General features: G+C 39.9%; 4 protein-coding genes across 18 annotated transcripts; 3 read left to right on the top strand and 1 right to left on the bottom strand.

The window, feature by feature from the left end:
- The first annotated feature begins 7890 nt into the window (after positions 1-7890).
- PGAP4 (post-GPI attachment to proteins GalNAc transferase 4) lies at positions 7891-45129 on the top strand. 7 transcript variants are annotated; one of them, XR_004249903.2, is made up of 6 exons: positions 7891-7978; positions 17794-19166; positions 22613-22750; positions 38882-38926; positions 40920-41063; positions 44343-45129. XR_004249903.2 is itself a non-coding variant. In XM_032164698.2 (2 exons), the coding sequence occupies exon 2, from the start codon at positions 17871-17873 to the stop codon at positions 19080-19082; it is 1212 nt and encodes a 403-aa protein (XP_032020589.1). In that variant the 5' UTR covers positions 7891-7978; positions 17794-17870; the 3' UTR covers positions 19083-21806. The 7 variants fall into 7 exon arrangements, 2 of the variants coding, with proteins under 2 accessions (XP_032020589.1, XP_032020590.1); XR_009215081.1 differs by having other exon boundaries at positions 17794-19473; XR_009215082.1 differs by lacking the exon at positions 7891-7978 and adding an exon at positions 8797-8948 and having other exon boundaries at positions 17794-19473.
- Positions 22682-75385, top strand: ALDOB (aldolase, fructose-bisphosphate B). 6 transcript variants are annotated; one of them, XM_032164703.2, is made up of 10 exons: positions 22682-22750; positions 45456-45586; positions 63817-63938; positions 64749-64960; positions 66195-66249; positions 67076-67236; positions 68087-68170; positions 69096-69270; positions 69681-69880; positions 72801-75385. In XM_032164703.2, the coding sequence occupies exons 2-10, from the start codon at positions 45513-45515 to the stop codon at positions 72894-72896; spliced, it is 1179 nt and encodes a 392-aa protein (XP_032020594.1). In that variant the 5' UTR covers positions 22682-22750; positions 45456-45512; the 3' UTR covers positions 72897-75385. The 6 variants fall into 6 exon arrangements, with proteins under 6 accessions (XP_032020594.1, XP_032020595.1, XP_032020593.1 ...); XM_032164704.2 differs by lacking the exon at positions 22682-22750 and adding an exon at positions 25474-25503; XM_032164702.2 differs by lacking the exon at positions 22682-22750 and adding an exon at positions 37836-38926.
- An 8658-nt stretch (positions 75386-84043) lies between these two features.
- Positions 84044-96564, bottom strand: ZNF189 (zinc finger protein 189). 4 transcript variants are annotated; one of them, XM_058444788.1, is made up of 4 exons: positions 96115-96564; positions 95774-95909; positions 95289-95415; positions 84044-86771 (listed from the first exon to the last, which is right to left on the bottom strand). In XM_058444788.1, the coding sequence occupies exons 3-4, from the start codon at positions 95320-95322 to the stop codon at positions 85051-85053; spliced, it is 1755 nt and encodes a 584-aa protein (XP_058300771.1). In that variant the 5' UTR covers positions 95323-95415; positions 95774-95909; positions 96115-96564; the 3' UTR covers positions 84044-85050. The 4 variants fall into 4 exon arrangements, with proteins under 4 accessions (XP_058300771.1, XP_032020587.1, XP_032020585.1 ...); XM_032164696.2 differs by having other exon boundaries at positions 95289-95373; XM_032164694.2 differs by lacking the exon at positions 95774-95909.
- A 117-nt stretch (positions 96565-96681) lies between these two features.
- On the top strand, positions 96682-105144 carry MRPL50 (mitochondrial ribosomal protein L50). The gene is made up of 2 exons (XM_032164693.2): positions 96682-96797; positions 104263-105144. The coding sequence occupies exons 1-2, from the start codon at positions 96706-96708 to the stop codon at positions 104645-104647; spliced, it is 477 nt and encodes a 158-aa protein (XP_032020584.1). The 5' UTR covers positions 96682-96705; the 3' UTR covers positions 104648-105144.
- Positions 105145-116144: the final 11000 nt, after the last annotated feature.

The raw sequence follows: 116144 nt of genomic DNA, 5'->3' as shown, positions 1-116144 counted from the left end.
AAAATATATAAAATTTATAAAAGTCTAATGGTCCTGGTGTAATGCTGTCAGTCCTGATTCTGGTTATCTTAAAATGCTACATACAGTAAAAATAACTAGTTTCCTTGTCAACTGAAAACTTTCATCAAATTTTGACCATGGCTATTCTGAGTCCTTGTTATCCACAGTTACTGCTTTAAATCCTTTAAAAGATTTTGCAATCAGCTATAGTCTAAAATTGCTTTTCATGGAAAAGCAATGAACTCTAATAAGTACTCACACAGATTTCTGATAAGTTTTAAATCAATGAACTAAATAAAAATTTCCATAACTCTAATAAAAAACTAATAGACTTATAAAACTACTAATCAGGATTAAACAAAACAAAAAATTAATTACATGAAATTGAATAATTGACACGAATAATGTTCTTATGACTTTTATTTAAAGCATTGTTGGCTCTTTACTTAAATGTTTTTATTTCCAGATTTAAGAAAATTTTCTCTCATAACCTATCTGTAGTTTACAAAAACTTGGGAAAGTATACTTTTGTAAACAAAGATGAAAACATTTCCTTTTTCTCCCTAGTTGATTCTCCAAAAATGTAAAAACCATTCATAAGTATTTTTATTTTTATTTACATAATTTGAATAAAAATCTGCTCTCTCTTTATAAACAAAATACACTTTAAAACTTTGGTTATATTAACAAGGCTTTAGCTAAAATGTCATATTTTTAAATGTACATAAAATGCCTATCTTCAAGAATTCTCAGCCTTAAAATGAGTAAATAAAAATTGTCACTTCCTGTCAGGCTCAAGAACTTAAGACTAAAAATAAAATCTAAAGTTGGCCTTCGTTTGGCTTCCAAGCCTCAAACAGTTTTTAAATCTAAAATTCTCATATGATCAATATTTTAAAAAATAAAATTATATTTCTTTGAAAAACCCCTATGATACACCTGTTACTAGATTGTATCCCTGTACATTGTTTTCAAGATCTTGTTATCTACCTATAGACTGAACTAGATCCTACATTCTCCTAATCTCCCCGAATATTTGGCTACAACTCTTCAACTCAAAACAAACACTGCCTTATTCCTAAAGCTCTATAAACTAAAACCAAATGGATTTTAAGAAACAAGCCTCATGCCTAAGATATGGACCACACAAAAGTTCACCAAACTGCCCAGTGTCATGACCAGAGACATTCAAAGTACAAATCAAAAAGAAAAGTTAATGTTTTCATGCTGTAAACAGCTTTGACCAAGATATTAAATAAGAATCCATATCAAAATCAAATTTATGTCCCCTTAATGCTACCTTTTTCACTTGGCAAGATCATAGTTTAATTAAAATTTCACAATCAATGGCTTCTGCTGGTAATTTCACAAAACCTAACCTAAGAAATCATTTAGTATCCGTTAGTTAAACTGAAAAAAAAAAATTTACATATTCATGGAGTACACATGATATTCTGTTGCATGCACAGAATGCGTAATGATCAATCTGAGTATAAACTCTGCCCAAATCCATGGCTGACTGCTAAACTACTCACCTGTGGGAGGTGAACAAAGGGAGGCCAACAAAAAAAAAAGCAGAAGAAAATAAGAAGAGAGTCTATCTTTGAAAGATAAGACTGCACTTAGTGAGATTTATAAGTTTACTATTTATTTTTATTTTTTATTTATTAATTTTTTTGAGACAGATTCTCGCCCTGTCACCAAGCTGGAATGCGGTGGCACAATCTTGGCTCACTACAACCTCCACCTCCTGGGTTCAAGTGATTCTCCTGCCTCAGCCTCCCAAGTAGCTGGGACTATAGGCGCCCACCACCACACCCGGCTAATTTTTTGTATTTTTAGTAGAGACGGGGTTTCACCATGTTGGCCAGGATGGTCTCGATCTCTTGACCTTGTGATCCACCGGCCTCGGCCTCCCAAAGTGCTGGGATTACAGGTGTGAGCCACCATGCCCAGCCTTAAGTTTACTATTTTTTAAAACTAAACGTGCACAGCTCAGGCGCAGAAGCAGAAGCCTTACTTGCTTGAGATATCAGAAGGTAGCTTAAAACCAGAAGAGCAGTTTAAGGGGGAGTTTAGGGAGAAAACTCCAGAAGCAAAAAGGCAGAGAGAACAAGCCCAGAATCTGAGCATAATTTCTGCCCAAATGCTTGACTAATGACTAATCTACTCAGTCCCAGGAAAGATACTTAGGAGGGCAGTCTAAAAATCAGAAGCTGAGGGAAGAAAGAAAAACCAACAGAGATAGTAGCAGCTACAGGAGACATATGGTTTGAAAATTGAAATTTGAGACCAGGCAAGTCAAACTGCCTACTAGAACAAAAAGCCAACAACCTTCAGGAAAATGTAACAGAATTCAGAGTTGCTACAATTCATTACAACGTCCAGCTTAACCAAATTTATCAGATGTGCAAAGAAAAAGAAGCACGGGAATGCTAGAGATGCTATTTTAATATCAGAGACTTTAAGACAAAAATTACTGCCAGATGGGCAGGTGGATCATGAGGTCAGGATATCGAGACCATCCTGGCTAACACAGTGAAACCCGGTCTCTACCAAAAGTACAAAAAATTAGCTGGGCATGGTGGTATGCGCCTCTAGTCCCAGCTACTCAGGAGGCTGAGGCAGGAGAATCGCTTGAATCCGGGAGGCAGAGGTTGCAGTGAGCCGAGATTGCGCCACTGCACTCCAGCCTGGGCAACAGAGCAAGACTCCATCTCAAAAAAAAAAAAAAATTACAGCCAGAAACAGTTATTTCATAATGATAAAAGATATCACGATCATAAACGTATATGTGCCAAAGCAAAAAATATATGAAACAAAAACTTATACAACTAAAAAGAGAAATAGACAAATTCACAATTATGTGTTTAACAGACTTTTCCTATAATTGATAGAACTGAAAAAAATCAGTACAGAGGAAGATATAAATGACACTATTTCCTACACAGATCTTAGCTCATGATTAAAGAACACTACACCGAGCTATTGCAAAATGCATCATCTTCTTAAGTGCATATGAAACATTCCCCAAGACAGGCTATATTCTGAGCCACTAAAAAAATGTCCCAACAGATTTTAAAAGAATATATATATATATATATATATATATATATCCTTTAAGATTTCATTCTTTAAAAATATTTTTATATCCTTTAATATTTAATATATATTCTTAGAGTTTATACATATAGTTAATGTATTTTATATATATTAAAAGAATAAAATTAGAAATCAATAAAAATACCTAGAGAAGCCCCAAATATTTGAAAATTTAAAAATACATGTCTGAATAACATGCATAAAGAATAAATGACAAGGAAACATTGAAAATATTTTGATCTGAATCAGGTAGTCAATATGACCTATCTGGTAGATGTGAATCAGCTTCTTTAGTCAAGTAGTGCTTATTTAATGGGCCTATGTACAAAATGGCCATGTCAGTAGGGACAGATTCTGAATTATTTCAATAATTGTACTGATCAATTTCAATAATATGCTGATTTTGCTACCGTTCATGTTAAGTGCTCAAACTGTCAACAGCAATGATCAAATGCTGGTTCTGTGATATGGCATTATTTCCTAGAAGAACCAACCAGCTACCTGGTGCCAGGTTGGTTATACTGCACATCTATTATCATAGGGGGAATAACCATTTGTCCTCTGTAGAGATTTCTAGGTATCAATTTTCTTTCCTAGGCCACAGCACTTCTGCTAATACCACTATTCATGAACTTACAGAATAAGCGTACCATTGCCTTGCTCTACCACATATTACTTTTGCCCAGGGGACCCATTTTACAGCGAAAGAAGTATGACAATTAACTAATATCTTTGGAATTCAGTGGTCTTACCACGGATCCCATCAAACAGAAGAAGCTGGTATTATTAAATGGTGTAATGGTCTTCTGAAGGCTCAGTTATGACACCAGCTGTGAGACAACACCATGAGAAGTTGAGGTGCTATCCTCAAGAATGCAGCTTATTCCTTAAACCAATAGCCAACATGTGGCATAATTTGCCTATAGCCAGAATTCAGACGTCCAGGAAGCAAAGATATATTCTTCTCACTATTACAGCAAAAAAACTTACTACAGAGATATTTTTTTTCTTCCAAGCCCCACAAACTTAGTAGATTTGGAAACTCTATTATCCAAAGAAGAAGTACTTCCACCAGGGAATTCACAGCCTATTGAGCTGGAAACTGGGACAAGAAAATAAAGGCACCACTATATAGCCTTAGGTAATTGATTACAATACCAATGGGAAATTAGTTGCTGCTATACAATCAAGTCAAGGAGGCCTATATCTAGAACCTAGAAGTTCATTAACAAGTCCATGTGAGTACACACATATCCAACGGTCCTGACCAGTGGAAAACTGAAGGAACTCAGTAAGAAGAGATGCACCAAGAACCTAAATCTTGTAGGATCAAAAGTTTGGGGCGAGCGCTGTGGCTCACGCCTGTAATCCCAGCACTTTGGGAGGCTGAGGCGGGCAGATCACTTGAGGTCAGGAGTTTGAGACCAGCCTGGCTAAACACCATCTCTGCTAAAAATACAAAAATTGGCTGGGTGTGGTGGTACGTGCCTGTAATCCCAGCTACTCGGGAGGCTGAGGCATAAGAATTGCTGGAACTTGGGAGGTGAAGGTTGCAGTGAGCTGAGATTGCATCACTGCACTCCAGCCTCGGTGATAGACTGAGACTGTGTCTCAAAAATAAATTAAAAAAATAAAAATAAAAAAGTTTGGGTCACTCTGTAAAGAGGCTCATACAGTGAAGTGCTGGCAGAAAGGGGAATATGCAATGGGTAGTGGAAGAAGAAAGCTATGATTCTCAACTTAAATTTCACGACCAACCATAGAAGTAGGGATTCTAACAGTTATGTTTCATATTGTTTATCCTCCATCCCCACTCTTCCCATTAGGAAGGGTAATAGTAATGATTAATATTTTATGTCTCAGGTATATGCTCAAATTCAATTACTCTATTATGACGCCATAGTTACTGGAACTTTTTTTGTGTGTCCCAAAAGGTGTGTTCAATTTTTATATGAGCAAAGTACAAGAGAAGATGTTCAGAGCAAGAAGGAGTAGACTTTACTGGGTATCTTCTGTTTATGCCTCCTGATCATCCAATCAGCTCTGTGTCCTGGGAATTTGAGCTACATGGATTGCATCAAGGGCTCTCTTGCCCTCTGATTTCTGGTTGGGTTCAGCCAATGGCAGACACCACCAGGAGATAAGATGGCAGGAAGAAAGTAGAGTTATGCTATTTATTCTCTTGGCTCTTTCCCTGATGGGTCACCATAGGTTCACTGCCTCATTCTATTAGTGACAGGTCCCATAGGATGTCTCCCTTTTTACAATTATTGTTTTGTTGTTTTAATAACTGTTTCCTTACTTTGCTCATCAGGCCTAGGATTAGTAATAGTTCCTTGGTATCAAGCCCTAGGGTATGCACTGCACTGTGCCTTATTGGTTTTCTTTCATTTCACCCACACCTTTGAGAATAGATTTTTGTCATTATCCTGTTGTAGTGTGTTATTTTTGGTCAAAGTCTAACCGATAAACCACCCTACTTGCATGGAGGTTAAGATGTTTACTATGCTAATTGTAATAGTACCCACTACTAGTCTCTAACCACTTATTTTATTATTCTTCATTTTTTTTTTTCTATTTTTGCTTTGCTTTGAGAAGAAATAGAGCATGTAGATTAAGAGAATGGACTCTGAAGCCAGATTTCATGGGTTTGGATTTTGGCTTTTCCTCTTTCTAGCAGTTTGACTTTGGGTGAGTTACTGAGCTTACCTGTTTCATGGGGTTGTTGGAGTGATTAAGAGTTAATAAAAAGCACTCAGGACAGTATCAGCCATAGAAAGTACTAGGAAAGTGTTTGATTTTACCATTAAAAATATTTATCAATACCTGATATAGTATGTATTTATTTGTTTATTATCTATTGTCCACCCAAATGTAAGCTCCCTAAAGGCAGAGATTTGGTTTTATTCATAGCTGAATCCCTACTCTCTAGAAAAGCACCATCTCATAGAACTTTCTGTGATGATGAGATGTTCTATAGCTGTACTATCTAATACAGTAGCACTAACCACATGTAGTTACTGAGCATTTCAAATGTGGCTAGTGCTACTGAGGGACTGATTATTACATTTTATTTAATTTTAATTAATTAAAATTTAAGTAGTTACATGTGACTAGTGACCATGAGATTGGACAGCACAGACATTGCCTGGAACATCATAATAGGTACTCAACGAATTTTTGTTAAACAAGTGAATAACTACCAACCATTTATAGAAAGCTAGATATTTTGACAGGTAGAATGCTAAGCACTTTATAAACATTATCTCATGTAAACCTCTCAACAAAACCTATGAGGGAAATATCACTGTTCCCAATATATAGATGAGAACACTGAGGCACAAAGGAGTTAATTTGTCATAGCCAGTAAATAGATTAGACCCCAGGACTGAGCCAATGACAGTGAACTGAATTCGACTCAGGTTGGTTACAATCCTCCAATTTCGGAGTATCAGACTCCCAGTTTTTCTCCCAGCAAATGAAACCACCTTCCCAAGCTCCCTTTCTGTGCTATATCCAGCTCTCATACTACCCAACCTCAGATATAGATTTTCCAACATTCCTAATGACAAATTCCTTGAGTGCAGGATCCACACCTCATTCTTACTTCATTGTCATCTATAGTGTTGGCACTATGCCAGAACCATTCTTCAGTAAATGCTGGCTGAAAGAGTAGATGATGAATGGATGCTCAGGTGGATGTGTGTAAGGTTCTAAAGGAAGTTAATATCTAGTATCAATTTTACTTACACAAGAAGAAATCATATGAGCATTTACTGGCTTTAATGCTTTATTTTGTGACCACTGAACAGACCTTTTAGAGCAGGTGTTGGCAAATCAGGCAGTAAATATTTCAGGCTTTGTGGGTCATAAGGTCTCTGTCACAACTATTCAACTCTGCTGTTCTTGCATGGTAGCAGCCATAGACAATATGTAAATAAATGATCATGTTGCAATAAATGACCATGTTGCAATAAAACTTTGTTTATGATCACCAAATTTTGAATTCATATAATTTTCGTAGCCCTGAAATATTCTTCCATTTTTAACCATGAAATATTGCAAAAAACATTCTTAGCTTGTGGGCTGTACAAGAACAGGCAGCAAGCTGTAGTTGCTAACCTGTGGCCTAGACAGGCAAACCTAGGATTAGAAGCACCGAGTAAGGCTGTACAATTGTGTGGCGAAAACCCATTCACAAGGGAAAGTCCAGGGTGGAATGTAGGAGGCTGTTACTTTTCTTTTGACCTCCACATTTTTCCTCCCCCGGATCATTCCGTATCTTTTTCCTATTTGCTGTGCCGGGATTGTTCTCAATCAATGTGCATACTTTCTCATACCTCAGGCGTTATGTCTCTCGTGGCCATTTGTGTTTAAATTGAGGGTTTGGGGAAGACTGAAAAACATTCAGGACCCAAAGTAATAGCTTTCTCATGAAGCGTTTACACGCATTGAGAGATATCGTTCCATTGGTGTGAATAAGTCTCTATGTACCCACCTGATGAAATATAATGCTGGCTTCTAGTCCCCTCACAAAAGAAACAGGCTTCCTGTTTGCGTGACTTGGGGGCGACTCCTGCTTTTCCCTGGCTGCCCATCAGTTGGCGCCTTTTGCCGTCCTTTTTCCCCAAGCCGCTTTGGGGGCCGCGGTCTCTCCGCAGCTCGCGGGTCACATGGCCCGCCTGAGCAAGGGGAGACCTGCGCCTGAGCTGCGAGGCGGGAGGAGGTGAGGCTACGGCGCACACCCAAACCGCGCTGCGCCCGCTCCTTCCGGGCCCGGGCGATGGCGCCTCCACCGGGATGAGCTAGCCAGCCTGGGCAATAGCAGAGGCGGCCCTCGGCGCGCGCAGGGCACCCAGCTGATCGCCCCAACCCGGTAGGTTTCTGTTGCACACGATCTGCCCAGCCCTTCTGGCGCGGTGGTCGGAGCCCTGGACACTAGAGCGAAGGGACAAGGATTAGGAGTGGCCACAGCTGGCACAAGCAGGGCAGCTGGGGGTTGGGGAGAGGCGTCGCAGAGGGCCTGTCCCCCCGGCAGTGCGCCTCGGGCAGGCGGGTTGCCTAGCGGCCCTGCCCGCAGCTCCGACTGCTTCCTGCTGGAGGATTGCGAGGACCCCGCAGGGGTCCCCAGCGCGGCAGGGGCCCGCATCAGTGCAGGGATGGTTGAGTGTCGCGGGGGCGCCTCCCTGGCCCTTGCCTGCGCCAGCTGCGCTGACAGGTCAGCAGAAGGACGCGAGCGCGGCGCGTGCCGGTCTGGGTAAGACCCTCGCCGAGCCTAGCAGGGCCGAAGCGCCAAGGGGCCTGGCGCCTAATGGCCGCCCGCAAGCAGGGGACCCTCGCGGCGCATCCACACCTTAGGTTCGCCCGGCGCGCCGAGAGCGCGGCCGCAGTGTTGGGTTTCTGCGGGCGACCTCGCAGCCAAGGGCTGGGGGAGGGCGACTGGGCAGAGGAAGGCATCTCTCCCAGCACCAGGAAAAACCAGCAGAAGGGAAGGAGCGCGGCAATGGAGACGGTCAGCTCGGCCTACGGGTGGGCAACTGAGGCTCAAGCGTGGCAGGGACTGCCCAAGGTCAGCGACAGACACTAGATCCAGGGCCCTGGACATCGACCCCCATTCTTTTTCCAAGAGGGATGGTTAATTAGGTCCACCTGGGCGTGTCTCGCCCTCTTTCTGGCCCTTGGCTCGGACGTCGCCAGTGTCGCACTGCGCTCGCGGTGTCTTGGGGCGTGAACTCCTGCAGGGTCGTTGTGACCCGCATCCCCTGCTCGGCCCACGCTCTCTCCCGGGGACCGCAGGGCGGCTCCAATGATGATCTCACCATGCGGACCATTAGCAACACATGCAGGTGTGTGTGCGCGTGCCTGTGTGTGTTTCTCCAAGAAAACTAATCCTTCTATAGGGGAAATAGCTTTTTTTTTAGGGGTGAATTTCTAGAATGCACTGCATTAGGTACTTTATGAGGTGAGAACAGAAAATTAACATTATTAGAATTATTAGAATGTTGTAAGGATACGCATATTAGAAAACATCCAGGAAACAAAAATCCAAAGGAGAAACAAAATAAAAATAATTTAAAACTTCAACTTCTAGATGGTTTAGATTTTCTGCATATCTTAAAATTTTCTCCATGTATACACATTTGAAGTTTTAAATCAAAAGCATGGACCAAAAAATGGTATCTTGTCTTAATTTGCATGTCTTTGATTACCCGTCGGAATTAACACTTTTTCCTCTGTGTAGTAGCCTTTTGCATTTCTGTAGGTGAGTTGATTGTTAATTCTTCTGCCAATTTTTCAGTTGGAGTATCTTTCTTTTCCTGACTTTTAAGCACTTTATATGTATTACACATTAAAGTAGTAATTCTTTGTCACATGTTGCACTATAGCGAGTATTTTCTGTTAATTTTTACTAGTTCTAATTCCAAATGATCTTGTGGATACTTTGGTCAATTTTTTATTTTTGGATACTTTGGTCAATTTTTTATTTCGATGGTTATATGGGCACATAAATTTGACAAAACTCATCGAAATATATGTATTTAAGTGGTGCATTGTACTGTATGTAAACTGTACCTCAATAAAATTAATTTTTAAAGGCCTAGAAAATTATCATGCTGGGTAATGAGAGAGAATCTGCCTAGTCAGATATTAAAACCTGTTATAAAGCTTTCATAATGAAAATAACATGGCACTGGCACCACAATGCAGAGAGAGATAGATGCCAAAATCCACAAACAGATATATATGTAATTTAATTTATTATAGCTATAGCAATTTAAATCACAAATAAAAAAATGGATTTAACAGGCGCCCTGACTGCCATGTTCACCTTCCCAGTGTCTAACACAAGACTCAGTGTTGAATCGAATGCTTAATTATGATTATAAAAGTAATGGTCTTTGCAGAAGTATAGATATCAGAACAGGAAATTGCCATCCCCATACGCTTCATTCCTCCTTCACTAAATTACACTCCACATTAAAAATAAAATGGTCATATCTCTGTACATTTTTCTGTAATTTGCACTGATGTAGTTTGCAGTTCTCCCTTCTGGTCTTAGTCTACTTGACCTGCTGTAACACATTCTCAAAGACTAGGTGGCTTAAACAACAGACACATTTATTTCTCCAAATTCTGGAAGCTGGAAGTTCCAGATCAGGGTGCCAGCATGGTCAAGTTTTGGTGAGGGCCCTCTTCCTGGTTTACATGTGAGACAGCAGAGAAAAAAAGTGATCTCTCCTGTCTTTTCCTATAAGGGCACTAATAAAGAGCATGCATTACTGAGGTCTGCACCCTTATGACCTGATGACCTTCCAAAGACCCCATCTCCAAATACCATCACATTGGAGATTAGGATTTATAACACGAATTTTGGCTGGGCAGGAGGAGGACAAACATTCAGTCCAAAGCACAAACCCAGCTAAGATTTCTTTTACGTCAGCATATTTAAACCTTTCTCTTTCTTCTTAACGTGTCCACAGCATACCCTTTTATGATTCTCTAAAAATCTGTTCCCTTTGCTAGTCATTTCATTTACCTGCAGTTCTTCCTTTCTTCCTTCCTCCCTCCCACCCTCTTCCTCACTCTCTCTTTCTTTCTTCTTTCCTTTCTTTTCTTCCTTCCTTCCTTTCTGCCCTTTCTCCTTTCAGTCCTCTCCCTCTCTTTCTCTCTTTTTCTTCCTGCTACATACAAAACAGCAGTCAACATTTCTTATCCATCTTTGGTAGCATGTGTTGGCATTTCTGCAGAGTAGATTCCTAGAAGCAGGATCATTATGTCAAAGGGGATGCACTTATAAAACGTTTATAGATACTGCCCCAACACCCCAACATTTCCTCCAAAGATTGCACCAATTTATATTAAAGTGCCTAGTTGTTGAACTGTGCCACTCCCTCTTGAAGTAAATTAAATTCAGATGTTAAATATAGAGATTAATTATGGAGAAAGGGAGCTCTATTACCAAGTCTTTCCACCTGAGCATTATTTTTGTTTATTAATGACTTTTTAAATACCCTTTGATAGAATTTTGTAGTATGTATGTATATTCTGCATATTTCTGAAATTTATTTCTAGGTATTTGAGTTGCTTATTTTTTTCCCTTTTGACTGGGATCTTTTATTCCCTTAGTTCACTGGTGATCGTTTATATGAAAGCAATCATTATAATATAGACACAGATATGGATATGTAATGCATATGTATAGTACATGTGTATATATACTTGCTATATATATTATATATTATTTTTACATATTAATTCTGATACCAACCATGTCTTGAAAGTCTATTGCCATTTCTAATGGTTTTTCAGTTGATTTTCCTGGGCTCCAAATTTACGCAGGCAGTAGCGCATATTGGTTGAGAAGGTGGGTTCTGGACACAGTCTTCCCGGGTTCAAGTTTTGCCACCCTGCTTAAAAGCTTAGTTTTTTAAAGTATAAAATGGGCTTAATAGTCGTACTTCTTGGAGGCTTTTTATGAGGATCGATAGATGAGATGCTTAGAGCAGTGCCTGGCACGTAAGTGCTCCGCAAACATTTACAAATAAGTTGATCTCTACACAGTATATGACCAGCCCTTTGATACTACCAATTTTATAGCTGGGGACATGAGACCCATCGAGGTCAAAAGAGGCCATTTACTTGCTCAACAAGCATTGAACGTCTTCCATGCATAGTTCTGTGCTGGGTCTGTGAGGGATACCAAAGATAAATCAGGCTGAATCTACTGAAAAGGGATTCAAATGTCCAGTCAGATAATAAGTCAAGGGCCATAAACAAGGCCATGGAAGACAATAGGCATCATGGAAAAACATGAGCTTTGAAATTTTTCCTTGTGCTTGAATTTCCTACTTGCAACTTGGTAGCATCAGTTTTGTCAACTAAATGTGATGAATTCCATTGCTATTTGAGAGTTGCTATTTTGTTCAGAAGAAATAGGTGCAAAGGTCTAGCACAACACTGGGATATGTAGTATGGCCTTAATAAGCAGTAGCTACAAATAGATGAGTCTGAAGTACAAAGTGAAAAATGAATGCCCTGGAGGAAAAGTTCATAGAAAGGGCCCCAGGACTTGAGGGGAAAAAAAGAGATTCTTTCTGGTTGGAGAGGTCAGGGTTGGCTTTTGAAAGAGGTACCTTTTGAGCTGATTCTTGATGGTTGAGTTAGACAGTGTGAGGAGTAAAAATGCAGCTGGGAAGACAGTTGGAACTGGATTGTGAAGAATCTTGGCAAATAATTTGGACTTTATTCTACAGTCATGGGGGAATCATTGAATAATTTTACAGAAAAGAGTGCCATGTTCTGACTTATGCTTCAGAGTATCAGATGGATGCTGATCAGGTAAAACATCACCATCATTTGCACAGTGTCCTATGCCTGACAAAGGGCTATCATAGCTATTGTCTCTCCATCATCACGGTCTCACTGTGTTGCCAGGCTGGAGTGCAGTGGCGCAATCTTGGCTCACTGCAACCTCCAACTCCCTTGTTCAAGCGATTCTCCTGCCTCAGCCTCTTGAGTAGCTGGGATTACAGGCACGTGCCACCATGCCCAGCTAATTATTGTATTTTTAGTAGAGACGGGATTTCACCATGTTGGGCAGGATGATCTTGATCTCCTGACCTCGTGATCCGCCCGCCTCGGCCTCCCAAAGTGCTGGGATTACTGGCGTGAGCCACCACGCCCGGCTGAAGTATCTTTTATTTTCCTATTTCACAGAGAAATAAAATAGGCTCAGAGAGATAAATGATTTTTTATACAAATTGATTTTATACAAATTGAGTGTTGGGATGAGAACTGGACCTAGATCTTTTGGCTTGTGTTGCTCATTCTGCAGGTCAGAAGCTCTGTTAGGAGCCTGTTGCAAATCAGCTGGCTTGGAGGTGCTGAGGAGGAACTAGAGTGTGGCAGGGAGGAAGGCTTGACAAGGGGAAGGGGAGGGGAAAAGAGAGACATAATAAAAGAGGCCATAGAGGTGGGATTAGGAAGTGACTGCGTGGAGGTAAGAAGTTAGAACTAACTAGTGTTGTAGACTGAGTTGCCTGGGAAAGTGGTCGTGCCATTCATATAGTGGATTTGGGAAACATAGAACATTCTTGAGCATCCCCTGATTCACACCCTGGTATTGTATCTTCCACACCCGTGGATCCTTTAGTTTAATTTTCAAAAGTTGCACTAAAATATAACTGTTGTTGTCACTCCATTTATTCATCTAAGCCCTAGTTCATGTTCATTTCTCAGAGTCTGTATCCTTTACTGTCTTCCCTGAGCCCTACACTCTAGACATGGTAACAGGTAGAGAATTCTGTTTAGGGAAGGGTTGTGTTTCAAAGAGCACATGCAAAGCATAGATAAGAACTGGGTATGTATTGTTCTGTAGAATCGGAGCTGTAATGGTGTGACTGTTATTAGGTCAGCTCATAGATGCCAGTCTGTCCACAGTATCTCCGGAGTGTGGGCCTCAGCCTGTGACATCATGGGCAACTGGAATTCTGGGAAAAGACAATCAGAGTGGTAACAGACATAGCCCTCTTGTCTCACCCTTATGATTGGGCTGGGAGTAAAGAAACTCCTTCCCCAAACTAGCAGTGAAAAATCCTATGTTTTTGTATCTGTTCCCCTAAGGCCATTTATCATTTATCTTTTGTTTGTTTGTTTGTTTGTTTTTGTTTGAGACAGGGTTTTTCTCTGTCACCCAGGCTGGAGTGCAGTGGTGCGATCACGGCTCACTGCAGCCTCGACCTGCTGGGGCTCAGGCAATCCTCCTGCCTTAGCCTCCTGAATAGCTAGGACTACAGGAACATGCTACCATGCCTGGCTAATTTTTGTATCTTTTGTTGAGACTGAGTTTTGCCATGTTGCCCACGCTGGTCTCAATCTCCTAGGCTCAAGCCATCCACCTGCCTCAGCCTCCTAAAGTGCTGGGATTACAGGCATGAGCCACTGCATCCAGCTGGCCATTCTTCTTAAAACCTGATCAGTAAGGTAAAATAAATTATAGGTGGCATTGGACACCACAGCCTACTGTGCAACAATTGGTTAAATCTTTTAATAAAATATTTTAAAAAGTAAACAAGAACATACTCCTGAATGACTATATAACTCCATGTGGTTGGATTTTCAGCAAAGCAGTCATTTAATCTTGAATGACGGATCTGATCCCAGCTCCTGTGTCCTAGATGGGTGTGGTAGATTGCATTATTGTTCAAAATGCCCCTCTCTGGAGTACATTTTCTGCCCCTCCCTGGAGTACATATATTCCTCCAGTCATTGGTGTCAGGTGTGGCCATGTATCTTTTGGCACTCCCTTCTTGCAGGAAAATGACATAACTCTGCTCTGTTGAACTTGAGTTATTATGTGACTTATTCCAGTCAGTGAAATGTGGGTGGAAGTGATCTGTGCCATTTTTGAGCAGTGGCTTTGAAAGCCAGCTTGTGGTGCACTATTCCCCTTTTTTCTCTCTACCACAAAACCAGCAATGTTAAAAAAAAAAAAAAAAAAAAAAAAAAAAAAATTCTATCTGCCTGGGTCCTAGAGTACAAACAACAGGCAACAGAGGCACAATTGACCTATAAAGGACAAGTAATATGAGCAAGAATTAAACCTTAGTTCTTATAAGCCACTGAGATTTTTGGGATCATTACTGAAGCCTGTCCTTATTCGTGCAGTGTATAATGATTGGGGTTGGGGGCTGGGTCTTAAGCCCTGTGAGCATTCTAAAAAAATTTCCATACTCTCTGAGCCGATTGCTAGACGCTTTCTTTTCTCTTGAGGATTTAGAAATTGGCCTGTTGCTTTTTTTTTTCTTTCTATTGAATCTTCATTTTTCCCTCCTTCTGCTCTGTGGGAGGAGTAAGTCTTCCTGTCCCATTGTTTTGGCCAATGGATAATGAGTGGACTTGATTTGTGGCACACTGAAACAAGGATGTAAATGTACCTGCATGTTTTAACTTGGCCTCTTGTGCAGCTTCCAGGCAACATAAGAACACGCCCCAGGTGGCTGTTTCTTCCGCAGCTTGATCTACAAGGAGGGGCATGTGGCATGAACTAATTCTGACCTACATTCTGGAGCTAACCCCAACTGAGCCACAGCTATCCACAAACCCGTATGCAAGAAATACATGTTATTACTTTAAGTTATAAAGATTTGAGGCTATTAATCACCCCAGCAAAGCTGATTAATATAGGTAGGGACCATGTGTCCTCTGAACAGAATCCCTCTCTTTTCCTGATTGTCAGTAGAACAGCAGTCCCACAGACGTAGTTTTAAAGTAAAGGACTATGTGAGATGTTAATGATTTTATTGTCCCCAGTAGGATAAATTCCCTGGGACCAAATGTTCTCTTGATGTCAGTACTAGGTGTTTCCATTTCTTTCCCCCCTGACATATCACAGTAAGTGATAGCCCTTACTATGTGCCTGGCATTTTCCAAACTGCCTGCCCTATCTCATTGTCTCTAGTTCCCTCTCTAGATTGATGTAGCTCCCTTGTGGTAATAACAAAGGCAGGGATAATAGTGTGAGCAGAAAGCCACTCGAATGCCCCCTTTTCCAAGGCCAGTACTGCAGGAGTGTGAGCTCAGCCCAATTCTAGTATTGGCTTCCATTAGCAGTGATGTGGAACTGGTGAGGCCACGTTCAATCACATCCAACCACGTGGTTTGTTAACTCCATTGCGCTGAGCAGAGCAGAGGAAGAAGCAACCAGTCTGCAATATGCTGGATGTTCACAAACCAGCAAGACTGGGGTTGCATAATTCAAACCTCTCCTTGCTTTGTTCCCTCTTTGGGTACTATCCGTATCTCTTAGTACTAGGATAGTCTGTCTCACCTTTGGAGTCCCATAGTACAATCTGCTTCTGTGGCTGAAATGAAACTTGTTTCTCTACTTGAGAAATTAACCATGTTACTGTACTATAGACATTTGGTATTCTACACAACTGTAGAGGGCAGAGTAGGCTAACTGCTGTAATAAAGTCCAAAAATTATTGGTGTCTAGGCACAGTGGTTTATGTATTGCTCACAACACAGTCCACTCTAGTTTGGGAGGGTACTGGGAGGTGGGCAGTGGGAGCGACATCTGTTCCATGCCGTCCCAACACTGGGATATGTATGTAAAGGATTGAAGGACCCAGGCTTCTGCCATCTGGTGGCTGTACCCTCCTCTAGATCCATCAGGGCTCTCCATTCAGCTGGCAGATGGGGAAAGAGAAAGTCGAGATGGCACATCTGTTCTCAACTACCTTGTCCCAGGTGTCACACCTGTCACTTTGCTGACAAGCCCTAGTCACATGACTCCACCTGGAGAGGGCAAACTAGGAAATGAGGTCTTTCTGTGTGCCCAAGGGGAGACTATGGATATGAGAGCACTGGCTGAGCCTGCTCCACAGCAGCCTCATATGGTTCCTGGGCAATCCTCCCTTTGCAATAACTCACAAACTACACAGTTTTCCTCCAAATGTGTGTAAACCTTATTATGCTTCTGAGGCAAGAGATTTGCTTTCTGTACTGCGGACACTATTTAGTTTTGCCTTGACCTTACTAGCAATTATTATTTTGTACTGGCTTTGCCCTTTTAATTCTGTTTTTTGGCACTAGTCTCTTTTCCATCAGAACATTAGACCTGCTTACTTCTAAAATATTTTTGTGAATTTGAACACATGGATAGATTTTAATGGCATTTTTACTCTGCATTATTTTGCTTTCTAACACATTTAGTATTCACAGTAACCCTATGAGACAGGTATTATTATTTCCATTTTAGAGCTGAGAAATGTAAGATATGGAGAGATAAACTGACTTCCCACCAAGTGAGAGGCAGAGCTAGGATTCACACCAGTATGAGACTGGCCTCAGGCCCATGCTCTGAATCATCATATCACACAGCATTTTTTCCTGAACCAAACTGAGGGCAACTGTCTCTTCCGTATTCACCTCTGCCTTTCCCCCCACTCCCTCATTGAAAAGCTACTCATGGATCTTCCTCCAGATGTTTCCTCCCTCCCCAAGCCTGGGGCTCTAGAGTTTGCTTGTTTATGGGAAATACTTCCTCTCATTGGTTCCCATGATCTATAAAGATAAAATGGGAGAACAATCAGCATTAAGTTAATGTGCAATGTTAAGTATAGTTGTGTGAGATTAGAAGCATATGAATGGAAAATGACATTAAATAACAAAGATACTTCAGATAATCCTAAGTATTCCTTCTCTTGTTGGACAAGTTTTTTTTTGGAAATTGCTATATGCACAGTTAATCAACAAGTATTTTCTGGGCCCTTATGCTGGAACTTGCTCTAAATGTGTATATTTCCTTTGTGCCAAGCCTTGCTTTTTTGCCCCCGTTTTAAGAACCCATTGTCTGTGTAGCTGGTGAATAGAAATAATGATCCTAACAGCCTACCTGGAGATTTTCTGGCACATTGTAAACCTAAGTAAGTATCTTTAGGCATGGAGACTTGGTTGGATGCACCGAGATCGTATTACTCATGGAAATAATAAAAACATCCCAGAAGTTGTTAGCAGACACAACCAAAGAACGGTTTAGTGCAGAAAATACTTTAAAGTCTCTAGAAGCTACAGAACCTTGAATTATAATTTCTGGTTTGATATGTGCTGAGTTCAGTTCTTGTCCCTTTGTTTTTTGTTTGTTTTTTTTAAGTTACCCTTACCATTCCCTACTTCCTCTCTCTTTAGGTTTGACTTCTGATGACTCTGGCCTGAGTTCCAGGATGGTTTTTTCTTGGGACCAGACATGAACAAAAGTTGACCTCATGAGCACTTCAACCTCTCCAGCTGCCATGCTTCTCCGGAGGCTGCGGCGACTCTCCTGGGGCAGCACCGCTGTCCAGCTCTTCATCCTAACAGTGGTGACATTTGGCTTGCTGGCCCCCCTGGCCTGTCACCGACTTCTACACTCTTACTTCTATCTGCGCCATTGGCATCTGAACCAAATGAGCCAAGAGTTCCTGCAGCAAAGCTTGAAAGAGGGTGAGGCTGCCCTCCACTATTTTGAGGAGCTTCCCTCTGCCAATGGCTCAGTGCCCATTGTCTGGCAGGCCACCCCCCGGCCCTGGCTGGTGATCACCATCATCACCGTGGACAGGCAGCCTGGCTTCCACTACGTCCTGCAGGTGGTGTCCCAGTTCCACCGGCTTCTTCAGCAATGTGGCCCCCAGTGCGAGGGGCACCAACTCTTCCTGTGCAACGTGGAGCGTAGTGTGAGCCATTTTGATGCCAAGTTGCTCTCCAAGTACGTCCCTGTGGCCAATCGCTATGAGGGCACTGAGGATGATTATGGTGATGACCCTTCAACCAACTCGTTTGAGAAAGAGAAGCAGGACTATGTCTATTGCCTGGAGTCATCCCTGCAGACCTACAACCCAGACTACGTCCTGATGGTAGAAGACGATGCTGTTCCAGAAGAACAGATCTTCCCAGTCTTGGAGCACCTTCTGCGGGCTCGCTTCTCTGAGCCACATCTCAGAGATGCCCTTTATCTCAAGCTCTATCACCCCGAGAGGCTCCAGCACTACATCAACCCAGAGCCCATGCGGATCCTGGAGTGGGTTGGTGTAGGCATGTTGCTGGGGCCCTTACTAACCTGGATATACATGAGGTTTGCCAGCCGCCCAGGGTTTAGCTGGCCTGTAATGCTCTTCTTCTCCCTGTATAGCATGGGTCTGGTGGAGCTGGTGGGTCGGCACTATTTCCTGGAACTGCGGCGGCTGAGTCCTTCCCTGTACAGCGTGGTTCCTGCCTCTCAGTGTTGCACCCCAGCCATGCTCTTCCCGGCACCTGCAGCCCGCCGGACCCTCACCTACCTGTCCCAAGTGTACTGCCACAAGGGCTTTGGCAAGGACATGGCACTGTACTCGCTGTTGAGGGCCAAGGGTGAGAGGGCTTATGTAGTGGAGCCGAACCTCGTGAAACACATCGGGCTCTTCTCCAGTCTCCGGTACAACTTTCATCCCAGTCTCCTCTAGGGTGCCAAGAAATGCCTTTCTGAAGTTGGCCACTTCTTGAAGATTCAAATATCGATCTCCTTATTTAGACATGGTTGCCTGCAGGTATTTCACAGTTTACTGTTGTTAGAGACATAGGCACTGGGGCAGCTGAGGACCATCAATAAGTTAAGAGCCTTGGCTTTGGTAGCCTCCTGGCAGGAGCAGCAGTTTGCCACAGGTCCGGACCTCTCCCTCCACACAGCCACACTGCCTCATGCAGTCTGACCCACCCAGTGAGGGTGCATTTGAACACTGGTTATATTCTCCATTTGTTTTAAGCTCTGCTTTGTGATAGAGCTTGTGACTGCCAAAAATCTTGTGCACAGTGATATGACTGTTTTAGGATCTTAAGGGTAGAATTTTGTGAAAGGTGAGATCCTTTGGAATTGAGTTCTTTCTCATTGGGTATGAAAATGGATGTATGTTTAGAATATATGCCCAACGAGGCAGGACCATTTGGATAGATTCCATTTGTTTCCTTGACCTGATGTAATAAAAACTGATAAAAGCCATGCAGTGCCCGGCATCTTGGAGGCAGATGATCTGGCTTTTCTGTTACCTGACATTTTCTTTTCCTATATATCTGTAGTGCACTGATAATTGATATTGTTAGTGAGAACTTTAAGGCACGACAAGACCTGGAAGAGCTTCTGAACCATCAAAGTCAGATTGCTTATATTAAGTAGTGATTTAACATTGAACATTTCTGTACTACTCTGACTCTTTGAAAATTGGACATTTCAGAATGATACAGTATAGGGGAGCTCTTTACAAGTTGCATATCATTTTTCCTGACTTTCCTGGCTGACTGCTTACCCTCATTTCTTTTTCTTCTAGGTAGCATGATGTTATAGAAAAAAAAAAAAAAAAAAAAAAAAAAAAGCATGGACTGAAGTCAGAAGACCTGAACTTTTATTTCAGATCTCTGCCATCCCCTAATGATGTGACCACCTTGGGCAGGTCATATAATCACTCTGGGTCTCAATTTCTTCACCTGTAAAATGAGGACAGTAATACTTACCTGTTAAAGTTGCCTTGAGGATTAAATGGCAGAATATATGTAAAACACCTAGCAAGTGCTTAGTCCATAGAAGACACTTGGCAAACTTTTCTCTCCTATAATAAACATATACAACTGAAGCTTATTTCGGAAAAAGATATTGGTGATGTTGTTTAAAGTATGAGATAGGGCATGGGGCTGCCACCTATATACCAGCTATTCCAGACGACCAAGCCCTGATAGAATAAAGACTGACTTTTCATTGTGACTTCTGAAGGATGTGCAGCTCAGCTTTCACCTAGCCCCACCTTCAGCCAAGCCGAAAAGAAGAATTGTTCACTCAAACTGGAAATGATCTCCAGCTTGGAAATGAGACTCCTCATGAGCTTATTCTAAGATCAGAGTCTGAAAATTACTTTTCTCAAAAGTTACAAATAAATGTATTTTAACAGTACTATCAGACTAGTGACCAACAAGTTCCTTTATGAGGATGGATAATGATATTAGAGTTCAAGCAGTTGTCCAGTTTGTTTCAATGCCACAGTTTGCTTTTAAATTCCCACAGTGAGCTTCTATCTTGAGACCCACTCAACACAGAAGGATTACATAAAGGTTGATCACCCACTCTCTACAGATGAACAAATTGAGACCCAGAGACGCTAAACTGCTCTCCAGGTCACAAACCTGAACAGCAGCATAACCAGAATGGGAACAGAGCTCTTCTGACTTCAAGCCCCTGCACTTTTTTCTTAACCACATTAATTTTATGAATATCTATGTGGTCAAAGTCTCTTTTGTAAAATCTGAGTATAACCTGGACTAAATCATGTCTCTGTAAGCTAAGATGGCAGAAACACATTGTCATGTTAGTTTGGAGGAACAAACAGATATAAGTATGTGTTGTAATGTTATAGTGAGCCGTTATGTATCCTCCAGCAATGTCCAAAGTGATAAGAGCTACTAGATGACTTATTACAATGTTCAGATCCCACTCCTGCATTCCTTCTCTCTCAGTGACCTGTCTACCCCCAAGCTTTAGAACTGAACTATCTCCAACTTAGAACTCATTAGAGTTTGTTGCATTAGTGATTGGATCTCCTCATGAAAGTTTTTTGACCAATAACAGTGGAGCCACTATAAGCTAGCCAGGCCCAAGATAGGGAAGCACTGCTGGTTTATATATCTGCTCTTTCTAATTCAGTTGTCTATTGCATGCAGACATCCCCTCCCCTGACTTCTCCATTATGGAAGGCTAAGGCCATCCTTCCTTGTCCAGTTTCTCTACCTACACACTAACATGCCTTTTCCCCATGGAGCTGAACTCTGCCAGTTTTCTTTGGACATTTTCTGCATATGCAGGCTCAGTTCTGCTCTTTTGTTCCCACTCACTTCTAGATCTTCCTCCGTTTAATCCCTTATTCTTATAAGGAGTCTAATTTTTGTGTATTGTCCTTGATTAGGGCAGCTGACAGCTTTACACCAAAGCTGAAGTCTCTCATTTAATCCTAAGCTAGGGGCTAGGGAGAACTAAGATATCCTTCCCATATCAAGGGACATAGGTTACTAGAAGGGTGGAGGTCTCTTAACAGGCTCACTCACCTTTCAGAGTTTAAATTATGGTCAGGCTTAAGAAGCTCTCTCTTGTGACTGAGTGTATTTGCATAGACATGTCTGTGAAAATAAAAGCACTCATTTTGGTAAGACTTTCTGAGAAGACTTTTATCATTCTCTGTCTTTCTTTTTCATGAATGGATTTTTCTGATGTGGCAAATAGTATGGGCTCCCTGCCCCCACACACAGTTTTGTAGTCCCAAGGGAACCATTCAGAAGTATTGGCTGCCGCCTGCACAAGCAACTGTGGCCACAGATCCCCGGGTCACAGCAATGTCAGAGAATTTATCCATCTTTTTCTGGGTAAAAAAATTGGGGTTCACTGCTACCACCCAGATCATCTTACCTCTCACTGGTATACCCCTGGTACAATGTGGTGATCATTCCTTCACTCTTTCCTGCCTCTTGCCCTAAAAGTCTTAGAATAAGTTGCAGAGCTGCCATGGGTAGTATTCCTGTCTAGTGCTCCATTGGCAACCGCAAGAACATGCAGCAACACCTGTAGCCTGAAAGAGAAAACCCAGCCTTCCCCCGAGAGAAACACAAAGGGATCCCTCACACCCATCCTCCCCCCACTCCCAACACACACACTGAAAACAAAACCACTAACAACAAAGTAAAAACCAGCTGTGTGTGGGGATGGAAAGACTTCCTCTTAGCACTTGCCATTCCCTCTGCTTGGAATGCATGTAAAAAACTTTTTTATAGGGGCTAAAATTGTACACTGTAATCAATTCTCAGTCCCTAGACCCCATTCTTTGTTCCTCTTCTTCCTGATTTTCTTCCCTAGTCCATTTCTTTTTGTCCAGTATTCCTTTTGTTCGTAGGCAGTTCCACTGTGAGTCCTGTACTCTTTCTCATTCATTCATTGCTCACTATGTGTCATGTTCTATTCTAGGTGTTGGGGATATAGCAGTGAACGAAACAGAAGACCCCTGACACTGAGGAGCTCATGTTCCATGGGGAAGGTGAAGCGGAAAAAAACTCAAAAGAATAAATAAGGGAATTTCAAGAGGTTTGAAGGAAATCTAACTAGGTAATGTGATAGTGGGACCTAGGGATATGGAAGGGCATGGGCTGCTTTAGATAGGATGGGAAATCTCTTGGGGGAGATTAAAATTGAACTAAGACCTGAATTTCATGGAAAAATTTAGCCAAAGGAAAAGCATTCCAGAGAGAGAGCATGGCAGTGCAAAGGCCTTGCAGAAAGAATCAGTGTAAAAAGTCCAAGAATGAAAGAAAGCCAGTGTAGCTAGAGCTTGAAGAATGGGGATGGGAGTGGGAAGACATGAAGGTAAGTTTGCAGGGGCCAGATCATATCAGGCCTGGAAGATGATATAGCTGTTTAAAGTTTATTCTAAATGCAATGAGAAGCCAGCTCCTAGCAAGATAATAAATTGCTTTTCCAGAACGTTAACTGTCCATTATATAGTTCCTTTGCATTCTCCATAGGCTGGTCTTATAAAGGTTCTGTGACAGTAGGGAATCCATTAAAGATCTATTACATAAGGGAACGTGGGACATGGAAGAGCAGATGACAAATGTAGAAACCCTCTGCTTCACTTGGCATCTTTGTCCTTTTCTTCATCTTTCTGATATTTTAAAGCTACTGTGTTCCTACATACATATGCTATCTGTTCCTTCATTCTCTTTGATAAATTCATCATTTGCCTTTACATTTTCATCGTTTTTACCCCCAAATGGTTAACGTAGGTGCCTTTTTTTTGGAATCATTTTATTCTTTCATATTTCTGTGTCAGTCGCTAGGAGAAAGACCAGGAAAATCTGTTAAACTCTAAACCAAAAATTCCCATTCACTGCAGAGTGATGATTCGCAACACTGCTGCAATTCAGGTAGTGGGGTGTCCTGAAGCGACAACACATCACCACTGCAGTCCTAATAAATTAAGTCTTTTTGTTTTGTTTTGTTTTGTTTTTTGGTCTGCTAGCTCTATTAAATTTCCAACCATCTTTGAGATAGTCCCAAAGATTTTCCAAATAGTATCCAACCTAGAAAACAGTTTCAGTTAATAAGCATTTTTCAGCAAATTCTATTATAGTTGGGATAAAAATATCCAGTGGCTTAAAATTACCCAATTTTACATGATGTGGTGCTATAACTCAACAGTGCATCACTGTATATAAAAATCCCACAGTAATCAACTCCAATTAAAGTACCTCTCCACCTAAATTAAATTACCAATTAAATAAATTCTCCCAAATGAGGAGTATATCTAAGGTAAATTAGATTAGTTCTATCAAACTTGTATTCTGCAGTCACACTGTAATATTCTCACCATTTTTCTTCAAACAACAACAAGAATGCACAATGCAAATGTTTCCATTAAAGAAACAACAAAATCAGTTATCAATTTTTAAGCAAACAGCTGTAATCTAATTCCCCATTGTGGTTTTTTTTTTTTTCTTGCAAACTTTGGCTGCCATTTAATTTTGGAAAAGAAATACACAGAATTTTCAGTTTTCCTATTAGGCATGTTACTCACTGAGGTTGGGATTCAATGTTTCTAGCTTTACCCCAAGCAGGGCAAAATTTCTGATTAACCAGTTTTCAAGTCAACCAGTCTGTGTAGATTTATTTCCAGGAATGTGTTTGTGCAATGCCTCCTGTCCTTCTCAACCGTACCTTTCTCCAGACCCAGTGTATCCAGAATCCATGGCCAGTTGGAGTTCAGCAAAAGTTTGGCTTCCATTTAGCTCCCCCTCCAAATAAGTTTATAAAAGAAGAGGCAGGATTTCATCTCCTTTCTGGATTGTACACATAGAATACATCTAAATTTTAAAAGCTATATATGTAAAAAATGGTGTGTGTCTGTATCATATTCAAAATCTAGTTCATGTATTATTCTGCAAGGAAATACATCAAACAAATTAATCATGAGTAAACCTAAATTTAGCAGTTTATCCTTATCTTAATGAATACCTAAATCCTGTTTGCGATATTGACTCAAATGACTCAAGCTTTCTCCTTTTTAATCTCGTTGAACTTTTAGCTGAAATGCACCAATCTGCAAGAACACATTTCCATGTTTGAATCAGGAAAGGCTTGGAAGAGATTAGAATGACATTATATTTCATTTTGCCAGTTGACACCACAGGAAGAACTATTTCAGCCAAACTAATCCCTTCTTGTCACACTTAAACATTAACCTCAACCCCAAGGTAGACACATACTAAAATTCAGAATTGCATCCCAGGAGGCCTTTGGGACAAATTAATTTTTGTTCTGTAAAAGGCACCACGTGTCATGTTTCATATCAATTTACATTTATTGAGTGCCTACTGAGTAACAGGTGCTGTGCTCAGTGCTGGAGACTCAAAGGTGAGTGAATAAGACATGCTTTCTTCCTTTCAGAACCTTGGCCCCCAGTGGGGGAGTTAGCAACATGAGGTAAGTCCTGAGATGGCAGGATCACACAGTGCTGTCTGTAAATTGCCCCAAAGCACTGAGACTCTAAGTTATCCCAACTTCCTTAACTTCTCTGCAACCTCTTTTGCTGAGGACAACATGATCCAACAAAAATGTCTCCTACTAACAAAGAGCATGTTTGACACAAACACTTATTTTCAGAAACAATTGTCTCCCAAAGCACTTGGCTTGTCCAAAGATGACTTACCTTGTTGGCAGCCCCTTGCCACACCTGTCTCAAAAAACAAATCAAGCTGAACCCAAACAGTTTCATTGTCCACTCCTCCTTGCTGACAGAAGCTTGCTGATCTGCAAATGGAGAGAGGACCGGGAAGGTCACAACTTGTCCTTGCTCCCTCAAGGTAAGTGTCATCCCTTAAAGCTTGCCTCCTGCCTCATTGCCTTTCCCAAGTCTTGTGCCAAGTTGGTGCTTCTTCATATCTTAACTTCATATCATATCATAACTTCATATTGAAGTTATGCATATCATAACTTCATATTGAAGTTATGCATATCATAACTTCTCTATAGCTGATTGTGAGTTGGATCTGGTCTCCTGGAGTTCCCCTCACAGAATGACCAGAGCTCACCCATCACATGATGTGAGAGTGCCCTTCATTGAACCCTGCAGAGTTTTTAACTGAAGACCACATATTTCTTCCACCTGTTCTTGTCAGTGTTTCCATAGGGACCCACAGGCCTGAGAAGACACATTCCTTACTTTTAAAAATTAACTTGTTTAGACTACCCACACTGGTATTGGCCAGAGTCCTCAGACTGGCTCTGAGGATAGCTGACTAAGCTGCTGCTCCAAAATGCTGGAATATGTCATAATTCACAACCATTGTTCATAACTGTTTGACTACCCTACACCTTACCTTCAAGGATTCTCTTATCTGTATGAACTAAGCAGAATAAACTGAACAATAAGAGTAGGGCTTGAAATCCAATTCTTAATTAATTAGAAAGCATGTATGAGCTAAGAGTTTCTTATCCCTTGCCAGGAGGGAAATGGGAAAATTTGATTTATATGTGAAAATTCTGCTTTTCAGCTTTCACTTGCCAAAGATAGGACAACTCAAATGAAAAGAAAAAATGATGTTATCCATGTATTTTCCCAAAAGAGATGTTTGGAATGCTTTTTTACATTCTCTTCATACCTGGGCAGAGTTTGTGCTGTAAATTTTGCAAGCTGGTTTCAGTGCAAGAGATGGTTACAGCATTAGGACGCATTCAGTGGCAAGTAACAGAATCTAGTCTCCCAGGGGCTTAAGCAATAATGACATTTAATTTTCTCACCTGGCAAGGGGTCTGTCTGGAGAAGGCAGTTGCAGCAGTGCAATGAAGTGATCTAGGATCCAGATTCTGTCTGCTCTTCTGTTCTGCCATCTTTTGCCACCTCAGCTACTACAGCTTCAAATATCATGTCCTAACAGAGCTGCATTCCATGGGAGTAGGAAGGGGCTGGGATAAAAAGCTTCCTCTTGTAAAGTTCTCTGGTTGTTGTTTTGTTTGTTTTCCTCCTTCCAGGAAGAGCAGTTTCAGAAAGTCTCCCAGCAGACCTCTCCTTTTGCTTCATAGGGCCAGAAATAGGCCACATGCCCACTTCTAGACCAATCACAGGCAAAGGAAAACAGAACAAGCCCAGCTGCAATTAATTCTCTTGGGGCTTGGATAGGGGCCCATCTTCTATGATCTCAGTGGCTCCCTACCCACCACCTAAACAAGATGGGGCTTTTGTTGGCTAGGAAGAAGAGGCACATAGATAGCTCTTGGGTAAAATGTGAACAGCAACTGCCCTGTTGCTGGGGTAATTGATCAAGATTTTTAATACCCTTTCTGCTCATGCCATTTTATTTAGAAATTGAAGTAACATGGAGATTTATTTTAATATGGTCATATAGTTAAGTTAGGCACATTACTGAAAATATCTTCTAGCTGCTGCAAGATTAATTGTTTGAAGATATCAAAGGGCTTTGAGAGGCATAGCTTCTTAGATTCCTGGCGGCCCATAAGATTGCATTTTCTTTCTCATATGATAGAACATCTGAACAGCTGAACATGAAACATCATGGAAACAATAAGATCATTGTTGCTACTTTCAAGGAAGTACAGATAATCAAATTCAGATTGGACATGGGATTGACCAGATAGCAACGGAAGCTTGTGCTTATTTTCAACCTATTGTGGAATTGTCTTGAATTGTTGATTTGGGGCCCATGAAGAGCTTTTTATTTTTTTGAAAATAAATTCACAATTTTAGAAAGTAGTCATATGGATTTTGATGTATAGTATAAACCATGCTGTAAATTTCTGAAGCTCTTTTTGGCATGCAAATGTTAATACATCTGCATCAGAAAGTATTTTCCTGTCCGTATTTAGTTTCAAGAAAAAAAACTATGATAATGAAATTAAATTATGTTCTCCAAAAAATCACAGTATCCCAGAAAAGATATAGGGGGGGTCTGACATGAATCCCAGGAGATCCTGAAATTTCTTTTTTTTTTTTTTTTTTTTTTTGAGACGGAGTCTCGCTCTGTCGCCCAGGCTGGAGTGCAGTGGCGCAATCTCGGCTCACTGCAAGCTCCGCCTCCCGGGTTCACGCCATTCTCCTGCCTCAGCCTCTCCGAGTAGCTGGGACTACAGGCGCCCACCACGACGCCCGGCTAATTTTTTGTATTTTTAGTAGAGACGGGGTTTCACCGTGGTCTCGATCTCCTGACCTCGTGATTCGCCCGCCTCGGCCTCCCAAAGTGCTGGGATTACAAGCTTGAGCCACCGCGCCCGGCCGATCCTGAAATTTCTAGAGATTTGAGCAATATGTGACACTTTACTCTTCAAGAAAGGAGTAAGGATGAAGATAGGAACTAAAATCATTCCTGCCAACTGGAAACAGAATTGTGACCTCTCCCTAATGAAATCGATCCGACAGCTCAGTTAGCACCTAAAGATGCCATGTGTCGCCAGTCTTTGGATGTAAGCAGTCATGTTAAGATTAAATAATGCAGAGTTTCCTTTGTTGATAACACTCTTTCTCAAGCCCCAAAAGTCCTACTAAATATTTCTGGGAGTGTGCAAAAAGCTACCTTACATATATGTACGCACAAAGAAGTCTGCTAGCTACAGTCATTACAGAGCATCTATTTTATCTTTCCTGTTCTAGCTCCACACTGCCTTGCAAAGTAACTGGAAAGGCCTCTCTTTTACCCCCACTTATAGTAGTTATTTTGAAACCACCAGTGCCTATGCCAGAGGTACTATTTTTTAATGCTTCCCCAAATATCAGTTCTCCAGGCTAGGGTAGACTGGGGCAGCAAGACCCAGTGTCTTCTCAGTGGCTTACCATGATAAAAGTTTATTTCTCGCTGACACAAAACCTAACAGAGATCTGGGCAACCCTTTAGGACAGCTGTTTTCCATGAAGCCTCCCTGGTCAACTAAGCAGGTTTAAATTGATAACTTGATGGTGGTTACTCACTAGCTCTTTGCTTCAGGCTGCAAATGCTGGAACTAATCAATATGGCTCTACTTTAACTGCAAGAGGGCTAAAAAGTGCAGAGAGGTTCATGTATATGAAAAGGGAGAAGAACAGATTTTGGTGAATACTAGTGATATCTACTTTACAGGTCAGTACTTGGTCCTGGGGGAAAATGGAAACAATGACCCTCTTTCTAACTGTTGCTTTGTTTTGTCACTTGATCTTCCAATCAGTACGGCTTACGTCCAGAATCTCAAAAACTTTCTCATGAGTACACTCTATTGTAGGCTCCAACACAGGTCAAGGGTGGAAGGAAATGCTGTGCCATCTTTCCCATTCTATCTGACTCGTGTGTGTGTGGGTGTGTGTGTGTGTGTGTATGTATGTCATTATATATATGAGTCATTATATATATATATAATATATAATATATGTATGAGCCATGAGCCATTCTCTCTGACTCATATATATCTATTTCATGACAAATTTACATACACCCTCTTTCCCCATTTTTTTCCATCCTCCTTCAAACAATAACCAACTTGTTTATTACTGTATTATGAAGTCTTAGCCCAGTGCCTGGAATTCAGAAATGTGTTAACGACTGAATGGATTAAAGGATGGATTGGTTGATGAGTGGGTGAATGGATAAATGATAGTCCTCTCTATCCATAGATGATGCAACAAAGGGAACCTGGTTTCACTATCTACCCTATGAACTTGTCCTGTTATCTTGACCCTAGTTGTAGTCCTTCTGGCTTAGATACAATTTTTGCCTCTTTTTTCAGCTCCCTTTGGATGGAAATTTTGTTTAAGATTAATTATGTTAGTGGCAGGGATTCAGTTTAGGAACTGAAATCCTACCATTCAGGGATTTCTAAGTGAGGAATATGCACATGAGAATAATACCAAATAGAAAATAAAATATCTTTTTATTAACTAAGCACCCATTTCTCTCCCAGGGCAGAGACCTTTGTTAAACCAAATCAGATTATACCATGTAGGTTTGGAAACCTAAGAAAGGTTTCCCTCACTTCCACCCTGGGTGATGAAAAGGTCTGGAACAGACCAAATACAACTTATGCACATAATACATAAGCACAGGACAGAGAACGGCCACACCCTTTCCCAGTGTGCTGCAATAAGTGGCCTGTAATTGCCAATGAGGGAACATCAGCTTAGAGACCTTGCCCTCTAGTGAAATGTGGTTTGGTAATTGCCTTGTGCTTTGAGTACTTGAGTAATTCCTCCTCCCTCTGGAAGAAGCTAAAAAGTAAGGAAGACAGAGGGGATGGGGGTGGCAGAAACGCCTCTTCCTCTCCAGACCAAAGTGGAAATGGGAGGAGTTCTGGCTTCTGCTCTTCTTATTCATCTTGAATGGAATCTTCACTTCCCCTTTGCCCAAGCCCTTCAGTCCTTTCTCCAGGATCACATTCTTTCTACTCCATGAAAAAATGACAGTTTCGTCCCCAACCTAGATCTGTGTCCTCACTCTACTATGTGCTTCCTAGAGGACAAGTTCAAACTCTAGGTTTATAACCACACTTTTGTATAAAGTTCTTCTTATTTTTAATATGAAACTTGCTATGCACTAATACTGAAATCAATATAAACTTTATTTTGCCAACATATGGATTTCTGATCATGTGGTCCACTATTGAAAATTCTTGGCAAGCTTATCACAATGAATAGCCAACAGCTAGATTCTGCTGCTAAGCTAGTCTTCATCTCCTTAACATATTTGCTATAAAATAAAAAATCCATAATAATGAAAAAATTGGGGAGATGGGGAAAGACTATGAAGGGTTGGCATAATATAGGCAGTGTGGGAGGGGAGACTTTGGATGGGGCAAAAATCAATATTCCCCTTTCTGGCTTCTTTCACTATCTCTCATTGCCTCCCAATAATATGCCATCATTTCTCCCCATTCACCATCACTTCTGCCAGCCTGAATAAGTGTAAACAGCCTCTGTCTGTGCCATAAATAACCTATTGTGATAGTTCTCTGTTAGATTAACACAGTTCTCCTTCGTTTCCCATTAACTGTGCTATTTATTTAGTAGTTCTGTCAACAAAATTTTAGAATAGACAAATAGCATAGACAATGCTTCAAAAACTTGTCATTACTGCAGAATCTTAAAAATGAAAAAGAAAAATGAGGGCAATTAAAAAACATAAGTAGTGATTACAAACGCGCCACCAGAGAATATTGTGGAACAGTGTCTCAAACGATTAAAGAAAAAATTGACACAGAAATTCTTCAGTTTTCAGGATGGCAAATAAGAAAAAGAACAACTCACTGAAACACGAAAACTCTCTCTGCTTGTAGGATAACAACTGGCTGAAATCAGTTGGAACCATTATGGCCAACTGGAGTCTGTGTAGAACAAGCTTGCTGACATCACAGCCTGAATTTCCACTGCATGTTTCATACTAACTTCCCCCAAATTTGCACATGTATTCCATGAGGTAGCATGAAGAGATAACTGCATGCCAGAGGACTTTCCAGACCTCCCCTTTCCTTCTACCAATCGGGGTAAATCCCAGAATCAATCCCCTAAACCTTCATAAAAGTATTGCCTTATAGCCAGCATGAGCAGATAGATTTGAGTTGGACTCCTGTCTCCTTGTTGGTCGACCTGCAATCAAAAGTTATTCTTAGCTGGGCACGGTGGCTCACGCCTGTTATCCCAGTACTTTGGGAGGCTGAGGCGGGTGGATCACCTGAGGCTGGGAGTTTGAGACCAACCTGGCCAACATCGTGAAACCCCATCTCTACTAAAAATACAAAAAATTGGCTGGCCATGTTGGTGGGTGCCTGTAATCCCAGCCACCAGGGAGGCTGAGGCAGAAGAATCGCTTGAACCCGGGAGGCAGAGGTTGCAGTGAGCCGAGATCATGCCATTGCACTCCAGACTGGGCTACAAGAGCGAAACTGTCTCAAAAAAAAAAAAAAAAAAAAAGTTATTCTTTTCTCAAAAACCCAATATCATCATAGCATTGGCTTCTAGCACATTGGGAAACGAGCCTCTTTTGCTCAGTAACAATGGCAAATAAGTACATTAAAGGAGGCTTAACATTATTAGTCATAAGGGAAATGAAAATTAAAACCACAATGAGATACTACCACACATTCATTAGAATGGCTAAACCTTTAGGAAACTGAACATACTGAGTGTTGGTGAGGTTATGTAGCCACTGAAACTATTGTACAGTACAGCCACTTTGAAAGACAAATAGGCAATTGCTTGAAAAGTTAAACATATACCTACCATTTGATCAGATCCAGCCATTTGGCTTCTAGGTATTTACACAAAAACAATGAAAGAAAACATGTGTCCATATTAAGACTCATACAGCAATATTCATAGAGCTTCATTTGTAATAGCTCAAAACTGGAAACCATTCAAATGTCCATCTGCAGCAAATGGACAGATTGAGAATACCCATACCATGGAATACTACTCAGCAATGAAAAGAAAAAATTATTGATATGTGCAGCAGTATGGATAAATCTCAAAATAATTATGCTGATTGAAAGAAGCCAGATTAAAAAAAAGTGTGTATGATGTCATTCATGTAAAATTGTAGAAAATGCAAACTAATCACTACAGTGACATGAAGCAAATAAGGGTTGCCTGGAGATGGGGATGAGGTGAGGTGAGGTAGGGAGGAAGAATTTACAAAGGTGCATAAGAAAACTTTTTGGGATGATGAATATGTTCAGTGTCTTGATTGCAATGATGGCTTCATGAGTGTATACACGTGTTGAAACTTACCAAATGTTATACTTTACATATATGCACTTTATTATGTCAATTATATCTCATAAAGTTGTTGTTTAATAAGACTTTTAACAGTGGTTTTTGCACCAGCCAAAGATGAAGGAACCGGCTTGTATCTTTCCATTAAGTTTCAAATTACTCTCCAGGAAGCTCCCTTGAAAGTGTAGGTCAGTATAGCGGAGGGGTGAGCGTGCTGAGTCACCTATCACCCCACTGTGCTTTTATCCACTGGTTTGTCTATAGTTTCTCTAAAGATTTTTTTCCAAAAAGACCAGGCTTAAGGGGGAAAAAAATGGAAAAGACTTTAAAATTCACTGGATCTTTAATGCCTACTAGCTGTAACATTTTATCAATCTAAGATTCTATAAATGAGGAATTTTGTAAAATACTGTCTTTTCTAACTGAAGATGCCTTCAATTATAAAAGACACACCATATCCCTAGTTTTCCTTAACAGCTTTTTAGGGGAAAAAAGCAAAAGAAATAAGAGTATACTTATTATAAGATGCACTTCAATTTCAAAAATATTCAGAAGTACGGTTTTAGAATACACATTCCAGCAAATAGTCCTAGAGTTTTGGAAAGGGGTGGGTGGGATCGGCCTTCATAAACTTAAATTGCCTGAGTTGTGGTCTCAGCATCCGGGCTAGTCTCCTTCCTTTAAAGAAGAAGCAATACACTAAAACCCTAAACACTGGATTCAGCACTAGTTTTTTTTTTTCTTTTCCCAGGCTTTGTAGATGTTGAGGTTATAGCCAAAATCCCATTTAACTCTTAAGAATTTAAGCTAACTTTCATTCATTTATTTATTCACTCAACAAAAACTTATTGGGCACTTGGCACTATTCCAGAGTCTGGGGACAGAGTAAGAAACAAGACAGATAAGAGTCCCTGACCCCACAGAGCTTACATTATAGCAAGAAAACAAATGTTTAAAAAGTATACAGATAAAACACAATATGGGTCGGGTATGGTGGCTCACACCTATAATCCCAGCACTTTGGAAGGCCGAGGCAGGTGGATCACCTGAGGTCAGGAGTTCGAGACCAGCGTGTCCAACATGGTGAAACCCCGTCTCTACTAAAAATACAAAAATTAGCTGGGCATGGTGGTGCGCGCCTGTAATCCCAGCTACTTAGGAGGCTGAGGCAGGAGAATCACTTGAACTCAGGAGGTGGAGGTTGCAGTGAGCCGAGATCGTGCCATTGCTCTCCAGCCTAGGCGACAGAGTGAGACTCCATCTCAGACAAAACCAAAACAAAAAACACAATATGATTTCAGATTGTGATAAGTGCTATAAGGAAAAGCAAAGCTGCTTAAGGATGTAGAAGTTGTGTGGATTATTTCTGATAACGTGTTATAAACACCTCTCTGAAATGACATTTAGGCAGGGATATGAATGATATGAACAAGTAAACTATATAAAAATCTGGAGTGTAGCATTCCAGGCAGAAAGCACAGCAAGTACCATGAGTTCCTGAGGAGGATGTAGCTTGGCCTGTTTAAGGAGCAATAAGGTCAGCATGGCTGGGGTACAAAGAGAAAGAGGGAGTGGTCAGAGATGAAGTGGGAGAAGGAAGCTCTTTTAGGTCACAGTTAGGAGCTGGAATTTTTTTCTCAGTGTGATGGGAAGCTATTGGAGAGGTGACAAGTTTCTGAACCCCCCACTGAGATTCAGAAGAAACATCTTCTGAGCACAATATTGACATCAGCAGTCTTATCTAATCTCCTCTACTGCAAACGGTTAGATTCCCTCTATCAGCCACAAAAGATAAAAGCACGAAGAACACTACACTGTGCTAGAAATCAACGAAAAGGGTCGGTCACATACTACAGACAGGAATTTTTGCAAGATGCAATACAGATGGGATTAGTTTGAAAAAGTGGCCAGTCCTATCTATTGCAACTCAGTCACAAGAAGGAACAGCTAACCAAGAAGTCGACCCCAGCAGAACCCCCCTATTTACTCAGGGGCTAGGGTCAGAGATGAGGGTGAAGCAAGAGATGATCTGGGGGTATATCTGGATCCCCCCAACAATTCTGGAACAGTTTACTTGATACCGGAAGTCATACCAAGCAGGATCCTTCGGTGTCATTTACCGCCAATGTACCTTTGACAAGGATAAATATGCCTAGCAAATACCCAGGGTGCTACCTTGGCTGGTATCTAACAAGGCAAACCTTGCCATGCAAAGAATAAAGGCATAGACCCAGTTACTTTCTAATTACACAGCAAACAAAAAAATGAAGCTCTTTAGTATACAAGTGAATTTCCTAGCCACAACTACCTCAGGAACTGGGGGTTTCCACACCATCCCCAGTTTGATTCCAAAAGTACCAAAGGAAAACAACTTAAAAATCAAGATTGTTTATATAGCCTTCATTTAGACATCACAAAAACTCTGAGAGATTACATTTTAACTTTCCATGTGAGGCAATCAGAAACTCCTAAGCTTACTTCTTTAAGAGTGTGCAAATGGGGGCATTTAAAGGTAATACAAAGAGATAAAAAAAGAAGAGCATCAATCTATCAGAGAAATATCTTCCCATGAAATACAGTTGCTACAACAAACAAGAGAAATTTTAGAAAATTCCAAATCAAGTTTTTGCCAGATTCAAGAGGACTTTGAGCCAGGTGTGTGTGGCTCATGCTTGTAATCCCAATGCTTTGGGAGGCTGAAGTGGGAGGATCACTTGAGCCCGGGAGTAAGAGGCTGCAGTGAGCCATGATGATCACACCACTGCACTGGGTGACAGAGCAAGACCCTGTCTAAAAAAACAAAAAAACAAACTTCAAGAGGACCTTGAAACTTCAAATCGAGAGCACGTAGTCATGAAACAGTAATGAAAAAAAAATCTAGAACTGGCTGTTGGTTGTAGTGAGTTTGAGAAGCCTGTCTGGGTCAAATTTCTTAATCCTATCCTGCCACCTCCTTTCAGTACCTTGAAAAATGTCACCGTTTAGAGTATGTGCACAAGTGACAAGTTATGGTCCTGAATCATGATCTTATCTAACCTTGTGAGCTAGGCTGGACTGAATGTCTTGAGCCCAAATGAGTCCTCTTCCTGCCCATGGGGCTTCCTTCACTCTGGTTCTTCCTTAGTCTTCTAAGTGGAGGGAGCAACGTTTTTAACTGGGAGGGATAACCCAATGTCTTTCCATAGCACCAGCTTCACGGGAGTAAAGTAAGAAGCCATTCAATAGAAAATACGTAACAAGAGAGAACTCCAAGACCAAGTAGCATTGGAGCATTTATCCTAACCCAATTCAACATATCTATCTATACCCTTCTCACTGAAGCACTAATTCCATTCAGATATCAAAGGAGAAAGCCTTGAGCTCCCCCTAGAGGACAAAGCATTTAGCCAGTATTTCCTGATCTTAGCTCTCCGTAGGCTTCACAAGTCTTGCCTCCCCTTCTCTGGAAGAGGCACAGGGGCCTCTTACTGCCTTGGGCACACCTCTTTACAGCACTTACCGCATTGTGCTATTTGTTGCAGCTCATCATTCCCTTACACATGTGAGCCTCTTGACGGCAATCAGACTGTCATTAGGTTTTCTCTTCTATCCCTTAAAATGGTGTCTGGTGCAAAGCGGGCCCTCGGCAACTGTGTTTGCTAGGGAAATGAAAGCATTCATGAGAAATAAAAAATATTAACATTCCTGGAATGTTAATATTTTGTCTTTCAGTGCTCAATTATTTCTCCTGCTTTCTTTTCTATTTCTTTACTCCATCATATGTTATTACTAGCAACTTACGTAGCCCTTGTTCATGCAATATGACACTGAATCCTACAATTCTATGGGAATAGAATTTCCCTTTTGCTCTTACTGGAAAAGAAAACTGACATTCAAACAGGTGAAGTGAGCCGCTTAAGGTCACATAGCCAGGAAGTATTAGAACAAAGAAACAAAGCCAAGTTTTTCTGACCAGATTTCATGATCAACTAGGTGACTTCACTGTGTTCCTTTGTATTTTTACCAGCTTTAGCCTTAGTTTGTGTGCAACCGCCACACATGCAAACTGCATACACACTCTACACACATGCACACTGCACATAAATCAGCAAAATGAAGATAACTTCTTCTGGCTCTCCCTTCTTCCTGCTTTATAAAATGATCACTGATTGTAAAGCATTCAAACAATATACTCATTCTCAAGCTTGATTGCACATTGAATCATCTGGGTAATTTTAAAAATTACTAGAACCTGGGTTCACTTCCAGTAGTTCTGACTTAATTTGTCTAGAGTGGGCTAAGCATTCAGATTTTTCATAGGTTGTTAATGTACTAAATTGAGAACCACTGCAATACAGAAAACTGTAAATAATTTTTTTTAAATCTGTAATTCCTTGGCCAGGCGTGGTGGCTCACGCCTGTAATTCCAGCACTTTGGGAGGCCGAGGCGAGCAGATCACTTGAGGTCAGGAGTTCGAGACCAGCCCGGCCACCATCGTGAAACCCTGTCTCTACTAAAACACAAAAATTAGCCGGGAGTGGTAGTGAGCACCTGTAATCCCAGCTACTCAGGAGGCTGAGGCAGGAGAATTGCTTGAACCTGGGAGACGGAGGTTGCAGTGAGCCGAGATCATGCCACTGCATTCCAGCCTGGGTGATAGAGCAAGACTCAGTCTCAAAAAAAAAAAAAAAAAAAAAATCTGTAATTCCACCACTCTGAGATGACCACCATAGTTAATATTTTGGTGAATTTATCTTCTCTTTACATTGAAGCATACATCCAGTGGATAACCTACAAGTTGTTTTGTAACTTAGTTTCTTTACCTGCACCCTTTTCCTCACCTGTATGTGTGTGTATGTCTGTATATCTGTAGTGTGTACTCATATATACATTTTAAAGGCTTTATAGTAGTTCACTGTATAAAGGTAATACAATCACTTAAAATCTCCTCCAGATAGATAGATAGATAGATGATAGATAGATAGATGATAGATAGATAGATGATAGATAGATAGATAGATAGATAGATAGATAGATAGATAGATAGATAGACAGATTTTCTGTTAAAATCACTACTTCAGTAAACACCTTCATATATACTATTAAGCCACCAGGCTTGTTACAGCATCATTACCTAATCTGATTTACATGTTATTACAACATTTTCTCCTCACCTAAATTAAGAAAAATGAGAGAGGATGCAAGAAAGAAAGAAAAAAAAGATATGAAAGGCAAGTCCAGGAAACAGAAAACCCATCTCTCTTACAAATTTTCTGAGCCTATTTTGGACACACATTGGAATGATGCCCTTTGTTTGAAACCAGGGATGACCCATTTCCTAACTCTGATTTCCTTGGAGCCCTTTTTCTGTAGCCCAGGGAGGGGTGAACATGAGCAGCAAGCCGGGTATATTCCAGAGGCAGGGTCTCTTGTCCCCCTAGTGACAAGAGGTCACTAGGGGGATTAAAAAAAACCCTCTGCTTCCCTGAGCAAACTCTACCCGGTGAATACACTAGTTTTCAGAGTGTGTTGGCAATGGTAGAAATGATGGGAACAGAGTGATCTGACAGGATACTAGAATTCTGAAATTATTGTAGACATTGATTTGCTGCAAGATGTAAAGAAAAACATTTCTTTTCCGAATCCCACCACCATTGTTTTAGAAATTATCTTGCCATCATAGAAAAGGAGAGAGAAGTGGTTATGCTCATAGGCTTTGGAGCCTTAAATACTGAAATCATATCTCAGCTGAGTATTACCTTCAGTGAGTTACATAAGCTTCCATTTCCTGATCTGGAAAATGGCCACAATGAATGATGATACCTAATACATGAAATAAGCCTGCAAAATGCTTGGTACATGTTAAAAGCTAAATAAATATTAGTTGCGTTTGTGTCTGTGTTTGATATTGGAGGAGAGAAGAGTTTGGTTTGGGGCATTTTGAATTGGACATGCTGTTGAAATAGCAAAATAGAGACAATAGCAAGAGCAGAGGGAAACATTTGTGGTCATCCACTGCTCATGGGGGTGTTAACTAAACATAGGGACATAGTCTCTTTGTTATACAATTGGCAGTACGTTTTGAGAACTAAAAGTGTTTTCATTAGTCAGGATGCAAAGTGTATAAAAGGGACCTCAAAATACGACAGCTTAAACTAGGTCAAAATTTATTTCAATCTCATTTAACATCCAGTAGGCAGGCAGTCCAGGGCTCCGCCACTCAGAGCTGGCTTTATGAGGGTTTGTCTTGTGCAGTCACACAGAGCCCCACAATCAGAAGGGCCCAATGTGTAGCCTAATACTCTGCTGCTGCCATCTCAAAATTCTTCATAATTTCATCTTTGAATTTGTATTTTGTAAGTCAAATCCAACGGGACAATGAAGCATGCACATAAACAGAGGAATACACAGTAGGTGCATCTGTCCTTTCTTCGTGTGACACCTGTCATTCACAGTAGGTATATCATGTCATGCCACCATGTTTGAATGTAGTAACAGCAATGCTCTCTGACCACAGAATCCCAGTGGACCCACGATGCATGGGAGTTCGGAGAGAATCCAAGTGAGTACAAGTTAAGTGTGTTATGTCTATGACTAAGAAGGGTCTGGGAGAGAGTACTGACAGGTACCAAAAGGCCAAGCTTTCCATTCAAACTAGACTTGCTTCTGTTCCAGAAAGAAAGCAATGGCATTGTAAGAAACATGAACAACCAAGGAACCCCACCACATCCTTTATTACTTGTGCTACTTCCCTGTATCAGCCAGCAACTTACTTTGAAAATAACACAGAAAGGGAACAATAGGGTGACCTGTAGTTCCTTTTCCTGTCAGTCCTTCCTTACTCATCAGTAGGTGGAAGGCAAAGCATGTCGATAGAATATATTTTATCAAGCAGTGAAATAAAAATAGTTGAATTTTTTGTGTGTGCATTGTTCCTACTCTTCTGGTAAGAATGAACTACCTATCCATGTATGAACCACAAAATACAGATTGTAATTTTTGTGATTCGACACGAATTAAATGCTCTTATATTTACATTTAAAATGGGTGTGGCACAGTATAAAAATGAAAATTTATACCGATTTAAACTTTTAGTTTTCTTTACTTAAAACAACATTAAAAAGTAACAAAAATCCTATAAGAAATTAAAATAAAGGGCTTGGAAGAAAGATAAACTTTATCTTTTATTACCTTTAATGGCACCTCCCCCCTCTTTTTTGAACAAGAGGGCTTATATTTCCATTTTGCACTGAGCCCCACAAATTATGTAGCCAGCCCTGCTGTATTTTCCACTTGTGGGTTCTGTGTCTGCTTCAGCTTTTGCTATCTTCTCACCAGTAAAGAGCTGGGGAAAAAACAACAATGACAGGGAATTGAAGCATAATTCTTTTTGTTTGTTTGTTTGTTTTTGTTTTTTGAGACAGTGTCTCGCTCTATCACCCAGGCTGGAGTGTAGTGGCACGATCTCTGCTCACTGCAAACTCGCCTCCTGGGTTCAAGCAATTCTCCTGCCTGAGCCTCCTGAGTAGCTGGGATTACAGGTGCACACCATCACGCCGGGCTAATTTTTGTATTTTTAGTAGAGACGGGGTTTCACCTTATTGGTCAGGCTGGTCTTGAACTCCTGACCTCGTGATCCTCCCACCTCAGCCTCCCAAAGTGCTGGGATTACAGGCATGAGCCACCATGCCTGGCAAAGCATAATTCTTTAATGGGCCCACATCATTTCATTACACTAACATCCCACTAGCCAGACCTGTCACACAGGCACATCTAGCTGCCAGGCTGGCTATATAGAAATATCATTAACGAAGTAGCTATAGACCCAGCTAAAACTCTACTACTTTAGAAGGGGAAAATGGATATTGGGGAACAATTTGCAGCTGGCCACAGAATTAATTCAATTTGATCTAATATTTCTGGTGCTAGAAGTTTATGAATGAAAAAAGCAGAGGTGTATAAAAAGCTTTACCTATAAGGTTATTCATTGCATCTTTATGTATAATAACAGCAAACAATTAGAAATAGGCAGACTTCCAATAACAGTAGTTGGTTTGTTACAAGAAAAACTTGGGACTTTAATGTCCCCTCCAAACTGAGAAGGAATGAAGAGACCAAAGAATGACTTGAACGAGTCCAGCTTAATGAGTAGATGAGTTTATTAGGACTTATGCACAGGGCACTCCTGGATGGTGGTGGGACAGCTCTAAAGATCCGTACCACCTCCCATCTCTAAACTGCTTTTAAGCTATTTTCTGGCTCTTTGCCTGCTGTGTTTGAGCAATGAGACTATTTTTCTTGGTAGGTTCTCAGATACTCTCCGGGATATTTGGGTTTTCAGGGACACTTGTTTAGTTCTCTGCAGGGCATCATGACTGTGAGTCACTGCCCAGTCTTCAGGGTTCAGGCAGCAGACATATACCCTTAAGTATTCTGGTGGGGGACTTCTCACACTAACAGTCAAATAAATAAACGCATATATATTTGACTTAGAATATTATAGACCTATTAAAAATTACATTCTCAGATATGGTTTTTCTATGATTATGTCATAGGAAAATGTTCAAGATGTAATGGAACACAAAAAAGCAGAATGCAAAACCCTACATATAATGCAATTTAGTGGCACTTTTTCAACTATGGGGGTAGTGTCTGTGTTTATCCAGGGATCAAAAGGACAAGACTACAGGCCTCACAGGGTAAGTTTCTCATGGCATGTGGTTTGAACTACAGCCCTGCAGCATCATATCTGGATTTTATTTATAGGCTCAGAACAGATACATTTCTCAGGGTGAATCATCTTAACCAGGATCATAAGATAAAAACATAGATCCAGAAGACTAGTTATTCATTTACAATGAGGTATAATAGTGACATAAACTGTATGTGTGTGTGTATATATGTGTGTGTGTGAGTGTGTGTGTGTATTAGTCCATTTTCACACTGCTGATAAAGACATACCCCAAACTGGGCAATTTACAGAAGAAAGAGGTTTATTGGACTTATATTTCTGCATGGCTGGGGAGGCCTCACAATTATGGCAGAAGGTAAAAGGACGTCTCACATGGCAGCAGACAAGAGAAGAAAGAACTTGTGCAGAGAAATTCCCCTTTTTAAACTATCAGATCTTGTGGGACTTACTATCACAAGAACAGCATGGGAAAGACTTGCCCCCATGATTCAATTACCTCCTAACAGGTCCCTCCCACAACACATGGAAATTCAAGATGAGATTTGGGTGGGGATGCAGCCAAACCATATCATTCCACCCTGGCCCCTCCCAAGTCTCATGTCCTCACATTTCAAAACCAATCATGCCTTCCCAACAGTCCTCCAAAGTCTTAACTCACTTCAGCATTAACTCAAAAGTCCACAGTTCAAAGTCTCATCTGAAACAAGGCAAATCCCTTCTGCCTATGAGCCTGTAAAATCAAAAGCAAGTTAGTTACTTCCTAGATACAATGTGGGTACAGGCATTGGGTAAATACAGCCATTCCAAACTGGCCAAAACATTGGGGCTACAGGCCCCATGCAAGTCTGAAATCTTAAAGCTCCAAAATGATCTCCTTTGACTTAATGTCTCACATCTGGGTCAAACTAATGTAAGAGATGGGTTCCCATGGTCTTGGGCAGCTCTGCCCTTGTAGCTTTGCAGGGTACAGCCTCCCTCCTGGCTGCCTTCATTGGCTGATGTTGAATGTCTGCAGTTTTTCCAGGCACACTGTGCAAGCTGTCAGTGGATCTACCATTCTGGGGTCCGGAGGATGGTGGCCCTTTCTCACAGCTCCACTTGAGCTGTCCAGTAGGGACTCTGTGTGGGGACTCTGACCCCACATTTCCCTTCTGCACTGCCCTAGCAGAGGTTCTCTATGAGGGCCCCACCCCTGCCGCAAACTTCTGCCTGGGCATCCAGGCGTTTCTATACATCTTTTGAAATCTAGGCAGAGGTTCCCAAACCCCAATTCTTCACTTCTGTGCACCTGCAGGCTCAACACCACATGGAAACTGCCAAGGCTTGTGGCTTCCACAGTCTGAGGCAACAGCCCAAGCTGTACATTGGCCCCTTTTAGCCATGGATGGAGTGGCTAGAATGCAGGGTACCAAGTCCCTAGGCTGCACAGGTCAGGGGGGCCCTGGACCCAGCCAGTGAAACCATCTTTTCTTCCTAGGCCTCCCGACCTGTGATGGGACGGGCTGCCGTGAAGACCTCTGACATGCCCTCGAGATATTTTCCCTTTGTCTTGGTGATTAACATTTGGCTCCTTGTTGCTTATGCAAATTTCTGCAGCTGGCTTGAATTTCTCCTCAGAAAATAGGATTTTCTTTTCTATCACATTATCAGGCTGCAAATTTTCTGAACTTCTATGCCCTGTTTCCCTTTTAAAACTGAATGCCTTTAACATTACCCGAGTCACCTCTTGAATGCTTTGCTGCTTATAAATTTCTTCTGCCAGATATCCTAAATCATCTCTCTCAAGTACAAAGTTCCATGAATCTCTAGGGCAGGGGCAAAATGCTGCTAGTCACTTTGCTAAAACATAACAAGAGTCACCTTTGCTCCAGTTCTTAAAAAGTTATTCATCTCCATCTGAGACCACCTTAGCCTGGATTTCATTGTCCATATCATTACCAGCATTTTTGTCAAAGCCATTCGACAAGTCTCTAGGGAGTTTCACACTTTCCCACATTTTCCTGTCTTTTCTGAGCCCTCCAAAGTGTTCCAATCTCTGCCTGTTACCCAATTCCAAAGTCATTTCCACATTTTCAGGTATGTTTTCAGCAGCACCCCACTCTACTGGTATCAATTTACTGTATTAGTCCATTTTCATACTGCTGATAAAGACATACCCAAGACTGGGTAACTTATACAAGAAAGAGGTTTAATGGACTTACAATTCCACGTGGCTGGAGAGGCCTCACAATCATGGCAGAAGGCAAGGAGGAGCAAGTCACGTCTTACATGGATGGCAGAAGGCAAAGAGAGAGCTTGTGCAGGAAAACTGCCCCTTAGACAACCATCAGATATCATGAGACTTATTTGCTACTATGAAAACAGCATGGGAAAGACCTGCCCCCATGATTCAATTACCTCCCATCAGGTCCTTCCCACATGTGGGAATTCAAGAGGAGATTTGGGTAGGGACACAGCCAAAACATATCTCTGTGTGTGTGTGTGTGTGTGTGTGTGTGTGTGTGTGTGTGCATATCTATGTATATATAATTATATATATCATCTCATATATACGATATAAATATATAGAGATGATAATACAGCATGGCCAAGGAAATTTCAGTCCAGCAAAAAGATAGATGGTTTTATTCTTAAGGAATTTTCCAAGAGGATTTTTTGAGAAAAGCAGCCAGAGTGAGACAACAACTACATTTCTTAGAGGGCCTTAACTTCTCTCTGTAAAGAATTACAGACAAATGGAGGCATAGAACTTCTATGTCCTCCAGCTGTTTTCAGGAGCCCTGGTGCAGCTTGTGAGCAGAAATACTAGTGTTGGCTTCAACTTCCTGTGGAGAAGAGATGTGGTGTGGCACAGGGAAGGAATACCGAAAATAATCTGTTCTGAAGACTTATCTGGGTGACCTTTGGAAGAGATGAAAGGGAGGGCTTGAGATAGTGAGAGACTCTGGAGTATTTATGGAGTGAAAAATCAAAGAAAAGTGGGTATAAAGAAGTGTTACTGTGCTTATGAATCTGATCTTTGTTAATGTCCCTTGAGAAACACAAATATGCTTTTAAATTATTTTTTCATTACTTTTGATTATATGACTTTGCATGTGTTCATGGCAGGACTGAATTCCATGGGACTTTGGTTTATAATCAAGTAATATTCCAAGGATACAAATGATATAAAGTAATTAATGATATCAAAATCTTCATATTAGCAGTGAAAAACAAAAAAATTATTTGTAATGGCCCCAAAGACTTTGATAATACTCAACATCTGTTCTTTTTTTCTTTTTGACAGATGAAACATTTAAGATATATATATCCACTGAAAAAAATTATTAAGTACCCTTAAGACGGCAGTCTTCAAGCTGGGAGTGGTGGCCTGAGCCTGTAGTCCTAGCTACTCCAGAGCCTGATGCAAGAGGATCACTCAGGATCACTCCTGAGCCCAGGAGTTTGGGGCTGTAGTGCACAATGACTGTGTCTGTGAATAGCCACTGCACTCCAACCTGAGCAACATAGCAAGCCCCCAGCTCTAAAAAAAAAGAAAAAACAACAACAACAACAAAAAACAAAAACAAAAAAACCTGCATTCTTCTCAAAAATAATTTTGAGAGACTATATACACTTTTGCATTTTACATGAGTATCTATGTTTCATTATAAATGTAAATAATTCCAAAGGATGGCATATCCAGTGTGTTTTAACACTGGTGACCCTTTTAAGTACAAATCATGGAATCTTAAAAAAGATAATGATTAAATACCCATTAAAGAAAATTACATGTTAAAGTTCAGAACATTTACATTATTCGGTTCCATATCCCTCACAGAACTTTATGTAAATGTAATATATTTTTAGGCTTGGAAGTTTTATTGATAACCATATCATACTTCTCTGCAACAAACTAAAAACTTACTGGGTTTTCTATAACCTTAGAGGTCCAATACTGCGCTGCGCAACACTCCTGCCACTAGCAACGCGTGGCTAGTAAGCACTTGAAATGAGATTAGAGTGACTACGGTACTACATTTTTAATTATATTTAAATTTTAAAATTAAAATGATTTTCTAATTTTCTCCATAGAGATCTTACCTATTTGCTAGGTTTATTTATAAATGTTTTATGCTGTTTGATGATGTTGGAAATGATTTTTATAAAGATGCATTTTCCGTTTGTCGTTGGAGATATTTATATATGTCTGAGCACTCGTTCTTTGCCTGGTAATATGTTGCTTTAATACGCTAAGGTGACACATTTTATTGTACTCGTAAGGTTAGTTCAGCAGACTGTGCTGTTGCCCAGAATTATGGTTACTTACGAACTATACTTTTTAGTAAGCTGCCTGGAGACATATGGTTTTTATGTTGCTATTTCTCTTTTCTGGAACATCCGTCTGGGATTTGCACAGGACAATTGTGCTTGCTCTTGGAAGGTCACATGGATTTGACTGTGGCTCTGCTCACTGATGCGCAGCAAGTGTTGGCTCCCACCGCCGCCAGAATCCAACTCACTGGACACCGCTGCCTCTTCGGCCACCAGGTACCCCTGCGCCGCCTGGTGACGCGTTTAGTGCGGGCATCGGGGACTAGCAAAGGGTCAGTCCCCTCCCTGTGGAGCTCGCGGTTCTGTGCGCTTCGTTTCTCCTTCGCAGCCGCTTGTTCCTGACTGCAGGACACAGCGGCCGCCCTCTTCCCACGAGAGTGACCCGGTTGGGACAGGGTCCCCGCCCTAGCCCTGCACCCTCGTCCCGGCCTAAACAGATAGCCCACCTCGGCCCTGCATGCCCCACCCGGCTCTGACTGTATCCCCGCCTCCAACCTGGGCCGCCAGCACCTCCTGCAGGCGCCCGGCGCCGCTGCCTCGCACCGGCCGGAGCAGCTGCCTCCACAGCGGTTCAGCTGTTATTTTAATGTTTTAAAATTGTCAGTCGCCTGCCTGCCTGCCTGCCCGCCTGCCTTCTTTTCTTTTCTTTTTTCTTTTCTTTTCTTTTCTTTTTTCTTTTCTTTCTTTTCTTTTCTTTCTTTCTCTTTCTTGCTTTCCTCTCTTCTTTCTTCTCTTTCCTTCCTTCTTTTCTTTCTTTCTTTCTTTCTTTCCTTTCTTCCTTCCTTCCTTCCTTCCTTCCTTTCTTTCTTTGTTTCTTTCTTTCTTTCTTTCTTTCTTTCCTTTCTTCCTTCCTTCCTTCCCATCTTTCTTTCTTCCTTTCTTTCAACTTTCTTTCTTCTTTCTCTCTCTTTCTTCCTTTCTTTTTCTTTCTCTCTCTTTCTTTTCTTTCTTTCTCTCTTCTTTCTTGTTTGCTTGCCCTTTCCCTCGCTGTCTCCTTCCTTCCTTCCTTTGTATCTTTTTTCTTTCTTTTTTTATTCTTTCCTGTTTGTTTGTTTGTTTGTTTGTTTTGAGACAGAGTCTCACTCCGTTGCCTAGACTGGAGTGCAATGGCGTGAGCTCGGCTCACTGCAGCCACACCTCCCGGGCTCAAGCGATTCTCCTGCCTCAGCCTCCAAGTAGCTGGGGCTACAGGCATGTGCCACCACGCTTGGCTAATTTTTGTATTTTTAGTAGAGACAGGTTTTCATCATGTTGCCCAGGCTGGTCTCAAACTCCTAGGCTCAAGCTTTCCTATAATAAAAAAATAGATTTTCCAACAGCATTAATAGGTTAAAAATATAATAAGAAAATGTCCAATTTAACATAACAGAAATCTTCTTAAAACAGACTTCAGAAGTGCACAGGGCCAGTTGTCAAAAGAACTACAAACATTTAGTGAATTATAAAAATTAAGATGTGAATAGAGAAGCATATTATTTTTCTTGATGGCAAGTTTCACTAACATATCAATTATTTCCTAATTTCTTTATAAGTTTAGTATAATTTCAATCAAAATATCAAATTGGGAACTTCATGAAATCATTCTAAACTGTTTAAAAAATTAAGAGGTAATAAGAGCAAGAAATATTGGAAGGAGATTGTGAGGAATATATTCTTTCAGATGTCTAAATGCATCATAAAGCTACAATCAATAAAACAGTGTTAAGAATAGCACAACTATTCTTAATTTTCTAATCAGATGGGGATCTCTGAGCACTTCATAAAGAGCATAGCCTATGAAGAGATTACTGGACAATAGCCCGAGAGTAAGTTGAATAGATCTTTTTCTGATGATGACCTTCAGACAAATCAGATGGTGTCATACCAAAAGCACACAAGTGCTATTCCTCCAAGATGATTCCAGTAGGAAAGGTGTAGGCACAAGCATATAAGGTTCTCATTCTTGATACCTCTGAGATCATTCAAACTAGGTGGACTGCATCTTCTTCAAGCAATCCTCCCCTAATATTTCTTTGCAGTGATTGTTTGCTAAATCATTAGGGAACTTGAGGCCAAGTTTATTTTCTTTTGCTGTGGAATAAAGATATGTGTGTATATACATATATATATATATGTATGTGTGTGTGTGAGATTCATATATAAGATACATATGTATATAAACAATCAAGATAGGTGAAAGACAGGGCCTTTCAAAGGCCAAGGGATACACAGGCTACTTCCATACTTTTAAGTTTCCAGTAAATATAATAAAAGTGAAGAAATGGCAAAACCAGAGTTACCAAAACTTGTGGTATAAATTGGATTTATGTGTTTAGTAAAGTAATGCTTTGAATCCATGCATGAAGCAATAACTGTGTAAAACTCATTTGGTGATAACATCCAAAATGAATATTAGGCCTGATATGATTTGGATGTGTGACCCCTGCGAATTTCATTTTGAAATGTGATCTGCGATGCTGATGGTGGGGCCAGGTGGGAGGTATTAAATCATGGGGGTAGATCCCTCATGAATAGCTTAGCACCACTCCCTTGGTGATGAGTGAGTTCTCGTGCAGTTAGTTCACTCAAGATCTGGTTATTTAAGAGTCTGGGACCTCCCCCTGCTCTCTCTTGCTCCCTCTTGCCTTGTGGTATGCTGGCTCCCCCTTTGCCTTCTATTATGACTAAAAAGCTTCCTGAGGCCCTCACCAGAAGCTGAACTGATGTTGGTGCCATGCCTGTACAGCCTGCAGAACTGTCAGCTGAAATAAACCTCTTTTCTTTATGAATTACCCAGTCTCAGATATTCCTCTGTAGCAATTCTTTTTAGCTGTGTCCCCAGTCAAATCTCATCTTGAATTGTAGTTCCCATAATCCCCATGTGTCATGGGAAAGACCTGGTAGGAGGTAATTGAATCATGGGGGCAGCTACCTCCATGCTGCTGTTCTCATGATAGTGAGTGCATTCCCATGAGATCTGATGGTTTTATAAGGGGCTTTTCCCCCTTTTGCTTGGCACTTCTCCTTGCTGCCACCATGTGAAGAAGGACGTGTTTGCTCTTCCTTCTGCCATGATTGTAAGTTTCCTGAGGCCTCCTCAGCCATGCCGAACTCTAAGTCAATTAAACTTTTCTTTACAAATTACCCAGTCTTGGGTGTGTCTTTATTAGCACCATGAGAACAGACTAATACACAACCCAAACAGATTAACACAAAGCCTTTCTTCATTGTGAAGCTCAGACTCTCCCCTAGCATTGGTCTGATGAAAGTTAAGGGGCCAGACCATTCAGCCTCTACTCAGCAGACAACAACACACGTGTGGAAGCTGATACAAGCATTGTTTTACTCTATTTCAAAAATTGTCTTTACTTTATTTCAAATGAGTGCCTAAAACACCAGATTCTTATAGTCTGTATATTACTAACTAAGTAGCTCTAGTCTTGGCTAGATTTCCTACATGCCTACGATAAAAACATTGATACATACCTAATTTTAAGCACTGTTATTCTTGATTTTAGCAAGCAAATGTGTAAGTGTCTTTTCTTGTGTGGGTTTTGAGTTTTATAACCCAGTTTAAAGAGGGTGGATGTCTATTTAAAAAATATCTTCAGGTTCAAAATCTCCTGTATCTTCCCTTGCCTTTCTTCCTGGCAATGATTAGCTAACAAGGCCAGTGTCTGTTCTGGTCATGTCTAGCTCAAGAAAATGAAATTACATCATCTGAGTATAAAGGAATGCTTGTCCTTTGTTAATTCTTCTCTGGTGTTTTCTTGTCTATTTCACCCCCAAAGTCACAGGGCAAAGGGGCAGGAGAGAAAACAGATACACAGAAGGACTGCTTCTCATCACAGCTCAGCATCCAACTCCATCCTCCATTTCATACAAACAAACACACTGTGAGTTCTATCTCGGAGCAGAAACACTCTACACATTCCCAACCTGTTTGCAGTTTCCTTATTTTGATTCTTTCCTGCAGTATCAGAGGAAAAGAGACTGCCTTTTCTCTGAACTCATTTACAGCATTCCCCTTTGCCTCTCCTGTGGCCTCACAACACAACCTTGGAATATACTTAAAAGAGAAACTAAAATTGTGATGCAATACCAAAAGTGCTGTTTAAAGAATATGGAATGTGTTAAAGGAAGAAAATAGTTTTTGTGAGTCAACTTGTTGCTAGCAGAGCAGACAGCCCTGTCAATAGGCCAGTACATTGATCTGTTTGGAAATATAAAGTTTAAAGGTGAGTTGAAGACTGCTGCCCAGGGGAGAAAAAGTAACTCAGATCTCTGAGTGGAATCTGTGAGTAAATAGATGAGGAGGAGAGATGAGAAAGGAGAGAAGAGAAGCAGAGTTTGAAGCAGTGAATGAAACACACCATACATGGTATCTCATATATGGTGGGGTATTTCAAAGGACTTCTACAAATAAGGATGACTAATGCTCAATTTTGTTTATTTTCTTTCTTCTTTTTCTTTTCCTATGATCAGTTGATAGGATTAAGGCTCAGTTTTAAATTGATCTATTGCCACCATGTAATTCCCATTTCTCTTTGTAAACTTTTAGTTATGTCTACATAAAGGCTTTTTGAAAGTGAAATTTTTGTTTGTTTGTTTGTTTCTTTTGGGGTTTTATGGAAATCAAATAAAGGGAACCAAATTTCCCATCACGGTACTGGCAGGGCTGGTACATGGGTCTGCTGTGATGAGCCAGGTACTTGACTGAACTGAGTCAGTGAAATGAGAAGCTCTGAGCCAAAGTGACATTAATATCATAACTCCCTTGGGAAGTTCCCCCAAATTAGGGGAAGGCGTTGAACTTTCCGGAAGTTGTAGAATGAAGATTTGAGCCAGCCCTTTCTGGATCTAAAAAGGCAAGGAGAACCCAGCTGAGATCTGAGCTATACATACCTATGTGTGATCCTGCTTTCTCTTCCCTATTAGACCTGAGTCAAAAGGGACCCTCACTTTTGCAGAATCTCTATAGGCAACTTCCCTCATAGGTCCAGGATGGATAAGAGAGTACATGCATCTTGAGGAAGAAGATGTCAGAGACTGTGCCTTTGGGGTTGGAGGAGGGGAGAGGGCACTGGAGAAATGACTGGCAAATTTACCTTCACACACTGTAAGCAAAAGGTAGCTGCTTGTTTTCTCTGAGCACAACATCCCAGAATATAATTATTATATTTTTACTTATTCATTTACTTAACAGCTGTGTGAGACATAATTTACATATCGTAAAATTCATCTATTTAAAGCACAAAATCCAATGGTCTTCAGCAGATTTACAAAGTTGAGCAAGCATCTCCACTATCTAATTTTAGAAAAATGTTGTCATTCCAAAAGAAACCCAATGTACGTTAGCAGTTACTCCCCATTCCCTCTGCCCTAACTGATCTAGGCAATACTAATATATTTTCTGTCTCTGTGAATTTGTATATTTTAGATATTGTATATAAATGGAATCATACAATATGTGAGTTTTTGTGCCTGGCTTTTCTCACTTAGCATAACGTGTTCAAGGTTCATCCATGTTGTATCTTGTATCAGTACGTCATTCCTCTTTATGACTCAATAATGTTCCATGGTATGGATATATCACATTTTGTTTATCCATTTGCCAGTTGATGAACATTTGGGTTGTTTCCTCTTTTTGGCTGTTATGGATGATACTGCTGTGCATAGTAGGATGTGTGTTTACGTGGATGTATGTTTTTATTTCTCTTGGGTAGATACCCAGGAGTGGAATTCCTGGGTCATATGGTAAAAAACATAATTATTTTTTAATAAATGACTGCCTTTCTATTCTTCCCATTTTTTTTTAACTGACAGCTTTTCCATTCCTCCCTAGGATCAGAGGGTCTCTGTTCTCACTTGGCAAATGACCCAAAGAAGAGCCATTAAACGGAGTGGCAAAAAGGGCAGGCCTGCCCTGGGACTGGGTAGGAAATAAATTGCAAGAGCATGAATATCCTCCTTTTCTCCCCTTCAAGGAAGCCAGGACATCTGCTGCCTGCTCATGATCACTGAGCATGCAGCCTCCTGCTGGAGTGCCAGCAATTGGACGAATTTTCCTGGGCTCCCTGCCACAGAGATAACTTGTTCCAGCCTCTTATTTACACCTCCATCTGGCACCCCAGTGGGGGATCTAGCACGCCTAAAAGTCAGCTGTGCCACAGAGGACAGGCGTGCTCTGGTGCAGGCCAGCCACACACCTTGAATGATGTGGCGGAGGGGTGCTAACGAGGTCAGATGTCTGCCTGCCTGGAAGGTTGGGTCTTCCAGCTGCCCGATCTTCTTCTAACTTAGGAAACATGGGTGCAAGGCCTTATCTCCTTATTTATCTTCCCTCCTTCATTCCTTTTTACACTTTCGACAAATAATATTGCCATTTTCTTTATTTTCCTCAAACCTGCTTCTACTTCTCTCCATCTTTTCTGAATGTAAGTTATACTCACCTTCGGTTTATGTAACAGGGGATGAAGTCTTTCTTTGTTTATAGCTCCTCACTGCCTTCTACAGGGGTGCTCTTCTTGGATGCGGTTATACAACCTCTGAGATGAACTCAGGGTCCAGCTTCATTTTCCACATAATAAATGGAGAAATCTTTTGAGGATGGAAGTGGGATGGAAGATTCCAGATGAAGGACACGGGAGATAATGAGATAGAATACTGTGGGAGCAAAAGTTTTGAAAGGACTTCCCTTTGGTGACAGAGAGGGAGAGAAGAATGTGGAGAATGTGGAAAGGAGAAAGACATAGTGACAATGATCATCACAGGACATGTTATTTATGTGGTACTTACCTTTGCTAGGTATATGCTTAACGCTTTGATTCATTATTCAACCTAATCCTCCAACAATGTTGTAGGGTAATTTTTATTTTTTTTTTTTTGTTGAGGAGGAAACTGAGGTTCAAAAAGGTTAGAGAACTTTTCCAAAGTAACCCAGCCTAAAAGCTCTGGGCTGGAATTTGAAACAAATTTGATCTGACTTCAAAGTCCACATTCCTAATAACTAAATTATATTGACACTCCAAGAAGGTTTATAGCTGAACCTTCTGAAGGGCAGAGAGTTGAATTTGTAGGTGACTGGATTAATAACCTGGGAAGCGGAGTGGCTCCATTCTTCATTTTGTGTGACAGCAGGTGGCACTGAGGTGGCCACTGACTGGCCTGCCACCCGCACACGCTGCTGGCTGCTTGCCCCTTGCCAGTCTGGGACTTTTAGCCAGGCTTCCAGGAAAGTGTAGTTCTGGATTTGGTCAGGCTGGCATTCTTCATTCCTAAAGGGTGCTGAAGTGGGATGCAGGAAATCCAAATAGCTGGAGGAAAAGAGGCAGGATATTAGAACTACCCGTTTCTTCCATACATACCAGCATTCTGAAGATTTCTAGGTAAGAGTGAATAAATAATCCATACCAACAGCACTTCTCAACAGAAAACATTTCTTCTTCTTCTTCTTCTTCTTCTTCTTCTTCTTTTCTTCTTCTTCTTCTTCTTCTTCTTTCTTCTTCTTCTTTTCTTCTTTTTTTTGAGATGCAATCTCGCTCTGTCGCCCATCCTGGAGTGCAGTGGCCTATCTCCGCTCACTGCAACCTCTGCCTCCCGGGTTCAAGCGATTCTCCTGCCTCAGCCTGCCGAGTAGCTAGAACTACAGGCGCCCCCGCCAACACACCCAGCTAATTTTTGCATTTTTAGTAGAGATGGGTTTTCACTATATTGGCCAGGCTGATCCACCCGCCTTGGCCTCCCAAAGTGCTGGGATTACAGGCGTGAGCCACAGTACCTGGCCTGAAAACATTTTATCTTCTAGTCTATATTTATTATATTACTGTTTATAATTATTTTCTTTTTTCTAGAGTAACCATATATCTCAAAAACATGCAATTTGGGCAGCAAAGACCACAGAATATCATAGCTAGAAGAGACCCCCATTTTGCTGTATAGATGAGAGTTCAAAGCCCTGGGTGGCTTAAGAGTCATAGATCTGTGTTTCAGTCCTTACCCTGCTGCTTACTAATGGTGGGATCTTGGGGAAGATACCAGATCATCTCCCTCCTTTCCAAAACAATGCCTACACTGCTGAGGTAGTGGAGATTAAATGGCACATTCTAGAGCCCAGAAGAGTCTCCCTAACAGTACGTGCTCAACTAATGGGAATACGCTCCAGTGGGCAATGTCATCAAGGCAAAGCTAGGGCCAAAACCTTGTTTTCTGATTCTCAAACTTGCGTGTGCATGCGTATGTGTGTGTGTGTGTGCACACACAGGCATCAGCTGTGTAATGCTCGCTGTATAATGTTTTACACTTATGTAAGTCTTCGTAGTTTTCAGAGAACTCATTTAGATGATATCGTTTGATCACCAACAACATAGTAAAATTAGGCAGTAGTGATATTATCAGGCCACTTTACACATTAGAGAAGGGAGGCTGGGAGAAGCTGACTTTGTTCAGCCCCATGGCCAGTCAACAGCAGAACTGGACTCAGCACCCAGATACCTCATGCCTCCTTATCTAGAGATTTTTCCACCCTAGCACAAGCCCATCTCACTTTAATGCCAAAGAGTTTTATGAAAGTTTTATGAAAGAGTTTCTGAAAAGTTGTTATAAGGAAGAGTGAAATAAATACTGTGCTGGGGTCATAAATGACCTAGGTAATTAACAACCTGATTAGATAGGGGAAAACTGAACTTTGAGATGATTGAGCAAATAGCAAAGAGAAAACACTGACAAGGCAATTAACAACCCAATTCAAAGACATATGGGGAAATGGGGGGTTGGTGGACACTTCAGACCACTGTGTAACTCTTTCCTGCCAGCTAAATACTCGTCACTGAGTGTGAAATTATTTCCTGTTCACTCTGCCTCTGCAACATCCTAACTGCATGTCCATATTTCCTCAGACAAGGAAATCCTCCAGTTCTTCAACATACTTCAAGCATCAGCTTTACTCTTTAGTCTCAAAGGGGTATTTTTAAGCCCCACAATTTGGATACTATTGAATTTACTTACCCTGGATACTTGAATATAAAAGGCACTCTAGTGTTCCTAGAATACACAGAGTTCAGATTTCTTAGTGATGAAGAGCATCTAAAAAAATTACCACAAGGAAATGAAATGGGACCCATGACCCTTTCATTCTCATATCTGCTGCACCCCAGTGGCTGTTGCTCCTGGACTTCATGGTGGTGCTTTAAAACTATTTATACCATCAGATTTGGAGCATCTTAAAAACCTACCCATCTCTCTCACAAACTGACATCTAATACTCTGATTCTATGAACAGACTAAAAAACCACTGGAGTGTACATTTTAAGTGAGTGAATTGTAACTGTGTGAATTCTATCTCAATAAAACCATGAAAGAACTGAAAGCAGAGTCTAAATAAAGATATTTGTACACCCATGTTCATAGCAGCATTATTCACAATAGCTAAAAGGTAGAAGCAACCCAAGTGTCCATCAACAGACAAATGGATAAACAAAATGCAGCATGCAATGGAATATTATTCAGCTTTAAAAAGGAAGGAAATTCTGACACATACTACAACATGGATGAAACTTGAGGACATTGTACCAAGTGAAATAAGCCAGACACAAAAAGACAACAACCCTATGATTTCACTTACATGAGGTACATAGTGTAGTCAAATTGATAGAGACAGAAAGCAGAATGGTGGTTGCTAGGGGGTGGTGGGGAGGATGAATGGAGAGTTGTTGTTTAATGGTATAGAGTTTTAATTTTGCAAGATGGAAAGAGTTCTGAAGATTGGTTGCCCACCAATGTGAACACACTTAATGCTACTAATCTGAACACTTAAAAATGGCTAAGATGGTGAATTTTGTGTTATGTGTGTTGTACCAGAATTTGCTCAAAGTAGGGAGGCTGTGATTCTTGTGTACCACTGCAAGGCACTACAGCCTGCATTCCTGTGAAATTCCAAATGAGCAATGATAGAAGAGTTTTCAGAACCTAGTATAGTTTTAGAAAAAGGAATGTTCATACTCTACTTATTATTTATTTCAAAGTTCTCTGGGATGAGAATTACAAGCCAGTTACTCTAGACTTTTCTGAGATTGATACTAATATACACCCATATTGATACTCATATATCTATTGATTCATTTATTCCACAAAAGTTGATTGGGTGTCTAATGCATTCTAGGCATGGTGCTGGATAATGAGGAAACATTGGTAAGACATTACTACCCCCTACCCCCGTAGGTCTTACAGTCTGACAGATTGAATCAATTGACTTGGCCTTGTAAAAAAATCTCGAATATTTGGGCTTTTCATAGGACTTTTCTTTCATGTTACTTCACACAGTCATCCATGAATGCTGCAGTAACAACAGCAACAACAACAACAACAATCTCTTGGTGTTTTTATGTACATTCTTGTATTTGGTTTGTTTTATTTGATTCTCAACTTCAGTCTTCTCTTCCTTTTAGAATGCAGGTTTCTTGAGAATAGGCCAGTCTTACTCACCTCGTATCCCCAAAAAGTCTCCATAGCTAACAAAATGCCTTATGCACATAACAGCAAAACACTTTTGAGAATCATGCTGAGAAAACATAGCTCCATCTCTAGACCAAAGTAATAACTACTGATTTCGGGGTCCTGAAACTATTCCAACCACCAAAGCAGATTGCAATATGTTAAGGAAATATCTGTACCACAGTTTGGAAAATATATTTTAAAATGCCAATCGTGATTCTTCCAGTTGCATTGTGTAATGTGGTCTCTTTTTATGAAAGTTCTTTCTCTGTAATATTGCTAATTCTACAGTAAGTGTAGCTCTATAATATGTGAGATTTATTTGCATGTAGAAGTTTGCTTATGACTCAGACCTCATGTTATGCATTAATAACACATTTATCTCATGGCCTGTGGATTGATTTATATAGATACCACATTCAAACCAGAAGAAATATCTAGAGTTGGGCAGGGAGTAGAGAATAAGCAAGGCTGTTCTTGGAAGTATTGACTGTAATTATCATGAATAGTATTGTTGTTATATTGCCTATTTTAAGATCCTGCAATCAAAGGCCTCTAAACCAGAGTTATGCATTCAGATCTAGCTATTTAATGAAAACCTATTCTGTACAAAGCGCCACTCATCTATTATTTCATTCATGCTTCATAATACATTTCTGACAGAGGCATTCCTAGTTCATTTTACAGATGGGGAAACTGTGGACTAAGGTTGAAGAACTTCTCAGTGTTTCACAACCTCCAAGTCCAATGCTGTTTCCACATATAATACTCAATTTTGAACATTTTATTGTGTTAGGAGACTTAAAAAAAGAAAACTAAAAACAAAAACCCTGCAAGCAGTGTATGTTGGTCAAGAGTTGCTGTTTCTCTAAAGCCCAGTAAGCCCTTAGCTTTGTTTTCCTGAACTTTGAGTGTCGGTTGCACATCAAGCCCCAGTGGTGGGCAAACGCTGATGCTACAAGAACAGCAGCAAGTGGCAGCACTCAGGGCAGGAGTACTCATGCTGTTCTGACATTCCTAGCCAGGCTGTTGTTCACGTGGAGCCATGCCCAGCTCACCAAGGACACCTACGTCTGCCGACACAAGTCATTCCTCCCTGATTAATGAAGGTTTAATGTCCAAGGTTATAAACTGCTGAGAAGGCAATAGGGAAGGAGCTAATTTATGAGTCTGCAGTTACCAAAATGTAAGTAGCTCTGCTTTAGATCACTGTCTTGGAATGAGACAGACTCTCCAGCTACCTGTACTGTGACTCTAGACAAGTTACTTGCCCTCTCCAAACCAGAGTTTTGTTATGCATAAAATGGGGGTAATAAGCCTTTCTTCAGAGAGGCGCTGATATTGGAGATAATTTATGAAAAGAACCAGGTACATCATAGACTTTCAAAAAAAGGATAGCTATTATTGTTGTACAACAAGAATAATTAGTACTAGTAGCATCTCTCAGCAGGTAGAATGTTTTAGCTATGGTTCTGACTACCCCAGCCCCGACTCCCAACAACTTTCATTACACCTACTCTCTTCTTTCATCACCATCCACCTCTTGTTCCTCCATTCTCCTTTACCAAAAATCACAGAGGATGAAACCTCACATAGCCCCAAAGCTGGTCACATTGGTCTGACAAATCTGGTAGCAAGTGCTTCAATGAGCCCAGTTGAAGATGGGGAAGCCAGGAAATGTGCCATCAGTAAGTGGAGTCAAGGGAGCTGATAGGACCTTTCCCTGGTCTATCCCTTTACTATCCTCAGGACAGGGCTTGGTGGGAACTTCCCTAGCCAAATGAGCCCCAATATTGTGTTTCAAATGCTTCAATTTCCTTCAATATTCACATTCAATGATGAATACTTACCATTCTCAGAAGCGGACTAAACCAAAACTCTTTTTAGATCACCTAGTTCTGTTTGTTTTTTCCTTCATTTTGTTGACATTTCACCTTTTCATCCATAAATTCTGGTGTTACACTCTGCACAATCAAGCATCTTGGTTTTGTTTTCCATTTTATGAATTATTCCAGAGGAACATGTTCATGAGAATTTACCCTTTTTTGTAATTATGGTCATTGCATCACTTTTAGATTTCCCTCATTTATTTGCCTCATTCATCATTTGCCTCTGGAAGCATATAACATTTTTATTTACCTTTTCTGGAATTAAATTTGGGTTTCATACTTAGGAAAAAGCCCTGCAGAATGAATCCATACCCAGACAGTACCATATTTAGGGGTGCTGATGGCTTAGTTCAATCACTTTGAGTTTAATTCTAGTTTTTAACCAAATTTGAAGACAAAAGTACAAAGATTGAAAGAGAACGGGAATAAAAAACAATGATTTCTGGCATTAAATACATCAGAAAGTCCAGCTAGGTTTTGGAGGACTGGAAAAGATGGGAGAGACAATGATTTTTAAAAACAGAATGTTTTGAATTTTATTTCCGATTTGGACAAAATTCACACATGGGAAATTCAAGGATTCAGAATCAATTTCTTTTATTGAAAGATTATTTAAATTTAACTATAAATTATACAATAAATTGTTGGAATTGACTACTAATGATAAACTGAAGATAAATAATGAAAATATAGCATTGATTACCTAATTTGGAAATAATTCTTGAATGCCTACTGCGTACAGACACTATACAAACTCACTTAATGTTCCTGTGAAATCGAGATCCCACTTTACAGAGAAGAAAATAACGGCTCAGATACATAAAAAACAAAACCAAAAACCCGTCACCAAGTTCATGTGTTTTGTAAGTGTTACAGCTACGCTAACATTCTTCCTGGTATCATTTAAAGGACCCTAGAGCTTCGTCATTGACTAGCTGTATGACTTAGGGGAACCTCCTTATCTTCCTTGCCTTAGTTTCCTCATCTGTAAAATGGGGGGTCTGGATTAGGAACTCCACGGTCTAAAGACATTCCTTGCAGCTTTAACATTCTATGAGCATAAGGAGTATATGGGCATGATTTTAAGGACTGGTTGTTTATGAGCCAATCAGAGGTGTTGAATAAACACCTCCCTACTAGGTCAAGGTAGAAAGGGGAGGGCAAACATTGGAAAAAAAAAAAAAAAACATGATGAGAAGTCTATAAAAATTGTGTGCTACCAAAGATCTGTCTTATTTGGCAGCTGCTGCCTCACCCACAGCTTTTGATATCTAGGAGGACCCTTCTCTCCCAAACTGTAAGTAAAAAAGCTTCCTTTGTATACCTGGACAGCACCAGTGAATAAGGGGTTAGTAACAGTACTAAGCTTATAGAAGAGAAGATTGGTTTGCCTTTGTTTTCAGGAAAAACTTGATGGTGGCTGAAAACATGATGGCTCTGCTTGGAGGGAAATGCTTGTTTTCCTCTCTCTAAGTATAAATGCTCATTCACACCTTTCCTGGCTTTTTGAGAGGTGGCAAAATGCCCAAGATTGATTGCCAGTTACATATGTTACCTGAATGAGGCCCTTATGAGCCTCTGATCTAAGAAAAACAACTTGAACTCTCCTATCGTTAGGTTCTAATCAGTTTTTTGAGATTCCTGTTCATTTCAACTCTCAACTCTCTTTTCATAACAACTGCTTATTTTAGTGATTTATTTACATATCTACTGCCTTATGTCATTTTCTACATTCTCTTCCCACACCTACTGGTACTGACACTGAAGTTTCTTTGTCACAGAAACAAACCCTTGGCGTGTTTTGCCCTTTGCCTTCACCCACTGCTCAAATGAGGAAATGCGACAGGGTTGGAAACTTCACAGAGCATAGTCGTCATTTGATTATGAATTTCCAAACCCGTCATGTTTGACACTTTCTAGAACATTTCCTGCTGGCCCCAGACACTGTGAAGACCCTACAGCTTAAGATAGTAGGAATCAAAAGGTTGTGTATTTTGATACATTTGCTCTACTATCTGAAAAATAGGCATTGTGAGAATATGTTGCCTTTTTAAAAAATAACTTCTCTTTAAATAGTTACCGAGGTCTCCATTAGACAATTTGGATGCACCAGAGCTTGAACTCTGCTGCCCTGCTATTCATCACTTTAGCTAAGGCACATCTGGGTAGCACCCAGGCCCAGGTTAGAGCCAGAGATGCTGGGGCAGGGAATGGGGAAATGCTGAATATCTGAGAGGTCCTTGGGCTTCAGTCCAAGTTTAGAGGAAAGAGCACCATTCAGGACTCATTCTGGGCTGCTCCACATGTGTTAAAGGGCACTGGAAATCAGGCTGTCCTAGGGCTGCCCTAGATCATCCCACTGTACTTGTCACTGGGACATTGGGGTGGATAATAATGAAGCTATGGGCATCTTTAAGCATCATATACAAAAGTGCTGCATGCAGTGCCTAGAAATCATGGGCTTTCAATAAATAAGCCTCCTCATATTTGCCTTAAAAATCCATTTGTCTTGTACATAGAGAAGCAAATGAACTTTCGGGTGCCTTCTATTTCTCCAGGAATTAAATATCCATGTTACAAATAATTATGTTTTCACAGAACGTCTTCAAGGAATGCAGAAAGAACCATACCATAGGATTCTACCTGCTATTTTGCTGAAGGATTAGAAATAGAATTCTAAGTCATAAGCCAATAGGACATAACTTGCAATCCTAGAACATCACAACTTAGAAGGCACATCAGACATAGTCTCTCTAGCTTTAGTTTCCTCATCTCTAAAGTGACTGGGTTGATGCAAGTATCTTTGAGGTCATTTGTAGCTCTGTTTTTCTGTGGCTACCTTCTGTTGTTAATACAACTTTCCTCCAGATTTATATACATACTTGTTACACATATGTAATAAAGTGTGTGATAAAGAATGTATAAAATGAAATGCGGCCGGGTGCAGTGGTTCACGCCTGTAATCCCAGCACTTTGCGAGGCCAAGGTGGGAGGATCGCATGAACTCAGGAGTTCAAGACAAGCCTGGGCAACATAGCAAGACTTTGTTTATACCAAAAATAAAAAAAAAAATAGCTGGGCATGGTGGCAGGCGCCTGTAGTTTCAGCTGCTTGGTGTCTGAGGTGGGAAGATCACTTGAGCCCAGGAGGACGAGGCTTCAGTGAGTCATGATTGTGCCAATGCACTCCAGGCTAGGCAACAGAGCAAGACCCTGACTCAGAAAACAAAAAAGAAAGAAAGAAAAAGAAAAGAAATGTGAGAATCTGTCCACCCTACCCCATTCTTCAGAGGTAACTCCAGAGTTGTTACTCTGTTTATATAGACACAAAAACAGTATGGGTATATATCATTTTTTAATTAAAAAATAGGAGGATAGTATATATTGCATACTTCTCTGAAACTTGTTTTTCATTTAATAATATAATGTGAACAACTTTCCATCACACTGAAAAAAGTTGGCTTGAGATCTGAGAGAGCAGAGGCTTAGGAGTACAGAAATCCTTCTGTGTCATTACCCATCCCAGGCTGGCCTCCTGCCTCCCTGTGGTGAACATTGGCCTGTGACCCTGTTTTATGATTAACAGAGAGGTGACATTTGTGCTAACGTGGTACAGACCTTTAATCCCGCTGTAGAAGTTTAACTCCCTGTAAACAGTATTAGTTTGAATTGACCTTTTCACTGTTATTCTGGTTGAGTCAGCATACCCAGATTGAAGAAAATAGTTTGGAAATAGGCAGTAAACAGAGAAATGGAGGTCCCGTAGGTAATTTTTTTCATTAAAAAAAGAGAATTAGTAATACATTGCATTTTATAGTGCTTTGTAAAGCATCTTCATGTTTATCATGCAATTTAGCAAATATATTTAGAGCAACTACAATGAGCAGGGTGCTCACAGATGGCATTTGAGTCACCTGGCAAAGAGACAACCATAACAGTTATTATCACCATTTAATCCATAGTAAACTGAGACTCAGGAAGCTGCCTGACTTGTCTGAGGTTCCAGCTAGATTAGGCAGAGCTGGTTCTTAAACCTAGGTCTGTCTGATCTACTAGCAGCAAACCTCTACATAAATGTGTCAGATGTTTATGAATAAGTAATGTCCATGGTGTAATCACCCACAGCCTAAGGTACTCTGGGGTGTCATCAAGGACATTAGGAGTCATCCAAAGGCCATTTTTTTTCATCAAGCTCACTCTTTCCCTTGAATGGAAAGGAGTACTACCCCTTATCTCAACTTGATGCCTTATTAGCTACTTGTCCTTGGATAAATAATTTACACTCTCTTATATTCTTTCCCAATCTATTAAATGGGAGGGAAAAAGAGCCCAACCACTTTCTGGGATTATTTTGAAGAAAAATTATATACTGCATGTAAAGCCATTAGCAGACTGCTTGACAATACATGATCACTTGTTGTTATTATTATTATTGGGCTGATTTTCCCTTTTGTTTCATTAAGAAAACATCTTTCTTTTTTGGTAATTGTCAACTCCTTTGTGCAAATGCCTAAACTGAGAGAGAAAGTTTGCACCTTGCTCTGAAGATCACCCCCACGTTGGCTTTTTTCAGCATGATGATCTGGAGGCCAGGTCCAAAGCTAAAAATCTTTGACTCCAATATTACAGCTAATATATAAACAGGGCAAACATGCTCTGCTGGTGGCTGGGACGTAATGGGCCTTGGAAGGTCATCTTCTCTAGAAATTGTTGCCCACTAGCTTGTCCTATTACCCCAGTAACAGCATTGCAGTTTCATTCTTTTGGGGTAAGACAAGAACCTCTGTTGAAATGGAGAGGCAACAATGAGGTCATCAGTTATACCTTCTCATGAATTAGCTCAGTGGCCACTGACTTTTTATATCAAGGGACAGAGTACTGACAGCCTACCCTGAAGGGATGCAGAAAATGTGGAGAAATATATTTGTCATGAGGATAGGACTGGATAGGGACTCTGCTTCCTCCTAGCTGGGACCTTGAACAAGTCAGTTAGCTTCTCTACATCTTAGCTTGCTCATTAATTAATGAAGATAATACCTGCTATAATTACCTCATTGCCAGTGGATCAAATGAGACCTGAGGTGTCCCTGGACTTCCAGGAAGTAATATGTAGACATGGAGCATCCACCCTGTGCTGAGTGTATTGGAGGGAGAGAAGATTAGAGAAAGGAGGAGACCCCGGCATTGGATAGGAAGCTACCCAAGATAATGTTCATTACCATTTTTTCTTTGGTATCCCAACCTATGCAAAAAGCACTCTTTGTAACACCCAAAGTGAGGGCTCTTTGAGCTTGCATTTTCAAGATTAACCCAAAGTGGCAGCCGAACAGGGGCAACGATCTCCTTCGGAGCACCACCACTGTGGAGGCTGCTTGGTTAGGGGGTTTTCAAGCCAGAGTCTCCCCTTGCTAAAGCAGTGAAGCTGGAGCAGGGACTGCCATACAACTTTAGCATCCTCATAGATAGTGAGAAACCTGAGCCCAAAGGCACTTAGGAAACATCCTCTCTAGAGGGTTGAATATAAGGAAAAGGAAACTTGCACCCAACCCTCTGTAGCCCGAGGCCAAGTGGAAGTTAGCTTTAAGACTATGTATAGATTTCTCCTTTCAAGTTTGTTGCCTGGAGAATAATCTGTTGGAAATACAGACTAACAGAGCAAAGTGGACGATAACTGCAGAGGTCAAGAGTGTCATTGTCCTGGCCTCAAGCCATTAAGGAAACCCAGTGGCACCAGGAGTCCACAGAATACAGAGACAGTCCATTACTGCAGTCCCCTCTATTAGTCATATTTTAGTGGGTCACTAATTAGCTGGTTCAGTGTTTTGATTAGTGATTCCAAAGGTCTGCTGGAAAGTATTCTGTCTAGGATCACCACTAACATTCAGTAACCCACCTTCATTCATTGCAGCTAATTGCAACTAATAAATGATGGGGAAAAAACACACCTCATTTGTTTATCCACCTGGGGAAATGGGTCAGAGGTGTCACAGAGGTCTGCACAGCATGTCTGCACCCCCAACTGTCTTGATCATGCATCCATCTGAGCCACCCATGGTTCTGTGCACAACTCTCGCCCACTCTTTTCCAGACCTGTCACCATGGCCCACCGATTTCCAGCCCTCACCCAGGAGCAGAAGAAGGAGCTCTCAGAAATTGCCCAGAGCATTGTTGCCAATGGAAAGGGGATCCTGGCTGCAGATGAATCTGTAGGTGAGTGTAAAAAGCAGTCCCATCATATAACAACATATTATTTTTTCTACACTTAGCAAAAACAACTTGATAATCATATTCTTTATGGAAGTAAAGGTTTACGTACACAGGAGTGGGAGCAGAAGACTCAGTAAGCATAGAGCTTTTGAGTTCTGTAAGTAGTAGGCACATTCCTGAAAGCCAAGGAAAGAGGCTCAAGCCCTTCATTTTAAGCCAGGGGTCTTCTGAATCCAGCCTTGTAGTAAGGCCAGAAACTTAGTAACTAGCATAAGGTCAGATACACAGGCATCTGCTACTAGTGAGAAGTCAGTTTAAAGTCAGTTTAAATTCAGTTGAGTCAGGAAGGGCAGGAAAGTATCTGCATCTGGAATAGGGCAGGGCTTATGGATGGGAGAACCTCAGGATGGCACAAGGGAGAGCTGTGGCAGAGTTGCACAGCCTGCCATAAAATGACAGAACCCTGAGAATCAAGAGCATGCCCCATCCCTCCTGCATGTACATCCAGCGAGACTGAGGACTGGATCAGGGAGGCTACAGAGGCCTGAGGGCCTTCCATATCCACCTGGACCTGATGGTGGCTTCCACCCTGACCTCTACATGCCCAGCCCACACACTCTCTAACCAGTCACCTGATAGCAACCAGGGTCTTCTCCCTGGAACACAAAAAATTGAGGCAGGAGCTTTGACTATCTGAAAAAACAAAGGGAGTCTTGCTTTCCACCGTGGTGAGGGTCTCTGAGATGATGTGGAGAAGGGTGACAGGAAAGCCCTGGCTTGCTCCTTATGCTGCCCTTGGCCCTCCCACCATAGGTACCATGGGGAACCGCCTGCAGAGGATCAAGGTGGAAAACACCGAAGAGAATCGCCGGCAGTTCCGAGAAATCCTCTTCTCTGTGGACAGTTCCATCAACCAGAGCATCGGGGGTGTGATCCTTTTCCACGAGACCCTCTACCAGAAGGACAGCCAGGGAAAGCTGTTCAGAAACATCCTCAAGGAAAAGGGGATCGTGGTGGGAATCAAGGTGAACACCTCCATTCACACCTCACCTCTGCTTTGTCCTAGGCAAACTCCAAGCACACTGGCAAGGACGGGGCCAACACTCTAAACATTCTCCTCATCATATTTCTCTTCTCACCCTTTTCCATCGTCATCTTCCCACAGAGAACAAGACCCTCTTCTAGAGTTTTCCTCCAATGCCGTCTTCTTTCACTCAAATTTTCTACACGTTCTTAATCTCTTTGCATCTCAATCTCATTTCTTAAAATGGGAATCTACCTCATGATGTTCTTACAGGGATGAAATGACTAAAAGTTTCTAGGCTGGACGTGGTTGCTTACGGCTATAATCCTAGCACTTTGGAAGGCAAAGGCAAGAGGATCGCTTGAGCTCAGGAGTTTGAGACCAGACTGAGCAACACAGCGAGACCTTGTCTCTACTAAAAATAAAAAAAAAATTAGCCAGGTGTGTTGGTGCATGCCTGTAGTCCCAGTTACTCAGGAAGCTGAGGTGGAAAGATTGATCACCTGAGCCCTGGAGGTCGAAGCTGGAGTGAGCTATGGTCATACCACTGCACTCCAGCCTGGATGACACTGTCTCAAAAAAAAGAGTGAGACTCTGTCTCAAAAAAAAAAAAAAAAAAAAAAAAAAGAAAAGAAAAAGTTTATATTGCAAAATTATTCAGTTAATGGTAACTATTATAATTATTGAAGCATTTACTATTCTATCTTACAACTAGGTCTTCCAATAGTGCATAAACTTCTCAAAAGTGAAAACTAGTATCCATTGAATAGGAGTTTTTACCATTCCAAGAATTCATTTAATTCTCTTAACCTCTGGTAGTAGTCTCAATTATTACCCTTATTTAGAGATGAAGTGAGAAAACTGAACTACGAAGAGTAATACAACTTGCCCACACAGCAAGGCAAGGTCAGAGCCAGTTTAGGCTAATTCTTGAGCTCGTGACTTTTGCCTTTGCTATGTACAGAGTAGAGGATGTATCCTTAATTCTCTTTACCTCCTGTACTAACACAATACCTGGTGTATGCAGGTGCTCAATAAATGTTAGGGTAGACACTCTCACAGTGTACCTTCCAGGTAACTTCCCTTCTGCTATGGACTGAACTGGGTCCCTCGCACTGATACACTTTAGTAATTCAACTCCTTGATCTGTAAAAGATGCAAACTGTTAGTTAGTTCCAAGAGTTCTGCTTGTGTTTTCCTGACATCTGACACCTGTTAATTATTTGTATCCACAGTTAGACCAAGGAGGTGCTCCTCTTGCAGGAACAAACAAAGAAACCACCATTCAAGGTAAGGATATTGGCCACTGAGATGAATCATGCCAGTATAAGCTAGAAATGAAGGCAAGTAAAGACGGAAGCAAGGGAAAACAAAACACAACTATTACACTGGTCTTAGAGCCACACATACCTGGTTTTCAATACCAGCTCCTTCATTTAACAACTGTGACCTTGGGCCAGTCACTGAAATATTGTGAGCCTCAGTTCTCCTATCTCGAAATGGGGATTTCTCGAAATGTTGTGGGGATTAACTTAGACAATGTACATAAGGTTCTTACCACAGTACCTTGGACAAAGAAGATTAAACTGTGCACTTGGAAGTATTATTTTTAGAAAAAAATTAGCAGCAGTAGAGTGGAAAGTCCCCACACTTTGAGGTCAGACACACCTGGGTTTGAATCCTGGTTCTATCACATGCTACCTAGATAATTTTGCAAGGTACTTCTGCCCAAGTAGACAAGCATTAACTCACAACATTGGGTTAGCTAAGCAGAATTTGAATCCCAGCTCTGTCACTCTTGAGCAATTCAAACTTGGTAAAGTCACTTAACCATTAGGAGCCTCAGTTTCCACTTTTGTAAAATGAGTATCATATTAACTATTGGTTTCTTCTATTCTATATATGGAGTAGATTGTATGTATGTCAAAACACTATTTATTAAATCTAGGTCTTCTGGTTCAGTGTTGTGATTAATGCTGATATGCTTGGCTGTTTTCAATCCTCAAGCTCGGTGGATTGAAAGCTAAGCAAAGGGAGAACTCCTTCCCTTTATTAGAAGCCCCATGGATCAGGTACAAAGGTACAAAGAAGCCTTTCTCTCTTTTGTGACTTGCAGGGCTTGATGGCCTCTCAGAGCGCTGTGCTCAGTACAAGAAAGATGGTGTTGACTTTGGGAAGTGGCGTGCTGTGCTGAGGATTGCCGACCAGTGTCCATCCAGCCTCGCTATCCAGGAAAACGCCAATGCCCTGGCTCGCTACGCAAGCATCTGTCAGCAGGTGCTCTGTCTTCCCCTTGGGCTGAAAGAGAGTAGGCTAGAGCTTTCTTCAGAGCTTTTCTTTTCAATTATACTATAACTACAAATGGATCTCCTTTTCCCTCACCGGTATATCCTAGTGGCATTTTTCACAACTTTTGCTACAGCCAACTGTGGTAGGGAAAGATTTGGTCCCACAAGCCAGTAGGAGTCCAACTAAGCTATGCGTTCAAAGGATAATGCCATCAACTGCTGCCCTGTCAAAGCTCCATAAGCTGTCTTTTAAGTGATCAGGCTTTTGAGGCCAGGGAACTTGGTTGTCTATACTCCGTAACATCTAAGACATGATCCTCTTAGATTCCTAGCTGAAGAGTGACAGCTCTGACCGAGTTCCAATCCAAATAATTCCTTGGAGGATGGTGACCAGATGCTAAAGTTTCCAACACATACTAAAATGTCTCTGGGTCCGAGTTAAGTTTGATTTTCTTCTGTGAGTACTATGTTGGGGTTACTAGAGTTGTGGACAGCTGGAGATTCCCAATTAGAACTCTAAACACTGCTTGAATTTCTTCATTAACCCAACTTAGAGACATCTTTCTTAATGATTTATGCTTAGATGCCCTAAAAAGGCAGTAGCTAGGTTCTGAGGCAGCTAGAATAATCTCTAGAAAGAAATACAGTAATTAGGGGTTTGTATTTATTTTTTACCTCATTCTGAAAAATTCTACTGCCTTTAAGTCATCTATGTAGTATTTCTCCATAATGGCTTCAATTTATACCAATTGCAACTGTTGGATCTCCTTCTAAGGAAAGGATAACAGGGATAACAGTGAGCACAGCTTCACTTTTGCTTCCTTGATTTTCATTTTTAGAACGGACTGGTACCTATTGTTGAACCAGAGGTAATTCCTGATGGAGATCATGACCTGGAACACTGCCAGTATGTTACTGAGAAGGTAAGTTTTAAATATGAAGGCCCCAATTCTAGTTGAAAAATCTTAGCTTTAGGTAACAGCTGTTACTTAACATATAACAGCTGTTATATCTGAAGTAGCCTTTAGGATGGATAGCATTGAGAAGGTAGGGAGGTGCTCAACAGCCCTTCACCTTTTTGGCACATGGTATGCTCCATACAGAAAAAGCACAGGAGTTGCAGTACCAAGACTTGGGTTGGAGAATCCGCTTTTCCACTTGTGGGATCTTGGGCAAGTCATATTATCTCTTTTGACTTCAATTCAATTACATGTACACAAAGAAATTTTAAAATAAGACATGTGGCTCAAATGAGAAGATGTAATTAGAAAGTACTTTATTCCATCTGACTTTCTAAATTAGCCACAGTAGATCTGAAAGAGGGTGGTTCTATTCATACACTGTGAGAAAGTAGGAGTCATAATGTCACCTGACCTTAGTTTCTCTACTTGGAAAATTATGTGGACTGAAATGCAATATAAAAGCACTTCCACTTCTAAAATGTATGCTTCTATGACTACTCAGCTTCTGTAAACATGGACAGTGGAGGCCTGTTTAGATGACCCCAAATAGCTAAAGCAATGCAGTCTCAATAAGGAATGACATTGACCAAGGGAGTAACGGAAAGAAAGGAATGAAGGGCTTCTAGGAAGCAGAGCCATGCCTGTCATTCATGCAGTGAATGAGAAGCTAGATTAGGGGTGATGAAGACAGGCCAGTTTGGTTGTGCTCAGTGGCTCTGGATTGCAACACATTGGTCTAATGAGGCCTGGAGGTTGGTTCAGAAACTTTTGCCAAGCAACAAATGATAATTCCTTCATCCTGCCTCCCTGCAGTGTAAATGTGCCAAAGTCAGGTGACTCTATGACTAGCTTTGAGTTTCACCTGGTGGGACCTCTTGTCCTTCAGGTCCTGGCTGCTGTCTACAAGGCCCTGAATGACCATCATGTTTACCTGGAGGGCACCCTGCTAAAGCCCAACATGGTGACTGCTGGACATGCCTGCACCAAGAAGTATACTCCAGAACAAGTGGCTATGGCCACCGTAACAGCTCTCCACCGTACTGTTCCTGCAGCTGTTCCTGGTAAGGCCTTCTTTCTTCTCTAACTCAAGGTCTTAGCCCTTATTCTTTGGAGAGCCACAAGCTTTGTGTTTGTCCAGAAATCTGCTTCTATTCATGAAACAAACCTCTGTTATCTCATAGGCAGCCAGCCCTTCTCCTCCCACTTCAGAATACCAAGCATCCCAAGTCTGCCCAAATGCCCACAATCCATGTATTTCTTCAACATTTCACTGCCTTCCTTAAGTATTTAAAGCACTTATCTCTAGCCCAACTGGCTTCAGCAAAAGCAAACTGATTTCTCAGTTTGCTTTAAGGCAAATTAAGCAGAGAAAAGACTGAGACATTACTTTTCTGGTAGGTTCATTGCTTGCTTTCTCAAGCAGGGTACATAAGGTGGGACTAATAGAGTGAAATGGCTTCTCTCCTACCAGGCATCTGCTTTTTGTCTGGTGGCATGAGTGAAGAGGATGCCACTCTCAACCTCAATGCTATCAACCTTTGCCCTCTACCAAAGCCCTGGAAACTAAGTTTCTCTTATGGACGGGCCCTGCAGGCCAGTGCACTGGCTGCCTGGGGTGGCAAGGCTGCAAACAAGGAGGCAACCCAGGAGGCTTTTATGAAGCGGGCCGTGGTAAGATGCTGCCACCTCTTATTTACTTGATGATGTTCACATTCGGGGCTTGACTTTCCAACACGGAGAAGCATTGTTTTCTTTGGGCCAAGAAGGTATCTACAGATAGCGTCTTATTAGGCATTTGAAAATGTGGCAGTAGAGGTCAGTATGAGGATTGAGGCTAGAGAGAATTTTGAATTATCCACACTAGGAGTATAGTTGATGACAGGAGACTGAAGGACAATTTCAACAGAAACACTTCAGAGGGAAGGAGATAAGAGGACCAAGAACTGAATCTAGGATACTTTTTATTTTGGGAAGATGAAGAAGAGAAGAAGCAACCAAGAAAAGCAGTGATTATATTGTAGGGTGAACCAAGCATTCTGGGAATAAAGAGTGAAGAATTTCTTTCTTTCATGTTTGTTTGTTTTGAGATGGAGTGTTACTCTGTCACCCAGGCTGGAGTACAGTGGCACAATCTCGGCTCACTGCAACCTCCAACTCCTGGATTCAAGCAATTCTTCTGCCTCAGCCTCCCAAGTAGCTGGGACTAGAGGCATGCGCAACCATACCTGGCTAATTTCTGTATTTTTTAGTAAAGACAGGGTTTCACCATTTTGGCGAGGCTGGTCTCAAACTCCTGACCTCAGGTGATCTGCCCACCTCAACCTCCCAAAGTGCTGAGATTACAGACATGAGCCACCACACCCAGCCAAGTAAACAATTTCAAAGGGCCAATTATAACATGCTATAGAGAGATTCAAAACAAAGGCCAAGAAAAGACCCTCAGATTGGCATTTAGGAGCATATCAGTGACCCTCACTGAAACAGTTTCAATAAAGAGGAAAGGAAAGGTGCCCATTCAAGAAGTTTTTCAGAAAACGACCCAGAAAGGTTGCCAGGAGAAATGGGGACCAACAAAGTTTTTATTCAAATAATAAACAAAATTTTTTAAATACCCTTTATGAGCCAAGAACTGGGGTGAACAAATGAGACATAGCCATGTCCTCCAGGAAGCTTGGAGTTTAGCCAAATAGGAGAGAGCTTGGCATGTTTAAATGTAAAGAAAGAGGAGCCAGAGGAGACAGTAAAGATAAGGAGAGTGGGGATAATTGAGTGGAGAAGAACTTAGAGGAGCAGGACTGCATGAGACTCAATATTAAGCATAGGTGTCACAGCTGGTGTAAGACAAAAAGGAGGGAAGAGGCAGAAAAGAGAAAACGGTTGGAATCAGCTCTATATAAGTCAAGAGATGTAGCAGTTGATGACTGATTACAGTTGAGGGTATCTGCTGAGAATGATGAAGAAATGGAAATTTCAATACTGACAGTTGGAAAGGGTAGAAAAGCAGTTAAAGGAACTTGCTAGGAAATTGATCAGACATTATGGCCAGACATAGCCAAGCATCAGGTAAGGGGCAGCTGAAATAAGAGTGAGTGTGTGGTAGCTTCATTCCTGAGTTTTCCTAACAGCTGTCTAAAGCATGCAGGAAGATTCAGAATGCAAAATAGTGGGGTAGAATAGTGAAAGTTTAATAGGAAGATAGAAGAGTGACAAATTTTAGCGATAGCCCCTGTTAGCTTGCTGACCATAGAGGAAGCTAGGCAAGGAAGCAAGAGTAGTCAGAAGTGTGGTGATGAGGCCCTAAAGGGAAGGAAGGCCCCAGGGAAGCTAAATCATCATCTCACAGGCGTAAGAGAGGTATGAGATTTTCAAAGTAGTGCTTTACCTTGACTGTGGAAAGCAGGGTGCAGTGGTGCTGCTGCATGGCTGATGGACTGAGGAGACCTAGCTCACGTGATGGAAGGATTGTGAAAGCGCAGGTCATAAGAGACATCCACACAGAAGAAGGGAAGCTGAGTTTATCATCAAGGATGGTGCTTCCCAAGCTCTAGTGTGGATCTGAATCACCTGAAGGACTTGGTTTTGTTGTTGTGATCTTTTATATTTACACATAATTGTATAGATTTGCGGGGTATCTGTGATATTTTATAAATGCATATAATGTATAATGATCAAATCAGGATAATTAGGGTATTCGCTCCAAATATTTATTATTTCTTTGGGTTTGGAACATTCCAAATCTTCTCTTCCAGCTATTTTAAAATATGTAATAAATCATTGTTAACTATAATCACCTTACTGTTCTATCAAACACTAGAATTTATTCCTTCTGTCTAACTGTATTTTTGTACCCATTACCAACCTCTTTTCATTTCCCCTACCTCCACTTGAAGCACTTGTTAAAAATGCAGATTATGGGTCTCACCCACTGAGTTTCTAATTCAGTAGGTCTGGGGTAAGGCCAGGGAATTTCTATTTCTAACATGTTCCTAAGGGATCCTGGTAGACCATGAAACACAGTTGGAGAACCATTGATGTAAAATGTAGAAATAAGTCCTGGAGAGAACAGACAATAGCAACACTGACTGGAAGAAGTGGTACCACTGAGTGACATTCAAATATTGTCATAAGTTTCATAATTCTGAATTTATCTTTAACTGGAATGTATACAGGAAAGCAAATGATACTATAACAACTAAATAAAAATTACATATTCTTCTAGACCAATATAGGTAGAAAATGGAAATATTTTTAAATAAACATGTTTTTCTTTTGGTATAGTGTACTATACTAGTGAGAAATTTCTCAACTTTAGTTGCCAGTACTGTTGCCACAATATTGTTGGTACTGAACAGAGATTTCCCCAGTAACTGACAGAAACCTCAAGCTTACCAAAGAAATGCTCAGAAAACTGGGATAAAAAGGGGAGACACTTTATAGAAGGGGATGGTATCAGTGGCAATATTCAGCAACATTGCTGTAAAAAGAAGAAAATCTGAGTGAAGGTTTGGCTGGTTTCCCATGAGAAGTAGACAGGGTCAAGGTGGGGTCACATTTACTCTAACCGGTCTCCTCTCTCATATTTGTCTTCTAGGCTAACTGCCAGGCGGCCAAAGGACAGTACGTTCACACGGGTTCTTCTGGGGCTGCTTCCACCCAGTCGCTCTTCACAGCCTGCTATACCTACTAGGGTCCAATGCCTGCCAGCCTAGCTCCAGTGCTTCTAGTAGGAGGGCTGAAAGGGAGCAACTTTTCCTCCAATCCTAGAAATTCGACACAATTAGATTTGAACTGCTGGAAATACAACACATGTTAAATCTTAAGTACAAGGGAGAAAAAATAAATCAGTTATTGAAACATAAAAATGAATACCAAGGACCTGATCAAATTTCACACAGCAGTTTCCTTGCAACACTTTCAGCTCCCCGTGCTCCAGAATACCCACCCAAGAAAATAATAGGCTTTAAAACAATATCGGCTCCTCATCCAAAGAACAACTGCTGATTGAAACACCTCATTAGCTGAGTGTAGAGAAGTGCATCTTATGAAACAGTCTTAGCAGTGGTAGGTTGGGAAGGAGGTAGCTGCAACCAAAAAAGAAATACATATTCTATAAACCTTTGGCTGCTATCAGGTTTCACTTTTCTGCTCTTGTTGTCCAAAGACTCAGTGTATTTCATTACTTTTGACTCCACTAGACATGACTGGGTTTCAACAGTAAAGGTCTTCAACTCTGGCTATTCATTGGAATCAAGCCACAAAATTTTAAAAACTGAGAGGCTCAGGCCACACCCCAGCTCAATTAAATCAGAAACCCTAGACCTGGGATCCTCTAACTATTAGATTTCTTAAAGCTCCCTCAATGATTCCAATGTACAGTCAAGTTTGAGAACTACCAATCTAAATTTCAAGTTTGAGGGTGTTTGAAAATTAAAGCCATTCACAATATGAAGCCAGCTAAAAATGTAGAATGATTTTGAGCAACTTGTGGAGTATAATAAGAGAATTAATGTGACTTCAATGCTTGGAGCATTCTTCTTCAAGTGGCCCAGGTTTGGTGAAACAGGACTACCTTGTCATCTGCACGTCCAGGCACATTTCGTAGTTTTGCAGTAAATAATATTCACATAATGATACTGTATTGACTTTCAATTTTCAGAATTAACCTATAGTTACAGCACTTAAGACAACCAGAGTTACAAAAGAGAATTTAAATATTATAACTCTGGACAATATAAAAGTGATGATTTAACTGACAGAAGCTGGGAAATATAAGGGGGAGGAGAAGTGGAGGAAAGCAAAGAGAGTCAGGAATACTACTTAAAACTGATGGATTAAGAAATAGTGCTTTAATTCTATTTAAGTAATAAAAGAAATGGATGTAAATCATAAAACTATATATCTAAAATTAAAATATTGATGGTAGTATGCTAAATTTCTTACCTGGAATAATACAAAGACAAATGGTATTGTGTAGATTTACAAATGAAGAAACAGAGGCTTAACATATTATTTAGAGGAATAAGACAGAATTAGCCAAAGGGGCTTACTCTAAGACCTGGGAGAAAGACCTGGGAGTCGGGGCACAGGAAAGATGACATTTCCTTATTACCTGCCCTCTACAGTGTTTGAATGTTTATTTCCATGTACTTGTCATTACTTTTCTAAAAACAACTACATTCATACAAGCAACTCAAGCCTATATTAGAGATCTATTAAGCCCACGGTTTTCATTTTACAGATGATAAAACCAAGTCCAGAGAAGTAAAATTACTTACTGAGGGTCACACATTTATGGCAGAGCTGAGAGATTAAAATTCAGGTCTTCTGAACTCAGGTCTCTCACCCAAAAAATGGATACACAGCCAGAGATCTTACAGGGCAAGGTGACAGGCTGTGTTCAGTATCTCTGCCACCCGTGGTGTAGGTCTTGTACATTTCTCCTTGTACATTTCAGTCAATCATCAAGCACTTCATCTCCTACTATGTGCCAAGCTGTCCTAAAAGCAGGTAGGTAACACCTTGTGAGACAAAGCTTTTCTGCCAGATAGTTTTTATCCAGATCTTACTCAGCATCGCTGAATTCTTTAGATATTTTAAGAGGTATCTAAAGAAACCTCTTAGATTCTTATCAGTTAACCATGAATTTATAATCAAGGATGAGTTACTTATATATTTTGGTCAAGGCTGAATTACATTTTACTGGGAATGAGGATTTATATAATGCATTTTCCTGGCTGTCATCTGATATATTTTCCCTATTAAAGGACTACTGTTGTCTTTGAAATCTTAATTCCAGTAATTTCCTCCTTTCAGGGTAATATGCAGACAAGTGTTTTATAAGGCTACAGAGTTCAATTTCACTGTGATTACTAAGTGAGTATTTAGTGACTTCCCAGCTTTGGTTACTTTGTCAGATTTATTTTAGTAGTTATTAAACACCTACTAAAACTAAAACCTGGTACTAGACATGAAAAATAGAGAAATTTCAGCTTTAGGGCACACCAGACAATTAAGCTTAAATAGCTAAGCAAGAAACACACAAACCATTGACTGGGGGTTGGTAAGTGGGGTGGAGAGTCAGGGTGTAGAATCAGATGTCTGGGTGTAGGAAAGGGAGAGATGGCATTTAGGTTGGACATTACAGGAGAACAAAAAGGAAAGGAACTCAGAGAGAGGGTACTGCCTGTGTGTAAGAAAATACGTTCATAAGTCACTGGGAGAAGATGACATTTTGAAGCTATCAAGAGCCAAGGCCACACACACACACACACACACACACAAATGACTATGTTGTGGAAAGAATAAAAAGAGGAATTTGTTTTTTCTCTGAAGAGGGAAGAGGGAAGAAGGAAGGGAATGGGCAAGAAAATGAGGGAAGAGAAGAAGAAATGAGAAAGGAAGGAAAAGGAGGAGGCAGGAAAGAAGCTAGGGCAATATGTAATTGTGGGGAGGTGACGGGCTTTTGAGAAGGAGGAGAACTATTATTAAGCAATCTAAAGACACTGTCTTCTTGTGAGGAAGAACTGAGTTTCTCATTTGAGTCTGCAGCATGCTTTATAAAAACGATATACTGAGATGATTCATAATGTGAATTAATTTAGGAGAAGCAAAAAACAACTGTGACTGTGAGAAGATAAGCTCTAGAAACTTGCAGCAATCTTGGAGTGAGCTTTAGGCAAAGCAGAAATGGGATTTCCAGATCATCTGATTTAGCCCTGCTGGAATGAAAGACTCCAGCTGCCGTCTAGATGTCACTCACAGTGACAGAGGAGAAAACTGGGGTCCAGCGTGCTAAGGAAGTTTTCCAAGGTCACATAACCAGTTGGTGGTGAGATTTAGGCTAGTGTGATTTACAAAGTCCTGTTGGGTGGGAGTACTCAGGGTTCTTCAAAGCACAGGTTCTGGAGTCAGATAGCATAGATTCAAATGCTGGCCCTGTCACTTACTAGCCATGTGGCCCTGGACACATTATACCTTTCTGTCATTCAGTTTCTTCATCACTTCAAAAAGTACATGATCACATATTGTTGTAAGAATAAATGAGTTAATACATCTCAATAACAAGTTCACAATCCCTTACTCACAATTCTGAAATCTAAAAACTCTGAAGACCAAAAGTTTTCTCATAAGTTTTAGTAAATTATTTGGTGGCAAAACCTGACCTGAACCTATCTGTCATCTTTACTCCATTTGATGAGATGCAGCAATATTAATGTGCTTGATTTCAGGTGCTTCCTGAGACCCTGCAGAGGGAGTTATACGATACATACAATATACTGCATAAGCAATATATTTACTCTCTAAAATCTGACAAAATTCTGATTTCCAAAGCACATATGGCCTCAAGGCTTTCAGATAAAGAATTGTGAACCTGCCCTTGGAACAATATCTGCCACATTTCTAGAGTAAAAGATAAATTGCCCATGCTCAATGCAGCCTGGAGGGCTCATGCAATGCTACCATTCCCAAAGCCCATTTTGAAGACAGGATGAATTAAGAGAGAAAAGTGATGCAAAGCTCAACACAGCCAGTCACAGCCCTTTTACTGCTGCTCATATAAACATGGTATTCTGGCTGGAAAGCAGTCTAAGCCTCTTGAAATAATCTAAAGCACTCAGTATTGGGCATCAATATGTATAACATATATAAAAATCAGACAAGTACTCTTGCAGCACCTACTGTATGCTCAGCACTGTAAAGACACTACATAGTCCTTCTATGCTTACCATGGAAATGAGGAAGACAGGCATGCAGTTAGAAAACAAGAAAATGGTACACAATAATGTGCTAAATTGCAGTGGCACAGGCTAGATGCTGAGATTAAAAGGGAAAGAACATTTTATGGAAGAGGGAGGATTAGATGAAGGCAGTTTATTATTAGTTATATGATCTTGGGAAACATAGTCTCTCTGAGCCTCAGTCTTCACATCTGTAAAAGAGGCTTGTTTTGATGGCAATATTTTATATACAGTGCCAGATACATAAGTAGGGAATAAATATTAGTTTTCCCTGTCAGCTGGCTCTTGAAGAAAGGTAAAGGCTCATGAGAATGAACATGAATTGTGCGTCCTTACTAGAGTACAAACTATGTGTCGAGAGAATTATGGGAAATCAACCTGGAATGGTGAGGCTGATTTCCCATAACGGAGCGGCACGTGGATGGGCAGAGATACTTTAGAAAGTCTTGCCTTGAAGTGATGAGAAATAGGGAACTGTGGATGACATTTAAGGAAAGAATAACATAACAGCAGTGCTGAAAATTACTTTCTAGAATGTAGAGGATCAGGAGGGAACCAGGAGCCAGCTAAGTGTCTATAATAGCAATCCAATGTAGCACCTGGCCTTTTGTTGGTGGGGTAGGTGAGTAGACATGACATCTTTAGACTAGAGAAAACAACAAACAATTCCTTGTATGTAGCATAGCCATTTACCATCTTAATAAAGTCTGTTTCATTGCAACCTGATAGGCAAGTGCTTGGGACAAATGAAAGCTCAAAATTCTTTACCTAGTTCTCAAAAAGACTTACATACATGCCGGGCTGAGTAGTGTGGCAGATGAAAAATAGGGCATTTTCAATCTAATTAAACTAAAGAACTTCTGCACAGCAACAGAAACTACCATCAGAGTGTACAGGCAACCTACAGAATGGGAGAAAATTTTTGCAATCTACTCATCTGACAAAGGGCTAATATCCAGAATCGACAAAGAAACAAACTTACAAGAAAAAAACAAACAACCCCATCAACAAGTGGGTGAAGGATATGAACAGACACTTCTCAAAAGAAGACATTTATGCAACCAAAAGACACATGAAAAAATGCTCATCATCACTGGCCATCAGAGAAATGCAAATAAAAACCACAATGAGATACCATCTCACACCAGTTAGAATGCCAATAATTAAAAAGTCAGGAAACAACAGGTGCTGGAGAGGATGTGGAGAAATAGGAACACTTTTACACTGTTGGTGGGACTGTAAACTAGTTCGACCATTGTGGAAGACAGTGTGGTGATTCCTCAAGGATCTAGAACTAGAAATACCATTTGACCCAGCCATCCCATTACTGGGTATATACCCAAAGGATTATAAATCATGCTGCTATAAAGACACATGCACACATATGTTTATTGCGGCATTATTCACAATAGCAAAGACTTGGAACCAACCCAAATGTCCATCAGTGATAGACTGGATTAAGAAAATGTGGCACACATACACCATGGAATACTATGCAGCCATAAAAAAGGATGAGTTCATGTCCTTTGTAGGGACATGGGTGAAGCTGGAAAACACCATTCTCAGCAAACTTTCTCAAGGACAAAAAACCAAACACCCCATGTTCCCACTCCTATGTGAGAATTGAACAATGAGAACACATGGACACAGAAAGGGGAACATCACACACTGGGGCCTGTTCAGGGCCCTCGGGGGAGGGGGGAGGGATAGCATTAGGAGATATACCTAATGTAAATGATGAGTTAATGGGTGCAGCACACCAACATGGCACATGTATACATATGTAACAAACCTGCACATTGTGCACATGTACCCTAGAACTTAAAGTATAATAATAATTTTAAAAAAAGAAAAATAGGGCATTTTCTAAACATAGCACTAATTCTTTGAGCAGTTCAGAACAGCCAGGGCTAGGCAGTAGCCCAGGGTCTCAGGTGTCAGAGAAATGTATTCTGCCCTCCTAAGATAATCAAGGTCAAGGCAGCCTTCTGCAGCTATGTACAACTTTTCCTTCTCCTGCTCTGTTACTCTGTCCTGTTCAGAGTGCACTTCTGGGTTGCAGGGACACAATGACTGTCATGTAATGTGAGGATTTACCTCAGCCAGTGGACTAACATGAGAAACCTGTTCTTAGAGCATGGCTCCCAGATAGGCAACAACACAGGGAAGACACACACACCATGTTTTATTTGTGTGAATGAAATCACACAACCAAAACTCAGTGTTTTGGAAAGCTGGGTGATTTTTTCCCCCGTCTCATGTAACACATGTGGCTTACTATGCATTCCTCAAGTCTTCAAGTCTCCTTGATTATAAAGGGCTGCTTGAAGCAACTATCAAACTAACATAACACCTAGCAGGTATTTTTAAATTTTTTAAATACATGTTAATTGATCTTGTCCCACTTGTGCAGTAAAGCAAATGTGTCTCTCTTCTATTTGTGCATTATGGTTATAGATGGACTTAATTTTAAAGAAACCAATCAACCCACCGCTACTACCCACCTGGGGCCACAAAACACTTGAATGAGGGAGAATAATGTCAAATGTATCAAATACTGACTGGGAACAGCAACTTTAAAAAAATGATTGGAAAACCTGGACTAGACTGTTTTCAAAAAAGGAGTTGAAATTTATTCTGCAAGCACTGTGCTCAACTAGGTGTATTTTGTGTGCCCCTAGATTTGCTGATGACATCCTCCTTTAGGAAGACAGATGAATGTGAAATGCCTCACTCATCAAAATTACAGAGAAATAGAATATCTTTGCCTGTTTTTCTTTTTGCCACCAAAGACCCCTTTTACCTGCTCATTTAAAAATTTTATCTAATCAATAATTTGCTTCATCTACTTTAAGCTCAATTTTCTTTCAAAATTGTCTCATATGTTAATACCCAGAAGAAATATGAGTAATTTCATTAAGTTCATAGTTTTACTTCTTATGATGCCATAGGAGTAAAAAATATAAAATAATTTTTAAAAGTTTTACTTCAGCTGGGCTCTAAATAAAATCCCAACTATCCCCAGCTGCTCCTTCAAACCTTTACTATTGACAAGACACCTAACTCTACCCCTAACCATGTCCACCCATCTTCCTTCCCTGATCCTCAAAACATGGATTTGATTATTATTTTTTAATGGGTCATCTCAAGTGAATTCGATTTTCCCCTCACCCAACCAGACACCAAATTTGTCCTCTTTCATTTTCTCCCAAGTTGAAGAAGGTCCCTGAAGAAAATCTTTCTGTAACTGTTAGTACTCATTTCAGCATATCTAATAACTTAATCAACTTTCTTTCTGTTCTCCTCTATCTTCAACCTATCCCTCAACTGGCTAGCCACTCAAATTTTTCTTTAATCTCCATCTACAGCCCTCTTTATACTCACAGACGAGTAATCTACTTTTATTCTCTAACTTTATAGAACAGTAAAATTAAGCAAGTAAGAAGAATAACCAATAAAGGGTTGCCATTTTTTTTTAAGTAAAGACACAAATGTAACAGACTATCCTCCCAAATCAGTATTATTTCAAAAAAAGACTTAATTTTTTTTTTTTAGAAAAGAGCATACTTTCAGAACAAAGGTCTCTAATAATCAATTTTTTTAAACAAGGATATTATATTATTTTTGCTACTTGAATGTAGAATAATTTTTAAGAATTGACCGTATTTGGGAGCTGATGATCTACTCTCCAGACACCATTTAGCCACTTGAAAACTGGCTCTTCCTAACTGCAGAAGCTGTTCTTACAGAAACCCATTAATGACTAATTATCAAATCCAAAAGACACTCTTCAACCCTTCCTCAGCCTCTCTGCAGCACGCTTCTGGATCACTTTCCAACAGAAGTTATCACTACATGTTGGGTTTCCCACACTTCTGGTTATTCCTGTCTCCTTTGCACCTTGCCTACCCACTAAACAAAGTAGGCCCTAGGATTCCATCTCTGGACTTCTTTTCTTGCTGTATTCTTTCCTTAAAGCTTAATCCATTCATGTCTAAACACTGGTGAATTCCTAAATCAATTTCTAGCCCAGTTCTTTTTCCTGAGCACCATATCGATATCTGCAATTGCCTCTGGACATCTTTACTATCTCACAGACAGACTAACACACATTCAAAATGTTAGTGATCTCCTCATTCCATACAAGGTACACTTTTTTTTTTGCCCTGTCTCATTGAATAAGAGCACCAACAACCCAAACTGACTTTGAATCTTTACTCTTCCTTAGTTTTCTCATCCAATTAGCAACCAAATCTCACTGTTTATAAATATTTCTCAAATTCATCTCTTTCTCACATTCCCACTGCCTTAGTTGAAGCACCATAATCTCTCAACTGTACTACTTTAAAGACCTGTTGAAGTTTTTACACAGAAACAAGGCCCTGGCACAATATTTTCCATACGCAATTTTCTGAGAATTAAGATCCACAAATCTAAGGAAGGTCAAGAACCATGGTTCTTGCACACTTAATAAGAACCAGGTGAAAATTTAAAAAAACAAACAAAAAACACAAACAACCAAAAAACCTGGTCCCAAATCTTTCCCTCCCTATGGAACACAGGATTTTTGGGTTTAATATTTGGAAAGTTGCACAAGGGAAGTATTTGTAGTACTAGTAATGTTATTCTTAAGCTGAGTGCTGGTTACATAGGTGTCTAGTAGTGAAAACTATGAGCTGAACACTTCAAATATGTATCCTTTTAATGTACACAGCATACTTAAATACAAAATAGTACCCCAGAATTTTAGGCAGAATAGTCTCCCTAGCATGACAACTCTTGATCTGCCCTTACAGAAGGGCAGCCTTACCTCCTGTCACATTCCCAATTCACCAAGCAATCAGGAGTTCAATTTATAGCTACCAGTTATCTCACAATTCCCCTGCCTTCAGATACTATTCATCTTCCCTGGTCTCATCTTTTAGCTTCATCTTAAGTATCCTCTTGATTTAACTTTTTCCTTCCCTTCTCTTCTAGATACTTCATTTCCCTCTCTAGAGCCTTCTGCATACTTTTATAATTTTCTTGGGAAACAGAAATGGACACTTAACTGCTTTTTTTATTTTTATTTTTATTTTTATTTTTTTGAGACAGAGTTTTGCTGTTGTTGCCCAGGCTGGAGTGCAACGGTGCGATCTCGGCTCACCGCAACCTCCACCTCCTAGGTTCAAGCGATTCTCCTGCCTCAGCCTCCCGAGTAGCTGGGATTACAGGTACGTGTCACCATGCCTGGCTAATTTTGTATTTTTAGTAGAGACGGGGTTTCTCCATGTTGGTCAGGCTGGTCTCAAACTCCTGACCTCAGGTGATCCGCCTGCCTCGGCCTCCCAAAGTGCTGGGATTACAGGCGTGAGCCACCGCGCCCGGCACTGCTTTTTTAAAAAAATGAATTTTTACGTAAAAATGGCCATACTGCCCAAAGTAATTTATAAATTCAATGCTATTCCCATTAAGCTACCACTGACTTTTTTCACAGAACTAGAAAAAAACTACTTTAAATTTCACATGGAACCAAACAAGAACCCACATAGCCAAGACAATCCTAAGCAAAAAGAACAAAGCTGGAGGCATCACACTACCTGACTTCAAACTATACTACAAGGCTACAGTAACCAAAACAGCATGGTACTTGTACCAAAACAGATATATAGACCAATGGAACAGAACAGAGGCCTCAGAAATAACACCACACATCTACAACCATCTTATCTTTGACAAACCTGACAAAAACAAGCAATGGGGAAAGGATTCCCTATTTAATAAATGGTCCTGGGAAAACCAGCTAGCCATATGCAGAAAGCGGAAACTGGACCCCTTCCTTACACCTTATAGAAAAATTAGCTCAAGATGGAATAAAGATTTAAATGTAAAACCTAAAACCATAAAAACCCTAGAAGAAAACCTAGGCAATACCATTCAGAACATAGGCATGGGCAAAGACTTCATGACTAAAACACCAAAATTAACTAAAACACTAAAGCAACAAAAGCCAAAATTGATGAATAGGATCTAACTAAACTAAAGAGCTTCTGCACAGCAAAAGAAATTAGCATCAGAGTGAACGTGCAACCTACAGAATGGAAGAAAATTTCTGCAATGGCACCATGCAGAATGACACCATGGCACATGTATACCTATGTAACAAACCTGCACATTCTGCATATGTATCCCAGAAGTTAAAGTATAATTTTAAAAAAATGATTTTTTAGGGTTCTATGTTTTTTATAAGCAATGATTTGTATATGCAGTCAAGAACTGTTCACTGTTACTGGAGTTCTGAGTTGTCCAAGGATTTTAAAATTATGAAATTTCTATAAATTCCAGATTCATGTCCAAGGATATTAAGAATTATGTAGGAATACTTCATACAACCATAGCCTCAAACTACTATGAGGTCAACAGCAGCCAGTGCTTCTGTTATGGAAGATAACCATACATGAAACTGATGTGACTTCAATAAAAAGCAAAGAAATGTGTTTCACTGTACAGGCAGTGAAAACATACACAATAGATTTTTAAAATACTGAGAACAGGTCTAAGAACCTCATTAGTTGAGATCCTGATCTGGGAACCACTAGTGTAAAATAAGTACAACTGGGAAGGTCCAGGGCAGGATAATTTTATATGAGTCAGGCACAGTATGTTGTTTTTTATACTTTTCCTTGGACTACAAATTGTTTTGAAATGTCAACTGTATAGTAACTATGAGTACCTAGTTTGAATAAAGGAGTGCACAAAGATATGTATCTTTCTATACATGTACCACAATCTCCACACTCACATGCAGGTACACACATAAAGAGATGGGAAGATGAAAGTCTGGAGGTAATTTTTAGAATGAGGTACAGGAGAAAGGGAGGGGTCATTTGCTCAAACTATTAGGAAGCTGGAATTACAGAATTCTGGTAATTTGGAATTCTATACAAAGAAACTAAAGAACCTGGGCTTAATTGAGCTACTCCATAAAAGGTTAACTAGTCACACACAGAACAAATGATGGCTATTTCCTTCCTATCTTTGATTCTAATTTTAAAAACACAGTAATGCATTTGACAGAATTGGTTTCACACTAAAGTAACAACTCTTACACAAAGCGGAAAAACAAAACAGGTTTTAATCGTTAAAACAGATGAATTAATAGGTTTATAATAACCGTTAACTAAGGGAAGCCCTAGAACAAGAAATAAGGATTTTTAATTGCATGCAAAACCTAGTTACCATAAAAACCAATGCAATACCAAAATATCTCAGCTTCCTAGCATAGACTCCAGGTCTTTTCATTTCCAATTCTTGGCAGTCAAAATATGTACACTTGTATATGCACCTGGTTGTGGAGGGATAAGCTCATTCACATAGGACTACAAATATCTCTCACAGGTAGGAGGGCACAAAAGAACAATATCTTCCTCCACTTTTTTGGGTCCATCTTGAAAAACAAAAAAGGCACTCCCAAAGGTTCCTTGGTAACACCTTTGTTAGGTTTCTTGATTACTAACATAATCTTTACATGTAAGGTTAATGGTCCACTCATTTCATAGATCTGGGAACCATCAGGCATTGGAACTGCCTTTAACTCACATGCCAAACAACTGGCTTCCTTAAACAATGACAAAAACTGTATACTTGTTTTAAAAACATTTGGGCTTTGTTTCCTTGACAACTTATATATGCTTAATCACTGGACTTTGGCATGCAGAGCCAAACATATCGTGGAACTGAAAGAACCACAATATGACATGGTGACAGAAGACTCTTTGAATCATTATTCTCAGTTTTCCACTATTGGCTGCTCCAGCTCCCTTATACTAATCCAACTTTGTCCCTCAGAGCACCCATGCTCTGAACCTAGGTTTAATCTCTCTGCCAAAAGATTTATTAAAGATACTTAGATAAATTACCAAGTCTTTCTCTATGATCATCAAAGAGTAAGGGAAGTCAGATGCTCATGGGCAGTTGTCCACTACTCACAGAATCTTTAGAAACTATTTGCCTGAGGCCAAGGAGAATTTGCTTTATCACTAAATCTGACCCATGTCGAGCCATACTAAAACTGCACTTGGGTACTAGTCTCAAATCAAATTGAGCTTATGTATTGCTCTACATTTATTGCATCCATGCTGTGTGCAATTTCTGATGCTGAATAAGAGAAATGCGGCAATTAAAGGCTTCACCACAAGCGTCACATTCATGGGTTTCTTGGGTTTTCACCTCTGCATGGATCTTCTGATGGTTGACAAGACTGCGCTGTTGACTGAAACTTTTGTCGCACTTCTCACACTTATAAGGTTTCTCTCCTGTGTGTATTCTCTGATGCTGAATAAGACCCGAGTTCCGGCTAAAGGCCTTTCCACATTCATCACATTTATGGGGTTTATTACCTGTATGAACACCCTGATGTCGAATAAGATTACAAAGCTGACTAAAGCTTTTTCCACACTGTCTGCACAAATAGGGTCTCTCACCAGTGTGGATCCTCTGATGTTCAATAAGAAATGAGCTCCGGCTGAAGCTTTTCCCACAGACAGTACATAGATAGGGCTTTTCACCAGTGTGAATTCTTTGATGTTGTACAAGATGAGCACTAACACTAAAAGTTTTCCCACATTCATCACATTTATAAGACTTCTCCTTAGGGTAGACTTCCTGCTGTATAACAAGACTGCAATTTGGATCAAAACTTTCCTTAGTTTCATTGTATGGATAAGTCTTCTCCCTGGTGTGAATTCTCTGATGCTGAATAAGACCTGAGCTTCTACTAAAGGCTTTTCCACATTCCTCACATTTATGGGGCTTGTCTCCTGTGTGAATTCTCTGATGACGAGTAAGGTTGCAAAGTTGACTGAAACTTTTCCCACACTCTTTGCACTGATAAGGTCTTTCACCAGTATGGATCCTCTGATGTTCAATAAGGAATGAGCTCCGACTGAAACTTTTTCCACACTCAATACAAAGAAAAGGCTTCTCGCCAGTGTGAATTTTTTGGTGTTGTATAAGGTATGTGCTTAATCGAAAGGCTTTCCCACATTCACCACATTTATGGGGTCTTTCCCCAGTGTGAATTCTTTGATGCTCAACAAGCAATGAATTTCGACTAAAGCTCTTCTTACATTTGGTACAGTGATAAGGTTTCTCACCAGTGTGAGTTCTTTGATGCTCAATAAGGTGTGATTTCCAACTGAAGGCTTTCCCACAGTCACTACATTTATGGGGTTTCTCACCTGTATGAATCCTTTGATGTTTAACAAGGCTCCTTCTCTGGCTGAAGCTCTGTTTACACTGATTACACTGATAGGGTCTTTCTCCAGTGTGGATTCTCTGATGTCTAATAAGGGTTGAGCTCACACTAAAGGTTTTTCCACAGTAATTACACTCATAGGGCCTTTCCCCAGTGTGAATTCTCTGATGTTCAATAACAAATGAACTGCGACTAAAACTTTTCCCACATTCATTGCACTGAAAAGGTTTCTCACCAGTATGGACCCTTTGATGTTGAATGAAATGGGCCTTGCGGACAAAACCCTTTCCACATTCTTCACATTTATGGCATTTCTCTTCTGAGTTTGGTCTTTTACGGATAATGTTAGTGTTTTCTCTGAACATTCTCTGTTCCTGGGTCAAAGATTCCCTTGGTATTTCCCATAGGAAGATCCCTCTTTGTTTATCTAACCTACCAACAAGTTCAAAGGTTTCTCTACCCATAGGATCCTGGTCAATTTCACTTTTGATTCTTGTAACTATTACACCCTGTGGTTCCACTTCTTCCTCAATTTCTTCAATCTCTTGTTTTACAGTTGGCTCCTCATCCTTATCTCTGTTCAAAACATCTGGAATAATAAAAAAGACATACAAAGATCAATCAAGGTCTTTGAAGCAAGGAGAAACAAAGTACGATGGGCAAACAAAGAAACAAATCAAGTCAAGGTGGGATTAATCAGTCTATCAAGGAAAACAGGGTAGGATGAAAAAAAAAACTCCACTAAGTTCAAGAAAATTTAGGATGAGAAAGCATTATTGGAATATGATCAGACCAAATAATTAACAGAAGGGACCAGATGCTAATGGCTAGGCATAGTGGCTCATGCCTGTAATCCTAGCATTTTGGGAGAGTGAGGTGGGAGGATCACTTGAGCTCAGGAGTTTGAGACCAGCCTGGGCAACAGTGAGATTTCATCTCTACAAAAAAAAATTTTTTTTAATTAGCCAGACATGGTGGTGCACACCTGTAGTCCCAGTTACTCAGGTAGCTGAGGTGGGAGGATTGATCACTTAAGCCCAACAGGCTGAGGCTGCAGCAAGCCGTGTTTGTGTCGCTGCACACCAGCCTAGGCAATAGAGTGAGACCTAATCTCAAAAAATAAAAATAAAAATAAAAAAAGATGCTAAGAAGGATAAAAGACAAAGATCCAGGGGAAACAATAATTCATTCATTAACAAGCATTTACTCGTGTCAAAAACACTCCAGAAACATTGTAATCAGCCAGTATTCAGAGATAAGGCATGAAGCCCCCCTGCCAAATGGAATGGATGTTAAGTAAAAAATGGGGAAAGAAAATAATATGATAAAGAAAATATTAAGTAAAAAGCAGTTCCTGTATAAAGAGACAAAATGGCTTTTAAAAACAACAATAAAGGGTTAGGTGACAGAGAGTCTATGATATCGAGATGCAGAATAAAATAAGTATTAAGAAACATGGTCAGAGTTCATGGGAGCAACAATCAAAAAGGACAGTCTGTGGAAGCTTATGACTTCACCTACCACAAATCATACCTCAAGTACAAGTGATTCTAAACTCTCTAACAATATAAGACCCAAGGTTCACCATCTTTTTCCAACTGAGAGGCTGCATGACATCTGAGAAATGAAAATCTTGCATGTGTTGAAGAAAAGACAGCACAGTGGTCTATGATATAACGGAGCGTCATATAGTACATTTAGGCCTGCTTCTGACATCTTCCTGATTTTCCATCTTTTGCTGGAATAGATATTAGATAATTCCGCTAGAAGATTCAATAATGACCATATTTATATTTGGCCCTAAACAAGCTCCTTTTTCATACGTCCTCTTTTCTCTCAATTTTTTGTGGAGCCATCTTTGAATTTTCTATTTGCTTACTTCATTATTTTATTCTAAAATAACCTTTTCCTATTCCCTTAAGAAACTACTAGAAATTTTATTTCTTCTAGCTAGTGTCCCCTCTCAAATTTTTCAGTGGGCTGTATTGTCTTTCACATAATGAAAAAACATGAAAGAACTCCCTCAACTTTCTGTCCTCTACCTATAAAATTATCTGCCAATGGTACATAAAGATATATCTGATTCTTATGCAAAGCTAATCCATCCACCACTTATCGATCCCACTCACCTCTGGGCATTTGCTTAATTATCCCGTCTTTCCTCTTTCTTCAATACACACTCTCTATTGACACTTTCCTACCATTACATAAATATGTCCAATTTTATCTTGAACCTGAAATCCTTCTCTTTATGAAAGCCAAGCATTGAGAAAAAAATCTTAACACTGAGGTTTTCTATTTCTTGTGTTTTCCATGCCCAACCTCTTCCTATTCAATCTATTCTGCAACCTATGGTGAAATCTGGTTTCTGTTTCCAGCATCTAGAGAAACTTCTCATTAGATTACCAAGGACTCAAATAAAAATAAAATGGGCATTTTTTTTTTTTTTTTTTTTTTGAGACAGAGTTTCACTCTTACTGCCCAGGCTGGAGTGCAATGGAGTGATCTTGGCTCACTACAACCTCCACCTCGTGGGTTCAAGCAATTCTCCTGCCTCAGCCTCCCAAGTAGCTGGGATTACAGGCACTCACCACCGTGCCTAGCTAACTTTTTTGCATTTTTAGTAGAGATGGGGTTTCACCATATTGGTCTTGAACTCTGACCTCATGTGATCCACCCACCTCGGCTTCCCAAAGTGCTGGGATTACAGGAGTGAGCCACTGTGCCTAGCCTAAAATGGGCATGTTTCAGTCCTTATGTTATTCAGCAGCATCTAACACTGCTGACCACCCCTATTTCTTGACATTATCTGTTTTTGGTTTCTACACTATTACATTCTTTTATTTCCTTCCCTACTTCTTTGGCCTTTTCTGATAAATTTCCCTCATTTCTTTTTTTTTTTTGAGACGGAGTCTCGTTCTGTCGCCCAGGCTGGAGTGCAGTGGCGCGATCTCGGCTCACTGCAAGCTCCGCCTCCCGGGTTCACACCATTCTCCTGCCTCAGCCTCTCCGAGCAGCTGGGACTACAGGCGCCTGCCACCACGCCCGGCTATTTTTTTGTATTTTTAGTAGAGATGGGGTTTCACCGTGGTCTCCATCTCCTGACCTCGTGATCCGCCCGCCTCGGCCTCCCAAAGTGCTGGGATTACAAGCGTGAGCCACCGCGCCCGGCCCATTTATTTCTTTTCCTTTGTCAACTGATTTTTGTTATTGTTACCCACATTTACATCCTTACTTGTTCTGTATATACACCCTCTAGATATCTCCAGTTAAATGCCTCACGAAGGGCTCACGATTAACATGGTCATAATCATCTGCTTTCATGCCTTTCCCCACCTTTAATTATCTCTTGAAAGGCACCATCATCCATTACCCTACAGTCTCAAAGCAGGAATCATCCTGTATTTCTCCCTTCTTCTTACTGTTAATCAATCATCCAAACCCTGGATTTCTGTCTAGCACCTATCTTTCATCCCTCACAATCATGTAGCTGCCTTATAATCTTTGGCTCCAGTCTTCAGGCTGCCAACACATTATATATGCCTTACTGATTCTAGAAGAGATCTCTACAAAACAGAATTCTACTCATGTCATCGCCTGTAGATTTAGCAGCTCCCCATTACCTTTAAGATCAAATCAAGCTCTTTGCTATGATACAACTCTTCATGACACAGTCTCTAAGCCTCAAGTCATGTTCCTATCTACTTTATCATACTTTATGTAGGCAAATTGTTTGCGTTACACTCTTTCATGTCTTATGTTTACATATCTCATTTACTAAATGTCCTTCAACACTGTTTACCTGGCAAACTTTTGGTTTCACTTTAAGATTCAAAGCAATCTTTAAGTTTAAAGCTACAGTTCCTCTACAAAGCCTTTACTAAGTCCACTAGACAGATTTAGGTGTTCTATTTTTTTATTACCAGCCCTCCACCATAATTCTATTATTGCTATGATTACACTGCATTTTTTAACTGTTTGTTATTTGTTTGTCTCTTCCACTAGATTGTAAATTCTTTGTGAGAAGGCAGTCTCTTCAGAATATGTGTTCAGTTATATTACTTGGATTAGTGGATACTGTTCTGTCAATTTCATTCAAATGAATAAGATAAAATGATCATTATTTGAAGATGATATGAATATATACCTAAAATTCCTGGAAGAAGCAAATAAAATATAATCATAACAAGATTAAAGAGCTTATTCTTAGTACAAAAAAGTTAGTATTATACAGAAATGATATAAACTCTTCACAATAATAACAAAAAACATAAAACCTAGGAATAAACATAAGAAATGTGTAAGATCCATAAAAATATTCCATAAAATTTTTCTGAAAGACAAAAGGATACAGTTAAACAGAGTCAACCAAATGGCTAAAGAGATTCAATATTATAATGATCTCAATTATTTTCAATCTATGAAACTAATCACATTCCAATCAAAAATCATATGAACCAATAAAAAAGTAAATAAATCTAAAGTTTAGAAGAAGGCAGACTAGGGCCGGGCGCGGTGGCTCACGCTTGTAATCCCAGCACTTTGGGAGGCCGAGGCAGGCGGATCACGAGGTCAGGAGATTGAGACCATGGTGAAACCCCGTCTCTACTAAAAATACAAAAAATTAGCCGGGTGTGGTGGCCGGCGCCTGTAGTCCCAGCTACTCAGAGAGGCTGAGGTAGGAGAATGGGGTGAACCTGGGAGGCGGAGCTTGCAGTGAGCCGAGATTGCGCCACTGCACTCCAGCCTGGGCGACAGAGCAAGACTCCGTCTCAAAAAAAAAAGAAGAAGGCAGACTAGTGAAGTGCATCCTGAAAAAGATTATTAAAGAATGACTTATATTACCAGACATAAAATGTAATATATTGTTAAGCGAATAAAACAATGACATTCGCATAAAAATAAATAGGTCAACAGGATGGGCAGGTGAAGAAAACAAGTGTAAGGCTTCCACACAGAGCAGCCTTGAAGTGACTATCCATTAGATCTGGGCTTGGCAATGCTTATGCAATATCTTCCCATCCTGTGGTCATGGCCAATTTTTCTACACAGATAGTTGACTCAAAGTGGGTTTCGCCAAAGAACCTGGAATTAAAACTGAAAATGCTAGTTATTCGGAAGGTAGCTAGAATTGTAACCTATCAAACCAGAAGCCAAAAGGACAGAAGTATGTGAACATAAGAAGGAAAGGCTAAACTGTCAAGGAGAAAAAAGAGATAAGACAGTGTTATAGACTGAATGTTTGTGTTCCCACCAAATATTCATATGGTGAAGCCCTAATCCACAATGTGGTGATATTTGGAGGTGGGGCCTTTGGGAAGTAATTAAATTTAGATGAGGTCATGATAGTGGGGCCCCCATGATGGGATTAGTGTTCTTATAAAAAGAGGAACAAAGACCAGAACATTTACTCTATCTCTCTCCCCTTCTGCCATGTGAAGACACAGTAATAAGGTGGCAATCTGCAAGTCATTGCGGAAAGAGTCATTAAAATTGAAGATGTCAAAGATCTGAGAAATTAAGCGATCATCCGTATCATCGACGTAGCTATTAAAGTTTTTTTTAAAATAAGCTTGAAAAGGAAAAGTGTGAAAGAAAAGCCAAAACTATAAAGCTAGACAAGAGTTGCATTATGAAAAGCAGTTAAGATGATGTAGAAGAGAATACTGCATTGCAACAGTAGAGTAATAGTGATCTCTCATCAAGGGAGCTCTCACCAAAGGGATGGAGATAGGGTCTATTGAGGAGGATGAAAAGACTATGGGAGGAGAAATGATGAATGATGGAAAGCTGTATTTAAGCTGAAATAAAGAAGACAGCCTACAAGTACAAGATCATCTATGGGTACACTGTCACACCTTGTCCATATGGTATTTACATGCTGCAGTTCTAGGAGAAGGCAGGGCCAGGCACTTACTTGGTTCTATCAACCAGAATACCGTATGTATGGATAAGCTGGCAGTGACTGAGAGACAACATGGCATATTAAAACACACACACACACACACACACACACACACACACACACACATCAGCAGCTGATATGGCTGAAGACTAAAGTGGTGTGCAGGAAAAAACAGGTGAGGCAAGAAAGATAGGCAGAGGCTATACTTGAAAGGTCCTATATGATAAGAAATTAACATTTTTATCCTTTAAGCTATCAGGAACCATCAGAAGTTTTACACAGTTAACTAATACAAAATCACTTTGGTGGCAGTAGAGAGAATATATTTTAAAAAAGGAGACTAGTGGCAAGGGGGTAGTTTAGGGGTTAATGCAATAATCCAGTTAAGAGATACTGAGTCTTAAATTAACTGTACTTACTCAGTCATATAAATATTTAAGAAGCATATAATATAGGCCTGGCTCTGTGCTAAGTGCTGGAGAAATCAAATGAAACAGGTATGTTTACCATCCTCACGGTAATCAGTGAGGTTAGAAAAGTAACATACATAGAATGATTGTAGTATAGTATGATAAATTCAATAGCAGGAGTATATACAAGGTAAAACAAAGAAAGGAGTGCTTAACTCTGGAGAGAAGCCCTTGATTTTAATGGATTGAAACTTGCCAGGTTTGAGTTACTCATGTGGTCTTCAAAAGATGACTAGGAATTTGAAACTCAACAGAGAAGATGATGACAACAATATAAGTCAGCATTTATATTGTTCTTACTACATGTTAGTGTGTTAAGTGTTTTACATATATTAATTCAGTCAGTGCTCACAATAACCCTATGAGGTAGGTGCTATTATTATTTCCATTTTATAAAAAAATAAACTGAGGCAAAGAGAGGTTAAATTACTATAGTCACCAGGCTAAGTAAGTGGTGGAACGAGGATTTAAACCTAGGCAGTTAGGCTCCACATTACCTTTCTTAGGTGGAAATAAAGATTTGGGCCAGGCACGGTGGCTCACGCCTGTAATCCCAGCACTTTGGGAGGCCAAGGTGGGCGGATCACCTGAGATCGGGAGTTCGAGACCAGCCCAGCCAACACAGTGAAACCCCTTCTCTACTAAAAATACAAAAATTAGCTGGGTGTGGTGGTGCATGCCTGTTTATCTCAGCTACTCAGGAGGCTGAGGCAGGAGAATCTCTTGAACCCAGGAGGCGGAAGCTGCGGTGAGCTGAGATCACGCCACTGCACTCCAGCCTGGGCAATAGAATGAGGCTACGTCTTGAAAAAAAAATTGGGACTTATTTTCACAGAGTGGTAGCTGATGACCTGAGTGTAGGTAAGGTCCCCCAAGGAAAGAGTACAGACTGAGGGGAAGTCTGAGAATGCAAGCCAATGGAGGGAAACAATAAAGAGTTTCACATATTCATAGAGAGGACCATAAAATAAGGTCCCAAAAGAGTCTACTGCATTTGACAATGACGTGTTACAGATCACTGTTAAACAATTTAAAGGGAGTATTAGAGGCAAGACAAAGGGGCTCAGACACAAGGGGAGGTAAAGAAGTACAGAACACACATTAACTACTCTTACAAAATCTTGACTATGAAGAGAACAAGTAGTAAATTATAGGCAGCAGCAAGAGGGAGAGTCTGACTCATAGGAGGGATTTTTTCTTTTTTCCTCTCTTTTCTCCTATTGAAGAGTTATGAACATACCAATCATCAGAATAAGGGTACCAAGGGAGAAGAAATAGTGACTGAAACTATAAAGGAAAAAAGAATGACTGATTAGTTTCTGGAAACGTGAGAAGATGAGAGCAGCTTTAAGTGTGTAGATAAGAGGCAGAGAAGTTGAGAGTTCGTGCTTATTGGCCTTTATTTTCTCTGAGAAACAGAAAGTGAGCTTCACTACTGAATGATGGATAAGCTTTTGGAATAGTCACCAAAAAGAACAGGGCAGTGAGCATATCAAGGACAAAAAATATTGCTAAGATACAAAAACCCAGTGGAGAGTAGAAGAAAAAGGCCATACTTATATACAGGATATCAACCTTTCTGGTTAGAGAATTTCTCCTGCTATGTTTAGCAATTTGGGTAGGAAAGAGGGAAAGGTGCATTTTATAACAAATACAGGATTTGAAGTTTGCAGAATGGGTAGAGAATAATGACAAGCTAGCAAGAGAGCTTGCTGGTGATTAGATGGGGAGACAAGCCCAGAAAGGTTGGACACCTTGGTGAAAAAACAGAGATGTCAAGGGACAGGAAACATCGTTAATAATCAATGGGTTTAGGTGGAAAGGAGTAGGAAAGATAGAGAAGTTGTAGTAAGCTCCACAAGGGGAGAAAGGCTGTCTGTTTTGGTTACCCTTGTCTAGTCACAGTCAATAAACTTCCATTGCCGAATAACTGGTCAGAGAATAGGGTATTGGGATTTACGATTTGCCTGTTATGACAAAACTAGTATGATCAATGATGTAAGGTGCTGAGAAAAAGTGGAAAGCAAGGTCCCTGAAGTAAGATCCACTGAGGCTGAAGTATTAACTGGGTCATCCAGGCACGAGTTAAAATAGACTATGAAACATGTGACAAAGTTATGTGTGAAGGACCAAACTAAAAGTTGACAGATAAGTGAAAAGGAATTGACTGGAAAAAGCAAGACTGCTGAGACCTCAAAGAAGGAGAGATTTTGTTTGAAGGTGGAAAACCAATGCTTTGGGGACAGCATTTAAAAGCTGAGTGAACAATAACTTCCCCCTTCCAACACTGAGACAAAGGATGGGGAAGGAGGCGGATGTGGGAGAATAAGCAGCCCCCACTTGAAAAACTGCCAGAGAAACGTTGTCCTTGGGAAAGTGCCAGGTTTCAGTTAAGGCCAGGAGGGAAGGAACATTATGTGAAGATGAACAGGGGCTCCAGAAGGCAGAGTGAAAAGGGGTGGGAGGAAAGCTGTGGGAGGATGAGCCAGGACGGAAAGTACAGAACAATATGGGAATGAGATTATGAAGACAGGATGCCCGAAAGGCTTGCAGTTTGGTCACTTCAAGGAAGCTAGGGATGAGAGTTATGGAAACAATTAATGGCTAAAAGGTTTGAATCAGAACTTTGGAACAAAGCAGTTTTGGTACTGGTTTCCGTCCAAATGTTCTGTTAGTCTGATTTCTCTCTACCTTCTTAGATATTTTAATTAGAGAAACAGCAGATTCTTACCCAGTGAGACCAGGTTTCCATAATTCTCCATCATGACATCTTTATACAGGCTTCTCTGAGCTGGGTCCAGATAATCCCACTCCTCCTGGGTAAAAAACACAGCCACATCCTCAAATGTCAGCAACCCCTGAAATAGTATGATTTCTGTAGTCAGTTCCTGTTGTCTCAAGGACAATTCTACCACTAAAAGTGGCAGAGGCAATCACTTATTGTGGCCAAGTAGGCTAGGAGGAACATGATAACTGAAAGTTCCATATGTTGCCCAATTCTGGGAACGAACTGTAACTGACAGACATCTCAGACTAGAAAGGACCTATGGATAAGCCTTTTCTGATTTATTATGCCCTAAGAGTTTAATTTTAGTAAACTGCCCCAAGGCCTCTCCAAGCTTCCCTCACCTCACTGCCTACTTCAATTTTCCATTTGCACTGGCTTGTGACTCTATTCAATTCAATTCAATTCCTTGAGGTTCTCTAAGGGTGTACCTTGGGGTCCAGGCACTGTGCCAGGAACAGAAGACACAAGGGAAGGTCAAAAATGGTGCTTCACCTGAAGAACTCACAAATGAGAGAGCTAGTCTGGAGCATTACTTATTTTCTCAGGCCGATTTATCAAGTCTCTCTAGAAAAAGAAAAAAAAAAAGGGAGCCAGTGGGCAGTTTGTTCGCGAACCGCACCCCAGTGCACTAGTGGGGAGTTCCTTGCAAGGCGCTGGCCCTAAAGAGGCGGTCAGGAGGTTGGTGGGGGGCCTGGGGGGAGAAAGCAGTGGTGCGGCCTAGCTGGGGTAGTGGCGAGACAACCGGGATCCCCGGGGGGTGCTTACTTACCTTTGACTCCGGCGGGGGGCTCGGGGAAGCCATCTCCCAGGCAGGGAATAGGGGCAGGAATTGGGGGCGGCCTCACGGAAAGGAGCCTCTGGTGAGGCCTACCCGGCTGCTGGAAATTAGGCTCGACGAAGACGAGGATCCCTGGCTGGGTCTGGCCAGTGCCTGCCTCGGCCCCCAGGCGGTCACGACCCCAACAGCATATCAGACGCGATCCCTGGCTGTCCCCCAACCCCGAACCCCAACCCCTACTCCTGCCTGGTTACGAAGCCTTTCAGGCCTCGCTAGAGCCTCCTCCCCGCTGCCAGTTCCTCCTCCTTTCAGCCAAGTAACGCTATGACCGCCCGCCCCCGGACCAGAAGGCGTCACCCAGGTTCTTCCCGGGGCCCCCTCAACTACAACTCCCGTCATGCTCGGAAAGAGCGCCGCGGTCCACACGCCGCCAGCTACCGGACTACATTTCCCAGCGTGCAAAGGGAGAGGGAGCCTAAAGGAAAAAGAAAGCTCTTGCCACTGGGATTGTATCCGATTGGCTGGTCTGAGCGCGTCACTGCTGGCTGAGGGCAGCGCTCAGGCCCGTGGATCTCATCGAAGATGGCGGCGCGATCTGTGTCGGGCATTACCAAAAGAGTCTTCGTGTGGACAGTCTCAGGGACACCACGTAGAGAATTTTGGTCTCGATTCAGGTAAAGCTGAATGGTGGACGGTGGGTCATGTTCGAGGAAAGTTAAGGAGGATTAGGGACGAATTCAAAAGAGAGTGTTACGCCATCGTGGTCCCGCGCCTGATCAGAGCAAGGACAAGGAGGTCCTCCGGTTAGGGTCCCGAGTTGAGAAGCACTCATTGAGTGGTGGGACCCAGTCTCTTCCACTCTCAGCCTTAGTTTTCTCATCTTATAACGAAAATACCACCCCCTTTCCTTTTCACTTCACTCATTCATTTATTTATTAAGCAAGCAGGATTAACCTCGTGTGCGAGACACCGAGTGTGTTGTCTGCAAAGACATGAGAGCGCTTGGTAAACTAAACTAATTTGCCGGCTGTGTTTCTTCACAAGCAAGGTTCAGTAATGAAGTACTGCCTCCTCATTTTGTTTGTTCATTCATTCAGTCATTCAACAGATTTCTTAGGGCCAGCATTACTCTAAGCGCCTAGGATACAGCAGGAAAAACAAAATCAATTCTCATCCTCGAGGTACTCCAACATATGAGGAAACAGACCCACAGGAGGGAAGTGATTTTCCCAAAGTCACAAAACAAGTTAATTGCAAAGCTGGATCTAGAACATACGTCTGCTAACTCCCCATCTACTGCTTTTTCCGCTGCACAGCTGCACCGTGTGTAATTGTTTAAAGGTAAATCTAATTTGACTTAGTGTTTAGGAAGTCAAAACGTATGGTAGGAACCCTAGGGAACAATGTATGCCCTCTTAGGTTTCAAACAGAAACCACTACAATTAGAAAAGATCTTTTTCATCAGTTCATATATTAGCTTTCCCTCTTCTTTGGTTAATATTTGTTATTATCTCTCAAATCTCTTCTAAGTTTGTTTTATTCATTTACTCAACAAATATTTTTTAGGCTGTTTGCTATAGGCCAGGCTATATCTTAGGTGTCGTAAGAATACATTGGTTACTAAAACAGACCAAATTTTTGTTCTCGTAGGGCGTATGTTCTAATGGAGGAAGAAATGAACAAATGTGTAATGTAATTTCAGGAAGTGGTAAATTATGAAGAAAACTAGGGGAAATAAGAGATTACTGAAAATGATGATTATATTTTCTTTACTATTTTAAAAATTTTATATATTTAAGGTATAAAACTTGATGTTGATTATTAGTCAAGCTAATTATCATATTCATCTCTTCACATACTTTCTGTTTTGTTTTGTTTTGGAGAAAGGAGTTCTCACTATGTTGCCCAGGCTGGTCTTGAACTCCTGGGCTCAAGTAATTTTCCTGCCTTGGCCTCCCAAATTGCTGGGATTCCAGGGGTGAGCCACCATGCCTGGCCAGTTAGAATTTTTGTGTGTGTGGTGAAAACACTTAAGATTTACTCTCAGAAGATTTCAGGTATACAGTACAGTATTACTAATGATCGTCACCATGGTGTACATAAGATCTTAAGATCTCTGGAACTTATTCATTCTAGATAATTTAAATTTTACCTTTGTCCAATGTCTCTCCATTTCCGCCACCCCTGGTAACTACGATTCTACTCTCTGTTTCTATGAATTTGACTTTTTGTTTGTTTGTTTTGGAGATGGAGTCTCACTGTGTCTCCAGGCAGGAGTGCAGTGGTGCTATCTCGGCTCACTGCAACCTCTGCCTCCCAGGTTCAAGCGATTCTGCTGCCTCAGCCTCCCGAGTAGCTGGGACTACAGGTGCCCGCCACCACACCCAGCTAATTTTTGTATTTTTAGTAGAGACAGGTTTTCTCCATGTTGGCCAGAATGGTCTTGATCTCTTGACCTTATGATCCACCTACCTCAGCCTCCCAAAGTGCTGGGATTACAGGCATGAGCCACTGCAACTGGCCTAATTTGACTTTTTTAGATACTACATATAGGTGAGATCATGTGGTATTATTCTGTCTGGCTTATTTCTCTTAGCATAATATTTTCCAGGTTCATCCATGTGTTACAAATATCCTTTTTTAAGGCTGAATAAAATGCCATTTTATGTGTGTGTATATATGCACGCACATAATATGTACATATATTCATAATGGATATACATATATACACATGGCATTTTATTCAGCCTTAAATATTGTGTGTGTGTGTATATACATTTATACATTTACATGTATACACACATGCTGCAATGAAGATGAGAGTGCAGATACCTCTTTGAGATACTGCTTTCATTTCCTTTGGATATATACTGAGTAGTAAGATTGCTAGATCTTAGGATAGTTAGGATAGTTCTGTTTATAACTTTTGAGGAACCTTAATACTGTTTTTTATAATGGCTATGCCAGTTTTCATTCCCACCAGCAGCATATAAGAGTGCTGTTTTTTCCATGTCCTCATCACACTTGTCTTTCTGGTAATGACCATCCTAATGGGTATGAGGTGATGTTTATTTGTAATTTTTTTTTAATGTTTATGGATGCATAATAGTTGTAGATATTTATGGGGTACATATGATATTTTGATGCAAGCATACAATATGTAATAGCCAAATCTGAATAGTTGACATATCCATCACGTTATTTATCTCTTTGTTTTGGGAACATTCTAAATCTTCACTTCTAGCTATTTTGAAATATAAATAAATGACTACTAACTATAGTCACCCAATTGTGAAATCAAACACTAGAACTTACTCTTTTTAGCTGTATTCCTCTTCTCTAACTGTATTACTCCTTTTAACTGTATTTCTAGCCAATCTTCATACCTTACCTCCTCACTACCCTTCCCAGTCTCTGGTAACCATCAATTTATTACTACCTCCATGAGGTCATTTTTTTTTTTTGGTTCACACATAGGAGCGAGAACATGCGATATCTTTCTGCACCTGGCTTATTTCACTTGAATGTCCTCCAATTTCATCCATGTTACTGCAAATGACAGGATTTCATCCTTTTTTAATGGCTGAATAATATTCCATTGAGTATATGTACGGTTTTTTTAATATCCATTCATCCATTGGTAGAAACTTAGTTTGATTCCATATCTTGGCTATTGTGAATAGTGCTGTAATAAACATGGAGTACAGATATCTCTGTTAGACTGATTAACTTTCTTTTGGACATATACCCAGCAGTGGGATTGCTGGATCATATGGTAATTTTATTTTTAATTTCTTTGGGAAATTTCCATACTTTTCTCCATAGCAGTTGTACTAATTTACATTCCCACCAACAGTGTACTAGTGTTCCCCCTTTCTCTACATCCTTGCCAGCATTTGTTATTTTTTGTCTTTTAAATAATAGTCATTTTAACTCAGGTGAGATGATACCTCATTGTGTTATTGAGTTGCATTTCCCTGATGATTAGAGATCATTTTTTTATTTACCTGTTGGTCATTTGTATATCTTCTTTGAGAAATATGTATTCAGATCTTTTACTATTTTTAAATCAGGTTTTTTTTGTTGTTGTTACTGAGTTGTTTGGGTTCCTTGTATATTCTGGTTATTAATCCCTTGTCGGATAGTTTGCCAGTTTTTCTCCTGTTCTCTAGGTTGCCTGTTCACTTTGTTTATTGTTGCCTTTGCTATGCAGAAGCTTTTTAGTTTGATATAATCCCATTTGTCAATTTTTGTTCTTGTTGCCTGTGCTTTTGAGGTCTTAACTCAAAAGGTCATTGCCCAGACCAAAGTCTTGAAGCATCTCCCCAATGTTTTCTTCTAGTAGTGTTATAGTTTTGTAACTGCCCAACGGGTTCACTTTGCCTAGACAGAGCTGATGTATCAAGGCAGAGGAATTGCGATGGAGAAAGAGTAATTCACACAGAGTCGGCTGTGCAGGAGAATGGAGTTTTATTATTAGTCAAATCTGTTCCCCCGAAAACTTGGGGACCGGAAGTTTTAAAGATAATTTGGCAGGTAGGGGCCCAGGAAATGGGGAGTGTTGATTGGTTGGGTTGGAAATGAAATCATAGAGGGTCTAAGTGAGTTCTTGCCAACTTATGTTCCTGGGTAGGATCACAGAACTGATTGAGCCAGATTACTGGCTTTGGTGGTGTAAGCTAATCCATTGAGTTCAGGGTCTGCAAAATATCTCAAGCACTGACCTTGGATTTTACAATAGCAGTGTTATCCCAGGAGTAATTTGGGGAGGATCAGACTCTTGCAGCCGGAGTCTGAATGACCCCTAACCATAATTTCTAATCTTGTAGCTAATTTGTTGGTCCTACAAAAGCAAACTGGTTCCCAGGCAAGAAGGAGGTCTTTTCAGAAAAAGGCTATTATCAATTTTGTTTCAGAGTCAAACCATAAACTCATTTCCTTCCCAAGGTTAGTTTGGCCTATGCCCAGGAATGAACAAGGACAGCTTAAAGGTTAGAAGCATGGTGGGGTCAGTTAGGTGCCATCTTTTTTTTTTTTTTTTTTTTTGCTTAGCATTACTTTGGCTATTCAAGGCATTTTGTGGTTTCATACGAATTTTAGGATTTTTTTTCTATTTCTCTGAAGAACATCATTGGTATTTTGATAAAGATTATATTGACAGTATATCACTTTGGGTAGCATAAACATTTCAACAACATCAATTCTCCCAATCCATGAACGTGGGATATCTCCATTTTTTGTGTGTCACCTTCAATTTTTTTCATCAGTGTTTTCTAGTTTTTATTGTAGAGACCTTTTACTTCTTTGTTGAAGTTTATTCCTAGATTTTTTTTTTTTTGGTGGCTATTGTTAATGGAATTGATTTCTTGATTTCTTTTTCAGATTGTTTACTATTGGCATATGGAAATGCTACTGATTTTGTATGTTGATTTTTGTATTCTGAAATTTTACTGAATTTATAATTTCTAAGAGTTTTTTGGTGGATATTTAGGTTTTTCTAAATACAAGATCATACATCAACAAGATATGTAAGATTATATATCTTACATATGATACGTAAGATCATATATCAAATAAGAACCATTTGACTTTTCAATTTTGATCTACTTTATTTATTTCTCTTGTCTAATTGCTGTGGCTAGGACTTCAAGTTCTGTGTTGAATACAAGTGATGAAAGTGAGCATCCTTGTCTTGTTCAAGATCTTAGAGGAAAGGCTTTCAGTTTTTTCCCATTCAGTGATGCTAGCTTGTTTTGTGTCCTTGTTTGGTGGGTTTGTCATGCATGACCTTTATTATGTTGAGGTATGTTCCTTCAGTATCCAGTTTATTGACAGTTTTTATCATGAAAGGATGTTGAAATGTATGAAATGCTATTTCAGCATCTGTTGAAATGATCACATGATTCTTGTTCTTGATTCTATCAATGTGATGTATCGAGTTTGTTGATTTGCATATGTTGAACCATTCTTGCATTCTGGGATGAATCCCACTTAATCATGGTGAATGATCATTTTAATGTGTGGTTTAATTCTGTTTGCTAATGTTTTGTTGAGGATTTTTGCATCTGTGCTCATCAGGAATATTGACCTGTAGTTTTCCTTTTTTATTTTGTCTTTGTCTGGTTTTGGTATCAGGGTAATGCTGGTCTTGTAGAATGTGTTTTCCTTTTTTATTTTGTCTTTTTCTGGTTTTGGCATCAGGGTAATGCTGGCCTTGTAGAATGTGTTTGGAAATATTCTCTCCTCTTCAGTGTTTTGGAATAGCTTTGGTAGAATTCGTATTGATTGGCATTAGTTCTTCTTTAAATGCTTGGTAGAGATCAGTAGTGAAGCTATCAGGTCTTAAGCTTTTCTTTGATGGGAGACTTTTATTACAGCTTCTATCTCATTATTTCTGTTTGGGTTCTCTTTTTCTTCATGATTCAATCCTGGTAAGTTGTCTGTGTCTAGGAATTAATCCATCTCTTCTAGGTTTTCCAGTCTATTAACTTATAGTTGCTTGTAATAATCTCTTATTAGCCTTTAAATTTTTGTGATATCAGTGTAATAGCTCCTTTTTTGCCTCCGATTTTATGTATTTGTGTCTTCTCTCTGTTTTTCTTAGTCTAGCTAAAGGTTTGTTGATTGTAACTTTTCAATAAACCAACTTTTTAATTCATTGATCTTTTTTATTGCTTTTTTAGTCTATTTCATTTATTTCTACACTGATCTTATTTCTTCTACTAATTTTGGGTTTGGTTTGTCTTTTTCTAATTTAAGGTGCATCTTTAGATTGTTTATAAGAAGTTTTTCTTTTTTCATGTAGATGTTTACTATAAGCTTCCCTCTTACTACTGCTTCTGCTGTATCGCGTAGATTTTGATGTGTTGTGTTTTCATTTTCATTGCTTCAAGACATTTTAAAATTTCCTTCCTAATTTCATCATTGACTGATTGGTCATTTGGGAGCATGTTATTTTTTATGTAGTTGTATAGTTTCCAGAGTTCTTGTTATTGATTCCTAGTTATACTGTTAGAGAAGTCCTTGATATGATTTTGAGTTTTATGAATTTGTTAAAACTTGTTTTGTGTTCTGTGATACAATCTACCCTGGAAATGTACCATGTACTCATGAGAAGAATATGTATTCTGCAGCAGTTGGGTGAAATGTTCTGTAAGTGTCAAGTCCATTTGGTGTAGAATGTAATTCCAGTCTTTCTTTGTTGATTTTGTCTGGATGATCTGTTATTGAGAGTGGGTGTTGAAATCCACAACTATTAATGTATTGTAGTCTATCTCTTCCTTTAGATCTATTAATATTTGTGTTAAATGTTTAGGTTCTCCAATATTGGTTGCATATATATTTATAATTGTTATATGCTTTTGCTGAATTGACCTCTTTATGAGTATATAATGACCTTCTTTATCTCTTTTATAGTTTTTGACTTGAAATTTATTTTATCTGATAGAAGTATAGCTACTCCTGTTCTTTTTGGTTTCTGTTTGCATGGAATATCTTTTTCCATCTCTTCACTTTCTGTGAAGTAGAATGTAAGTAAAATTAAAAGTCAGGTAGGATGTGATACACTCTGAGAGCAGTATAAACTGCTGAAGAGATAACATGAAATCACAATTATATTTGATTCTGGAAATTAAGTAAAGCCTCTTGGAAGACAACAATTTTATCCTAAGACTTACAGAATAAGCAAAATTTCCATAGGTGAAGATAAAAAACAGGCATTTTAAGATGTGACTTGAGCCAACACATTGTGTCAGGAAAGTGGGAGTGTGCTTGAGACACAGGATATAGAGTATCACATGGAGTATATGTAGGTAATCAGTGAAAGGTAAGACCAGAAAGGTAGATTGGGATGGGATCTTGGAGGATGGGGAATCCCAGACAATGATTTACCTTACTTCTTCACCCATTCTTAGAAATTCTTACAATATGTAAAATATGTACTTAGTTTTTTTCTGTCTCTCCCAACTCAGTTCAACCATGAATGTTCCAAGGGCAGGGGCCTACCATATTCTTTCCTACTCTCAGTGGTCCCCAGCGGTAATCAGTGTGCCATTGTTGATTTTGGTTGGTAGGCAACATTTGGTCTGGTGTTTGTCAGCTTCATTAATGGATTTGTGTGTTTGTTTTTGATCATTCCAGAAAAGAGAAAGAGCCAGTGGTTGTTGAGACAGTAGAAGAGAAAAAGGAACCTATGCCAGTGTGTCCACCCTTACGAAGCCGAGCATACACACCACCTGAAGATCTCCAGAGTCGTTTGGAATCTTACGTTAAAGAAGTTTTTGGTTCATCTCTTCCTAGTAATTGGCAAGACATCTCCCTGGAAGATAGTCATCTAAAGTTCAATCTTTTGGCTCATTTAGCTGATGACTTGGGTCATGTAGTCCCTAACTCCAGACTCCACCAGATGTGCAGGGTTAGAGATGTTCTTGATTTCTATAATGTCCCTATTCAAGATAGATCTAAATTTGATGAACTCAGTTCCAGTAATCTGCCCCCCAATTTGAAAATCACTTGGAGTTACTAAGCAATTTGGAAGAGAAACACGTTGAAATCACTGTTTTTCCCTGAGCAAGGGTGCGCTCATTAGACCTTTTGATACTTTACCGTGTAAAATACTACCAGAACTGTTCTCTAAACCCACTTTTTCTGTAGAGGAATGTATCATCTCTTTTTGTCTCATATTACAAATGGACAAATAATGGACTTTCTATTTTCATATTTGCTGAAACCATTTTTTAAATGAAATTTGGTCATTATTTATGAAAAGTTTTGAAAGGGCACTGTCATTAACTTGGGTTTACGACAGGAGGACATTGCAAGTTCACACCGTTCATAAGCATAAAGTAGTTGCAAGAAAGTATTTTCATCCTGTTAGGATTCATATCTAAGATAGAGTTATGCATTGCACATATACAAATAAGCTTTTATTAGATACCTATAAAAGAAACATAAAAGTATGTTGTATATTACTGACAGTTCTAGATTAATTTCTTTTAGAATTAAAGTAGATTTGTTAAAGTGTATTGTGTGTTGTAAATTTTTTCAGTGAAATTTGCTTGCGCTCTGCCTTGCCATTTCTTTCCAGTAAGTATAACTTTGAAAAAATTAGAATATGTGCCAAATATTGAGTGCTATGACTCTTCCTCATAAGAGATGTGCCAGATTCTATGTCTCATTGCGTATTCTCTTCAGAGGAGATGATGCTTATTTTAAACCTTTTTCTCTATAACTTTTAAAAAGTGGTGTTGAGTATTCACTAGAGTGGCAAGTCTTTGTACTTTAATGCACTTAATTTGTGGAAATTACTTAAATAGCAGGTTATCAGATGGTTCTGAATGACAAAGGTGTTAAATTCGGGATTTTTTTTTCAAGCTTTAGATACGGCTGGAGAGTAATGAGACAGAAGGAATGTCTTATATTGTTTTGACTGCTGACAATTCCTAAAGAAAAGTGATAGAAGGGTTTTTAACAAAAGAAATTGCATTTATTCGCTTTCCCAGGGTTACTCCTTTGAAGAGGGCAAAATTAAGTTGGGAATATAAATTCTGGAATCTTCATTAAGAAAATTAGTTAACAGTATAGACATGCCCTACAAATATCATCCACAGGCACTTCATTCAAGAACTTCAGGTGTCAGAGTGCCTGGAGCTCTGGAGCTTAGACATTAGAGTTGATCCGTTGGGGATTGGTTCCAGGACACCTACTTGGATACCAAAGTCCACAGATGCCCAAGCCCCTTTTATAAAATGATGTAGTATTTGCATATTATGTATGCACATCCATATACTTTAAATCATCTTTAGATTACTTATACTGAATAGAATGTAAATAGTATTTACAATTGTGAATAGAATGTAAATAGTATTTACCGTTGTGAAGAGAATGTAAATAGTATTTACAGTTGTGAATAGAATGTAAATAGTATTTACAGTTGTGAATACAATGTAAATAGTATTTACAGTTGTGAATACAATGTAAATAGTATTTACAGTTGTGAATACAATGTAAATAGTATTTACAGTTGTGAATACAATGTAAATAGTATTTACAGTTGTGAATACAATGTAAATAGTTATGTAAATATGTAAATTTTAAAGTTATGTAAATATGTAGCTATGTAAATAGCTATAAAATAATATTTGCAATTGTGAATACTATAAATAGTTGTGAATGTAACTATTGTGAATACTATGTTATATGTTGTGGTTGTGAATGTAAATAGTATTCACAGTTGTGAATATAAATAATATTCACAATTGTGAATGCAATGTAAATAGCTTTCACAATTGTGAATACAGTGTAAATAGCTATGTAAATAGTGAATACAATGTAAGTAGCTATGTAAATAGTTATGCTGATTAGGGAATAATGAGAAGGAAAAAAGTATACATATTCAGTACAGATGCAGTCATCCTTTTTGCCCCTGAACATTTTTGATCCACAATTGGTCAAATCCACAGATGGGGAACACACAGTCTTGGTAAATTTAGCCAACAAGGAGGGTAAACACATCCCAACAGGGAAGGTAAACTGCACATCCATCAGTACCTCTAGAGGGCATCACTGGTTTATAGTTCGATACAGTGACTATATCAGAATAATGGCCTTTAGTTTTCCTGAAAGATTAAATTAGGCTTGCTGTTGTTTAATGAGATAATCAAACATATCATGTAATTTTAAAGGGTTTACATACAGAAGGCCTGCTGTATGTCCTTCTGCTTCTGCTGTGTAAAAGATTCAGCATGGCGTCATTGGAATTTTATGTACAGGATTTCCTTATCTCATTTTCTATACAATTTTTCCTTCTGATCCAGAGACACAGAAAAACAAAGGGCAAGATGGAAATAAGGGATGAGAAGGTCTATGTGGAAAAACAGTTACAACTGGAGTGGTAACTGCAAAAACCAAGCAGCTTCGTGTGATTGTTAGGACAGAAGAAATTTCTCCTTTGTAGCCTAGAGCAATATTCTCAAAATTTAATGTGCATGTTAATCATTTGGGGATCTTTTATTCATTTTTTCATGTGGGCATCTTTTAAAAATGCAAATTCTGATTTGGTAAGTCTGGAGTAGGTCCTGAGCTTCTGCATGCTTCAAAAGCTGATTATGTTTTGAGAACATGGATCTAGATGCTAGTATTGAGGTGGGAGACAAGTACTGCCACCTGAAACAACAGTCTTAGTAAATTTAGCCAACAAGGAGGATAAACACATCCCAACAGGGAAGGTAAACTGTACGTCTATCAGTACCGCTAGAGGGCATCACTGGTTTATAGTTCAATACAGTGAATATATCAGAATAATGGCCTTTAGTTTTCCTGAAAGATTAAATTAGGCTTGCTAACTTGTTTAATGAGATAATCAAATATATGATATAATTTTAAATGGTTTATATTTTTAAAAATTTAATGATTGCTACATAAAAAGGGTATCAGTTAACTAATTTTACTTAGATGGAACTTCTACAAGCTTAGTAGGTATGCTTAAATAAAGCCTGCTAATAAAATAGATTCAGACTCAATAGAATGGTTTTACACATGTAATATATGTTTTAAACAGCATAAAATAGACTCCTCCCTCTCTTCTTAACGTGTCATTTTTCTGATTACAAAAGTAGCACATTCCTTTTAGAAAACTGGGAAAGAAAAAAGCAAAATCAAGAATGAAAAAACTATCTTGCCGCTCATAATTACTTAACATTTTGGTGTATTTCCAAATGAAAACAATTATTTTCCTGTATTTTACAATTACTATGGCATCATGCTCCCCTTCACGTTATAAGCATTTCCCCATATTTTTAAAGACAAGAATAACAAATTTGATTAATAGCATATTATTGTATAATTAGATGTTATGCAATTATTTAACCAATATTCAGTTGGATATTTAAATTGTTCCCAGTGTTTTGCTCTTCTGGTCTTTTTAATCCTGCTTTTCTAGTTCTTAGAGAATTAGTCTGCCATAAATCTTTCTACTCAGAAGTAGAAGCTACTGTATTGTAAATTTCTTGACCCCAAACCTAAGAATGAACAATTTGGTCCTACTTCTTTGATTCATAATCCCATTAACATGTGTTCTGTGAATCCTAAAACACAAAGTGACAAGGACCTTGAAATTTTCGCTAGGTTGTTTCACAGTGCAAAAATCCTAAAGCTTTTACTTGAAAGGTTTCCGAATTTAAAAATAGTCTGTAACGTCTGATCCCATAGAATTCCAAAGTTAATCTTAGCTGTACAGTAACACACTGGAGCAATCATCAAAGTTTTGCTTTCCATCATGAAATACCAAATTCAAAATATGTAACACTGATGTAACAATAATCATATACTGTCCATATGCAAATTTCACCAATGTCCTAGTAATGACCTTAATAGCAATTTCACTTCCAATCCAGGATCCAATCCTGGTTTATTTAGTTGGTCGTTAATTATTATGTTTCTTGGTCTTATTTATTCTTCAGTAAGTTTTTTCAAGTAATTGATTTCATGTAAGTTACTAAATTAGCATAAAATTGTTCATAATATTGCCTAATTAATGTCAGTTGGATCTATAATAATAGGCCCACTTTCATTTTGAGTTGTTATTTGTGTCCTATCTTGTTTTTATGTAATCAGTCTAAGTTGTAGCTTACCAATTTTTTAGCTTTGGCTTCATTTTATAATTTTAAAAATTATATTATTATTCCTTTATCATTCACTTTGAAATATTTCCTAATTTCTAGTGTGATTTCTTTTTGACTCATGACTTATTATAAATATGTTTGATTTTCAAATATTTGGGAGTTTTCTAGATGGCTTAATGTTATTCTAATTTCATTGAGAATATATGATTTCAATATTTTTACATGTATTGAGATTTTATGGCCTAACTTATGGCCTATCTTGTTGAACATGCTGTGTACATTTGAAGTTGTTGAGGTGATTAGGGTAAGGTCATTATAGTGTTCAAATCTATGCCTTTACTGATTTTTTTCAAGTTTTCTACCAATTGTTAAAAGGGATTTAAAAACCTTCACTCATGGTTATGGAATTGTTATTTTTCCTATTTCTCCCTTTAATTCTGTCAATTTTTGCCCCATAAATCTTGAAATCCATTATTTGGATTTATGATTTTTATAATCTTGTCATATAGATATATGATATTTATAATCTTAGTCATTACTACTTTAGGTTTCTTTTGCTTAATGTTGCATGGTATGTGTTGTGGGAAGTCAGGGACCCCAAATGGAGGGACCGGCTGGAGCCGCGGCAGAGGAACATAAATTGTGAAGATTTCATTTTAATATGGACATATATCAGTTCCCAAAACTAATACTTTTATAATTTCTTACACCTGTCTTTACTGCAATCTCTGAACATAAATTGTGAAGATTTCATGGACATTTATCACTTCCCAAATAATACTCTTACAATTTCTTATGCCTGTCTTATTTTAATCTCTTAATCCTCTTATCTTCATAAGCTGAGGATGTACATCACCTCAGGACCACTGTAATTGTATCTAACTGTACAAATTGATTGCAAAACGTGTTTGAACAATATGAAATCAGTGCACTTTGAAAAAGAATAACCGCAATTTTAGGGAATAAGGGAAGACAACCACAAGTTCTGACTGCTTGTGGGGTCGGGCAGAATACAGCCATATTTTTCTTCTTGCAGAGAGCTTATAAACGGATGTGTAAGTAGGAGAGATATCGCTAAATTATTCTCCTAGCAAGCAATATTAAATATTAAGACCCTAGGAAAAGAATTGCATTCCCAAGGGGAGGTCTATAAATGGCCACTCTGGGAGTGTCTGTCTGATGTGATTGAGATAAAGACTGAAATACACCCTGGTCTCCTGCGGTACCCTCAGGCTTATTAGGATGGGGGAAAAATCCGGCCGTGGTAAATATGAGGTCAGACCGGTTCTCTGCTCTCAAACCCTGTTTTCTGTTGTTTAAGATGTTTATCAAGACAATACATGCACAGCTGAACATAGACCCTCATCAGTAATTCTAAGTTTGCCCTTTGCCTTGTGATCTTCGCTTTGCCCTTTGCCTTGTGATCTTTATTGGCCTCAGAAACATGTGATCTTGTTCTCCCTTTTGTCCTTTGAAGCATGTGATCTTTGTGACCTACTCCCTGTTCATACTCCCCCTCCCCTTTTGAAATCCTTAATAAAAACTTGCTGGTTATGTGGCTTAGGGTCATCACGGTCCTGCCAATATGTGATGTCACCCCCGGAGGCGCAGTTGTAAATTCCTCCCTTTGTACTCTTTTCTTTATTTCTCAGACCGGCCGACACTTAGGGAAAATAGAACCTACATTGAAATATTGGGGGCAGGTTCTCCTGATAGGTATGTATTTTTTTCATTTACTTACTTGCATTCTGTTAATGTAAACTACATTAATAATTTTTCACCACAATCCAGACTCTCAGTAATCCTTTCCTTGCTTTTATTTAAAGATTTACTCCAAAAGTGTGGCCTATAGTTTTAGTTCAGCAAATACAAATTTGAAAGATTTATTTATGTGTATTTATGACTAGTTTCTAATGACATTATGTTTATAAGATTCATCCAGGTTATTGCATGTAGTTGTAATTCATTTATTTTTATTCTCTAGAAGAAGAATTGCTGGGTCAAAAGTTATTCATATTGTCACATTTATTAGACAGTGTCCCGTTGCTTTCCAAAGTGGTGGTACCAATTTATATTCCCTTAGTAGGGCTTGAGTCTTAGTGATTCACTTCCTAACCAACTCTTATTTTTGGAATTTTTAATTTTTGCCAACCTTATAGGTATGAAATACACACCATGATTTTAATTTGCATTTCTTTGATAATAAATGAGATTAAGCCTTTTCCCATATGCTTATGATTGTGTCTTATTGTCTGTTAATTACCTGTTTAAGACTTTTTCCCATATTCACCTGAGATTTTTAGACATTACTTTTTTAGGAATATTTTATGTATCCTAGTTAATAATTCTTCATCAGTTGTATCTGTAGCATAAGTCTTGCAAGTTAGTAGCTTATAGTTTTCAAGTTTTTTATGGAGTATTTGGCTCATCAGACTTTCTTAAAATTAAGTTGAATTTACCAATAGTTTCCTTTAAGTTTGCACTTTTTAAATGCTGTATCACCTCAAAAAAGATCCAGTACTTTTATGGAGATAGTCCTTTTATTGTCATGTAAAATCCTACTAACACTCCATTCTGTAGCTATTTCAAGAAACCGTGTGAATTAGTTGAGGAAGATTAGCAGGAGATTTGGTGCTCCCCAAATTCTGAAAGTGGGGCTTGAGTATTTTATTAGTCATTACTGTGATCACATTTGTAGTTTTCATCTTTTGTTGTCTCAGGAAAGAAAAGCATTTGCAAATGCAGAGCCCTTCAGAAGTTACCTTGAGTATTTTATTGCAGAAGAAAAATATGCCCTAATGGTGCTAATAGGGGTCAAACAACTTCTATAAAGAAAATTATTAAAATAATGTGAGTAAAATGCAGTGACAGTCCCTAAGAGGGAGGGATTTAGAGAGAACAGAAAATGAAGAGGGAAAATAGTGATATATTTATTGGGTTCAATAACTGTTAAAAATTAATAGGAAACTAGAGCAAGAAGTATGTGGTAATTAGCACTTAAGTTAGCTCTGTTATACTTCCAAAGGCATATTTGAGGTTTTGGCCTTCTGGGCAACTTTTGGTAGGGTGTCTGTCATTTTCCCTTTACTGCTGGAAAAGAAGTCTCAAGAGGAAGAATCCAGGTACTTTGTATTTTAATCAGGACTATTTATTTTGGGCCAATTGGAAATAAGTTAAAATCTCTGCTCTTGAATTAAATCAGTTAGTTTATTTACTTCAGTGTTTGGAATTTTAGCAGTTCATGAGGACAGATAGTCTTTTTGCTCATTTCATAATCTCAGCTGTACAGCTGCCCGGAGTGCTCAGATAAGTGTGTCTTTTCATTTTGATTTGCTTAGAAAGGATGTCAGTAGGGACTTGCTATTATGATGATATTGAGCTGGAATTTATATTTCTGAGGAAAATGAAAGGCTATCAGAATTCATTTGTTAAAATTTCTTTATTCTGTCTTCCCCGTCCCCATCAATAGTTCTCCCTCTTTTGAAAGACTATTGCCTAGAATTTTATAGAATAAGCCCTCCTATTCTGGGAAACTGTATTGTGGTCCTATTTATATTTTGTTTGAAGGGTAATTTTCTTTTAATGTAAGACTAATGCCATGTTAGAATTAGATTCTGTGAAAATATTTCTTGAAGCTTTGAATATATGTTATACCTATTTATGTAATTCAGGAATGCTTTCTGGTAGTGAAATGTAATGTTAAAAAATACCAAAAAAAGCAAGTATAAGTTGTGCTAAAGTTAATGACTTTCTAATTGACTTATTTCTGTTTGGGCACACTGGTTGATGCATGTGGTATTTGAATAGAAATAAATTTAATGGATAATACTGTTAGGGGTGGTGAATATCTGAGTTACTGGTGGCAAGTCTGTATGGGTCTGCAGCAATCTCATTTCTTGCCTCCTCAAAAGAAAGAATTCAACTGAGGGGCATAAGGCAGTAAAAGAGACCGAGGCAAGTTTCAGAGCAGGAGCAGAAGTTTATTAAGAAGCTTTAGAACAGGAAAGAAAGGAAAACACACTTGGGAGAGACCCAAGCAGGCATCTTGGAGGTCAAGTGCCTCGTTTAACCTTGAACCTAGGATTTTATATGCTGGCCTACTTCTGGCATCTTGCACCCCTTTCCCGTCATCCTTCCCTTAAGGGTTATGGGGAACCACCCACATGCATGGTACCCTGCTTGTGCTTGGGATGTGGGCATGCACAGTGTGTTTACTGGAGTTTTATGCATGCTTATTTGAGGCTTTCTTTCAAATTCTGGTGGAATGCCCCTGGAAGGTCATACTCTGCCATTTTGACTCTTAATGCACATGTTTGAGCTCATTCGCCCAATTCCTGAAAGCTGCTGATTATCAATTTCAGGTGTTTTTATCTGTTGAGAAACTGCCTCACCCTGGTGCTGGCTGTGACCAATTGTTATTTTAGAGAAGCAGAGTGACCATCACCTGATAGTCACCTGACATTCTGGTGGGTGGAGCAACCCTCTCCTGCCCCACTCATGCATGACTAGCTACCTACTGTAACAATATGTAGAAGAAATACTATACCTTAAGCTTATTTAGAGTAGGAATTGCATCTTATCTGTCAGTGACTATGACATGTAGACTCTTGATAAATTCTTTTTGAAGTACTAATCAATTTGACCAAGAGTTGGAAATGTAGATTCCATTTCTGACTCTCATGTATTTCTTGATTACAAGAAAACAAATGAAATATGGTACTTGGAAGCTATAGTATCACTTATTTTTAAGCTTCTCGGGAAACAGATTCAATGTTTACTCACCACTGAATTATCATTCTCAGGACTTCTCTCTCTGTAGGCTCATTCTTGTCAGCATGTATTTATGTCTGTGTCTGTCTCATCTCTCATCTATATATACACATATATATGCAACACAAACACTGTTGCATATATTTTCTTTTACTTTCAATCTGTCTTTTTTTGACAATGTGTTTCTGAAAAATAACCACTTGCTTTTTCAATTAGTTTGACAATCTGTCTTCTTTTTTATTTTTATGTATGTATTTATTTTAGAGATAGGATTTCAGCTCTTTCACCCAGGGTGGAGTCAGCTCTTTCACCCAGTGGCATGATCACAGCTCACTGCATCCTTGACCTCTTGGGCTCAAGCAATTCTTCTGCCTCAGCCTCTCAAGCAGCTGGGACTACAAGTTTGCCCCACCACACCCAGCTAATTTTTACTTTTTTTTTTGTAGAGATGGGATCTCACTACGTTACCCAGGCTGGTCTCAACCTCCTGGAATCAACTGGTCCTCACACCTCAGCCTCCCAAAGTGCTAGGATTACAGGCATGAGTCACCACGCCTGGCCTGTGTCTTCTAATTGGAGTGTTTGATCTGTTTATGTTTAATGTAATTACTGATATGTGTGGGTTTAAAACTCCCATTCCCATTCATCCCATTTATTATTTGCTCCTTTATTCCTCCTTTCCTCTTGTGGCAGATTGCATTTCCCAAAAATATATACACAAATACACATACAAATACACATACACGGCCAGGTGCAGTGGCTCATGCCTGTAATCCCAGCATTTTGGGAGGCCGAGGCAGGCGGATCATTTGAGGTCAGGAGCTCAAGACCAGCCTGACCAACATGCTGAAACCCCATCTCTACTAAAAAAAAAACACACAAAAAATTAGCCAGGCATGGCGGTGGGTGCCTGTAATCCCAGCTACTTGGGAGGCTGAGGCAGGAGAATCACTTGAACTGGGAAGTGGAGGTTGCAGTGAGCCAAGATTGCACCACTGCACTCCAGCCTGGGCGACAGAGCAAGACTCCATCTTAAAAAATAAAAAGCAAATACACATACACATTTCATCCACTTAAAAAAAATTTACAATGTGATTGACATTCTACTGTTAATAGGTATCAATGTTTTCGCCACTTGAATTTTGATGGGAGCTTGTGACTGCAATTAAATGGCAGAGATTATGCTATGTGATTTCCAATGCTAGGATATAAAAAGGATACAGCTTCTACCTAGCTTTTTCTCTCTTGTGTTGCTTGCCCTTCCAACCCAGCCACCATGTTGTGAGTAAGCTTGCTCTGTGGTAAGTAAGCAGGTCTATGCGAACCTACCCCCAAAGGCCAAGGGAGCTGAGACACTGAACAAAGAGAGTGACAAAACAGTTTCTCAGAGAGCAACATTTAATAGGGGCTTACAAACAGAAGCTATGTCTCAGGCGGCTGTGAGACAAAGGATTCCCTCACTGTTACTCCCCAGACCCAGGGTTGATATACCATAGGGAAAGGATATACATGCTTCAGCAGGAATATGTAGGAATTTGCCTAAGGGTAGGATTTATGGTAGGTGCTCTTATACAAGAGATAGTAGATTAGGCAGAAATCTTAAAGGCATTCCTAGAAGTGGGGTTAATCAGATGTCAACATGGCAGATTAGAATCCAAGATGGAGTTGCTATAACCTCCACACTCCAGCTTTCTAATCGGGCTCTTAGAATCTCACACACTGTCCTCTTCTTCAATGATCCTTGAGTTTAGAGGAAGGGTGCTTGATATTGTATAGCTTTAGCAGCAGTGCACTGGCAATGGGAAACAGATCAGGCCCAGTGGGATTTCAGATGAGAAAAAATGCATAGGCTTTCTTGAATCATCTCTAGTCTTTGGAGTACCATGATTTTGATTTTCTCAGATGAAGTAAAACAATGAGAGCTAAATAACATTAATATGCACACAAGGGACTACAATCAAAAAGAGAATTTATATGCCAGAACAACAAAAAAAAGAACCTATTCCATTAGGGAGCCAACCAAAAACAACATGAAGAAAATTAAAACCGGGTTTGTCTTTAGAGACTTCTTGTAGCCAGAAAATAATTTAGGATTTAGTCCAAATTGTAGGCAAGTAGTAAAAACAATGGTTAAGACTAGAATCTAATCATGGGTGTACAATAGTTTTCTTCTGAAACAATTTTTTTCTAATTTTCTCTATTTCTACCAAGAATAAATTATTGTAGGACCAATTTATTTGCAAAATGAATTTTAGTCTCATTCTACTTGACCTGATTATTTGCATAAAGTGCAGCAAGAATAGTGATTGACCATATAGATTCTTTTAAAATTGGCTTTTTTGAAACTTTTAAATAAAGAATCTCAGATTTTTTAAAGCCTTGAGGCTAACAAAGCCAGGGATTTGCCATCAGGCTGCAATAGCTGTATAAATCAGGTGAATTCTTCTAAAGATTTCCAAATAACTAGAGATTCCTGGGCATGTCAAAACGTGACACTCGCCAGGCGCGGTGGCTCACGTCTGTAATCCCAGCACTTTGGGAGGCTGAGGCAGGCAAATCACCTGAGGTCAGGCATTGGAGACCTCCTAACAATGGTATTTCTGGTTTTAGATCCTTGAGGAATTGCCATAC

The sequence above is a fragment of the Hylobates moloch genome, unplaced genomic scaffold (genome assembly GCF_009828535.3).
Source record: "Hylobates moloch isolate HMO894 unplaced genomic scaffold, HMol_V3 SCAFFOLD_10, whole genome shotgun sequence".
NCBI classification, from domain to species: domain Eukaryota; kingdom Metazoa; phylum Chordata; class Mammalia; order Primates; family Hylobatidae; genus Hylobates; species Hylobates moloch.
This window is presented reverse-complemented; position numbering and strand designations above follow the sequence as displayed.

What these genes read in the sequence shown, in the direction of transcription:
- MRPL50 (XM_032164693.2), top strand. Translation starts at nt 96,706, where the DNA reads ATGGCGGCGCGATCTGTGTCGGGCATTACCAAAAGAGTCTTCGTGTGG. An exon ending in GAATTTTGGTCTCGATTCAG is followed by an intron (nt 96,798 to 104,262) that starts GTAAAGCTGAAT and finishes TGATCATTCCAG; the next exon opens with AAAAGAGAAAGAGCCAGTGG.
- ZNF189 (XM_032164694.2), bottom strand. Translation starts at nt 96,147, where the DNA reads ATGGCTTCCCCGAGCCCCCCGCCGGAGTCAAAG. An exon ending in GCCCCCCGCCGGAGTCAAAG is followed by an intron (nt 95,416 to 96,114) that starts GTAAGTAAGCAC and finishes ATACTATTTCAG; the next exon opens with GGGTTGCTGACATTTGAGGA. An exon ending in TGGAAACCTGGTCTCACTGG is followed by an intron (nt 86,772 to 95,288) that starts GTAAGAATCTGC and finishes TTATTATTCCAG; the next exon opens with ATGTTTTGAACAGAGATAAG.
- ALDOB (XM_032164703.2), top strand. Translation starts at nt 45,513, where the DNA reads ATGCGCAGCAAGTGTTGGCTCCCACCGCCGCCAGAATCCAACTCACTG. An exon ending in GCTGCCTCTTCGGCCACCAG is followed by an intron (nt 45,587 to 63,816) that starts GTACCCCTGCGC and finishes ACTCTTTTCCAG; the next exon opens with ACCTGTCACCATGGCCCACC. An exon ending in GGATCGTGGTGGGAATCAAG is followed by an intron (nt 64,961 to 66,194) that starts GTGAACACCTCC and finishes TTGTATCCACAG; the next exon opens with TTAGACCAAGGAGGTGCTCC.
- PGAP4 (XM_032164698.2), top strand. Translation starts at nt 17,871, where the DNA reads ATGAGCACTTCAACCTCTCCAGCTGCCATGCTTCTCCGGAGGCTGCGG.